Genomic DNA, 144179 nt, shown 5'->3' with positions numbered 1-144179 from the left:
ACTAACATGCTCATCAAACGTGCTACTTACTATTATCACATCATCTAAATATGCGAACGCCTTGTGATCCATGTCGCCAAACAATAAATCGACTAACCGCTGTTGCGTAGAAGGCGCATTGGTCAAACCAAACGGTGTAGTCTTAAACCGTAACGTCCCTCGTCCCGGTACGTAAAATGCCGTCTTGTCCCTATCTTCGAGTGCTATTGGTAATTGCCAGAAAGCCTTTGATAAGTCAATACTGCTAAGATAGCGCACGTCTCGCAAGTTGTCCAATATCTCCGATATGTATAAGCGTCGCGTTTTGTAACAGAGTTTAGCTTCCTACTATCTAAGCAAAACCGTGGCTGACCATCTTTTTTAGTGACTAGCAATACTGGGGATTGCCAGGCACTCTCACAAGGCTCAACTACATCAAGCTGGAGCATTTCGTCTACTTGCTCGACTAGGATCTTCTGTTTTTCTGGTGAAAACCTATAGTAGCGCTGTCTCACAGGAGGAGAATTCCCCGTGTCGATGTGGTGAGTAATTAAGTTTGTGCGTCCAAGTCCTTTGCGCTCAAAAGATATTCCTTCAAACTGCTTGGTAATATTGTCAACGACGGCCTTTTGTGATTCGTCCAAATAATCATACGAGCGCAAAAAATTGGTTGGGCTACCAACATCTAAATTAGCCAATGGAGGGCCGGGGAAATGAAGAGAACTCAAGTACTTCGGGCAAATTTTAAATGTGTGCCAAAAGTCAATCCCTAAAATAAGCGATGATTGAACTTCTGGAACTACGTGACTCTGAATAATGTGGAACTGGTTTTCGAAATGCACGGGCATATTAATATAGCCTATACTTTTAAGATTTTGTCCACCAGCCGCAACAATAGTCAATTTATCATCAGTACACAACTTCAGCCCACGACTAACTAATGCACTATGAGCATTGTTGCCTAAAATAGTAACCGCTGAGCCTGAATCCAAAAGGCCGGAAACTGTCAAATCGTGTATCTTAATATTAACATAGGGTCTTTTATCGTTAATTGGTTTTGTATGCAGAATTTTTTTTTTTTTTTTTTTTTATGATTGAAAGTTTACTGGTGGCCCGAAGGCCTTTCCAGTTTCACCAGGACAGGTGGGCGAGCAAAGGCTCAGCCAAGAGGGTTGGGATTTGCTAACAACTGCCCGAGCGCCTCCAAAGGAGACCTAACAACTCAAGAGCAATTGTTTCGCGAATGAATCTACTACCGGATCGGAATCGCGACCCGCTGAGAAGATCCGGCGAGAAACTCAGCGGGCTGATGCATGGGTTAGGTTGCACGTCGACCTCTTTGTCGAGTTCGACGAGTACGGTTACCGGGGTCCCTAAGCCTGCCCCTAGTATTAGAGCTGAAGGCATCTAATGCAAAGGTTATTGGATCTGATGGATCCGTAAGGACGTGTCTAGGGCGTCGACGGTGACTGGCTCCTGCATGATCAGGATTCGGAGAGTAGTCAGCGGCGGCAACGATAAGGCGATTATCATGACGCATAGCCTTATCGAAGTATCGTTCCGACGCTGACTTCATGTATTTCCGAATTGATTCGAGGCCCAGGTCGTCGTGTAGGTCAACGTTCCTCACGAACCACGGAGCGCCGACAGCTAACCTGCAAAAGCGGGATTGTAGGGATTGGAGGGTGTCTATGTGTGTGCGGGCCGCGTGAGCGAACACCACACTCGCGTAAGTCATGACGGGCCTTATGCAAGTTTTGTAAAGTGTCACCTTGTTCCGAAGGGACATTTTACTCCGCTTACAGATCATGGGGTAGAGTCTACCGAGAATAAACGCGGCACGGTCACGGACTGATTTTATATGCGGGCGGAATGTCATCAATGCATCCAGGGTAACGCCCAGGTACTTGACCTTCCTGGCCCAGGGTATGGGTTGTCTAAAGAGAGTAATCGGGGGTGTGAGATTCCTCCTCCTAATCCGGGAGGAAATCCGTGTGGAGCTTCCCCTCTGAAATAGCACCGCAGTACTTTTCGCTGGGTTGATGTCTATGCGCCATTTTCGGAACCACTGTCCTAGGGCTAGGGCTGCGCTCTGAAGCTTCTTCGCGATTAGGGACTTATTTCTACTAGAATAGTAAACAGTCGTGTCGTCGGCGAATAAAGCTAAATGGGTCGGCGGCGACCGGGGAATATCGTTGACGAATAAGCTAAATAGGAGGGGTGAGAGGACAGAGCCTTGCGGGACTCCAGCTGTGAGAGGTCGTGGGGAGGAGCGGGTTCCCTCGACTCGATATCGAAAAGAGCGGTTCGACAAGAAGTCCCGTATGATGAGCACGAGACTATCCGGCACGCCCATGTTGAATAGTTTGAAAATCAAACCATTGTGCCAGACTTTGTCGAACGCTTTTGCGACGTCGAAGAAGAGAGCTCCCGTGTATAACGGTTTTGGTCGATTAAGCCCCACAAGAATGTGCTCCGTGAGGCGGTGCACCTGTTGAACGCATGAGTGATTTGTACGGAATCCGAATTGTTCATCGATGAGAATGCCCTTGGATGAGACGAAATCTCTGAGGCGCTTGTAGAGCAGACGCTCATACAGTTTGCCTAGAGACATGAGGAGGCTAATCGGGCGGTAGCTCGTCGGATGATTTTTTGGTTTACCGGGTTTATGTATGCCGATAACGTCCGCTTCTTTCCACACCGCGGGAAAGATACAGTTCGCCATAGCGGCATTGAAAATAGATGCCAACATCACGATGAGTTGGACGGGTAGAAGTTTAATAACGCGGTTAGATATACCGTCGGAACCGGGAGCCTTGCGAGGACGTAGGTCTTTGATCAAGTCTTTAACTTCCATCGGGGTGACGGGTGGTAACGCATCCGAGGGTGGCAAGGAGGCTCTGCGTTCTACCTCACTGTCTACAAATTCTACATGAACAGGGTCCACGGATTGAGTGCTGGGCGTGCACTGGGTTTGCAATGTATCGGCCAGCAGCTCTGCTTTTTCGTCATCATCAAAGGCCGCGAGTCGGCCTGAGGGGCCTACAAGGGGGGGCATAGTTACTACCGTATCCGATTTGAGGGTACGAGCTAAGCGGTAGTAAGACCTTTGGGAGGGCGCGAGTCCTTCTAAGAAATCAGACCATCTGGCATCTCGGACTTCGGCGATGCGAGACTTTACGTCGCGTTGTAGGGCACGCATTCGAATACGATTTTCCGCGGTAGGATACCTGTCGTAGGCGCGTATCGAGGCGTTCTTAGCTCTAAGGAGTTCCCTAATATCGTCGGACAATTTGAAGCGGTGAAGGAAGTCCTCCGCTACAACTTGTTTCGATGACCTATCTAATGTCGAGGTGATGTGTGATGTTAAGATGTCTATGGCTTCAGCGGTATCCTGAGGAGACGGGGTAGAGTCCGGGTTAAACGGGAGCGATGGTGGATCAGATTCAGCCAGGCTGATGCCCAGCGCGTGCCAATCCACCACAGTCCTCGTGACGGGAACGGAATCGGGAGCGCGACCGAGCTTCATGACGACGGGACGGTGGTCTGAATCTAACTCTGAAACTACTTCGATCGAGTGTAAGCGCAGAGTTACGTTTTTTAATAACGCTATGTCGAGTATATCCGGGCGATGCGCGATATTTAGCGGGTAGTGAGTCGGGGTTAACGGAGCGACGATATCGAAGGCGAGATCATCGACTAACGCGTCAAGCCGCCTGCCATTCGGGGTTGTGGTGTGTGAGTTCCACCTGATGTGTTTACAATTTAGGTCGCCCGCCAGAATGACAGAGCTCCCCATACCGAGCAGCGCCTCAATATCACTGCTTAGAACGATCTTATCCGGTGGAAGATAAACGGACGCGATAACGATCGGCGCGTGTCCCGTCAGTGAGATTCGGCACACTGATGCTTCGATATTAGCGAGCGCGGGAGGATCGAGCGGGACGCAATGCAGGGCTCTTCTATAGTAAATAACGGTACCACCACCACGGGCAGAGAGCCTGTCGTTCCTGACCATGTTATAGTTCGCGATTTTAGGGTCACGGCGCGCGGGCTTAAGTAGGGTCTCCTGCACTAAGAAAATGTCAATTTGATGGTCACGCAAAAAATCACAAACCTGATCACGTTGATTTGCGAGACCGTAAGCGTTAAAAAATCCTATTGTTACGGATAAGGGTTTTATTCTACTAATGTACGCCATTGATTACCGGCGGAGTGAGGGGAGGACGTACGTATTTAACGACGCGTATACGTCAGCGTATTCTTGCACAACGGCGATGAAATGTTGTGCAGTGGAGGCGGCGCGAATGGCGTCACCCAAAGCGTTAACACGCTCAAAGTTGATCGACTGGAAAAAGTCGATCGCTAGAGCGAGATTTTCGGACGCGGTCGGAGGGCAGGTCGCGGGGGAGGGACGTATCGCGGGGGTGGGACGAGTCGCGGGGGAGAGAGTTGTAGCCGTGTTCGTGTACGGCAACGGTTTAGCCCAAGCCGAGACGCTGGGCACCGACGCCGGCACGAAAGCAGGCTTAGCCTTCGGCACAGAGGGTACCGTGGCTTTGATGTCTGGGCCGGAAGCTCGGAGGCGGTTTTGACGGGCGACGCGGCGATTTATTTTTGGAGCTCGGGGGCATCCACGGTAGTTCGCGGGGTGACCTTGTGTTCGGCACAGGACACAGCTAGGCGGTTCCGTCGCGGTTTTTTGGTCGCGAGCGCAGAGGGCCGTGGCGTGATCGCCCAAACACTTAACACATCGGGGGCGCGCGTGACAGTTACGGGAAGAGTGCCCGTACAGTTGGCAGTTATGGCACTGACTAGGAGTGCCTTTTTTATGGGGGACTTCGACGGCAATACCGGAGAGCCTACAGACAGTCCGAATGTTAAAAATTTGCTTACCCTCGGGGGTAGGCTGGAGGGCGACTAAAACCATATTGTATGGCTCCCTACCGCGGCCGGTGTGCATGCGGTGCACGGAATTTACTGGTAGGCCTTGTTCTATCAGATCTGCCTTGACGAGATCGGCATCTAGCTCCTTCGGGATTCCACGTATGACAACGCGGAGTTCGCGCTCCTCCTGGAGCGTATAAGTGTGGAAACTTATACGCTCCTTTCGGAGGTAACTTGAGAGGGCCCTATGGTCGTCGGGTGTCGTTACTTTTATTTGAATCCCGTTGGCGAGATTACGGGCGCTGGCAAAATTAATATTTTTGGCCTTAAGGGCCAGGGAAACTCGGTCCCAAGCTGCCTTCTCTTGAAGGATAACCGGGGGAGGGGTCTGAGTTTTAGATTGCGCCACCGGTCGCGGCGACGGAGTGGCACGGGCTGGAGGCGCAACGGGAGTCTGAGGGCGGGGGCGCGACGCGTTCGCGGCTTTGCTAATTTTAGCGGCCGCGAGAGCTCGAGACTCCGCGGCACGCTTCTTACCCTTTTGTACCACGGTGAATCCATCCGTCGATGAGGCGGGGGCGAGGTCGACCTCCATCTCCGAGTCAGAGTCGGAGGACGAGGAGGCGGGCGCAGGTGACCTACAAGCAGGAGTTTTGGAGGGCGCGACGGAGGCCGCGGATGATCGCGCTGCTGGAACGGTGGCCACGGCGGACGACGCAGTAGTTTTACTCGCCAGTATAGGCGACGCGGGAACGGCAGGCACGACGGAGGCTGCGGTGCTCGATGTAGACGCTTTGCACGCAGGTACAGGCGACGCAGGAGCAGCGAGCACGGCGGAGTCTTCGAGAGAGCTCGCAGTGTGATTGGCCTTGAAAGCCAGAAACTCTGAGGCGAGCTGTGGGTGACGAAGTCGGAGGAATTCCACGAATACAGCGTCCATGATCGCTGAGTACCCAGGTGGGGCGGCCCCGGGTCTTGAAAACACTCGCCTTGCGGCGAGGCCCCAACTTCTCGGACCTGAGCGGTTCTATTGAACACAGGTGGCAATGCGGCGCGATTACTACAGGACCAAGAAAAAGCACAACAAAACAGAAATTACAAAAAGAAGCAAAACAAATAAATACTTGCAGGAAAACACTTTGTCGGCAAATGTTCCACGAACACAAAAATAACTAAAACAAAACAAATAAAAGCTTCCAGGAAACACACTTGGTCGGCAGATGTATCACGAACACAGGCCGCGCGAACAATGGCCGGGCTAACAAAAGCCGGGCGAACAAAGACCGGGCGATCGAGTGGACGATGAGCACGTCCGCACGTGACGGGTGCCTCTATCGGAACGTATGCAGAATTGAAGCAACCTTGTAGCCATTAAAAAATAAACTAATTGTTTTTAACCAATTCTTCCATTCATCCTGGCTGGTACGGTGTATCTTTACATGTTCCAGGGACAATGGTTTGCTACAATTCTGCAAATTTAGTTTTTTGGAGCCTGTTTGCCAGTACAATTTGGACACTCAGGTTTCTTGACTCCCTTGCGACCACATTTAAAACACAAAACTTCCGTATTACTGCAGTCCCTAAAACTATGCGTATTGTTGCGGCACCTAGGACAATAGGGTAATTTTTCCCTTGCATCGTGATGACTTTCTTCAATACTGTGTAGATATTTTTGATTAATATTAGTGTTCCTGTTTATTTTTAATGGTTGATACGACTGTTTGTTGTAACTATAGCTAGATTTATAGTCGTAGGTCGATTTCGCCTTGGTCGCATATTTGTAAGCAAATTCTGGTGCCAAGGTATCGGAAGTCGCTGCAGATGGTTCTCGAAAGTGGACGAGCCTAGACTGAACAATTTCATAATTCCTGCACAAGGATCTCAATTGATCAATGTTGCATATTTCAGTAGCAGAGGCTAGAGTGCTTGCATAGCAAGGGCGGATATTATGTAATACTATTTCAAGCTTGTCCTCTTCCGAAAGTGGTTTTAAGAGGCGGGCAAACATACCCGAGAGAATAGCTAAGTAGATCGTAATATTTTGCGTTTCCCCTTGAGTCCTAGCACGAATCTCAGCAAGTAAACGGTAATCATAGTCTGCTTTATCAAAATCTTTTTTTAAAAGAATAACAAGATCATCCCAAGATGAAACCTGGTCCTTAATAACTGCTGAACCAATGCAGCGCATCATCTGTAAATATTTCTGTAGCAGACGAGAGAAGTTTTGAGTCGGGGATGCTACGCGCCTCGCTAAATTCGTAAACACGTTGAATAAAAGATCGAACACATGACTTACCATCGAACTTCAGCCTACTCAGTTCTGAAGTAACACCTCTATCACAAGTAACAGCGACATTAATTGGTGCCTGAATGCCAGGTACAGAAGCAGATGCTGAACTAGATACACCAACTAATAGAGGATCAACTGCCTTTTTGCTTAATTTCTGGAATTTTTCGTAGGATTCTTTAAAAAGTTTACTACAAGCAGAGTGCGGCTTCTCTACTTCATCAACCACTATTCTGTTGATCCTATGATAAAGGTGATGAAAAATATTTTCTATGCGCGATAATGTACTTTTATCAGTAGGGCTTGACTCGAGACTTGCATTGACTTTATTCAGCAAGTCCAAAACAGCTTGAAGATCATCTAAGGGTTCGAGATGAGAACATAATACATCTTCTGAAGGAAAAGATTGACTTAATTTGCTAATCTGTTTCCTAAGATCAGCCACCGTAGCACCGGGGGTCTCACCTCTTATCGCGACTTCGTATTCCAGTTCAGTTTTTTGAAGGGATAAAAATTTTATCGTAAAAACCATAGTGATGCCTCAGAGTTAGCCCGAAATGGCATACGAATAAAGTAAAGGAATATAGTTAAGAGAAAAAAAAACTCCGTTCTGTTACAAGGTTCGTACCAATAAAACGTCTTGGACTAAAGAAAAAAAATCCAGAAGATGAAAATAAAGTAAAAATATATATGTACTACTTAAATTTAAAAAAAAATCGTCTGGATTGTATTAATACAAAAAAACAAGCTTTTTGTTTAATTAAATTTTAAATTAACAAAGAAAAAAAATTAAATCTGATTGCACTTTTGTTTATGATTGTACCTATTTTTGCTTGAAACAAATCTTAAATAAAAACGTTAGGTTTGTAAGAGTATCATAAACTAAAAAAATGTAGGTACACAAAAATAATACAATATAGGACATGTACAGTACGACGATTTTTACACCACTTAGGACAATCACAACACAATAATGTTTAACAAAAGGACACACACACACACGTATAATCTGCAACCACTTGACCCAAGAGGCAAAGTCAGATATAACCACGTAAAGGGCGCCAGTGCGACAACTGCTTAGTCTTTCCTTTAAAAAAAAAAAAAAAACAAAAACAATAGTGTCTCAAGTAAAAATATATATATGTCGGCGGCGTAGCCAGGGAGGGATGGCTGAGCGGTAGCTTTCGTCATCACTAGTATTCGATTGAACTCAGTTTAGTAAATAAAACTTTTCAATAATAATTAGTGAAACTCAACACACACAACTTTCACAATGACAGGATAAACCGACAGTCTCGTTGCACATACCGACAGACCGACTGACTGACTGACTGACCGTCAGAGACTCACTGCTGAGGCGGACGGAATCACTGTCTGACACGAATGCCACGACTCTGTCCACGTACCGCCATTTTATAACTGTGGCGTTACGGAGTCTACCCTTCATTTTGTGATATTTATCAAAACAACATTTCATCATTTAAAATAATAATCAAAACCACCGTCTTAATATTACTAAAAGTCGTCAACCACGACACGGCCATTCTGTCACTTTGACGTTTGTGTATCGTTGATATTCCGAACTATTGACCCGGATGCGACATTTTTTTTTTTTGGAGTTTACTCCTTTAGAATCGATTTACATATATAGGCCCGGGGTATGAAAATTATGGGGACCAAAATCGTACTAGCATGTCACACGAAATGCGTTATGCGCCTGATTGGCTCCTGATTGCGTGATGCGTGCGCGCGCCAATCAAAATCGTACTAGCATGTCACACGAAATGCGTTATGCGCCTGATTGGCTCCTGATTGCGTGATGCGTGCGCGCGCCAATCAAAATCGTACTAGCATGTCACACGAAATGCGTTATGCGCCTGATTGGCTCCTGATTGCGTGATGCGTGCGCGCGCCAATCAGGAGCCAACGCGCGGCCGCGTTATCGCAGGTGACGCCGGGCTGCTGCGCCGGCAGTCCGCCACAAAGCCTCGTACTGATCGCGCGTTTCTCTCATTATTGTATTTTCATATATTTGTTAGTCGTTTGTTTTGTGTCTCGTTAATTTGTTAATAATCTGTAGTGTATCGTGTTGTCGTAATATAGAACTATTTCTCGTATTGTTTCGTTTAATTTTTTATATCCAGTAAACTCCAGTCGTGCGTCGGAGCGGACACACACACTTTTTTATATCCAGTAAACTCCAGTCGTGCGTCGGAGCGGACACACACACTTTTTGGAGTTTACTCCTTTAGAATCGATTTACATATATAGGCCCGGGGTATGAAAATTATGGGGACCAAAATCGTACTAGCATGTCACACGAAATGCGTTATGCGCCTGATTGGCTCCTGATTGCGTGATGCGTGCGCGCGCCAATCAAAATCGTACTAGCATGTCACACGAAATGCGTTATGCGCCTGATTGGCTCCTGATTGCGTGATGCGTGCGCGCGCCAATCAAAATCGTACTAGCATGTCACACGAAATGCGTTATGCGCCTGATTGGCTCCTGATTGCGTGATGCGTGCGCGCGCCAATCAGGAGCCAACGCGCGGCCGCGTTATCGCAGGTGACGCCGGGCTGCTGCGCCGGCAGTCCGCCACAAAGCCTCGTACTGATCGCGCGTTTCTCTCATTATTGTATTTTCATATATTTGTTAGTCGTTTGTTTTGTGTCTCGTTAATTTGTTAATAATCTGTAGTGTATCGTGTTGTCGTAATATAGAACTATTTCTCGTATTGTTTCGTTTAATTTTTTATATCCAGTAAACTCCAGTCGTGCGTCGGAGCGGACACACACACTTTTTTTTTTTGGAGTTTACTCCTTTAGAATCGATTTACATATATAGGCCCGGGGTATGAAAATTATGGGGACCAAAATCGTACTAGCATGTCACACGAAATGCGTTATGCGCCTGATTGGCTCCTGATTGCGTGATGCGTGCGCGCGCCAATCAAAATCGTACTAGCATGTCACACGAAATGCGTTATGCGCCTGATTGGCTCCTGATTGCGTGATGCGTGCGCGCGCCAATCAAAATCGTACTAGCATGTCACACGAAATGCGTTATGCGCCTGATTGGCTCCTGATTGCGTGATGCGTGCGCGCGCCAATCAGGAGCCAACGCGCGGCCGCGTTATCGCAGGTGACGCCGGGCTGCTGCGCCGGCAGTCCGCCACAAAGCCTCGTACTGATCGCGCGTTTCTCTCATTATTGTATTTTCATATATTTGTTAGTCGTTTGTTTTGTGTCTCGTTAATTTGTTAATAATCTGTAGTGTATCGTGTTGTCGTAATATAGAACTATTTCTCGTATTGTTTCGTTTAATTTTTTATATCCAGTAAACTCCAGTCGTGCGTCGGAGCGGACACACACACTTTTTTTTTTTTTTTTTTTATTGCGTAGATGGGTGGACGAGCTCACAGCCCACCTGATGTTAAGTGGTTACTGGAGCCCATAGACATCTACAACGTAGACGCGCCACCCACCTTGAGATACAAGTTCTAAAATCTCAGTATAGTTACAACGGCTACCCCACCCTTCAAACCGAAACGCATTACTGCTTCACGGCAGAAATAAGCAGGGCGGTGGTACCTATCCGCGCGGACTCACAAGAGGTCCTACCACCAGTAATTACGCAAATTATAATTTTGCGGGTTTGATTTTTATTACACGATGTTATTCCTTCACCGTGGAAGTCAATCGTGAACATTTGTTGAGTACATATTTCATTAGAAAAATTGGTACCCGCCTGCGGGATTCGAACACCGGTGCATCGCTTCAACACGAATGCACCGGACGTCTTATCCTTTAGGCCACGACGACTTCACAAAAATATATTACATATTTAAAAAAAAAACACAGGCAGTTGAGCACACGAATTTGTAGGGCGTGGTTGTACGGCCGATCTGACTCTCCCTCTGTAGGTTACCCTCCTGAATTCCGGCAGCCAACGGACGTGGGTTGACCCGCTGAAGCAGCACGTCTGGACTCCTGGAGGTTTCCTGGGCTGGCTAGATCACCAGGGTACGGGTTACTGGGTGGAGATGACCTTTTCAGCACACGCAGTTATCGGGTGAAGCAATAAGCAAGAAGCGTGAAAAAAACAGCTAGGCTAGCTGGAAGCGATAAGACCAATTTCACAAACTGGTTTATCTACCTTCCGATCTGGTTGACCAACGAGAACTCGAGCAAGGTACCCACATCTTGTGGCGAGATTATCGTGGTAGTGGTCAACCAGAACGGAGTAAATGCACAATAAAAAAATTAAAGCAATAAAACAAGTGAAGTATAGCTGTGCATGATTAGCAAAAAATAAAAAAGAAGTAATGCGTTAAAAAATAATAATATGCCATTTCCAACTCACCCTAAAAGCGGGGTCGAATCCGTTTATTTTAATCGTGTTAATATTAAACAGCACACGATATTGCTGTACTAAATATTTTTTTTAAATAAATTATTTGTAGGTAAGTCGTCTAGGTTTGAAAACGAACTTTAACTGAACTCGAATACAAACGTAAGACTAATAAGGAAGTCTAGTGACGACTGCCGGCGGCTGCGCAGTGTCTGCGCCAGCCGAACCTACGTCTCGGGGGGAGGTGGGAACTATTGTTCTCACCTCAGCGGTACAGTCGATAAAATAACTGCTTTGAACATAAATACTTTTGTTTTAAGGTTTTTTTTTATCTTTTTATTTTGCAGACGATTTCAGTTGTAACATTACGTTACAACCTACGGAAGCGGGAAGCAATCGACCCCCAAATCGACCACTTGTATGTGGACATGTTGAAGAATTAAAAACAAATTATAATTAAACGAACAATCTAAAAGTTTTCTGCTTTTGGTTTTGGTCGGGTTGAGTACTTGAAGCAAGTGTTTTGGTCATTTCCGTATTTTTCACTTATTTTTCGGGTGTTTTATTGAGTTTTATTCCCTATTGATTATCTAATTATTAGTTTTGTGTGTTTATATAAGTGTGTTGCCTTATTTGTATTATAATATAGTAGTTTAGTGTAAATAGAATTATGAACGGCGTCAACCCCCCGATTCCGAGGGAGGTTATAATATCCTGGATCCATCTAACTCTCCAATCCCAATGGACACGGAGGTGATCCATCGTTATAGGAAACGACAAACTCCTCCAAATTCAGATTATCCCTCTTTACCTCCAAAGAAAAATACAATCGCACAAGCAGCCGGATCTGTTCAGTCTGTGTATATTTTAGCAGAATATGAGGGTAACAGAAAACGATATTTGGATCAGGATGTTGCTCCTTTTTTGATCCATGTAAGCAAAGTTGCGACTCTTCGTCTAGTGCTACACTTCGCCCAATTAAGTTTGGTCCAAAGGCCTTTCCAGTTTCACCAGGACAGATGGGCGAGCAAAGGCTCAGCCAGGAGGGGTGGGATTTGCTAACAACTGCCCGAGCGCCCCCGAAGGAGACCTAACAATTCAAGAGCAATTGCTTCGCGAATGAATCTACTACCGGATCGGAATCGCGACCCCCTGAGAAGATCCGGCGAGAAACTCAGCTGGCTGATGTATGGGTTAGGTTGCACGTCGACCTCTTTGTCGAGTTCGACGAGTACGGTTACCAGGGTCCCTAAGCCTACTCCTAGTGTTAGAGCTGAAGACGTCTAATGCAAAGGTTATTGGATCTGATGGATCCGTAAGGACGTGTCTAGGGCGTCGACGGTGACTTGCTCCTGCATGATCAGGATTCGGGGAGTAGTCAGCGGCGGCAACGATAAGGCGATTATCATGACGCATAGCCTTATCGAAGTACCGTTCCGATGCTGGCTTCATGTATTTCTGGATTGATTCGAGACCCAGGTCGTCGTGTAGGTCAACGTTCCTCACGAACCACAGAGCTCCGATGGCTAACCTGAAAAAGCGGGATTGTAGGGATTGGAGGGTGTCTATGTGTGTGCGGGCCGCGTGAGCGAACATCACACTCGCGTAAGTCATGACGGGCCTTATGCGAGTTTTGTAAAGTGTCACCTTGTTCCGAAGGGACATTTTACTCCGCTTACAGATCATGGGATAGAGTCTGTCGAGAATAAATGAGGCACGGTCGTGGACTGTTTTTATATGCGGGCGGAATGTCATGGATGCATCCAGGGTGACTCCCAGGTACTTGACCTTTCTGGCCCAGGGTATAGGTTGGCCGAAGAGGGCGATCGAGGGTATTTCTCTTCCTAATGCGGGAGGAAATAAGCGTTGAGTTTCCCCTTTGAAATAACACTGCTGTGCTTTTCGCTGGGTTGATGTATATGCGCCATTTTCGGTTCCACTGTCCAAGGGTCAACGTTGCGCTTTGGAGCCTACTCGCGATTAGGGACTTATTTCTACTTGGGTAGTAAACGGTTGTGTCGTCAGCAAATAAGGCTAGCTGGGTCGGCGGCGACCGGGGAATATCGTTAGTAAATAAACTAAATAGGAGCGGAGAGAGAACAGAGCCTTGGGGGCGCCAGCCGTGAGTGAACGCGGGGAGGAGCGGGTTCCCTCTACTCGATATCGAAAAGAGCGGTTCGACAAGAAGTCCCGTATGATGAGCACGAGACTGTCCGGCACGCCCATGTTGAATAGTTTGAAAATCAAACCGTTGTGCCAGGCTTTGTCGAACACTTTTGCGACGTCGAAGAAGAGGGCTCCCGTGTAGATTGGTTTTGGTCGGTTAATCCCTATGAGAATGTACTCCGTGAGGCGGTGGACCTGTTGTACGCATGAGTAATTTGCACGGAATCCGAATTGTTCATCTATGAGTATGCCCTTGAATGAGACGAAGTCTCTGAGGTGTTTGTAGAGCAGACTCTCATACAGTTTGCGTAGAGACATGAGGAGGCTAATCGGGCGGTATCTCGTCGGATTATTTTTTGGTTTACCGGGTTTGTGTATGCCGATAACGTCCGCTTCTTTCCACACCGCGCGAAAGATACAGTTCGCCATAGCGGCATTGAAAATAGATGCCAACATCACGATGAGTTTGACGGGTAGAAGTTTAATAACGCGGTTAGATATACCGTTGAAACCGGGAGCCTTGCGAGGACGTAGGTCATTGATCAGGTCTTTAACTTCCATTGGGGTGACGGGTGGTAACGCGTCCGAGGGTGGCAAGGAGGCTCTACGTTCTACCTCACTGTCTACTAATTACACATGAACAGGGTCCGCGGATTGAATGCTGGGCGTGCACTGGGTTTGCAATGTATCGGCCAGCAGCTCTGCTTTTTCGGCGAGTCGTCCTGAAGGGCCTACGAGGGGGGGCATAGTTACTACCGTATCCGATTTGAGAGTACGAGCTAAGCGGTAGTAAGACCTTTGAGAGGGCGCGAGTCCTTCTAAGAAATCAGACCATCTGGCACCTCGGATTTCGGCGATGCGAGACTTTACGTCGCGTTGTAGGGCACGCATTCGAATACGATTTTCCACGGTAGGATACCTATCGTATGCGCGGGTCGAGGCGTTCTTAGCTCTAAGGAGTTCCCTAATATCGTCGGGCAATTTGAAGCGGTGAAGGAAGTCCTCCGCTACAACTTGCTTCGATGACCTATCTAATGTCGAGGTGATGTGTGACGTTACGATATCTATGGCTTCAGCGGTATCCTGTGGAGACTGGGTAGAGTCCGGGCTAAGCGGGAGCGATGGTGGATCAGATTCAGCCAGGCTGATGCCCAGCGTGTGCCAATCCACCACAGTCCTCGTGACGGGAACGGAATCGGGAGCGCGACCGAGCTTCATAACGACGGGACGGTGGTCTGGATTTAGCTCTGATACTACTTCGATCGAGTGTAAGCGCAGAGTTACGTTTTTTAATAACGCTATGTCGAGTATATCCGAGCGATGCGCGATATTTAGCGGGTAGTGAGTCGGGGTTAGCGGAGCGACGATATCGAAGGCGAGATCATCGACTAACGCGTCGAGCCGCCTGTCATTAGGGGTTGTGGTGTGTGAGTTCCACCTGATGTGTTTACAATTTAGGTCGTCCGCCAGAATGACAGAGCTCCCCATGCCGAGCAGCGCCTCGATATCACTGCTTAGAACGATCTTATCCGGTGGAAGATAGTTCAGACATATATTTTACCAACTAATCAATACAAAAATTGCTGCAGGTTTGGACATGTTGCTACGCAATGCCTGTCAAAAGCGCGTTGTTTTACCTGTGCGAAACCTCACTCTGGTATTGACTGTAATAGTTTATCTCCAATACCTACCTGTTTGTTTTGCTCTGGTAACCATAAAGCCATTTATACATCTTGCCCTGAACATTCTAGACAGAAATCCATCAAACTGGTGATGTCAAAAGAAAATATCTCATACAACGAAGCATCAGTCAGGTTTCCTCAAGTTAGAAGATCTTTTGCAGATATTTCTCGTACGTCTCCCCACACCCAAGCCATATCCAATTCAGTCTTGTACCGTCGCACTTACTGTAACCAAAAATCTCCTCCAGCTCCGACATCCAGTCCAGGTTATGATAGGCAAGCTCATCAAGCTATCATTAGTACTCCCCTTCTACTCTCTCTAATGGGAGTGCCTATCCTTCAGATAATGTATCTGCCAATGATAATCTCCTAGAACTCTTACTTTCTACAATTTTAAATATATTTTCCCGTTTTGGGGACTTAGAACTACTGAACAATGTCGTATCTAAACTTACTGAGCTTACTAAAATTATTAAAAATGGCCAAATTCCTACAATGGAATTGACACAGCATTCGTCACAAGAAGACTGATATCATCACTCTTATTAATAAATACAAACCTTCTATCTTTGCTGTCCAGGAGACATGGCTTAAGCCCGTATCCAACTTTAGGATCCCGGGTTTCTCATGTCTCCGGGACGATAGGTCAGATGGTTATGCTGGTTGTGCTATTTTAGTATCTACAAATGTGATATTTAAACAAATCTCCCTTCCTTCCCACAGTAATAGCATTTTTGCTGTTGCTGTTAGAGTTAGTAATATTTCTTTCGTCTCCATCTACATCCCTGAACCTAACCTAGCTCTTCTCTCTGAATTAAAAAGTATTATTACAAGTCTTCCTCCACCTATCCTTGGTGATTTTAATATTCACCATACATCTTGGGGTTGTTATTACTGTGATTCTATTTCTTTTCCTTTTCTTGTTCTCTGTGATGAACTAGATTTGTGTTTATTGAATGACGGGACCCCTACTCACAGAGTTCCTCCATCTCAGAATCCAAAGACTGCTGTGGACCTTTCTTGAACTTCTCCTTCCTTGGCTTCTAGCCTCTCCTGGTCTGTCCTTTCTTCCACTCACGGTAGTGTTAACTTTACTATCATTCTGTCAATTCCTGATATCCTTAATTCTATTCCTACTGCTTCCCTTCCACCGCTCTTATCACAGAGCTGATTGGTCACAATTCAGATCCCATTTACCCATTATTTATTTATTTATACTTTATGCACAAAACAAAACTTGTACACAGGCGGACTTAATGCCATGGGCATTCTCTTCTAGTCGACCATAGGGTGGTACAGAGATAATGTATGGTAGGTATATTAACAAAAGAATAACAAACAATAACAACAAAACAAAAAAAGAACAAAACCAAAACAAAAATGTTCCTTAAAGTAACATCTCAGTATTATAGAATACACATAATGTTAAATATAGGTACTTATATAGATTACATATGACTTTGTATGCTTAAATAAACATACTACAATTTAATATACCTATGTATAAAATAGTAAAATACATACTTACATACACATAATTAAACACAATATAATATACATGTAAAGTAATAATATATAAATACACATGAAAATACACAATTTAGTATTATAGTTAAGAATTAAAAAAAATATAGTTATAATAATTGGAAAATAAAATAAATTAGTTTGGAGATGATTCTTCCAGTCTTTTGTGGATGTATTCGCGAACTTTGAGTTTAAAAGTTATTCCGGACGGCCACCGCTCAGGTTTCGGCCACCACGTGTGATTTTTAGACTTCTTACGTGTTGAAAAGTGGCAGCTCGAGTATTGCCGCAGTGGCTGTCGCGGAACGGGTGCTGGGATTGGTTCGAGGAAAATAACGAAGGCTTCAGTATGGCGTTCACACGGTCCTCGTGGCTTGACCGGCGCAGGGCGTAGGAGCGAGTCTCCTCTTGTCGTTGGTTCTCTCCTCTTCTTCCGGAGAGGTCTTGACTCGTCGACTCGCTGTCTCGAACTGAATTAGCAGCGAGGTAGGCCCTTTATTTATGGTCGCCCACGCGCGCTCGTCTAGTGCTATGATAAATTCGAGGCGCGGTGGGCGTCCATTGTTCTCTTGGCCGCCTCGCTCGCCTATTGTTTGCCCGGTCGCTCCATTAGTACTCGCTCACATTGTGACTCGCTCCTGCGTTCCCACGCCAAATTTCAGCCCGGGACACCAGTGCGCCAGGATACCAAAACTGCTTGTGCTGTGCGGTCTTGTCGAATCCTTTCGCGAGTGTGTTTGATCCAGAAGTGTTGTGTCGGTGTGGTGACGCTCCGAGCAAACGAAATTCGGGACCCGGGAACAGGTAAGTTGTTCGACACCATATTTCTTAACGTCTGTTAATGCGGGTGGGTGTCGTTCATACCTGTGTAAGCTACGTACTCACTTTATTCTAATGAATAAAACCGAGTTACGTTAGCGCCACCGAGTCTGGCCATCCGTGTCCGCTCCCAGTCCTCCCCTACCCTTAGGGGTTAGGCGGGGCTGCTACTAAACCCGGTTAACTGACTCCTTGTAGCCGTGGCCCAGTTTATCGTGACCCCCGTAAGTAAATAGTAGTTAAGTTTTTTATTCATTCTCATTTTGTATATATATTGTTAGATTCATAGATTCATAGTTAATTGGTAAATTTCCCTAGTTTAAGATAAAATTAGTTCAATAATTACAATAGTTCCGTAAGCCAATCAGAGACGTTGTTCTTTTACACAGATTTTTCTTCACCCAACTACCCACATTTAGACTTGTTTTTTCATATTGATCCAAATTCTATTAAATTTAATTTACTACATAGCATCAAGGAAATTTACCAATCCCACCCAACGGTAAGGGGGCCGTTCGTTGAATGCCGTTGCTTTCCTAAATTCATCTTTTATTAACCATGTACAAACTGTTGTTTTATTATACAATTAACCAACGTTTGTACCTCCTTCGCTACACTTCTATTATATATAATTTTGATTAGTTTATTTAATCTATACATTAACTTCTTTAGTAGATAGCATTAGTTATTAAGTTAGTTTGACAGATCCTGCGGGCGCGACAGTGGTACAGCTTATCTGCGACCAGGTTAGTAAACTGTGGTGTTGCTCGGCGGAGGTTTTCGTGGACCGTGTGTTCGGTAGTGGCTCTGCCTGCCAGTCGACTCCGGGGTTCATAGTGCGACGAAATTGTTTCGTCAACCTTGAGATCCTGGGTCCTCTGACTGGCCGAGCTGTGCTGGCGCGTGGTCTTCGGCCGCCGGCCGTCGAATGATACATTAGTTAAGATAGTTCATAGTTGAAATTAAGTACAGTTAATTACTAATTAGTTAAATTAAATTGTTTTCATTATTCATTATTACTATTCATCTTTTTATTTTCTTTAATTTTAGTTATATAGTCCAGTATTAATTTGATTAAATTCAATTTGATCGATATCATAGTAGTTAGATCTTAGTGTATAATAGTTCAGTAAATTAAATAGTCAACAACATTAGTTGAGCCGCTGTCGCGTTGCGCGGAGTGTGACTCCCTTAGTTCTTTAGTTTCTAGTTTATTAAATTAATTTAGTATTCACTTATTATAAAATAAATTATTCAATAATAACATTAGTTACAGCTCCACCTAGTATTTGATTCACAAACTACCAACAATTCAGTTCATTAATTAATAAAGTATAGAGTTCATTGACAGGTTTACAATAAATTCAAAAGATAGCGGTAGCATCGACCGGCCACTTGCTTAATTGTTGTTTAATAGTTTGATAAAAAAGTAGTTTCAGTTACATTGTCATATTTCAAGTTACTTTCCTTTATCGGTTTTAGTTTCTTTTTACTTCTCTGAATCCGTACTACTTCGGAAGACCGATGAACTCGGTAAGATAAGAGTCGGTAAAAACATGTCTGGGGGGACATCACCCCCCATAGTCAGCACGCCCGGCCCGTCCAAAGGACGTTCTGTGGTCTCACGCATGTTTGCCCACCGCCCTTCGACCCCTAACCCCGGTCTTATGGACCCTGATCTGGCCAATCGGCCTGGACCTTCCAGAGAGGCCCAGGGGTCCCCGAAGATCGGTCCGGGGGAAAGTACCTTTCCTACTCCGGCCGCTCGTTCGGGGGCCACTCAGTCTCGAAAGAAGGCCAGGTCCGAGTCGGACCAGGGCTCATCCGGAGGTGACAAACGCGCCAGGATAGGACCGTCGTCTAGGTCTAGGGAGGATGACAACAGCGAGGAGTCCTCCTCTACTTCTCCTTCCTATACCACGACTCCCTCCTCTTCTTGTTCTTCCTCTCGCAGTGGTAGTCCTGAACCCACTCCCACTTCTAAACCCACTCCTATGCCAAGGACTCTTGCCAGTACGGCGGAAGTACGACGGTGCAAGAGAACCCCTCCTCGTTCCCCTTCTCCTCCTATATCTCCCATCCCTTCTGTTCGGCCTCGAGGTGCCCCTGCCCTAAGCAGCACGGCAGGCAACCTCGAATCCACGAGGTATATGGACTTAGAGGCCACGCAGTTGCGTACGCATACCCAGTCTCCTTCAATCCCAGCTGCTCCAGCTACCGTTCCAAGAACTTCGTACGCGGCCAAAGCCGCAGTTCGTCCTCCAACCCGTTCCATCCCTCCAAGAGTTACAGTCCCAACTACATCAGCCACTCCTACCCCGGGCACTAGGGGCCGCGCCGTAGAGCTCAAACGCCACCCACCTATATTGGTGGAGGTGCTCCCTAATTGGCCTAGCCACATGGCCGCCATTAGGGAGCGACTAGGCCGAGCTCCTTCGGTGAGGCCCCATGGGTCCGGTTTTCGATTCCTGCCTACGTCCGTGGAGGAATACAGGGCGGTCCAGTCGTACCTGTCGGGGGCCTCCGCCGCGGACAGTACCATTAAGTGTTACTGTTACGCAATGTCGGAGGACATCCCCACTAAGGTAGCGATTCGGGGCCTCCCTGCCGACACGGACTCGGCAGCAGTCATCAACGCCCTCAAAGAACTGGGATTCCCGGCGCGCTATGCCCGGTGTATAGAGGCCAAGAGGGGTAGGCCGAGCTGCATTTTTCATGTAGCTCTAGACCACCTCTCGAAGGTCGACCTCGCCCGCTTGTATGCAGTCAGTGAACTGCTATACTTGCCGGGGGTGACGGTTGAAGGTTGGCGTCCTGGCAAGGGTCCTGCGCAGTGTCACCGCTGCCAGGCCTTTGGTCACGCCTCCTACAATTGTCATCGAGCGGTCCGCTGCGTGCGATGTGCAGGTGAGCACGTCGTGGCGGACTGCCCGAGGCCGAGGGAGGGCCCCTTCACCTGTGCAAACTGTGGTAAGGATCATGCCGCCGTCGACAGACGGTGTGTAACCTACCGCAGGAGGCTGAGGATGATGGGGGTAACCGCTCCCCCTCCATTACCACCGGTGCCGCGGCCAAGGGCGAACCCAGTTCATACTCCCACCGCTGCCCCTTTACCGATCTCCCAAGGGAAGGGTAAGGGGAAGGGAAATCTTCTCTTCCTCCTTCCCAACCCACACTCCTTCCTACGAATGTGGAGGCCCACGCCACAGCGGCAACGCTGATGGCGGAGGCTAACCCACCACGTCCTTCCACATCTTCTGCTCCCGTCCCAAGAGCTCCAGCTGTTGCGTCCTCAAAGCAAGTACGCACTACCGGAGGGAAAGCCGCAAGAAACGCTAAAAAAAATAAAAATAAAAAAATAAAAAAAAAGGAAAAGAAACTTGCGGCAAGGGCCCAAGAACAACCACAAAGGAGGAGGTCGCCGCAGCCATCGCGTCGCAGGGCAACTGCGCCCTCGCCGATGTCAAGGTCGGGGAGTTCCGGGTCACCTACTCTGGAACCCGGACGGCGTGGGCGCGTTGCCCCATTGCAACGGCGATCCTCCTGGCCACCCCTCCACAGGTCGGACAGCCCGGGGAGATTGCGCGTGGGCTGGGTTGTGGCCCACGTGCAACTGCAGGAGAGCAGGCCGTGGCGCTGTCTTCGGTGCTTCGGCACCGGCCACGGCCTCGCCAAGTGCCCCTCGACAGTGGACCGCAGCAACCTGTGCTTCCGCTGCGGCCAACTGGGGCACAAGGCAGCCTCCTGCACCGCAGCCGCGCCGCACTGCGTCTTGTGCGACGCGGCTAAAAGGAAGGCCGACCACCGGGCCGGGGGCCCGGCGTGCAAGTCTGCCCCCTCCTCTACAAAAACGAGGAGGGGCGGAAAGAAAAAGAAGCCGGCTGCAACAAGGGCAGCCGGCGAGTCAGTTCCCGCCGCGGCTGTTGTCGAGCCGCAGGGCGGGACAGACGAGGGAGCGATGGACGTAGCCCCGTAATGGGTTGCGTCCATCGCTTCCTCCAAAGTAATTTGAACCACTCCGCCAGGGCACAGGATCTCCTCGTCCACACCATGGCGGAGTGGTCAATTGATGTTGCTGTCGCCGCGGAGCCGTACTTCGTCCCCACCGACCAGGACTGCTGGATGGGGGACGTCGACGGCTCCGTGGCCATCGTACTAAGACAGTCCGCGGCGTTACCCCCCTTGGATATGGTGGCCAGGGGACCCGGGTACGTCGCGGCTAGGATCGACGGGACCGTCGTGATCGGGGCGTACTTTTCTCCGAACAGGAGCCTCGCCGAGTTCGAGCGGTTTCTGGGCGGGCTCGAGGTGCTTTTACACCGCCTCGGGTCCCGCCCTATCATCGTCGCGGGGGACCTCAATGCCAAGTGTACGGCTTGGGGTTCCCCCCGCACGGACGCGCGAGGCGAGGCCCTTTCGGAGTGGGCGATCGCGACCGGCCTCTGTCTCCTAAACAGAGGCACGGTCGCGACTTGCGTGCGGTGGAACGGGGAATCTCACGTGGACGTGACGTTCGCGTCCCCGTCCGCTGTGCGCCGCACCCGCGGCTGGCGCGTACTCGAGGGGGCGGAGACGCTCTCGGACCACAGATACGTCCGATTTGAGCTCTCCGCCTCCTCCTTGTCGTCGTCGTCAGCCGCGGGCGCCCGCGGCGAGGAGGAGCTCCCGCAAGGTGCGCCCCGTTCGTTCCCCAGGTGGGCCTTGAAAAGGATGAACAAGGAGTTGCTGATGGAGGCGGCCGCTGTTGCTGCGTGGGCGCCAAAACCCGCGCGGCTCGCGGACGTGGATGCGGAGGTCGACTGGTTCCGGGGCACCATGGCAAACATTTGTGATGCCGCCATGCCCCGGGTCGGCCCCCGAGCACCACGTGGGGGCGCGTTCTGGTGGTCGCCCGAGATCGCAAGACTCCGCGAGGAGTGCGTGAGGGCGCGCCGCCGGAGCGCACGCCACCGCCGCCGCCGTCGTCGCGACGCTGCGTTCGCGGAGACGGCGGCCCAGCTGCACGCTGACTGTCGTCAAAAACAGACGGCGCTGCAGCTGGCCATCGGCGAGGCCAAGAAGCAGAGCATGAAGATTCTCCTGGAGTCGCTCGACGAAGATCCCTGGGGGCGCCCATACAAGATGGTTCGCAGGAAACTGCAGCCGTGGGCGCTCCCGGTGACCGAGCGGCTCCAGCCTCGGCAGCTGCGGGAAATAGTTTCCGCGCTTTTCCCGCCGGCAGCGGGGGGGGACTTTGAGCCCCCCCAGATGGACGCCACGTGGGGCACGCCGCCGCGTCGTCCGAGCGTTCCCGCTGCCGAGGAGCCCCCTCCCCCTATCACGGGGGCGGAGATCCATGCGGCCGTGTCCAGAATGAGAGCGAAGGACGCGGCCCCCGGCCCTGACGGCGTTCACGGCCGGGTCTGGAGCTTGGCCTTCGAGGCCCTAGGGGACCGGCTCGGGGGGCTTTTCGAAGCGTGCCTCGAGTCGGGACGGTTCCCGTCGAAATGGAAGACGGGCAGACTGGTCCTTCTGCGGAAGGACGGGCGCCCCGCGGACTCACCCGCGGGCTATCGCCCCATCGTGTTGCTGGACGAAGCGGGCAAGATGCTCGAGAGGATCGTCGCGGCCCGCATCGTCCGGCACCTGACCGAGACGGGTCCCGATCTTTCGGCGGAACAATACGGCTTCAGAGAGGGCCGCTCGACTATCGACGCAATTCTGCGCGTGCGGGCCCTCTCCGACGAAGCCGTATCCCGGGGCGGGGTGGCGATGGCGTTATCCTTAGATGTAAGGAACGCCTTCAACACCCTGCCCTGGTCGGTGATCGCGGGGGCGCTGGAGTATCACGGCGTCCCCGCATACCTCCGTCGACTGATCGGCTCCTACCTCGCGGGCAGGTCGATCCAGTGCATCGGACACGGTGGGGCGATGTACCGCTTTCCGGTCGAGCGCGGTGTTCCGCAGGGGTCTGTCCTGGGCCCCCTGCTGTGGAACATCGGCTACGACTGGGTCCTGCGGGGCGTCATTCGGGGTCCCCTCCCCGGGCTGAGCGTAATTTGTTACGCCGACGACACGTTGGTCGTGGCTCCGGGGAGGGACTACCGGGAGTCTGCCCGTCTGGCGTGCGCAGGCGTGGCACACGTCGTCACTAGGATCCGACGGTTGGGGCTCGAGGTGGCGCTCGACAAAACCCAGGCCCTGTTATTTCACGGGCCGGGACGAGCGCCGCCTCTGGGTGCCCACCTCGTGATCGGAGGCGTCCGCGTCGGGGTCGGGGTGACCGGTCTTCGGTACCTCGGCCTCGAACTGGACAGTCGGTGGAACTTCCGCGCTCACTTTGAGAAGTTGGGCCCTCGACTGATGGCGACGGCCGGCTCTTTGAGCCGGCTGCTTCCAAATGTCGGGGGTCCCGATCAGGTGGCGCGCCGCCTCTACATGGGGGTGGTGCGGTCGATGGCACTATACGGGGCTCCCGTATGGTGCCACACCCTGACCCGCAAGAACGTTGCGGCGCTGCGACGTCCGCAGCGCGCGATTGCGGTCAGGGCGATCCGAGGATACCGCACCGTCTCATTCGAGGCGGCGTGCTTGCTCGCCGGGACGCCACCCTGGGACCTGGAGGCGGAGGCGCTCGCTGCCGATTACCGGTGGCGTAGCGATCTTCGCTCTAGGGGGGAAGGGCGCCCCGGCGAAGGAGTAGTTCGAGCGCGGAGGCTCCAATCTCGGCGGTCCGTGCTGGAGGCGTGGTCTCGCCGCTTGGCGGACCCGTCGGCCGGCCTCCGAACCGTCGAGGCGGTCCGCCCGGTTCTCGCGGACTGGGTGGGCCGCGATCGCGGATGCCTCACCTTCCGGCTAACGCAGATGCTTACCGGCCATGGTTGTTTCGGCCGGTACTTGCACAAGATAGCCGGAAGGGAACCGACGGCGCAGTGCCACCACTGCGCGGACCGCGACGAGGATGACACAGCGGAACACACATTGGCGCGTTGCTCTGGTTTCGACGAGCAACGCCGCCGCCCTCGTCGCGGTCATTGGAGAGGACCTCTCGCTGCCGCGCGTCGTGGCTACGATGCTCGGCAGCGACGCGTCCTGGAAGGCGATGCTCGACTTCTGCGAGTCCACCATATCGCAGAAGGAGGCGGCGGAGCGAGAGAGGGAGAGCTCTTCCCTTTCCGCACCGATCCGTCGCCGTCGAGCCGGGGGCCGGAGGCGGGAATACGCCCGTACGTCCCGGCCCCTGTAGGTGGCGGCCTCCCCCCGGTGAAGGTCAAGGGGCGATCTGAGGGGGTGAGGCCGCGCGGCGCGCTACCAGCACTCTAGCGCGCTGCCATGGAATGAATAGAGCGACCGGTCGACGGTGTATCGCGTCCCGACCCGGCAGGCTGGTTCTGGTCCAGCGGGGTATTCCGGGACACCAGCGGCACCGTCCGGGCGGCCCGACGGGCTGCCGTACCGAGACGGCCGACGTTTCAGAGCCTTCGATTCGCCTCGAAGGCTCCGTCGGCTGGGCGTCCTTGGGGTGAGCCGCGCCGTCTGGTTGTAGTGTTGACCGCGGTAGCCCCCCTACCTCATCCGCTCACAACACCATGCAGATCGTTGAGTCTCACATACCCCGCGCGCCCCTTTTGCGCGGGGACCTCGTAGGAGGTTCGGCCCTCTACCCGAAAAAAAAAAAAAAAAAAAAAAGGGCCCAAGAACAAGCCTTGCAAACCCAGGCCACAGGCAGTACCTCAACTGCCCAATCCAAGCCACAAAAAGAGGCGCCTCAACAAATGGAGGTGGAGTATGTGGAGCCGGAAGAGGCAGTAGCCTCCACCTCCTCTACATCCAGGCCAATAAAAGTGTCTATCGAGAAGCCCCAAGACCCAACGACCTCGGGCCCAAATATTCATTCCCTCCCTCCCCGCCCTCAGCGTGAGCGGCGCAGCGGTCGGCAGGCCTCACAACCTGCTGGCTTTGCTGCATGGCTCCTCGCGCTGTGGGAGAAATTGTCCGAGGTGATCTCCGGAGTGATCCGTGAGATCGCCTCGGGAGCTAGCCCTTTCGGGGCGCTCCTGTCGGGGTTCTACCAGATGATTGCGCAGCTCAATGGCTAGCCAGGAGTTGCGCATCATCTACTGGAACCCCGACGGGATTAAACCCCGTAAGAACGACCTCTTGATTCTGCTCCTGGGCGAGACCAAGCTACGTCCTCAGGATGTGTTCAGGATTCCAAACTACTTCATGTACCGACGTGACGAGCTTACCCCTGCCGGGCGGCCGTTCAGGGGCACTGCGGCCCTCGTCAGGCGGGACGTGGTGCATGATCAGTTGGATTTGCTGTCCTTCACATCGACAAGGTCAGTCGGTGTGAGGGTACACACCTCGGGGGGAGATATGCGGATTTATGCCGCGTATAGACCCCCGGGGCCTGAGTTCCACTCTGAGGATATAAGACGGGCCCTGAATTACGACAGCCGCCCAGCTCTGCTGGTCGGGGACCTGAACGCGAAGCACGTCGCGTGGGGCTCCCGACTTAACACAGCAGTGGGCAGGCGGCTGTTAGAAGATGCCGATAGGGGCGACTACTCCGTGGTCGGCCCCGACGAACCCACGCACGTCCCGTCCGCCGCGCGATATCAGCCCGATGTACTGGACGTGTGTGTTCATAAGGGGCTACGGTGCCCCGTAACGATCGAGGCACTGTACGACCTGGGTACCCCCCATCTCCCTATCCTGGTGACACTGGGTATGGGGCTCACCCGGGTTGCGACCTCGCCCCTACGACCGAAGGTCGACTGGGAGCTCTTTAAGAGACGACTGGTCGACCTTCCCGTAATTCAGGACCCCAACACCCCTGATGGGGTCGACGACGCGGCGGTCCGCCTTGTCGACTCCATCAGGGGAGCGATCGACCAGGCGACGACTCTTGTGCCCAGCGGCGGGCCCAGAGGTATACTCCCGGCTCATCTGAAAGCGATTATTCGCCGGAAGAGGGGCCTGAGGAGGCTCTGGGCGACAACTCGTTGTCCCAGGATCAAGCGCGAGCTTAATGAGTTGGAAGCGGAGTTGGCGGCGAAGATTAGCTCCTTTCGGGGCTATGCGTGGGAGGAACGGATTGAGGAGGCCCGTGAGGACCCCTCTTCCGTGTCCCTCCACCGACTTTGCCGTCAGCTCTCAAATCGGCCTGCCCCCACTTGTCCACTCGTGGACGAGAGGGGCAACCGATGCTTCTCGGCTCAGGCCCGCGCCGATGTCCTGGCCGCAATGCTGGAGCGGCAGTTCGCTCCAAGTGACTCTGTATCCTCAGAGGCCGCATTCCACCAATCGGTGGAAGAGAGCGTAGCGAACCTACTCTCCTCCCCGGTGCCACCGTTGGGAGATGATGATTTCATCACTCCCAGCGAATTGCGCCTCTCCATCAAGCGGATGAAGAGGCGCAAGGCGCCGGGTGAGGACGGTATTCCCTCCCTCGCATTCTTCCACTTCCCTGAAACGGTCGTGTCATATATGACACGGCTGTTCAATTCCATTCTGTCCACAGGACACTTCCCGGGAATTTGGAAATTGGGCAAGGTCATTGCCTTGCCCAAGCCCGGCAAGGATAGGAGAAATCCCTCCAGTTACCGTCCGATCACCTTGCTGTCGCATGTGGGCAAGTTGTTCGAGCGGCTGTTGCTGAGAAGGGTGTCGCCGCACATCCTTCTCAGACCCGAGCAATTCGGGTTTCGCAGCGGTCACTCGACAACGCTGCAATTGGTCCGCGTTATGCATCACTTGGCGGATCGGTCCAACGCGCGCCAGTACACGGCCGCAGTCTTTCTCGATATCGAGAAGGCCTTCGACCGTGTCTGGCATGCGGGACTGGTTCACAAGTTGTTGCAGAACACGGACCTCCAGCACGCCTACGTGCGACTGCTGGGGTCGTACCTGGAGGGAAGATCCTTCCTTGTCGCGGTCGAGGGCGCCAAGTCGTCGGTGCGCCCAGTCACGGCCGGAGTTCCTCAGGGGAGTGTCCTGGCACCACTCCTCTACGCTCTCTATACCAACGACATTCCCACGCTTGAGGGCAACCTCCAAGCGTGGGAAGCCGACGTGAAGTTGGCGCTGTTTGCCGACGACAGCGCCTACTTCGCGTCATCCAACTTCCCCTCTGCGGCCATTTCGAGGATGCAGAGGCTATTGGACTTACTGCCCCAGTGGCTGGACCGATGGAGGGTCGCGGTCAACGTGGGGAAGACCGCGGCTATCCTCTTCGGTCCGGTCCGCACAAGAGTCGTCCCGGGACAGCTCAGTCTCCGTGGCGCTAATGTCGAGTTTAGATCCAGCGTCCGGTACTTGGGGGTCGATATCGACCGGAGTTTGAGGATGACCGCCCACGCCAAATCGGCGTTGGCGGCCGCTCGCTACGCGAGATTCCTCCTCCGGCCGGTGTTAGCCTCCGGGTTGCCGGTCAGGACTAAGCTCGGCATTTATAAGACGTATGTCCGTTCCCGTATCACATACGCAGCTGCGGCCTGGTATCACCTCATCCCGCAGGTCATGCGGGTGAAGTTACAGGCCCAGCAGAATCTGGCTCTTCGCACGATAGTCGGAGCAGGGCGTTACGTCAGTAATGCCGTAATCGCCCGGGATCTGGATGTGGAGTCGCTCGAGGAGTTCATCCGGAGGCTAGCTCGTAATCTTTACGAGCGGGCTGACGGTGGACCCCACGAGCATCTCCACAATTTAGCTCCCTTGCACGCCAGACCACCTGATGGTCGGGCGCTACCAAGGGAGCTACTAGAACCCCCTTCTATGGTAAGATAGTCGGCTTAACCGGAGTGATATGGGAGTGCTCATAATGAGTGCCCCCATGGGACTGAGCTGCCCACACTCGTCAGTTCCCCCCACATTGTTTGGGTGCCCCCTTATGGGGACCCATTTCCCACCCCCGTTGGGTGGACCACTCCCCCTTATGGGGAGTGACTATACGTCGGTCCCTCCCCGCGACGGCCTTCCCTTTTTGGGGAGTTCTTAGCGGGTGAGTGCCAAACTAGTGCCGCGGCCCCCCCTCTGATTTGTAGAGGTGGGGCCGCGGCATGGGGCCGGTGGCGGGCCCCTCGTCTGCTGTCTGTTGCCCTGGTTTCTTGTATATAGTATGTATATAGTAGTATAGTTAGTTGTAGTTAGTTTAGTTAGAATTAGTTAGATTGTAAGGAAAAAAAAAAAAAAAAAAACCGAAGCCAAGGACAGCAGCCGGCGCCGGGGTGCCACCTCCACGGGCATCAATCCGTCGCTTACATCAAGCTCATCGTATTATGTATATGTATATATTTTTGTCGATGTGGAGTGCGCCGAACGCGCATACGAACCCTCTTCCCATTCCCCCCTGCATCAACTCACCCCTGCCCTATGTGGTAGGGAGCTTCTGCCCGGGCAGTGGGGTTCGCCCCGAGGCCCGTTCCGTGCCCCCGTAAGGGGGTACGACGACCCTTCTTCTTCTTCTTCTTCACGCCAAATTAAAGACCACGAGGACCAATCTTTATTTACAAAATGAATATAACATTTACAAATTAACTTAATTCTATTTACATTTTATGCTAACTTAATTTTAAAATAACTATTTATTCGGATATTCTTTATTCATTCATCACGGACATTCTCCACTTATTTATCGCGGACATTTTCTATTATTTTACAACTATTTATGTCCGTCGCGAACAATAACTATTTAACTATTTTTAATCATTTATGTCCGTTCGGGAATATCTTATTCTAACTATGTTTATTTCTGTCCGTCGCGAACATCTTCCCGCCGTGTAGCGTCGTTCACGTCGCTGCATCCTCCTTGGTGAGCGGCGGACATCGTGGGCAGCACGATGATCTTCTTCGCCGGGCGTCGCAGGATACCGCCGGCGGTGCGCACGTCGACCACTCGAGTGATGCCATCGGCCCCCGGGTATACCTCCTCGATGATCCCACGTGGCCAGGTGTTCCGTGGGAGAGTTCCGTCCGCTATGATCACGACGTTGCCTATCTTCAGGGCGGGCCCGCGGCTGTGGGGCTCCCGCCGGTTCTGCAGGTCGGGCAGGTACTCCCGGAGCCAGCGACTCCAGAACACGTCTGCCAGACGTTGAGCTGCGCGCCCTATGAGGTCGGCGTCGTCGAACTTGCCCGGCACGGGGACTCGCGCCGGGCCTCTCAGCAGGAAGTGGTTCGGTGTCAGAGGGTCAGGATCGTCGGCGCTCACCGATACGTGGGTGAGAGGTCGGCTGTTCACTATGAACTCTGCCTCTGCTAGCAGAGTATGAAATATTTCGGGCGTCGGGTGCCTCGGCTGTTCCGTAGCCGAGAGCGCGGCCTTTACCGCCCGCACCATTCTTTCCCAGGCGCCGCCCATAAAAGGCGCGCCCGGTGGGATGAAGCGCCATTGTATAAGTCTTAAGCTTGCTTCGTGCTCGGTCGCCTTGTCCAAAGCTTGGCGCTGCTCCTTGTCGGCACCCCGTAAGTTGGTGCCGTTGTCGCTCCATATCTCCGTCGGAGCTCCCCGGCGCGCAATCATGCGCCGGAGTGCCATCACCGCTGAGTCAGTGCTGAGGCTCGCTGCCGGTTCTAAATGTACCGCACGCGTAGTGTTCTAAATGTAGCGTTTATTACTGGTGGTAGGACCTCTTGTGAGTCCGCGCGGGTGGGTACCACCGCCCTGCCTATTTCTGCCGTGAAGCAGTAATGCGTTTCGGTTTGAAGGGTGGGGCAGCCGTTGTAACTATACTTGAGACCTTAGAACTTGTATCTCAAGGTGGGTGGCGCATTTACGTTGTGGATGTCTATGGGCTCCAGTAACCACTTAACACCAGGTGGGCTGTGAGCTCGTCCACCCATCTAAGCAATAAAAAAAATAAAAAATAAAAACGTGAAGATGGCCACGTAGTGCTTCTGGGTGCTTCTGCCGGTGGTGACTTGATAGGGCCTGAAGTAGTCGAGGCCTACGTACGTGAATGGTCGCCGATGGTGTGCCAGTCTGCTTGGTGGGTGGTCGCCCGTGGCTGGACGCGGTGGTGTGTCCTTGCGGATACGACACGGGAGACAGTTGTGTATCACGCTCCGTGTCACTGGGCGTAGGCGTAAGACCCAGTACGACTGTCGGCACTCGGCGATCGTAGCTTCGGTTCCGGCGTGGTGCATCTTGGATGAAGTCTATCATCGGCCTCGTTTCGCGTCGGGATCCATCTAGCACGAGAGGCGAGGTGATGACGTTAGCTCCCTCAATGTTGCCGATGCGTCCGTTTATTCTCAATATCCCGTCCGCGTAAGTTACGGACAAGTTTCGCAGTCGGCTCGCTGGGGATACTTGTTTCCCTCGTTGGAGCGCCAAAATCTCTTCCTCGAAGGCTTCCCGCTGGCTCTGCCGTCAAATGAGCGTCTCGGCTCGTCGTAGCGTGTCGGCGTCTAAAGTTCTGTATCGAATAACCGCGTGCTTTGGCGTCCGCGGTGTGTTCAGCGGGGTCTTCGAAGTCATCTTTTTTCTATTTCTCTCCCACGTCGGGTCCGAGCACGGGTTCCGTCTGGTCCTCTTGTAGTAAGTGCGGTCGCGATTCCTGCGGCATAGGTCGACGAATTGCAGTATTCGCCCCATTGCACGCAGGTACTTTTCCCATTTTGAAAAGTGTCTTGGGTCCGGGATCGCTTCGCCGAGGCTCTCTCTGCTCACGGCGAGCGCTGCGCACTTCTCTTCGCCCGTATCTTCTGCTCTTCTTGCAGTCCGTTGTACGGGCCAATCATCCGGATGCCGTCTTAGGTATTCCGGGCCTATGAACCAGCGGTGGTTTCCTTCAAAGCCGACGGGTATTTCCCTTGTGGCGTCGTCGGTGACATTTTCTCTTGTGGGGACCCAGCGCCATTCTTCCACAGTGCTGTACTCTTCTATGGTGGCGCTGTCAGTCCAGAACACTCTCGTGTCTGGCTTTCTATAGTGTTTTCCCGTGACGGCCGCGGCTATGCGGCTTCCCATCACGTCGGTTTGTAGCTCGAGGCGCGGTGTCGATGTTAGCTTCATGGGTGCGACTCGGGCTTTGGCGGGGGAAGTCCTCATCTCCCCGTCGGAGGTCTCCACGCGCTAGTACAACGCGGCGTCGTGGGCGTACTTGCTCGTGTCCACGTACGTGTGGAGCTTGAGGTCGACGGCGTCCGGGTACTGCAGTCGGTTCTTTACGCAGATGGCGGTTGCAGGTGGGCTTGTCGCGCCGAAGACGATGGACCTCATCCGGTATTCTATAGGCTCCTGTGAAGGGTCCTCCCTCCACAAGTACCGGAGCGCGTCGCGGTCCTCCCTTCGGACGCCTATCTACATAAACATCTCCGCGATGTCCGCGGAGACGGCGACGGCGTGCTGCCTGAAGCGCATCATCACTCCGGGCAGCGACTGCAGCAGGTCCGGGTCGGTGAGCAGGAAGTCCTTTGGGCTTCTTCCCTCTATTTTTCGCATCGGCGTCGATGCGAAGCTTCTCCTGCTTCTTGGGATGTGTCACGTCGAAGTGTGGCAAGTACCGGGTTCGATCCTTCGTACCCGTCGACGGAGTTACTTCGGCGTATCCCTTCGCTTCCAGCGCGTTTGTTCGTTGCTTGTAGCGCTCTTTCAAGTTTGGATCCTTCTCCAGTTTCTTTTCTACGGATGTCAGGCGATTCAGTGCGGCTTCAAAATTGTTGGGCATCTTCAGGCTCTCCTCACGCCACAGCAGTGCGGTCTCGTAGCGGCCGTCGGGTCGCTGTTGAGTGGACTCTCGCAGGATCTTCAGCGCGCGCTCGTCCGGATCGTTCTTCGGCGTCTTTGCGGCGACGGTGAGTCCCTCAATCGCGAAGTAGTGCTTGAGGGCTTCGTCCATGTTCGTGTCGACCGTCGTCGCGTGTCCCACGAAGTTGACGCGCTGTCTCTTGCCTCCCGGATGTGCTCCGTGCACGACCCACCCGAGCGGAGCACGAGACGCCACTGGTTGATCGCGTCGTCCCGTCCGCATCTCCTCCGTCACCAGCAGGTGCCAGTTGTCTTGGCCGATCAGTATCTTCGGCGAGGCGTAGCTCGTTTTGAAGTGATACCGGAGGTCGGTGAGGTGATGGCACGGCGCGAGGACTTCCTTGTTCAGTCGCTGTGGTGTCAATTTTAAGCCGTTGACTGTCCGTAGATTCAGTTCTTGCGGTTCCCCCGTGCGTCCACATAACTTCAGCGGGACGCGTCGTGAGCGTGTTGCGTCTATTCTGTTGTCCCCGATGGCAGTGATGAAGAGGGGTTCGATCGGTCCTTTGGCGCCGACTCGTCTCGCAAAGTCTTCGTCGATCAGCGAGATCGTTGACCCGTCGCCCAGCAGGGCCCACGTATCTGCTTCTCCCGCCGGTCCGATAACAGTAATTGGCGCCATCTTGAGGTAGGCTGTCGCTCTGCTTGCGGCCCACGTCGAGGTGACCGCCTCTTCCTTTTCTGCTGGTTTCTGCCATGCCGGCTTCTTATGCAACAGCTCGTGGTGCGTGCGTTCACAGTTGTCGACGCCGCACCTCTTCTTTTTGCATACGTGTCCCCGGGACCGGAACCGTAGGCACCGGAAACACAAATTTTCACGCTTCGCCGTATCCCAGCGCTCGCTGATGGCCGCTCTCTTGAATTCGGGACAATCTTGTGGGATGTGCCCCGGCTTCTGACATGCTGCGCATTTCCTTTCTTCCTTCGCTTGCGTGGTGTGCGTCCTCTGAGGCGTGTTTAACATCTTCCGCCGGCCGCTGATGTTCTCCACTCTCGTCTCTGGTTCCGGTTGTGCGTATGGGCTGCACAGGTCCGCCTCGCGCTGTAAGAAGCGCGACAGCTTGACGAGGTCCGGTTCTCCCGCCGGCTGAGTTGCTGAGAATTCGAACCAGCGGTTTTTATTTTTTTATTTTTATTTTTTTATTGCCTTTGTAGGCAGACGAGCATACGGCCCACCTGATGGTGAGTGGTTACCGTCGCCCATGGACTTCAGCAATGCCAGGGGCAGAGCCAAGCCGCTGCCTACCGCTTAATACTCTCCACAAGCCTCGTTTGAAGAAGGACATGTCATAGCGCTCGGGAAACACCGTGGAGGGGAGCTCATTCCATAGCCGGATGGTACGTGGCAAAAAAGATCTCTGGAAACGCACTGTGGATGACCGCAGTGGCTCCAGGTAGTATGGATGAACTCTACTCCGGTGGCGGGCGGTGCGATGGTAAAAACGAGATGCTGGTATCATCTCGAACAATTCCTCAGAGTACTCCCCATGGAAATTACGGTATAAAATACAGAGGGAACCGAAGTCCCTCCGCAGACCCAGAGGCTCCAAACGATCCGAGAGAATGGGATTATCGACAATCCGAACGGCCCTCCTCTGTATGGAGTCAAATGGAAGAAGCTGGTATTTGGGAGCCCCGGCCCAGAGATGGGAGCAGTACTCCATGCGAGGCCGGACTTGTCCTTTATATAGCAAAAGTCTTTGTCCAGGCGTGAAGTACCGCTTCGCTCTGTTGCGGACTCCCAGCATTTTGGACGCCAACTTGGCTTTGCCTTCCAAATGACTCCGAAACTGGACATCGCTCGAAATGTCGACCCCAAGTATCCCGATATTCTCGGAAGGTTGCAGGGTTACTCCTTGGAATTGCGGCGCCATGACAAAGGGGTCCTTCTTCGCAGTGAACGCGCAAACTTGTGTCTTTATCGGGTTGAATTGAACCAAGTTCAATTCACCCCATTCGGAGACTCGCCCCAGAGAGTTCTCCACTTCAGACACAAGTTTTGATCGTCTCTCTTGGCGGTGGCGGTGGCGTAGAGTGGACGGCAGCTTCTCCGATGTGATGTTGGTGAGCTCCGGGTTGTACATGTAATGTACGCGGTCGAGGGCCCTCAGAGCGGCGACGACGTTGTTCACCTTATTCGCGAATACGCAGTGTCCGTGCAGTGTGGCAGCGCGCGTAGTCGTTCCAGTTCCGTTGCGGCGATCGCTTCTGGACGTCCGAAGCGCGATTCTAGAGTCCGCATGATCTCGGCGGGCTCGGTGTAATGCAGCAACAAGTTTTCGACCGCTTCTATTGCTCTTCCTTTCAACGTACGCCGAAGTCTTGCAGTGTTCTCTGCGGCGCTGAAGCTGTCCGCTGATTCGGCGTAGGCGACCTTGAAGGAGAGCCATTTCTGATGCGATCCACTGTAGACTGGAAGCTCCCCGTAGTACCGATGCGATGGTCCGGGCCTGGCTTGGCGGGCGGCCGTCGCGATGGCAGCTGCTAGTTCGGCGATGTCGCTCTTCGGTGCGACAGGAACGGCAATCGGTGCCGCGGCAGGGGCCGGTAACTTCAGCTGTTCTATTGGTGCGGGAAGTTCCAGTTGCGGTTGCTCGACGGTGGCTGGTGATCCATGTGTTGGCTGCATTACTGTTTCATCGACTCCGTGTAGCGCGATCGATCGTTGCTGACTGAGCCACGTATCGATGCGCTGTGATTGCTCGTTCTCGTCTTCCGTGTGTATTGGAGTGTTGTAGGTGAAATAAAAGAGAACTGTTCAAGTCGACAATTCGTGTAATACTGTTATAATTTAGTGTGTGCAGTTACAAATATAAGATTAGGTGAGCTGCACACTACACCTCCCCCCTTTTTAAAAAAAAAAGATTATATTATTACATCTTTTTTTTTTTTACTTTAAAGAAATTAACACAAAATATTATTAAATTTTATACTTTACTAACAAAAATCCAATAAAATAATATTTTAAGTTACAAACTTTTTTGTATTATTTTTATGAATGCTTTATTATCCTTTAAGATTTTAACATTTGGTGAGATATCTTCTATGACTTCGTATGGTCCTAAATAAATCTTATCTAACTTATCTCCTACTTGATTTTTAATTAATACTAAATCTCCTTTCTTATATTTTATTGAATTAATAGTTTTGTCAAAATTTATTTTTCTTAATTTTTTATTAAATAACAAATTGTTTCTTGCTTCAGCTTGTGCTCTTTGAAGTCTGTACTTTAGTTCTAAAGGGTAAGAATCAGGATTATATATTATAAGGGATCAACATATGAATTTTGTTCTATGTTAGACGGTAGATTACAATGTTTACCAAATACTAATTCAAATGGCGTGTATTTTGTCTCAGAGTGAACTGTAGTGTTAAATGAAAAGCACCAGAATGGAAGCCAACTGCTCCAATCTGTTTTATTATTATCACACTGAATCCTAAGATAAGCTCCTAGAACCTTATGAGTGTTTTCCAAGCCTCCAAGAGTCTCATGATGATAAGCTGTTGAATGCAGTTTTTTTATATGCAATAAATTGCAAATTTCAGTAAATACTGATGACATAAACTCTGTTCCCTGGTCTGTTATTATTTCTGTAGGGATACGATATCTCAGAATAAAATTATTTACAAATGATCGCGCTACTGAAACTGTATCCTTATTTTCTAAAGGATAAGCTTCAACATATTTAGTCAGATCACATTGTAACGACAGAATATACTTAAAATTAAAATTATCTACATCTAATGACCCCATTAAATCTAAACTAACTCTCTCAAAAGCAGTGGATGCCGTGGATGTGATAACCATTGGCTCCTTTGTACGTCTATTGGAATGCTTTTGAATCTGACAACTTTTACATTTCTTTACGTATTCTGATACTTCATTGGTCATTCCTGGCCAATAATAATACTTCCTAATATTATTTAACATTCTGTTTACCCCCGCGTGGCCACTCGTGGGTAACAGGTGGAAGTCATTTAGGATCACAGTCTTTGTATCTTTGTCAGTAATTCTTGTCACATCTTTAATAACAAGCAACTTAGGAAAATCTTTCAAATGGCTCATTTCCTTTATAAAATTGTTTACAAATCGTTCATAGCGCTTGCTTTTAATTATTACGAGCACGTTTATTTTGATTTGCTTGCAAAAACGTTATAATTCTCTCATTAACACACTTACGGTAGACAACGATTGAGAAATTATCAAAATTGCTGATTTTTCAGGCACGAATTTGCAATTACCATTATCACTAGTAAAATGTTTGAATTTTTCTATTAATGTATTTTTATTACAAAATAGCATCAATTCAACGCCGTCAATTGGTCGTTTGAGGATTTCCACTACTTTAGGTTGATCAGGCCTTGGAGTAGAGGATACCTCCGTAGTCATATTATTGTTGTCACAGTCAATACGTAATCTACGAGCCTGTACTCTTGTCATGAACGATACTACATGCTGTTGCATTTCCTTTAAGCTGTTGGATGTAAAAGGTATCCGGCTCAATGCATCTGCAACTGCGTTGAGCAAAATTCACATGATTAATTATAATATTTAAATAAATATATCCCATAGACTCTAAATTAGAACTAATTTCTTCTATAATTATCTTATCATGTTGTACTAAATTCAATAAATTCTACTAAACTAGCTGCACTATCGATTAATAAATTAAGATCGATATTACTATTTTTAAGTTGACACTTAATTACACAAAAATTACTATAACTAAAAATCGAATGAGTTTTTGTACGAAGTTTTGAGTTTAGGTACGAATTGTCATAATTATTTGCGTTATCGTTGCGCAAGTTGTCTTGGACATTGGACTCTTGCGTATTATGCTGTACACGCTGATTATTCATCGGCCGTCCGCGAAAATGCTGACGCTGGCGTTGATCGCCTGAGTGTTTACCTTGATTTACGATATGTGAAGTTCTTTGACCTGTACTATTTTCATAACAATTATAGTTACGATTATAATCTAATTTCTGATCTTGAATTTCTTGATTTGGTTGAGTCAAAATACACTCCAATTTACTATATTCTTTTTGAGCTTCCTCTAGTTAAAACCTAAATCTTCTGTACGCGTATTTGGACCAAGTTTTACTACATATTCTATTAAATATTTTAAATTAGCATGTAAATCTCGCAATTATCGTGACATCATTTCCTTAAACTAAATATAAAGAAATTCCGCATGAACTAAATAATAACAACATATACTCGTAATAGAGAACATTAAAATAACGAAAAAAAAAAATTACAATATCAAAGCAAAAACTTACATTGCACAATCATGGATTACTGGTGGCCCGGAGGCCTTTCCAGTTTCACCAGGACAGGTGGGCGAGCAAAGGCTCAGCCAGGAGGGGTGGGATTTGCTAACAGCTACCCGAGCGCCTCCGAAGGAGACCTAACAACTCAAGAGTAGCTGCTTCGCGAATGAATCTACTACCGGATTGGAATCGCGACCCGCTGAGAAGATCCGGCGAGAAACTCAGCGAGCTGATTCATGGGTTAGGTTGTACGGCGAACTCTTTGTCGAGTTCGACGAGTACGGTTACCGAGGTCCCTAAGCCTGCTCCTAGAGCTGAAGGCGTCTAGTGCAAACGTTATTGGATCTGAGGGATCCGTAAGGACGTGTCTAGGGCGTCGACGGTGACTGGCTCCTGCATGATCAGGATTCGGGGAGTAGTCAGCGGCAGCTACGATAAGGCGATTATCATTTTCATTCGAGGCCCAGGTCGTCGTGTAGGTCAACGTTCCTCACGAACCACGGAGCTCCGACGGCTAACCTGCAAAAGCGGGATTGTAGAGATTGAAGGGTGTCTATGTGTGTGCGGGCCGCGTGAGCGAACACCACACTCGCGTAAGTCATGACGGGCCTTATGCAAGTTTTGTAAAGTGTCACCTTGTTCCGAAGGGACATTTTACTCCGCTTACAGATCATGGGGTAGAGTCTACCGAGAATAAACGCGGCACGGTCACGGACTGATTTTATATGAGGGCGGAATGTCATCTGCATCCAGGGTAACGCCCAGGTACTTGACCTTCCTGGCCCAGGGTATGGATTGACTAAAGAGAGTAATCGGGGGTGTGAGATTCCTCCTCCTAATACGGGAGGAAATCCGTGTGGAGCTTCCCCTCTGAAATAGCACTGCAGTACTTTTCGCTGGGTTGATGTCTATGCGCCATTTTCGGAACCACTGTCCTAGGGCTAGGGCTGCGCTCTGAAGCTTCTTCGCGATTAGGGACTTGTTTCTACTGGAATAGTAAACAGTCGTGTCGTCGGCGAATAAAGCTAAATGGGTCGGCGGCGACCGGGGAATATCGTTAACGAATAAGCTAAATAGGAGGGGTGAGAGGACAGAGCCTTGCGGGACTCCAGCTGTGAGAGGTCGTGGGGAGGAGCGGGTTCCCTCGACTCGATATCGAAAAGAGCGGTTCGACAAGAAGTCCCGTATGATGAGCACGAGACTATCCGGCACGCCCATGTTGAATAGTTTGAAAATCAAACCGTTGTGCCAGACTTTGTCGAACGCTTTTGCGACGTCGAAGAAGAGAGCTCCCGTGTATAACGGTTTTGGTCGATTAAGCCCCACAAGAATGTGCTCCGTGAGGCGGTGCACCTGTTGAACGCATGAGTGATTTGTACGGAATCCGAATTGTTCATCGATGAGAATGCCCTTGGATGAGACGAAGTCTCTGAGGCGTTTGTAGAGCAGACGCTCATACAGTTTGCCTAAAGACATGAGGAGGCTAATCGGGCGGTAGCTCGTCGGATAATTTTTTGGTTTACCGGGTTTATGTATGCCGATAACGTCCGCTTCTTTCCACACCGCGGGAAAGATACAGTTCGCCATAGCGGCATTGAAAATAGATGCCAACATCACGATGAGTTGGACGGGTAGAAGTTTAATAACGCGGTTGGATATACCGTCGGAACCGGGAGCCTTGCGAGGACGTAGGTCTTTGATCAAGTCTTTAACTTCCATCGGGGTGACGGGTGGTAACGCGTCCGAGGGTGGCAAGGAGACTCTGCGTTCTACCTCACTGTCTACTAATTCTACATGAACAGGGTCCTCGGATTGAGTGCTGGGCGTGCACTGGGTTTGCAATGTATCGGCCAGCAGCTCTGCTTTTTCATCATCATCGAACGCCGCGAGTCGGCCTGAGGGGCCTACGAGGGGGGGCATAGTTACTACCGTATCCGATTTGAGAGTACGAGCTAAGCGGTAGTAAGACCTTTGAGAGGGCGCGAGTCTTTCTAAGAAATCAGACCATCTGACATCTCGGACTTCGGCGATGCGAGACTTTACGTCGCGTTGTAGGGCACGCATTCGAATTCGATTTTCCGCGGTAGGATACCTGTCGTAGGCGCGTATCGAGACGTTCTTAGCTCTAAGGAGTTCCCTAATATCGTCGGACAATTTGAAGCGGTGAAGGAAGTCCTCCGCTACAACTTGTTTTGATGACCTATCTAATGTCGAGGTGATGTGTGACGTTAATATGTCTATGGCTTCAGCGGTATCCTGAGGAGACGGGGTAGAGTCCGGGCTAAACGGGAGCGATGGTGGATCAGATTCAGCCAGGCTGATGCCCAGCGTGTGCCAATCCACCACAGTCCTCGTGACGGGAACGGAATCGGGAGCGCGACCGAGCTTCATAACGACGGGACGGTGGTCTGAATCTAACTCTGAAACTACTTCGATCGAGTGTAAGCGCAGAGTTACGTTTTTTAATAACGCTATGTCGAGTATATCCGGGCGATGCGCGATATTTAGCGGGTAGTGAGTCGGGGTTAGCGGAGCGACGATATCGAAGGCGAGATCATCGACTAACGCGTCAAGCCGCCTGCCACTCGGGGTTGTAGTGTGTGAGTTCCACCTGATGTGTTTACGATTTAGGTCGCCCGCCAGAATGACAGAGCTCCCCATGCCGAGCAGCGCCTCGATATCACTGCTTAGAACGATCTTATCCGGTGGAAGTAAGCACGTATTTACTGTCAACGTATATGTAGGTCATGACGTCTTACGTAGCATGGGTGAATGAACTCCTCAGCATTGGACTCGAGCTGACTCCTAGCTGCTCCATCTCGGACCCGTACAATTTATCTCCCGGCGCCCTGCATATCCTCTCATCATAAGGCTTGAGCATTCTCCCGGCTCCCGGCAGCAACACCCTTTTCTGTCTTCTTCTATTGTTCTCATCGCTTCATCCAAATCAATCTTCTGTGAGGGTTTTTTTTTCTTTTTTTTTTCTTTTTTGTAACGGACGTGACGTCAGCTGTCATGCCCTGCCGCCAGCCAAGCCGCCAAGCCATATTAACACGCCCCCTTCCGCCACAGCCACCGCCACCGCCGCCAGCCAAAGCCAACGAAGGGGGGATAGTGTTAATAAAACAAGCCGTGCCAGCCATTTCTAACTACTTTTCTGCATTCTTGCACAAATAAAAGAACTTGTCGTTACGCTGCTGGTTTTTATTGTCACATCATTTGCAACAATCAGAAGTGGCATAAAGAAATGAAACAACGTCATATACACGCTCAGATCTCTCGGTCTTCTGACAAGTTTGAAGAAGATGAAGCTCCTATTCCACTGGCGAGGAAGGTGTTGAAAAATTGCTTCAGAAGGAGGTCCACAAGGCGATACTTGAGCTACAGGATGAAGAACCTGGAACAATCAAATCAAAGGGACTTCGACGTCGTCGGACCAAGAGCGCCTGCCGCCCTGTCCTTCCATCATTCTGGTTCACGTGGAGGGAAACTAGAAGAGCAGCAACGCGGTTACTCCACTGCGGTACTACGAGCTTCACGGCGCTTCATGAGATTCACGGCTACGAGCTTCCTTCTCCCTGCCTGCGACGCTGCTGCGCGGCGAAGACAGCTACGTCAAAGTCATCAACATGAGCTCAGAGACCATCATGTGGCCGCCGGGCGAGGTCCTGCCGAGGGCCAACAGCTGCGAGGAGCCACAGCCAAACAGCCAGGTGTGTTGCATTTCTACTTGCCCTAGCCATGCCATTACAAATATTTCGAGATTTGAGGGTAGAAATAAAAAAAAATTAAAAGGAGCCATTAAATAATAAGGGTCATTCAGATTTAAAAAATACAGTATAAGCATTGCTTTGCTACGAATACACATGATTTAGGTATTGCCAATTTAGTCCAAATGCAAATTAAGCTTACTAGTGATCAGCCCATGTATCGCCACCTTTACTTTCTCATAATGAACAAACGATAGTTAAATCTAAAGCTAATTAACTTTTAGATGCCGGCATTATAAAATAATCTGAAGCTAGTCATGCTCCACCAGTGGTCTTATTAAGAAAAAGAACGGCGACAATAGGCTATGCGTTGATTATCGTGCGTTAAACGCTATGGTAAAATATAAAAGTATCCACCGAAAAGTACTTCACGAGTTTAGATTTAGACCAGGGCTACCATCAATTAACCATTGTGCCAGACACACAACTGCTTTCATTACACCGCAAGGTCATTATTTAGAGTACACTAGAATTCCTTTTGGTTTAGCAAATGCGCCATCTGTATTCATGCGTTTCTTCTTTTTCTCCACCTTATTCCACTAGGTGGGGTAGTTAAATGCGTTTAATAAATAAAATAATTGAGTCTGTGGGTAGAAAAGAAATGGGTAAAAATAAATGTAGGTCAAATAGAGATACTAGCAATTTGAAACGATTTACCTCTACCCTCAGTTGGTATAAAATCAGGTTCAATAATTATGGAGAAAGTACTTGGGAAATTTTATGATGGAGACTTAAAATTAAATGAGTAAATGCTCATTCTTGGAGAAAAAAGTCACTTATTTAGGTCATGAAATATCTTCAGACGGTATACAGCCGGATGCAACAAAAATTGACGGCCGTTTCGCAGTTTCCTGTGCCAAATAATGCTCATAGTGTGCGACAGTTTATTGGTTATGTTACTTTAGAAAGTTTATTCCCAGTTTTTCCGTGATTGCGCGTCCATTAACTGAGTTAAGAAAAAGAAAAATCATGGGGGTGGGGCCGTGAACATAACGCGAATTTCGAACAACTGAAAAACGGTTTATGTTCCAAACCTATGCTAGCTCTGTATAATCCTATGCTTCTTACAGAAATACAAACCGATGCGTGTAACTTAGGAATTTCTGGTATACTATTACAAAAACAAACTGACAACTCACTGCGGCCTGTTATGTATTTTAGCCGGGTTACTAGGAAGGAAGAGAGTGTGTATCATAGTTAAGAGCTCATAACCTGGCGGTAGTACAATCGCTACGTAGGTTCCGTGTTTATGAAGTAGGTAAGCATGATATAGTAGAAACTGATTGTACTGTGATGTGTGCTACGTTTACCAAACGCGGCATTATACCACGCATGGCGCGATGGTGAGTTTTGAAAGAAGATTATGACATTAGTGTTGAGTATAGACCGTATGGAACATTTGTAGACGCGCTTAATAGGCATCCTGTTGACATGATGAACGTAAATTATCTTAAAGAATTGATTCTGTACTGTGCAATGTCAGGACGAAAAGCTTAGTTCGATTATAAAGCAATCTATACTAGCATTGAACGCGCTAATCTCAAGAACTGCTGGTCCGATTTGAAAAATTCTTTCAGTGTTAAATAACCCATTTATTGAGAAAGGTTATAGGCTATATAAAAGGTTATAGGCTATATAACGCTAAGACCGCTAAGATCATCATTGTGTCACGCTAAGGCCAATACAAGCGAAGTACCAGTAAATAATGTTTCAAAATCGGGTTATTTTCACTTTTAAGAGCTTCCGGTGCCTGCGCTGCAGAAGCGGTTAAAGTTTCGCTAAAATAATGTGACAGAATTGTTCCCCTTTAAAAAAAATGTCCGCGATAGCATATATCTATATGTTAAGGTTGGCTCACTATAACGTTTTTTTTTTATGCTAACCAAATATGTTCTAAAATAAAGCATTATTTGTGAACTATATGCTTTATTCCACGCGGACGAAGTCGCGCTGATGTTAAAGATAATTATGAACTAGTTCGAAATTTTTTTAAGGGAAATAGACTCGCAGTCCCTTCGGCTAAATGGAAAATTGTACAAATGCACTATGACGACATTTGTCACGTGGATCTAAATCATCGTTTAGCTTTGATTAAAAGCCAATATTGGTTTCTTAAAATGACACGCTTTATTAGGAAATACGTGGCAGCATGTCTTTATTGTACACATGAGAAGGATAACTATGTTAAAAAAAAGAAGACTGTCTATATCCGATCTCTAAACCATCTGATACTATGCGCATGGTACAAATATATAACATGATGCCCTTCTGTAGGACATCTAAAGGCCACCAACCAGTACATGATCGTAATGAAAGATGCGTTGTCTAAATTTGTGATAGCTGAACTAACGCGTACTGTAAATTCAATCGGGACCATTCGTGCATTGAAAAATATATTAATAGGGTTTGTCCAGATACCCGAATCACGTGGTGACAGACTACGGGAAAGCTTTTACGAGTAGGTACTTTAAAAAAATATATCAGAAGATAAACAGTTTAGGCATACGTTAAACGGTATTGCTTGTCCGCGCGCTAATTGGCCAGGTTGAACAAACTAAACATACAATTTTATGTGTTGCGGGCAACTGATCCTAGTGAAGCTTCAAATAATTTAGTGAACTCCGTCAATTGAGGCACAAACAACACAATTAAAAGTAACAGCGGCTACAAGCCTTGTGATTTAATCTTTGCGCGCTCTGGTAGGTCAATATGTGATGTTTCGATTCCTGGTCTCGAACCAGAAACTGTTGACGCACGGCGTGAGATAGCTGCAGCTAGGATAAAACAAGCGAGTACAATAATGACACACAACATTAATATAAAAAAAAGCTCATGTTTATAAGAAAAGGCATTTTGTATCGTAGAGACAGGCGCCAACTGGTTAGTAGCGCCGCTAGGATTAATACCAAATTAGACGATTTGTACTCAGGTCCGTATGTAGTAACTAAAGTAGTAGGTAACAATTGTTATCGAATTAGAAGTATATCTAAAAGGTTTACGAAGTTATAAAAACTTCACTGGCCTGGTATCAACAGATTCATTAAAGCCCTATAAAAGTATAGCCCATGTGTCCGATAGCGCTAGTAGTTCCGATGAGCAGCTCGAAACTGAAGACCTTATTGATTTATTTGAGAACTAAATGTTTTTGTGTGTTCCCCATTGCGGGAGCAATTGTTGCAGGATGGCCGAATGTAACGGACGTGACGTCAGCTGTCATGCCCTGCCGCCAGCCAAGCCGCCAAGCCATATTAACACGCCCCCTTCCGCCACAGCCACCGCCACCGCCGCCAGCCAAAGCCAACGAAGGGGGGATAGTGTTAATAAAACAAGCCGTGCCAGCCATTTCTAACTACTTTTCTGCATTCTTGCACAAATAAAAGAACTTGTCGTTACGCTGCTGGTTTTTATTGTCACATCATTTGCAACATTTTCTATAATTTGAAAATCTTCTTTTCTCTTCTCGTTTTACAAACTTCTATTCTTCATAATTATATTTCTTCATATTTTATTCAGCTACTCTCGTATTTTACGTATGTTGCAAAATTTTAACTGCTGGCTAAGGGTCGCCATGTATTGGAGTCTTGTAGGTGAAATAAAAGAGAACTGTTCAAGTCGACAATTCGTGTAATACTGTTATAATTTAGTGTGTGCAGTTACAAATATAAGGTTAGGTGAGCTGCACACTACACGTGAGTGTCGTGCGCGCATCTTCCTCTTCTTCAACGAGCGCTTCGGCTTCTAATGTTGAGATGCGGGCGGCGGCGAGCTCTGCTTGGAGTCGGGCTTGTTCTTCCTTGGCGCGAAGATGCTCTTTTTTGAGGCGCGCCATAAGCAACAGCCGTTGTGACTGTTGACTCGACTTTCTCGAAGATCCTCGTACTGGTGGCGCCATCCCGTCGCGGAGTGTGGAGCCTTCTTCTGTCGTCGAGATTTTGGCAGCGGCGTCCGTGGTGTGGGACCCGTGTACAATTGGATTGGATTGGATTGGCCGTGAGCGCTGACTTTTTTCTGTTCTGGCTCGCGGATACGACGCTCTCCATTGCTGCGTCGCCTGAAGTTGTTGCCGGTGTCGCGGTGCTGGGAGGTCTGACCACTAGACGACAGACCCCGCTGTTCGGTCCCGTTGGCGACGCCGGCGAGTATTGCGTAGGCAATATTTGGCGGGAGGGGGGGGGGGGCATCGCTTGTGAGCCCCGCGGCACTCCCGGACACTTTTCCACTTAGGAGGAGGGTGCCGCCATCGGTGGCCGTCCCTGCGTCACTCCCGAACGCGGCGCGGCCGACACAGCTCGTTGCTGTGCGTCTTGTGAAGTTGAGCCCGAGACAGCTTCATTGCCGGGCCGGTCAAGGCGCGACGACCTCATATTCTCGGACCGTGTGAGTTCTATCTTAAATTTTCTTCGGTCTTCCTCAAATGAATCCGGCTCTCGAAGGACCAATATTCCGGACGGCCACCGCTCAAGTTTCGGCCACCACGTGTGATTTTTAGACTTCTTACGTGTTGAAAAGTGGCAGCTCGAGTTTTGCCGCAGTGGCTGTCGCGGAACGGGTGCTGGGATTGGTTCGAGGAAAATAACGAAGGCTTCAGTATGGCGTTCACACGGTCCTCGTGGCTTGATCGGCGCAGGGCGTAGGAGCGAGTCTCTTCTTGTCGTTGGTTCTCTCGTCTTCTTCCGGAGAGGTCTTGACTCGTCGGCTCGCTGTCTCGAACTGAATTTGCAGAGAAGAAGGGTCGTCGTACCCCCTCACGGGGGCACGGAACGGGCCTCGGGGCAAACCCCACTACCCGGGCTGAAACTCCCTACCACATAGGGCAGGGGTGAAGTAGATGCAGGGAGGACTTTGGGGAAGGTACGCGCAGCGTGCACGGCTGCAATTTACATCTATATATACATATACATAATACGATGGGCTTGATTCTCTTGGGCGGAGTGATGCCCGCGGAGGAGTCACCCCGTTTTTTTTTTTTTTTTTTTTTTCCTAACTACTAACTATAACTAACTAAAACTAAACTACTATACTAACTATTAACTACTAACTATTTACAATATATACAAAGCCGGCACAAGAGTCAGCACCGTGGGGCCCGCCACCGGCCCCACCTCCACAAGTCAGAGGGGGAGCCGCGGCACTAGTTTGGCGCTCACCCGCTAAAGGCTCCCCAGAAGGGGAAGTCCGTCACGGGGAGGGGCCGACTTAAAACACTCCCCAAACGGGGGAGTGGTCCACCCTCGGGGGTGGAAAATGGGTCCCCATAGGGGGGCACCCCAACAATGTGGGGGGAAGTGACGAGTGTGGACAGCTCAGTCCCATGGGGGCACTCATTATGAGCACTCCCATATCACTCCGGTTAAGCCGACTATCTTACCATAGCCGGGGGTTCCAGTAGCTCCCTTGGTAGCGCCCGACCATCAGGTGGTCTGGCGTGCAAGGAAGCTAAATTGTGGAGATGCTCGTGGGGTCCACCGTCAGCCCGCTCGTAAAAATTACGAGCTAGCCTCCGGATTAACTCCTCGAGCGACTCCACATCTAGATCCCGGGCGATTACGTCATTTCTGACGTAACGCCCTGCTCCGACTATCGTGCGAAGAGCCAGATTTTGCTGGACCTGTAACCTCGCCCGCATACCCTGCGGGATGAGGTGATACCAGGCCGCAGCTGCGTACGTGATGCGGGAACGGACATACGTCTTATAAATGCCGAGCTTAGTCCTGACCGGCAACCTGGAGGCCAACACCAGCCGGAGGAGGAATCTCGCATAGCGAGCAGCCGCCAACGCCGACATGGCGTGGGCGGTCATCCTCAAACTCCGGTCGATATCGACCCCCAAGTACCGGACGCTGGATCTAAACTCGACATTAGCGCCACGGAGACTGAGCTGTCCCGGGACGACTGTTGTGCGGACCGGACCGAAGAGCATAGCCGCAGTCTTCCCCACGTTGACCGCGACCCTCCATCGGTCCAGCCACTGGGGCAGTAAGTCCAAAAGCCTCTGCATCCTCGAAATGGCCGCAGAGGGGACGTTGGATGACGAGAAGTAGGCGCTGTCGTCGGCAAACAGCGCCAACTTCACGTCTACTTCCCACGCTTGAAGGTTGCCTTCGAGCGTGGGAATGTCGTTGGTGTAGAGAGCGTAGAGGAATGGTGCCAGGACGCTTCCCTGCGGAACTCCGGCCGTGACTGGGCGCACCGACGACTTGGCGCCCTCGACCGCGACAAAGAAGGATCTTCCCTCCAGGTACGACCCCAGCAGTCGCACGTAGGCGTGCTGGAGGTCCGTGTTCTGCACCAGCTTGTGGATCAGTCCCGCATGCCAGACACGGTCGAAGGCCTTCTCGATATCGAGAAAGACTGCGGCCGTGTACTGGCGCGCATTAAACCGATCCGCCAAGTGGTGCATAACGCGGACCAATTGCAGCGTTGTCGAGTGACCGCTGCGGAACCCGAATTGCTCGGGTCTGGGAAGGATGTATGGCGACATCCTTCTCAGCAGCAGCCGCTCGAACAACTTGCCCACATGCGACAGCAAAGTGATCGGACGGTAACTGGAGGGATTTCTCCTATCCTTGCCGGGTTTGGGCAAGGCGATAACCTTGCCCAATTTCCAAATTCCCGGGAAGTGTCCTGTGGACAGAATGGAATTGAACAGCCGTGTCATGTATGACACGACCGTTTCAGGGAAGTGGAAGAATGCGAGGGAGGGAATACCGTCCTCACCCGGCGCCTTGCGCCTCTTCATCCGCTTGATGATGAGGCGCAATTCGCTGGGAGTGATGAAATCATCATCTCCCAACGGTGGCACCGGGGAGGAGAGTAGGCTTGCTACGCTCTCTTCCACCGATTGGTGGAATGCGGCCTCTGAGGGTGCAGAGTCATTAGGAGCGAACTGCCGCTCCAGCATTACGGCCAGGACATCGGCGCGGGCCTGAGCCGAGAAGCATCGGTTGCCCCTCTCGTCCACAAGTGGACAAGTCGGGGCAGGCCGATTTGAGAGCTGGCGACAAAGCCGGTGGAGAGATACTGAGGAGGGATCCTCGCGGGCCTCCTCGATCCTCCCCTGCCAGGCATAGCCCCAGAAGGAGCTAATCTTTGTCGCCAGCTCCGCTTCCAGATCATTAAGCTCGCGTTTTATCCTGGGACAACGAGTTGTCGCCCAGAGCCTCCTCAGGCCCCTCTTCCGGCGAATAATCGCCTTCAGATGGGCCGGGAGTCTACCTCTTTGCCCGCCGCTGGGCACGAGAGTCGTCGCCTGATCGATCGCTCCCCTGATGGAGTCAACGAGGCGGACTGCAGCATCGTCGACCCCATCAGGGGTGTTGGGGTCCTGAATCACGGGAAGGTCGACTAGGCGTCTCTTAAAGAGCTCCCAGTCGACCTTCGGTCGTAGGGGCGAGGTCGCAACCCGGGTGAGCCCCATTCCCAGAGTGACCAGGATAGGGAGATGGGGGGTACCCAGGTCGTACAGTGCCTCGATCGTTACGGGGCACCGTAGCCCCTTATGAACACACACGTCCAGTACATCGGGCTGATATCGCGCGGCGGACGGGACGTGCGTGGGTTCGTCGGGGCCGACCACGGAGTAGTCGCCCCTATCGGCATCTTCTAACAGCCGCCTGCCCACTGCTGAGTTAAGTCGGGAGCCTCACGCGACGTGCTTCGCGTTGAGGTCCCCGACCAGCAGAGCTGGGCGGCTGTCGTGATTCAGGGCCCGTCTTATGTCCTCAGGGTGAAATTCAGGCCCCGGGGGTCTATACGCGGCATAAATCCACATATCCCCCCCGAGGTGTGTACCCTCACACCGACCGATCGTGTCGATGTGAAGGACAGCAAATCCAACTGATCATGCACCACGGCAGGCTGCGTTGCCTGTCGGTCGCTGCACCGCTCGCGCTGTGGGCGGGGGGGAGAGGAGGCTGAGATGTGCCCGAGCTGGCTGGTTGAGCCTGGGACAAGGGGGTCGTTCCCGATTGTAAGATCGGTGGCAAAGTTGGGTCGATTGGGGGGTTTATACCTCCATTGTTGATAGCGCGGGAGCCGGTGCAGCAGGAGCACTCACCGCTGCATCCCGTTGAGCTCTCTTTTTTTGCTTTTTTTTTAATTTTTTAAGCCGATTTTTCTTAGTTTTCGGACCTGGTATTGTTAAAGCTTGTATTCCAGCACGAGCTGGGGCGCTGCTTGTCGAGTGGGGCGGTCTGATTGCAGCTTGTGAACCACGAGGGGTAGGAAAAGGTTTACCCCGCCGCGGGCCTCCACTGACACGGCAGGGGGGATGGGTGAGGACAGGGGAGGGGGCTGGGGCTGGCAGGATTTCCCTTTCCCTTTCCCCTTCCCCTTCGGAATGGGAGCTACAGAAGGAAGAGCTGTGTTCCCGGGTCGAGGCACCGTTGGCGCAGGAGGAGGGACGGTTACTCCCATCATCCTGGCCTTCTTGCGGTAGACCGGACACCGCCTATCAACGGCGGCGTGGTCCTTCCCGCAATTGGCGCAGGAGAATGGGCCGTCCCTCGGCCTCGGGCAGTCCGCTACGACGTGCTCCCCGGCACATCGAATACAACGGACCGCTCGGTGACAATTGTTGGAGGCGTGCCCGAAGGCCTGGCAGCGATGACACTGCGCAGGCCCGCGGGTTGGTCGCCATCCCTCAATCGTCACCCCCGGCAAGTACAGCAGTTCATTGACTGCGTACAGGCGGGCGAGGTCGTCCTTCGAGAGGTGGTCCAAGGCTACGTGAAACACGCAGCCCGGGCGCCCTCTCTGGGATCTGATGCACCTGGCGTGACGAGCCGGGAACCCCAGCTCCTTCAGGGCATCGGTTACTTCTGCCGCGTCAGTATCGGCAGGGAGGCCTCGGACCGCCACCTTAGTCGGAATCTCCCCTGTCAGGGCATAGCAGTACCATTTAATGGTACAATCCCTGGCAGAGGCCTCCGACAGGTAAGCCTGGACCGTCCTGTATTCCTCCACTGACGTCGGCAGGAATCTAAAACCGGCGCCGAAGGGTCGCGCCGAGGGCGCCGAAGGGTCGCGCCGAGGGGGCGCGGCCGAGGCGTCCCCTAATGGCCGCCATGTGGCGAGACCAATTAGGGAGGGCCTCCACCATTATTGGCGGGTGTCGGCGCAGCTCCTCTTGGGCACGACCCTTCGGCCTCGGGGGAGGGACATGAGAGGATTGGGATGTCCTCTGGGTGGATGGGATACCCGGCCTAGCTGCCATAGCAGCATAGGAGGTAGAGGGCGTGGGATTTATCTTAGGGGCGTGATGCGGTCTGGTGGACTCGAGGTCCATATACCTGGTGGAGTCCAGGTTACCCGCCGTGCCGCTTAGGGCGGAGGCACCTCGGGTAGAGTCCACCGGGATTGGGGATAAAGTTGGGGAAGGAGAGTGAGGAGGGGTTCTTAATTGCCTAGGAGCAATCCCTGTCCTGGCGGGTGCTCTAGGCTTAGGAACGGGTTGGACTGGGATTGGACTCCCAGAGGGGGAAGTGGATCTTGACGAGGAAGGAGTAATAGACTCGGTAGAGGAGTGATCCGTGGACGTGGTCACGCTCTCTTCTCCCTCCGACCTGGAGGAAGGGCCTATACGTAGGCGTTTATCTTGGTCGCCCGATGAGCCTCGGGCAGACTCTGACCTGGCCTTCTTCCGCGGCCGAGAGGGCCCAGAGGGATCGGCCGACGAAGGAAAGTGACTTTCCACCGGTACGATCCTCAGGGATTCCCCGGCCGCGGCCGAAGGCCCGGACGAACTGCCCGCACCGGGTCCCATCGGGGCCATACGGATTGCAGGTGTTGGTGTTGGTATATTAAGTTCCGGCATTGCCTGTCGTCCCTTATGAGACGGGCCGGGTGTGCTGATAGTTGGGGGTGGGTTCCCCCCCGACATGATTTGGCCGAACTATGAACGGCCACTACGGCTGGCGGTACATCCGTACTACTATTGACGACAACGACCGACCCACCTTGTTGTTAGGATTTTCAATGTGTAACTGATAATACTGATAATAATCGTTGATCAACTAAAATTAAGATATAAAATGGAATAATGTACAAAGAAATGGGCCCGAGCCACTCTGCGGGCACCCTCCGCGACCGGCTTGCGAGTTGTACGTGGGTAAACCAACCTATGGGAAGGAAAGTAAATAAACAAAACAAAACTAAACTAACTTACCCTCAGGAGCTCCAACTCGATCGGCTTATACAAAATATGGTAAGGAGAAACTATGATTCAACCCCAACTTTAAATAAGAGGGGGATAGAATACTACCAGCTAAATTAATTACTTTAATAAATATGAAAAAATAAAATTAAAAGGAGAAAAGAAAATTAATAATAATAAAGTAAAAATCAACCGGCCACGACGGGAGAACCCACAGTACGTCCCGTGAAAAGCAAAAGAAAATCACAAAAATATAAACCTAATGATGAGTAAAACTGGACTGAACTACTAAAATAGTCACTTATGGAAGTCGGTCGGTTCACCAGTATAAGATCAAAAGAATTTACTAAAAACACAATTTATACTTTACTAAAAAATATTAAGTTATAGAGGGTATATCTAATTTAAAACTAGTTTAATTGTAAATAAATTGCCACAGTGGCGCTAGTATGCAGTTGAATAACTACCCTATAATAATGATTACTAATTCTAATAATAAATTTAATTATATTATATCTTAGGTTAATTGTAAAAATAATACGGAAAAAGAATTTAAATTAGAAAATGAACAATAACTATATTGGAACTAAACTTATTAACCTAAGCACGGAACTAAATACGGGGTTCCCGACGTCGCCGCGAACCGCCACCATAGTTCAGCTACGCGGGTTTAATAACAGCCCCTCCTGACCCCGAAGGGTAGGGGAGGACTGGGAACGGACACAGATGGCCAGACTCGAAGGCGCTAACGTAACTCGGTTTTTATTGTTAGAATAAAATGAGTACGCAGCTTCTCCAGGCTGATCGACAACTACCCGCAATTAACTGATGTTAAAAAAGAAAGTGTCGAACAACTCACCTGGTCCCGGGTCCTGCGTTACGTTGCTCGGAACGTCTCCGCGCCGACACAACACCGCTAGATGCAAACACACTCACTTTGGGCACACACAATTGCACAGCACAACACAATAGGGGCCTCGTAGCACTGGTGTCCCGGGCACTGAATTTGCAGCGAGGTAAGCCCTTTATTTATGGTCGCCCACGCGCGCTCGTCTAGTGCTATGATAAATTCGAGGCGCGGTGGGCGTCCATTGTTCTCTCGGCCGCCTCGCTCGCCTATTGTTTGCCCGGTCGCTCCATTAGTACTCGCTCACATTGTGACTCGCTCCTGCGTTCCCACGCCAAATTAAAGACCACGAGGACCAATCTTTATTTACAAAATGAATATAACATTTACAAATTAACTTATTTCTATTTACATTTTTATGCTAACTTAATTTTAACATAACTATTTATTCGGATATTCTTTATTCATTCATCACGGACATTCTCCACTTATTTATCGCGGACATTTTCTATTATTTTACAACTATTTATGTCCGTCGCGAACAATATCTATTTAACTATTTTTAATCATTTATGTCCGTTCGGGAATATCTTATTCTTACTATGTTTATTTCTGTCCGTCGCGAACAAAAGTAAAGCGATTGCTGGTCATCCTGATTTCTTTGGGAAGCGAATTCCATAATATTATGGACTGTACAAAGAAAGAAGAATGTAAAAAATCTGAGCGATGGATAGGACATTGTAAGAGACGGTTATGTGAAGAACGTAGACTTTCTCATGGCTTGCGTTCAAGTATCTAAAATGCGTCGTCGTGGCCTAAGCGGGTGCATTCGTGTTGAGCGATGCACCGATGTTCGAATCTCAGGCGGGTACCAATTATTCAAATGAAATACGTACTCAACAAATGTTCACGATTGACTTCCACGATGAAGGAATAACATCGTGTAATAAAAAAAAAACCCGCAAAATTATAATTTGCGTAATTACTGGTGGTAGGACCTCTTCTGAGTCCGCGCGGGTAGGTACCACCACCCTGCCTATTTCTGCCGTGATGCAGTAATGCGTTTCGGTTTGAAGGGTGGGGCAGCAGTGGCAGAGTCCAAAAGAGAAAACAAGGTAGTCAGCGCTCTCTTCTCTCTACGCTGACGGATCGGTAACCATTTCATACGAGTTCGATGCGCGGACACATACTCATATTTTCTAAGATTGAAAACGAATTGAATGCAATTTTTTTTTTTATTGCTTAGGTGGGTGGACGAGCTCACAGCCCACCTGTTGTTAAGTGGTTACTGGAGCCCATAGACACCTACAACGTAAATGCGCCACCCACCCTGAGACACAAGTTCCAAGGTCTAAGCATAGTTACATCGGCTACACCCCTCAAACCGAAACGCATTACTGCTTCACGGCAGAAATAGGCGGGGTGGTGGTACCTACCCGTGCGGACTCACAAGAGGTCCTACCACCAGTGATTACGCAAATTATAATTTTGCGGGTTTCAGTGTATTACACGATGTTATTCCTTCACCGTGGAAGTCAATCGTGAACATTTGTTGAGTACGTATTTCATTAGAAAAATTGGTACCCGCCAGCGGGATTCGAACATCGGTGCATCGATACACACGAATGCACCAGGCGTCTTATCCTTTAGGCCACGACGACTTCAAATTATTGAGAAGGCGGTCTAGTTTGTTGAGGAGATCTGCATTCAGGTCATAGTAGCACACATCACCGTAGTCGACCATAGGGAAAATTAAAGTCTGCACAAGCGTGGCCTTTACATTCGATTGTAGCATATTTTTTAGCCGATAGAGAGATCGCAAGGTCCTGATGACTTTTTGACTAATGGATGTTGTTTGCGCTCTCCAAACAAGTGTAGTGTCAATGTGTAATCCAAGATATTTGACGTTTCGGCTAAAGGGGATGATAATGTCATTGAAAATAACAGGCGACAACTTAAAATTACTGATCTTCTCATATTTCGATGGCTACCAACAATTATCGCCTGGCATTTGGTAGGATTCACCGCCAGACCAAACCTATCAGACCAATTTTTGATTGATTTGAAATCATGATTTAATTTGGTAATATTGTCCGATATGTGATCAACATCGGTTTGTGCGTACAGTTGAAGATCATCGGCGTAAAGATGAAATGCACACCGTAGCTCATGGGGGAGAAAATTTATAAAAATTTAAAACAAGAGAGGAGAGAGGACACCGCCTTGTGGGACGCCAGATTCAAGATTACACCAGTTTGATGAGAGTTCGTCATTACGAACAGATTGCTGACGTCCCTGAAGATAAGCAGAGAACCAATCAAACGCCCCTTTTGAGACGTTGAGATGGTAGAGGATGGAAAGAAGGATATCGTGACAAGCGGTGTTAAACGCGTTTGAGAAATCAACCAAAACTAGTATAGTGATTTTGGATTCTTCCAAGCCCGCCCTGATATCACCTGTTACTTTCAGAAGCGTAGAAATGGTACTGTGGCCTGGTCTAAGCCCAGATTGAAAAGGGCTAATTAGGGAATTATTAAATATATATCGAGAAAGCTGCTTATGGACACAGATCTCGAGCGCTTTGGATAGGAAGGGTAAGATTGAAATTGGGCGAAAGTGATTAGGAACAGAAGGGTCAGGAATTTTAGGTAGAGCACGAACATAAGCTCTGCGCCATAGGAAAGGAAACTCTCCGGAGTCAAGAGAGAAGTTAATAATATGATAGATTGCAGGTAGGAGACAGTCTAGGATAGTTATAATCATGCGGCGAGATATGTTGTCACATCCCACCGCATTAGATTAAATGGAAAGTATCACTTTTCTTATCTCAGAGGGGGCAACTGGGAAGAGCTGAAAGGGGACAATATCTGGACGCTTTAGGCCAGACAAATAAGACAACGTTTGATTTTTAGTTAACTAAAAATCAAACGTTGTCTTATTGTCAAATCCCTTAAGGGATCTATCACGGAGGATTTGGAGAAGTGTCGGTTGAGATCATATAATTGAATAATATTTGGAATGTCCAAACGTCGCGATCTGCCGATACCCAAAGTTCCGAGAAATTTCCAAACATCGGCAGGAGAAGAAGAAGCGATATTATCCTGAATGTAGCGGCGCTTGGCATTACATGTCATTTAATTACACCATTAGCAGACTTAAAAAGGAGCCAATTATCTTCTATGCGATTCTTTTTGTATTTTCGAAAAGCGCTATCTCTGCGACGCATGGCCATCTTAACTCCTTCAGTCATCCATGGTGCAGGCGTTCGTTTTAGTTTTACTCTTCTAATTGAGGCATGAATATAATATAATTTGATTACGATATTATTGAAAATTTCGACTTTGTGGTCAACTGATGCAGCATCTACTAGGGGATCCCAGTTTATCTCGGCTGCATCATTCCTGAGTTTTTCAAGATCCATGCGAGAAAAGCACCGCCTGTGCAGGGTCTTGGGAATAGGTTTTGGGGATTTCCTATATGGTAAGAAAAATTAGGTCATGATGAGAGAACCCTGGAGCAGTATGTTGACCATGAGAGGAAACTAAGAAAGGATTCGAGGTAAGGATTAAATCGAGCCAGGTGTGTTCACCGACGGTATTCAGGTGCGTCGCTTGTAGTTTGCATTAGATGAAGAGTAGTTGATTCAATTATTTGAAGAAGCTTCTGGGATCTAGAGGAATTACCAGAAAGATATTTGTGTTGAAATCACCCATGATGATAAGATGTGCGTACTCAGAGCCCAAAGATTCTAATACGAACTCAGTAAAGTAATCAATATTAGGGGGACAATAGGTGACACCAACTACAGTTTTTACTCTCTTAGGAGAAACCTCGAGAAAAAGAAACTCCGCACTAGAGTTGGTAGAAGAAGAAGACAATATTTTATATGGAAACGTGCTGCGAAGTTAAATGGCCACACCACCTCCTCTACCGACCGTTCTATCATTACGGATAAGAATAAAACCTGGGAGAGAGAGAAAGAGGTCGACAGAAGAGTAGGCTTGAGCCACGTTTCGGATATCAGGATGACGTCGGCGTTGGTATTGTAAAATGTATGATACAGTTCGCCATAATGACTGGTTACACTCTGTGCATTGATGTGGCATACGGTGACCTGGCAGCCAGATTTGTGGTCAAAAGTATGTCGTAAGAAGTCAACAAGGGTGTCGGTGGCTGAACCAAAACTTTCCTCTCCAGAAGACGTACTGGATTCATTTGCAGAAAAAAAAGAATCATCATCAGTATCTGATACACCTGATAAAAAAGACATAAATAATAAAATTTGAAGAAGAAAAAAATGTGTCTATGTATAAAAAACTAATCTATATTAAATATATACTAATCTATAAAAAACTATCTAAATATATTTAAAAAATAGCAATTTGGTAAGATACGGCTTAGTGAATTTAGCCCCTCTTTTTTTGATTTTCGGATTTTTTTTATTTTTTAATTATTTGTTCGTGGTTTGCTCGTTAATGTTCGAATGTAAAAAAATTTTGTTCGTCTTTTATTTATTTTTTTGTGTTGTCCAGCTGGAGCACTGGGTATGAATACTCCAGAGGGTCCCACAAACAAGTTCGAAAAGGAATGGTAGCGAGCGAGGTGCGGACGTATTCTCGTGTGTATGCTTCGGTGGTTGCGGGTGAACTGTCGGCGCCAGTAAAGGCGCACGCGCGGCTTGCCAAAAGGAAAGCCACTCGATCGCTACTCTTTGAATCGCGCCGGGAGCCGACAACGAGAATCCCTCATTGGTCGCGGCGCGCGATCAGACGCGGCTGCCGACGCGGCAGGCGTTAGGGTTGCTATAATTTATAATTAATTAAACAAATGATCACCGTTAAGTTTATTTATTTATTTATTTAGACACACCAACAGCAATACACACAAAACATTCAAGCTTAAAATTAACATTTATAAAATTAGGTACTGGTATGTAAGCCAGTTACAGGCATGTACAGCAATCTCTTATAACACACTATGACATGTTACACCAATTTTACAAACAGCGGAAAAATTTAAATGCTAACAGTACGACAAAAAAAAGAACAGAACATGAAAACAAAAGTTAACTACTTAACATTCTCTCATCAATTATAAACAAAGGAACTTGGATACTAGTTTGTTTTTGAGACCAGGACACGTGTCGTTAAAAATGTCGATTTTTTTTTTATAGCAATGATGGGTGGACGAGCTCACAGCCCACCTGGTGTTAAGTGGTTACTGGAGCCCATAGACATCTACGACGTAAATGCGCCACCCACCTTGAGATATAAGTTCTAAGGTCTCAAGTATAGTTACAACGGCTACCCCACCCTTCAAACCGAAACGCATTACTGCTTCACGGCAGAAATAGGCAGGGCGGTGGTACCTACCCGCGCGGACTCACAAGAGGTCCTACCACCAGTAGAAGAAGAAGAGATTTAAATTACATCTATCTAAATCACATTGTATAAATTCCGAGTCTATTGGTAAAGTAACTGTTCTGCATATTTTTAAATCGTCAGCAAAAAGACAAAATTGACTGTCGCGTATTTCTGAAATTATATCATTAATAAAGGCTGAAAACAATACAGGACCGAGATGGGAGCCTTGTGGTACGCCTAAAATGGCTATGTAGTCCTGTGATTTATGACCATTCACCACTACAAACTGGAGTATTTTTGCAAGATACGAACGAAACCATTCCAACAACGACCCACCAATCCCAAAGCCTCGTAATTTATTTATTAAACGAGAATGACAGATCTTATCGAAGGCACTGGAAAAGTCCATATAAATTGTATCTACTTCCAGACCTCTATTAATTTCCCGGCAGAGGTAAGACGTAAATGAGACTAAATTAGTTTCAACAGAGTGAGTCTTTTCTTGCCGGTCGGTGTACAAAATTATTATTTTTTAAAATTTAAAATCGTCTTACCTTGTTGTACCTATAAGAGTTGTAGCGATAAAATATATGATTAACATTAAAAAATATTTTTTTTAAAGTCCATTGCTGGGTAATCATCGAGCAAGAGAAAAGATATAGGTGCGAGCCGACAGTGGACATCGCACACTCATTCGGCTACAGCTTTAAGTCTACGGAAGCGAACACCGACGCCGCCACAGACTACCTCCACACCGCACTCAATGCCTAGTCAAAACAACGCGATGTATTCTGTAATTCATCATGTGAGTGATGAAAATGTGCACGGTTGTTCCATTTGGTTCCACAGTTGGATCGTTTCCACATCAATTGTTTGCGTCCATTCGATCGCTGACTCAATCAAGTTAACTTAAACTGTATTACACTTTCTTAGTTCAGCTAATAATAGCGGGCTTAAGAATGAGGAAACGTAGCAATGATTCTTGTTATTTTATACACGGCATGGCCATTAGCGTTAAGCAAAGGAATACGAAACGAAGGCTAGCATAGGAAACCGAAGGATATTTGCTAAATATAATTAACAGAGATGCAACCTTCCACTTTTTTGAGAGATCGTTTCTATTACTGTTTCCGACATTAAACTTTAACTTCAAGTATTAGTTATACATAAAATATTTATTTATTTATTTATTTATTCAACTTAATGCACATAAGTACAATGGCGGACTTAATGCCTGAGGCATTCTCTACCAGTCAACCAAGGGTGGTGTAGAGAATCCTGTGATAGGTGCATAATTTAATGTGAAACAACCAAACTACATTATACAATATATAAACACATACACGGTATATATATATATATATATATATATAATCACACAAACAACGTACACAATTTTATATCATGATAATAACATAAAATTTACACATATATCCATATATAATCTCTCTCACATATTCACATACATATTCATATACACACTTAGACACAACTTAAAAATATAACAAAGAAATAGGACCACATATACATATATATATATAGTACAAGAAAATAGTATATTGCACAGAACACACATTGCAAGTCAAATTGTTAAGTTTTTAAGTTTCTCCAGAAAAAGTTGGCGTACCTTTATTTTGAAAGTTAGGCGATCAGTGATCATCCTAACATTAAGAGGAAGTGAATTCCAAAGTTGAACAGATTGAACTACGAAAGACGAACGGACCAAACTAGAGTTGTGCGTGGGACAGTGAAGGAGTAAATTATTAGAGGAACGCAAGTCCTTATCGTGCGAAGAATGTAAATATTTAAAGTACTGAGTCAGATAGGAGGGAGGAGTTGGGCATGTTAGTATAGAATGAAGCGCAGTAAGAGCATGTAGATTGCGGCGCTCGCGTATAGGAAGAAAATTTATTTCGGAACGGTAAGTAGACACGTGGTCATACTTGCGAAGATTAAAAATGAAACGAATGCAGTTGTTGAGAAGGCGGTCGAGTTTGTTCAAAAGGTCTGCATTCAGGTCAAGATAGCATACATCTCCATAGTCAATTATGGGCAGGATTAAAGCTTGAACAAGCATCAACTTTATCTTGAAAGGGAGAAAGTTCTTGAAGCGATAAAGGGCACGCAGAGATCCAGTAACCTTCCGACTAACATTCAACACCTGTACCGCCCAATCAAGTCTAGAATCCATATACAGTCCAAGGTTTTTGACTGATGTCAAAATATGTTAAACGTGTACTTCTTGTGATTCCTTCTTATAACATTACAAAAAGTTCTCTACAAAATTGTAGCCTTTAACAATTTTTTTTTATTCGTTCACTATCCACTACTCATTTAATAAATAAAAAATTAAATCGTATTATATGTAAATGTATTCTCCAAAATATCGCATTTACATTGTTATATCTAGGCATTATAAGGTATATAATATAATTGTATGAGGACTTTCAGTATTACTATTTTACGTACATAAATATATTTAAGTATCATTACTGTACATCAAAAAAATATTTTGGCACATTTGATTAATAATATATTGATTTACATTCTTCTCGAATTTAGCGATGGTTGAAAATAAATGACGTCATAAGAATTCTAAGTACTCTTGCACCAGCGGCTACTTATACAAATAGTATTGTATATGTCGCCGCAACGATTTTTAAAAACTTGATTTTAAGTTTATTCGTTATAAAATCATTGTTTAAATTATTTAATGACGATTTGTTGATTTGTGAACAATGTCGCAATGTCAATGTCGTTAATAATTAGGCGTTGTTTTACTACGAGGCCGAATTCCTTTAACTACTTAAATTTTTGTTGAAATGGTGGGAGTCACATTTATTGTGATTGGTCAATTCTAGAGATGAATTACTTTCGCTGATAGATTATTCTAGTGCTAATATTTTAAAATCAATTGTAATAAAATCAAATCAATTTAACAAAGTAAAACTCCATCGATTACCTTAATAATTATTTTTGTAAAAATATTGTGGGTAACTTAAAATGTTATGGTGTCGAACAAATGGTATAAAAAGGGAGTGACCTGCGTCACACCGGCACTTTTGCTCCAGCTCTCGGAAAGGAAACATTGTGAGTACAATCTATGTCAGTTTGCATTTAAAAATGTTCAACTAGGCAATTCTTGTGTGTTCATAATTAAAAGCTATGAAATAATGACATAATTTTCATTAGTAAAATTTCTTTGCATACTTTCCTTCCAAGCCAAGATTTACTCGTTTGTATTTCATGTAAATTACATACATTGAAATCACGTCTTCCCTTTTAGTTACACCCGTAACCTAAAACTCTAAAGTGACTTCAATAAAAACCAAATGTTTATTTCTACCCTTTTTTTTTTTTTTGGTAGAAAAATATACTTGTTCGTGATTCGTGAACATTATATCTTTAAGTATGTTAATTAATTACTTCTAGTACATATTTTTAATAAAATAGCGCGCGTCAAGATTTTTAGTTTTTTTTTATTTACTGGCTTTTCATAATACTATCCTTCGATACTTAGAAATACTTTTGAAAAAAATGTAGTTTTTTTTATCTATTCAACCTCGAATATATTCTACAATATAATGATAATGAGCGGTCCGTACGTGTCTCAGTCGCGGCTTCACATAAGCGTGCGTGTTAGGAGGCGTAGCGGAACCGCCTCAGCTCGAACACGGCCGCGGTCGCCAGATGGTCCGAGGGGTACACCTCGTTCGGGAGCGTACCGAGCACGCCGCACTCCGCGGCCGTCGGCAGCCGCAGACGCTCGAGCAGACGGAGACCGCTGCAACAGCTGCTTTCGTGGAACACACAACGACGACATTTATAACAATTCGCAAGCGCATACATTATTTAGTAGCAGCTAGCACGAAGGGCTTTACGAGTAAATTAACCCATTGTTGGATGCTTGGGTTTCTTCAATAAAACTCCCACAATCGATTTTGTGCTTGTATTTTCTCTATACAGGTTTTTGTTAATTTATTACGTTGCGAACAAGTTAGCTGGGCACGGCCATTAATTGAAGTGTGTAAAAATTGTGTCGGTGAACATAAATAAAAATTTAATATTGCTCAGTAAAATTTCGTAGGCGTTAACATCCTCCCCCCGTTGAAAGTCGATTCTTCGGGTTTCAACCCTCTAGTTCTTCTGCGGTAGGCAAAGCACACAGACGAACCAACGGGCGGCGCACGCAGCCTCTAGAAGTATTGACGTCAGCGACTCGAGGTACTCCATCATTTGGACCATAAAATAGTCTGGATATGCGTCCAAGTCTCCAGCAGAGAGGAGGAACATCATCTTCTTGCAACAGTACCAAATCTCCTAAATTTGGTTTTGAAGAATTGGTCTTCCACTTGTGGCGTTGTTGAAGCTCAGCAATATATTCACGCTGCCAGCGCTGCCAAAAATGTTGATATATTTGCTGTAATCGAGCGTAGCGTTGCAAATTATTGTAGTTGCAGTTTTCCAGCACAGGCGAAGGAAGAGCAGTGAGAGCCCGGCCAATGAGAAAGCTCCCGGGAGTCAGGCAAAGGAGGTCATCAGGAGAGGGTGACATAGGACATAATGGACGACTATTCAATATATCCTCTACTTGTGCGAAAAGAGTAGATATTTCTTCGAATGTTAAGTGTGAATTACCCATGTAGTCGTCGTGGCCTAACGGATAAGACGTCCGGTGCATTCGTGTTGAGCGATGCACCGGTGTTCGAATCCCGCAGGCGGGTACCAATTTTTCAAGTGAAATACGTACTCAACAAATGTTCACGATTGACTTCCACGGTGAAGGAATAACATCGTGTAATAAAAATGAAACCCGCAAAATTATAATTTGCGTAATTACTGGTGGTAGGACCTCTTGTGAGTCCGCGCGGGTGGGTACCACCACCCTGCCTATTTCTGCCGTGAAGCAGTAATGCGTTTCGGTTTGAAGGGTGGGGCAGCCGTCGTTACTATACTTGAGACCTTAGAACTTGTATCTCAAGGTGGGTGGCGCATTTACGTTGTGGATGTCTATGGGCTCCAGTAACCACTTAACATCAGGTGGGCTGTGAGCTCGTCCACCCATCTAAGCAATAAAAAAAAAAAAAAAACGCGCTTAATATGAAATTTTGCGGATTTTATTCCGGCCTCAAAGATTCCGCCAAAGTGAGGAGCGTAAGTTGGAGAAAATACAAATTTTATTCCATCCTCACTTGCAGAAGCAGATAAAGATTTAGAGTTTATTTTGAAAAAATGATTAATTTCTTTAGAACCTGCTACAAAATTGCGTCCGTTATCACAGAACACCGCAGTTGGCCGGCCTCGGCGTGACACGAATCTGCGAAATGTCATGAGGAAAGCGTCTTTTGATAAGTCGCTAACGGCTTCAAGGTGTACACATTTGTAACGTAAGCAAATGAAAGGCAAAGGTAACATTTAATAATAATGGCACCGCGGCCCTTCCTATTAACAATAAAGAATGGTCCGGCAAAGTCTAAACCCACAGTTTTGAATGGGAAACTTGGCGTAACGCGTTGCGATGGTAAGTCTCCCATAATGGGCTGCATAGTTCGTCCTTGTAATCGTCTACATTTAAAACAATTACGAAACGTACGTCGAGCCAGGTGTCTTCCGTTAGTGGGCCGCACGAATTCACGAATTATAGCTAGTAACAACTGTGGTCCAGCATGAAGGTTGCGCTTGTGTTCGTGTTCAAATAAAAGTTTCGTAAAATGATGTGAGGCATCTAAAAGCACTGGATGTTTCTTATCAAAAATTAAAATCCAATCGACCACCTACTCGCATAATCAACTCATTATGAAAGAATGGAGTTAATGATAAAATATGTGACTTTGGACTTAGAGATTTATTGTTAGCTAGTAACTCATACTCAAGCAGAAATGATTCCCTTTGAGACAAGCGGCATAATTGAAGAAAGGAATTATTTAATTCGTCAACTGATAAAGAACCGGTAGGTCTAGTTTTAGATTTTTTTAAGTTATTTATAAAACGCAGTACGTAAGCCATTGTACGTTTTAATTTAGTTAAATTAGAATAGTTTTTGAAAATTATAATAGGATCAATACTAGTTGTTAAGTTACTTATAGTTGAATTAGTTTTAGTTTCTGGTAAATTTGTAACGTTTATTTTAGTTTTTAGTATAGGCCAGGTACTTTCAGATTCAGAGAGATACGACGGGCCTAACCACCACAGCGACGCGGTATTTAGCTGGTCGGGACTGACACCTCTCGATATAAGATCAGCCGGGTTAGATGATGTAGGCACATGACGCCAAGAGGCAGGATTAGTTAGGTCACAAATCTCAGAAATTCGATTTGCTACAAAAGTTTTCAAATTTTGTAAACTACTATGGAGCCATCCTAACACTATTGTTGAATCGCACCAATGTACCTGGGTATGTATTTCGTAGCTTAATGAGTCTCTTACAGCCTTACACAATTTCGCAGCCAATAGAGTGGCACAGAGCTCCAGCCGTGGAATTGTAGTGGCTTTGATTGGAGCCACTTTGGATTTGGAACACAGTAACCTTACAGTTACTTCATTATTGGAGTTGACAGAGCGCAGGTAGATGCAAGCTCCATATGCATTCTGAGATGCATCACTAAAGGAATGAAGTTCTATAGATATTGGTTCATCGCAGAGCACTCGTCTCGGTACCTTAAGATTCAGAAGCGAAGGTATAGCTATGGAAAATTTGTTCCAATTTCTTTGGATATCATTGGGAATTGGATCGTCCCATGCAAGCTTATGCAACCACAATTGTTGCAAAAGCATTTTAGCCTTTATTACGCAAGGACTCAATAAACCCAAAGGATCGAAAATTTTTAGAAGCGAAGATAGTATGAATCGCCTGGCCCTTAAGGCCAAAAATATCAATTTCACGAATGCCCGTAACCTCGCGAACGGCATTCAAACTAAGGTTCGAACACCCGACGACCATAGGGCCCTCTCTTCTTACCTCCGTAAGGAGCGTATAAGTTTCCACACGTATACGCTCCAGGAGGAGCGCGAACTCCGTGCCGTTATACGTGGCATCCCTAAAGTGTTGGATGCCGAGCTCGTTAAGGCCGACCTTCTCGAACAAGGCCTACCGGTTAACTCCGTACACCGCATGCATACAGGCCGCGGAAGGGAGCCATATAATATGGTTCTCGTCGCCCTCCAGCCTACCCCCGAGGGTAAGCAAATATTCAACATCCGAACGGTCTGTAGCCTTTCCGGAATCGCAGTCGAAACCCCACACAAGAAAGGCACACCTAGCCAGTGCCATAACTGCCAATTATACGGGCATTCTTCCCGTAACTGTCACGCGCGCCCCCGATGCGTCAAGTGCTTAGGCGATCACGCCACGGCCCTATGCACTCGCGATCAAAAAACCGCGACGGAACCGCCTAGCTGCGTCCTGTGTCGAACACAGGGTCACCCCGCAAATTACCGCGGATGCCCCCGAGCCCCTAAAATAAATCGACGCGTCGCCCGCCAAAAGCCCGCAGCGGCTTGGTTCTGCCCCTGGCATTGCTGAAGTCCATGGGCAACGGTAACCACTCACCATCAGGTGGGCCGTATGCTCGTCTGCCTACAAGGGCAATAAAAAAAAAAAAAAACCGCCTCCGAGCTTCCGGCCCAGACATCAAAGCCTCGGCACCCTCTGTGTCGCAGGCTAAGCCAGCGTTCGTTCCGGCGCCGGTGCCCAGTGTCTCGGCCTGGGCGAAACCGCTGCCGTACACGAACACGGCTACAACTCCCTCCTCCGCGATTCGTCCCGCCCCCGCGACTCGTCCCTCTCCCGCGACTTGCCCTCCGACCGCGTCCGACAATCTCGCTTTAGCGATCGACTTCTTTCAGTCGATCAACTTTGAGCGCGTTAACGCTTTGGGCGACGCCATTCGCGCTGCCTCCACTGCACAACACTTTATCGCCGTTGTGCAAGAATACGCCGACGTATACGCGTCATTAAATACGTACGTCCTCCCCTCACTCCGCCGGTAATCAATGGCGTATATAAGTAGAATAAAGCCCCTATCCGTAACGATAGGATTTTTTAACGCTTACGGTCTCGCAAATCAACGTGATCAGGTTTCTGACTTTTTGCGTGACCATCAAATTGATATCTTTTTAGTGCAGGAGACCCTACTTAAGCCCGCGCGCCGTGACCCTAAAATCGCGAACTATAACATGGTCAGGAACGACAGGCTCTCTGCTCGTGGTGGTGGTACCGTCATTTACTATAGAAGAGCCCTGCATTGCGTCCCGCTCGATCCTCCCGCGCTCGCTAATATCGAAGCATCAGTGTGCCGAATCTCACTGACGGGACACGCGCCGATCGCCGTTATCGCGTCCGTTTATCTTCCACCGGATAAGATCGTTCTAAGCAGTGATATCGAGGCGCTGCTCGGCATGGGGAGCTCTGTCATTCTGGCGGGCGACCTAAATTGTAAACACATCAGGTGGAACTCACACACCACAACCCCGAATGGCAGGCGGCTTGATGCGTTAGTTGATGATCTCGCCTTCGATATCGTCGCTCCGCTAACCCCGACTCACTACCCGCTAAATATCGCGCATCGCCCGGATATACTCGACATAGCGTTATTAACCGTTTAGCCCGGACTCTACCCCGTCTCCTCAGGATACCGCTGAAGCCATAGACATCTTAACGTCACACATCACCTCGACATTAGATAGGTCATCGAAACAAGTTGTAGCGGAGGACTTCCTTCACCGCTTCAAATTGTCCTACGATATTAGGGAGCTCCTAAGAGCTAAGAACGCCTCAATACGCGCCTACGACAGGTATCCTACCGCGGAAAATCGTATTCGAATGCGTGCCCTACAACGCGACGTAAAGTCTCGCATCGCCGAAGTCCGAGATGCCAGATGGTCTGATTTCTTAGAAGGACTCGCGCCCTCCCAAAGGTCTTACTACCGCTTAGCTCGTACTCTCAAATCGGATACGGTAGTAACTATGCCCCCCCTCGTAGGCCCCTCAGGCCGACTCGCGGCGTTCGATGATGACGAAAAAGCAGAGCTGCTGGCCGATACATTGCAAACCCAGTGTACGCCCAGCACTCAATCCGTGGACCCTGTTCATGTAGAATTAGTAGACAGTGAGGTAGAACGCAGAGCCTCCTTGCCACCCTCGGATGCGTTACCACCCGTCACCCCGATGGAAGTTAAAGACTTGATCAAAGACCTACGTCCTCGCAAGGCTCCCGGTTCCGACGGTATATCCAACCGCGTTATTAAACTTCTACCCGTCCAACTCATCGTGATGTTGGCATCTATTTTCAATGCCGCTATGGCGAACTGTATCTTTCCCGCGGTGTGGAAAGAAGCGGACGTTATCGGCATACATAAACCCGGTAAACCAAAAAATCATCCGACGAGCTACCGCCCGATCAGCCTCGTCATGTCTCTAGGTAAACTGTATGAGCGTCTGCTCTACAAACGCCTCAGAGACTTCGTCTCATCCAAGGGCATTCTCATCGATGAACAATTCGGATTCCGTACAAATCACTCATGCGTTCAACAGGTGCACCGCCTCACGGAGCACATTCTTGTGGGGCTTAATCGACCAAAACCGTTATACACGGGAGCTCTCTTCTTCGACGTCGCAAAAGCGTTCGACAAAGTCTGGCACAACGGTTTGATTTTCAAACTATTCAACATGGGCGTGCCGGATAGTCTCGTGCTCATCATACGGGACTTCTTGTCGAACCGCTCTTTTCGATATCGAGTCGAGGGAACCCGCTCCTCCCCACGACCTCTCACAGCTGGAGTCCCGCAAGGCTCTGTCCTCTCACCCCTCCTATTTAGCTTATTCGTTAACGATATTCCCCGGTCGCCGCCGACCCATTTAGCTTTATTCGCCGACGACACGACTGTTTACTATTCCAGTAGAAACAAGTCCCTAATCGCGAAGAAGCTTCAGAGCGCAGCCCTAGCCCTAGGACAGTGGTTCCGAAAATGGCGCATAGACATCAACCCAGCGAAAAGTACTGCGGTGCTATTTCAGAGGGGAAGCTCCACACGGATTTCCTCCCGTATTAGGAGGAGGAATCTCACACCCCCGATTACTCTCTTTAGTCAATCCATACCCTGGGCCAGGAAGGTCAAGTACCTGGGCGTTACCCTGGATGCATCGATGACATTCCGCCGGCATATAAAATCAGTCCGTGACCGTGCCGCGTTTATTCTCGGTAGACTCTACCCCATGATCTGTAAGCGGAGTAAAATGTCCCTTCGGAACAAGGTGACACTTTACAAAACATGCATAAGGCCCATCATGACTTACACGAGTGTGGTGTTCGCTCACGCGGCCCGCACACACATAGACACCCTTCAATCTCTACAATCCCGCTTTTGCAGGTTAGCCGTCGGAGCTCCGTGGTTCGTGAGGAACGTTGACCTACACGACGACCTGGGCCTCGAATCTATACAGAAATACATGAAGTCAGCGTCGGAACGGTACTTCGATAAGGCTATGCGTCATGATAATCGCCTTATCGTAGCCGCCGCTGACTACTCCCCGAATCCTGATCATGCAGGAGCCAGTCACCGTCGACGCCCTAGACACGTCCTTACGGATCCCTCAGATCCAATAACCTTTGCACTAGACGCCTTCAGCTCTAGGAGCAGGCTTAGGGACCTCGGTAACCGTACTCGTCGAACTCGACAAAGAGTTCGCCGTGCAACCTAACCCATGAATCAGCTCGCTGAGTTTCTCGCCGGATCTTCTCAGCGGGTCGCGATTCCGATCCGGTAGTAGATTAATTCGCGAAGCAGCTACTCTTGAGTTGTTAGGTCTCCTTCGGAGGCGCTCGGGTAGCTGTTAGCAAATCCCACCCCTCCTGGCTGAGCCTTTGCTCGCCCACCTGTCCTGGTGAAACTGGAAAGGCCTCCGGGCCACCAGTAATCCTTCAAATGAATCGCTTTGTAGGAACAGCAGTAGGGGGTGGAACCTTAAAAGGAAAGTGCAACTGATTAGTGGATGGATTCCAACCCATACCCAAAGTTGAAGAAGATTCACTTACAATCAAATTATTACTTGAACTTGCAGTGGTCCCTTCTAATATCATTGGTAAATTAGTTTTGAATTTTCTAAGATTGAAGCAGCCTTTCTGAAGGGCTGCAGACACTGTTTCATGAATATGACGCAAACTACTTTCATCGTCAGTTCCTGTAATGAGATCATCTATGTAAAAGTCGTGTTGTATTATTTGTTTAATCAGGGGATCTGAGCAGTCTTCACCCAACTGCCAAAGGCAGCGTGTACTCGAATAACTAGAACTTTCCATTCCGTAAGTAATAGTATTAAGTTGCAACGTCTTGATTGGAGTATTCTCATCCTCTCTCCATAATATAAGTTGAAGATCTCTATCCTCTTTATTAATTAGGACCTGGCGGTACATCTTCTCGACGTCACCGGTCAGGAGGTACTTGTACTGTCGAGCTCTTATAAGAATGGAGAAAAGTGAATCCTGTATGTTGGGACCAACCAAAAGGAGATCATTGACAGAATAACCGGAGGAAGTAGGAGCAGAGCCATCAAACACCACCCTGATCTTCGTCGATTCGCATGCATTGATTTATACGAATTACGATTTATAGACTCAAGGACGTCAGCACGATTAATTAAAAATTTATAAAATTGTTCCAAATTCGGTACATCATCCAACGCGCCACGACACTCCTCCCATTTCAAAAGAGTGTGGCTGTCTAGCTTTGAGCTCATTATGTGAATTATGAGGACATCCCATTTGTCGGTAGGTTGACCTAGGCTAGACAATGTCGATGGCACTGTACGGGGCTCCCGTGTGGTGCCACGCCCTGACCCGTGACAACGTTGCGGCGTTGCGACGTCCGCAGCGCGCGATTGCGGTCAGGGCGGTTCGTGGATACCGCACCGTCTCGTTTGAGGCGGCGTGCGTGCTAGCTAGGACGCCTCCCTGGGACCTAGAAGCGGAGGCGCTCGCTGCGGATTACGCGTGGCGATGCGATCTCCGCTCCAGGGGGGAGCCGCGTCCCGACGCGGCGGAAGTTCGAGCGCGGAAACTTCAATCTCGGCGTGCCGTGCTCGAGGCGTGGTCTCGCCGCCTGGCGGACCCCGCCTACGGGCGACGGACTGTCGAGGCGATCCGCCCGGTCCTCTCGGACTGGGTGAATCGCGACCGAGGACGTCTCACCTTCCGAGCGACGCAGGTGCTCACGGGACACTGCTGTTTCGGTCGCTACCTGCACCTCGTCGCCCGGAGGGAGCCGACGCCGAAGTGCCACCACTGCAGTGGCTGCAACGAGGACACGGCGGAGCACACGCTCGCGTACTGCACCGCTTTCGCGGAGCAGCGCCGCGTCCTCGTTGCAAAAATAGGACTGGACTTGTCGCTTCCGACCGTCGTGGCTACGATGCTCGGCAGCGACGAGTCCTGGCAGGCGATGCTCGACTTCTGCGAGTCCACCATCTCGCAGAAGGAGGCGGCGGAACGGGAGAGGGAGAGCTCTTCTTCCCTCTCGGCGCCGTGCCGCCGCCGTCGAGCCGGGGTTCGGAGGAGGGCGTTTGTCCAGCTCCAGCCCCTATGAGGAGGCAGTCTCCTCCCGGTGATGGTCACGGGGCGACCTAAGGGGGTTGAGGCTGCGCCGCACGCTACCGTCACTCTAGCGCGCTGGCACCAGGAGGACGGGACGGCGCGTCGGCGGCTGCGGACTGCGATGCGGTCCGCATTTTCGTCGTCGCTGTCGTCGCCGAACATACTGTTGAAGAGCAACCCGGTCGGCGGTGTATCGCGTTCCGACCCGGCAGGCTGGTTCTGGCCCAGCGGGGTATCCCGGAACACCAGCGGCACCGCCCGGGCGGCCCGGTAGGGCCGCCGTACAGCGGAGACCGACGTCGTTGGTCGTCGACTATCGCCTCGACGACCCGTCGGTCGGGCGTCCTCGGGGTGGCGCCGCGTGTCTGGTTGTAGTGTTGACCGCGGGAACCCCCCTACTCTGAACGGGTTCTGACCCCGGACGGAGATCGGACGTCGGGTGTAAGAGTGCAGGGGAGTCGTTTAGTGGGTGGGCCCTAAAATCCTTGGGCCCGCGATCTGCTCTCAACACCTGCAGATCGTTGAGTCTCACATACCCCGCGCGCCCCCTAGGCGCGGGGACCTCGTAGGAGGTTCGGCCCCCGGCCCGAAAAAAAAAAAAAAAAAGGCTAGACAATGCCCTTAAATTCTTAGTGATGTGATCTACCATAAATCTTAAAGATCTTTCAGACTCACGAATTGTCTGTTGAATATTTAATAATGAATTTAAATGATGATTTATCAATTGACGCTTATTATCATAACGACTGCATAATAATTGCCAAGCACTTTTATAGTTGGAACTAGAAACTTCGAAGTTAGTAATAATGCGTGCTGCATCACCCGTTAAGTATGACATTAAATAATGAAACTTATGAATTGCAGCAATTCGCTCATTGTTATGAATTAAACTCAGAAACGTGTCACGGAACTCAAGCCAACGGAAATATGATCCGTCAAACTTAGCAATTTGTATTTGGGGCAATTTCAATCCTAAAACATCATGATGATCGATATTACATTGAGCTGATGACTGACTAGAGTTAAGGTCTTTGTAATTACTTTCGTCATGTTTACTTGCATGATGTTGTTTAATAATGCTTTGAGCGGAAACGATGTTTGTAATAAATAACTGCTCAATGTCATCTCGCTCATCAACCTCGTTTGTCAAATCACTACGATTCAAAACCTCTATCTGAGTCTGCAAGTCGTCAAATCGATTTGACAGTGACTCAAACTTGCTAAGCTTAAGTGTCAATTCAGCAAGTCAGCAAGAAGTTAGTGTTTCTTTTGAGCTTGTCTGAGTTAAATAGTTCCGAAATTTAGTTATTTGCCCCTTTATGGAGCTACGTTTAACAAAAAGATCCAGCAAATCTTGAGTCTTTTGCACTAGTTTCACCTCCCATGATAAATAAAAATTATAAGTTTCTAATATATTAAGTAAAAAATTTGTAAATTAATTTAATATAATTATTATATGTAACTGGTAAAAGAAGCAATAAGAAAAGCAAAGTCTAGTACTACAGATAATGAAATGAATGCAAAAATAGAATAAAATCTGTTTAGTTAATTAATAAATTAAAAATATTAAATTTATCTCACGCTCCTCGACTAGACGTGACCTGCATTGGAGTCCGGCCCTGCTGCACTCTCACTCGGAACCCTGGGACACAGCGGGGCTGAACTTGTTTATCGCAGCCAGTAGGTAACGTGCGAAGGCGCACCGTTTGTCTGGAATGTTCGGCTAAATTGTGTGAATTAAAACAACAATGCAAGAGGGGATAAAAAAAATAATTAATTAGGCACGGTGGGTATTCAGTTATTTAAATAACTATCTAGCAAAATCCGCTTATTGTTGGGTGGCCGTCCGCTTGTCTTCCTTTGTAAGCAATATAAATATAATTACTCAATGCAGAAAATAATAACGAATATTAAGAAAGACACTTTTTGGTTTCAATATTTTTATGATGTGGGTAAGATTCACTATGATAAAAAAATGAATTGAAATTATTGAAAACATAAAAAACACTGTATAAAGACAATTAGCACAAGTACAGACTAATCGATTTGGGTAAATAGGAAAAATGTTATTGGAATTTAGGTTGGTGTGATTATATAGACGGGAAAGTAATGGGAAGGGCACTTAGCTGCATTGGCCTGGGCTGCGGCTCGATGCTGATTGCTGATCGATGACCGACGATGACTGCAATGGCTTGAGCTCCAAGATCCCGTGGATACAGTTGAGGACGGCAGCTGGTTTCGGCGAATACGTTTCTGACCGATACTATGACTTGACCATCCGATTGAAAAAATGTTCTTTTCCGAAGAATTTTGAAGGTCCTGTCACGGTCGCCAGATGTTGGATGCTTGGGTTTCTTCAATAAAACTCCCACAATCGATTTTGTGCTTGTATTTTCTCTATACAGGTTTTTGTTAATTTATTACGTTGCGAACAAGTTAGCTTGGCACGGCCATTAATTGAAGTGTGTAAAAATTGTGTCGGTGAACATAAATAAAAATTTAATATTGCTCAGTAAAATTTCGTAGGCGTTAACACCCATAGACACAGCCCACTGAGTTCCTCACCGGATCTTCTCAGTCGCGTTTCCGATCCGATGGTAAGATTCTGTGAAGCACTGCTCTTGCTGGGGCTAGAGTTAGCAATTCTCTCAGGTTGAGCCCGTGGGCTCACCTACCAGTCCGCGCAAAGTTGAAATAGCCTCTTAAGCTACCAACGAATAGGCAGGGAAAAAAGTGTAAATTCACGACATGAAGACACTCAAATGTGATCAATTATAAGATAAGAGGCTGAGACACTGCTCTTGCTAGGGCCAGTGTTGGTAACACTCCGGTTTGAACCCCGTGAGCTCACCTACACATCAAGGCGAAACTGAAATAGCCTCTCAAAGCTATTAACATAGGTAAAAAATGCACCTACCCTATAAAAATTTCATATTCATTTAATACAGATTTAAATACGATACGTTTTCGATAATCTCGGTCTAGACCAGCTTAAGTGATGCGCAAAATGCAGATCAATGTGAACAACATTATTTATGTAATTTTTTATCATGAAATAATCACGAAAATACCGACGTAAGTAAATAATGTATTTACCTAAAATAAATGTAATCGACCGTGACCCAATGGTCTTGGAAAGTGGAGGCCTCCATTTGCCCGTCCGCCTTGAACTTGTTGTAAACAGAGATCAGGTTTAGGGAGTGACCTATGACGTCACTGTTGAACATCCGATTGTGAGCATCATTCCAGTAATCACTCTCGTCCGCGTCGGCCGAGTCGAAAGCGTATTCCGAGTTGTGTATCTGGAAATTATTTTAATGGCCTTTCATTAGCTTCATATGTATGTATGTAACGGAATCTTCGAAAATGATTTTGACCCCCTTCAAAATATCGGGTTAACTCGAAATTTGTCATTTAGATCCGATGACAATTCAATGTTTTAAACAGTTACATCCTTACTAGGATAATCAAGATTAGCGATTTTTTTGTTTTCCTTGAACCCCGACTTTATTTGCGTCAAGACCAAGAAGGGAAACTACCAGGCGCGCCTATTTCTCGGATTATAATAAAATACATTCTTTTACACTATTTTGTAGTTGGATTTTATATAAAAGCATTTTTAGTTTTTTTTAACTATTTTTTATTTTGTATTAGAAGAATCTGCAAGGGTGAGTTTTTTGGGAGGTTTAACGACAAATATCTCCCACAGAGCCGTTGAAATTGTTCGGATCTATAAGAGATTCAGACATCGGTCAAATATCTTGCGTATTATGATGACTACCGCAACAAGTTTCTTGCATACGTATAGAACCTAAAACCTAAAAGAGACCAGAACTGACCTTAATTTTGTTGAAATTCGATGGATATCCCTGTTCTCGGTTTAAATAAACGGCCAAGTGCTGGCAGTTATCGGTGACGCCGATTCGTTTCCAATCCGAATTGTCTCGTAGTGAACTCGCTCTGTAAAATGATGAGAACTCAAACCAAAATACACATTGTGTGGCGATAGCCATCATACAACGCAAGATAATTGACCTGATGCCTGAATCTCGCTTATGACATTTTCAAGATAAGCTCGCATATATACAAGTTCCGAACAACAATATTCGGAACGTCGGTCTACCGAGCAATATCACCCGCTCGGTGGAAGATCTTCCCTTTGTTGTCTAAGCCTGCCCAAAGAGCAACGCGCTTCACGCCGTCCGGGTTCCGGAGTAGGTTACCCGGAACTCCCCGACCTTGACTCCCCTTTATAGCCTATGTCACTCAGAGATAGTGTAGATTCCAAACAGTGAAAGAATTTTTAAAATCGGTTCAGTAGTTTCGGAGCCTATTCAATACAAACAAATCTTTCCTCTTTATAATATTAGTATAGATATACTTGTCTGGCCATAAATACTGTTACAAAGGAAAAAATCAAATTTCTATGGGAAATAACATTTATTACTTTTACAGTGTTAGTTTAATACATAAATATAATACAATTTAAAATATAAAAAGCTTATCCGAAGTGGTCTCCATAAAACGGATCATAAATCATAATCCAGCGGATTAAGATCGGGACTAGACGATGGCCAGTCTTCAGCTCTGATGAAGTCCGAAACGTTCGTTTCCAACCAAGACTGCGTAGACCGAGCTTTATGACCTGGCGCCGAGTCTTGCTGGAAGGACCATTCCTGATTATTGAACATGGTGTTGTTAAGGGCCTTCACTACCATGGTATCTTGATACACTTGTGCCGATGTTTTGATACCTTTTTCACAAAAGTATGGCCCAATCACTCCTTCATAGCTAATACCCCACCAAACCATCACTGAAGTCGGATAGTGCCCACGTTGCACTCTCTCGACTAATTGGGAAGATTCCTTAGAGCTTTGAGCATAAATACGGTCATTTTGTAGTGTAGGTAATATGCAATGTTGCACATTGCAATATGACGTGTATGCATGTACGATGTCGGGCGACGCTCCTGCGAGGGCAGTCGTTCGTCTACCGCCAGCTAAGCAAGGTGTGCAATAAATACCTAACCTAATACATTATCAGTATTTTATTGAAGAACCCAACCAATTGTTACTAAATTTTGTTTGTTAAAATGTTGCTCAATTGTAAAAAAATTCTCATCTGTAAACAATTTTTTTCTATAACCTCTCTTTGCGTACCGCTTCAGTAGTTGTTTCGATTTTAGCACCCTATTGTCTTTTAAATTATCAGTAAAGAAATGACCAGTACGTCTCTTATAGGCTGCAAGTCCTAAGTCATCTTTTAAAATACGCAACATGGTTCTAGGTGCTATCTTCATCTCCAGAGATAAAATCTTTTGCTTTCGGACAGGATTTCTTCGAATTCTTTCCCTTACTGCTTTGACCACCTTTTTCGCACTAACACTACGTGGACGGCCAGATCTTTTTCTGTCACAAATAGAGGAGGTCTCATTGCACCTATTAATACCCCGGTACACAAACATTTTACTAATACCAAGCGTATGGAGAGTTTAAAAAATTGCATTTGGCTCCATACCTACTTTGTGTAATGCAATCACAGCGATTTGGTTCTCTTTATCACCCCACTCCATTTTGTTATCGCAAAATATTGTATTGGCGCCAAAATGAGAACTCAATGAGCAATCATATAAAAATGACGGATTGCAAATTCAAATGTAATATTTTGTTTATTTTTAATTGTAACAGTATTTATGGCCAGACTAAGTATACAAGTTCCGAACAACAACATTTGGACTGTCGGTCTACCGAGCTAATATCACCCGCTCGGTGGAAGATCTTCCTTTGTCGTTTAAACTTCCCACATTATGTTGTGGCTAAATAATGAGTTTGGTTCCCTCTGGTTATCCGAAAATAATTACACGAACGTGATGTTCGGTATGTTCGCGTGTAGTCGTTATGAAACTCGCCTATACAACAGTCGCAATAATGAAAGCGTGAGAGAAGAAATGCAACACACATTATTGCGAAGTGAGGCAATCTAGTTTATAAACAGCGGACAATGGTAGGCAGCGGCCTGGCTCTGCCCCTGGCATTACTGATGTCCACGGGCGACGGTAACCACTCACCGTCAAATGAGCTGTGTGATTGTCTGTCTACAAGGAAAATAGAAATAAAAAAACTTTCCGAATAACGAAAGTGTTTTCGAGATATATTAGAACTAAAACTAAAAAATAACTCTCTTGTTTCCAGTAATTTTGCCTGCCTTAAATCTCCTCAGTGGATCCGTTGAGTATCATGACATTTACAAATCTAAATCCCGTCATTCCATTTCATCATTACACGTGACACCAGCGGCGGATGTAGAAAAATAAGAAATCTGGAGTACATATCTAAATGAATTCGAAAAAAAAACTCGTAAAACGCGATTTCTCTCGTAAAACATTTTATGTGACAAATAATAGATTGAACGTTTACCTAACGCGTCCTCTATCTAATAATTTTATCACAGCACTTTCTGGGGTGGAGTTGAAATCACCTGTCAGTATAACAGGAAAATGGCCGGACCTGAAAAATAATAATTTGAAAGGGAGGTCAGCCCGTCACATGCATTTGTCGAAGCCCATGTGTGTGTCTTAGCATAAAATGTCCATAAATAGTGCTTCTTCCGTATTATATTGCAGTGATTGGAAGGCGCAAAGGCGCATCACAAGGAAGTCCGTTACGAATACTTCATCATAGTGTAAGGTTTATTGTAAAATAATTAAAACAAAAATAATAAAATGTATCATGTTAAACTTAAGGCAATTATCGGATTGTTAAATAGCAACACTGTTTGTGGGAGCAATGGCAGTAGTGGGAACGTGACATAATAAAAAAGGCGGTAGTCTGAAAAAACGACACAGAAATCAGTATATTGAGTAGTGAGCAGATATCTAAGATTGTACAAGTGGAGTTACAAATAAAGCAGTATTAAGTGAACTATTGCAACCTGTGTATTTATTTACTGGCTCTGGAATATGAGCTTACATCTCAGAAGTGGGATCGCCTCACGTAAGTACATTCTTGAGTTTCTTGTTAATAGGCCGTCATTTTATATTTCGCAAAAAAAAAAAAAAAAAGTATAGAAAATGAATTAGAACCGCGCTGACTACGGAGGTAGCTTCAAAGTTTAGCCCGGAATAAAGTGATACGCCATGATTGTGGCATCTTCTTTACTATTTTAATAACTGAGAACTAAAAACTATCTGATGTTATGGTTATGTCACGTGTTTCATTATAACTCAACGTTCAAATGTTTGTTGAGCTAGAATACAACCAAAATAACATTGTAATTTATGTTATTAATAACAGCGACCATATCGCATTGAGTTTTATGATGCGTATATATGTTGTGTACACGTATGTACATATTCTTTAATATCACCTTTTATTTTAGGTGTGTTAATTTGAATTAAATACTGTGTTTCAACCACGAATTCAATGTATAAAGCATAACTAGTTACGAACTTTATATAGTTCTCATTCTACTAATTTTTGCTCGGTGCCCCGCTCGCATGGTCCGTCGATAAAATGCTGCCCATGCTTTTCATTGATATTTTCATTTGGGGTAGGTGAAATAATGTTGATATGGGTCCGATGACTGAGAATTTAGACAAACAATTGTCCTCTCTCTATCATATTAGTATAGGTTGAACGTTGTTCATATTATTCACGTTCAATTTAAAATAACATTTTGCAACGTCTGCAAGTTCCAGAACATGAATAGACAATCGTTTGATGACACCCTCGCGCAGCCGTAAAGGAAGCAGAGGTGAAGCGGGTCCCAGCCGATCTCGTACTCGTGGCAGCAGCTCTCGCACGTGCAGCCGGGCCCGGGAGCTGGAACTGTACCAAGAACGTATCCAGCGACTAGAACAAGAGCTGCAGCAAGAGCGGGACATTTTATAGCGATGCAAGAGAAGTACACGGCGCTCTTCAACCGAGAGGCCACGTGCGACCTCTCTTCGTGCAGCTACAGAGACGCGCCGAAGTGACTACGGGCGGCATGCAAACGTCAACCATGAACGCCGTGCAACACATATCAGGTCACGTACTCCTTCCTTTTTCTACTAATGATGTTTGTTGTCAAAACAATAGTCTATTAAGCACTGTCCCGAATCTCAATCGTTAGCGCAGAACACATCGATGATTAATAAAATATCACAGGAAATGTGTGAAATTAATGAAGGCGCGTCGGTGTATGGTTGGGACGATACCACCACTATACACTTTTCTACACTTACTATAAACCTCACGAACAAATTATGGCCAGTGCTTCGTAGACATGTTGAGATGAAGAAGCAAGCTTAATGAACCTATAGAGCAATACTATTATGAAAAACTGTCTCTGTTAAACCCATGTGGTATTTCTGGTAAGCGCGCTGTCGATTGCATAATTCACTGAATTAGTGACAGGGCTATGAAGTCTAGTGCCTTAGCTTTGCGCTGCTCTCTTCCAGAAAGGCTTTTACAGTTTCTAATGAGTTATAGGGACACGGATAATGATCAACAACGATCGCTATTGAAAAAATAAAAATGCCTCTGACAGCGAATCAAGTCCTAAAAAGAAAAGAAAGTTTATATTAACGGTATGGTCTTTGAGTCGCTCGTGGATTTTGAAATGACCCTCATTATAATATCTATAGCGCACAGATTAGGCAAATTCATGACAATATACCAACCATCATGAAAGGCTTTGGTAATAAGCTAACAAAGTTACCCGGGAGCTAACTTCATCAACAACATCTCGAGATTGATGGCGTTCGTGCTAGTGATTTGTAGATTAATTTATGATCAGCTGTTAGATGAGTCTTTGTTAATTGGTAAATCTTTTACTAAACAAACTCATATAATCTCTATATATAAAAATGAATTGCTGTTCGTTAGTCTCACTAAAACTCGAGAACGGCTGGACCGATTTGGCTAATTTTGGTCTTGAATTATTTGTGGAAGTCCAGGGAAGGTTTAAAAGGTAGATAAATATAGAAATGCTCGGAATTAAATAAAAATAACAATTTTGTTTTTCCTTTGATGTGTCCCCCGTCGGACGGACGTTGGATGTTTTAAGTTTATTTTATACAAAAGTTTAGGTTCTTTATTTATCGATTGAGGCACTACAAAGCATGCCGGGTCAGCTAGTTTTTATAAAGATTCAACTACTTTGAGGTTTTTAAATGTAGATTCTGAATTGCTGTTTGTTCGAGGAAAATAATAAAAATACTAAGTCACCTTCAGCTAGCTATTCGGAAGTGTCAGCGTTATATTGTGTATTAGTACAGCATATGGGTTATGTGTTAATAACTAATAGATAAGTGGCAAAATTAAACAACGAAGCCATTATTAGTGGAGGCATTTACCTAGTTAAAAAATGTGCAGTTATATGCGACTGTCACACCAGTATCAATACGCTGCCTATTACAAGAAATTTGATTTAATATTGAAAAATACTGCTAAATGCTCTATTACAAGAAAATAATATAATTTTTCGAACCGAAGCGATTAAGGTTATAAATAGATTAATTAAATAATTCTCACCGATAGTTTCGAATCAGGCCCATAAGGTAATGAGTGATAACTTAATTGATAAGAACCAGTTATTACTTGGTACAGCAGTCACTAACCGAGATAAATTCTGAGAAGGATAAAGCACGCGGAAGGGTAAATGAGGTGTTGGAGGCTGGCATACTTAGGGAATCTACATCAGAATTTGTGAGTCCAATAATTTTAGTACCTACGTAAGAAAAAGGAGAATCCACAAAACAATGTCTAGACAGGTCAGAAGTTGACATTAAGCCTTGCAAAGTGTAGTTTCTTGCAGAACAACATCGAATATTTGGGTTGTGAGGTTAGTGCGGAAGGCGTTTGACTAAAATACAGTACGTCATTGACTTTTCGCGTCCTGGAAACTTACACGGTCTGAAGTTTTGCGTTGGTCGCACACCCCCTGAACAAACTTAATGTCTGGGAATGTTCGCAGGCACAGGAACATGCGTTTCTAGAACTGAGAAAGTCTCGTTGATAGGCCGGTCTTAATCCAAACGCAGAACATAAGCTTCATTCAGATGCTAGCAAATTAGGAGTTGGAGGAATTCTATTACAGCGTATTCCAGGAAATTCCAACCAGTAGCATACTACAGTCGTCAAACTTCTCCAGAAGAAAGGGTTATCCATTCATATGAACTAGAGACATTAGCTGTTATGTGTTCACTCAAGAAGTTTAGGGCTTATTTACTAAGGAAGGCATTCAAGATCGCGACTAATTGTAGTGCATTACGTTCTACCTTTCAAAAAGAGATCTAATTCCTCGGATCGCTAGATGGTGGCTCTTGATTCAAGATTTTAGCTGTGAGTTAAGTATAGGGCAGGGACCAGAACTGCACACGTCGATGCAATGTCGCGTAATCCTGTCCCGGAAGAAAATAATTTAACTATTGCACACACACACACACCGACTGTTTAACCATTAATGATAAAGACTGGTTATTAACTCTTCAGTTAGGTGACGCGGACTTAGGTAGAATCGAGACATACTTTATATATTATACTTTATATAACGTCCGTCTGGTGTAGTGGTAAGTGACATGGTCACTGCACTGGGGGGTCGCGGGTTCGAGTCCCGCCAAGGGAGGATATTTGTATGATAAATATTAATGTATTTTCCAGGGTTATGGATGTATATTAAATGTGTGTATGTGTATAATAGGAATCTTGCATTTGTTTCCGATATCTGGTACCTATAACACAAGTTCTTTGCGAACTTATCACGGGACCAGTTAGCGTGGCGTAATTGTTAGTAAAATATTTATTTATATTTATCTATTAAGGACTGCTTTATCATTCGCAATAATAAGCTTTTTAGGTATTTAAACAAAGTTTAACAAGATGTTCGATGGGTGGTACTAAAAGGTACTCAATGGCAAAATTGTAAGTTGAACCATGACGAAATAGAAGAATTAGGCGGAATTATTGGTTTGTGAAAATGACTCTTTTTGCGTAATGCACGCGCATTGAGTACGCTTACGCGAGGCATACATCGCATGCACGGCAAGGATTGTTACATCCTATTTTGAAGTTCGACATTCCTTTTCACACGCTTCACCTTGATCATGTTGGGTTCTTCATAAGGTCAAAACGGGGCTATACGTACATTTTGGTTATAGCAGGTTCCTTTACAAAGTTTGTATTTATTAAATCTGTGCACGAAGGTGCAGAACGTCATTATATGCTTGAAGAGATATTTTATACTTTCAGTGACCCAGATAGGCACGTTAGTGATAAGGAAAAAGACTTTTGCTTTATAAAGCACAAGTCCGGCCTCGCATGGAGTACTGCTCCCATCTCTGGGCCGGGGCTCCCAAATACCAGCTTCTTCCATTTGACTCCATACAGAGGAGGGCCGTTCGGATTGTCGATAATCCCATTCTCTCGGATCGTTTGGAGCCTCTGGGTCTGCGGAGGGACTTCGGTTCCCTCTGTATTTTATACCGTATGTTCCATGGGGAGTGCTCTGAGGAATTGTTCGAGATGATACCAGCATCTCGTTTTTACCATCGCACCGCCCGCCACCGGAGTAGAGTTCATCCATACTACCTGGAGCCGCTGCGGTCATCCACAGTGCGTTTCCAGAGATCTTTTTTGCCACGTACCATCCGGCTATGGAATGAGCTCCCCTCCACGGTGTTTCCCGAGCGCTATGACATGTCCTTCTTCAAACGAGGCTTGTGGAGAGTATTAAGCGGTAGGCAGCGGCTTGGCTCTGCCCCTTGCATTGCTGAAGTCCATGGGCGACGGTAACCACTCACCATCAGGTGGGCCGTATGCTCGTCTGCCTAAAAAGGCAATAAAAAAAAATAAAAAAAAAAAAAAGGAAAGTTTTTTTCACATATCAACTATTCAAGAAATTTTGTCTTAATAAAGGTATCTAACAAATTTTAAATTCCAGTCCACGATCACAAATGGTATAACTGCATGATTTTAGACTCATTAACTGCACAAAATTTAAAAGCGATGAGAAGGATTGGAATAAGAAGTTAGGAATAATAAATGGGGTTTAAGTAATACTGTACAGAAGACTACTGATAGGACAACAATGGAAGTCATGTTCGGTATGAAAATGAATAGTGAAATTAATCCGGCCTTAAACGAAGAGTGCCTAGAGAGACTGACTGATCTTATTTCTATACGGAAACAAGTTAAGGAAAGGATAGAAAACAAAACATTATTACGATAGGAATAGGAAACCGGCTCGAAATTACAACAAGGGAGAACTCTTGAAAGTATTAAAATCTTGTTTTAAAAGACACAAAGCTTGTACCCTACTATGAAGGCCCTTTCAAGAACCTTAAGTGCTAGGTGATGATCATTATAGGATAAACGATTCCTGAATTTTAAGGGATGAAAAATAAGCGCAAGACTACTTTTGCATACGATCGTATGCAGCAATGGATACATATCGCGTCACTTGATCTTCTTATCAATGAACTTGATACTGATCACGATGCAACCGACACTGAATAATAGTATTAGTAATGATCGATTATAGTCTCAGTTAATATATGTACATAAACATATTATTATTATGCTTAAATTGTTATTATGTATACAATTAATTTGATAAATAAATTATGCTGCAGTATTATTTTATTTACAGGTCAGGAGCGAGAATGGATTGGTTCGCACCTTGACCAGAAAGTCCTTGAGAATAGATTGATTCAAGGCAAAATAGGAAATACTACAGCTGAGAATTGATTGGTTCAGTTTGTGTATTTCATAAAGTCCTTGAGAATTAATTGGTACCTACAAGGCAAACAAGAAATACTATAGCTGAGAATTGATTGGTTCAGTTACTTATATTTCATGAAGTCCTTATGAATTGATTGGTTCAAGGCAAAACAAGAAATGCTACAGCTGAGAATTGATTGGTTCAGTTGGTACTATTTCATAAAGTTCTTGAGAATTGAATGGTTCAAGGCAAAACAAGATATGCTACAGCTGAGAATTGATTGGTTCAGTTGGTACTATTTCATAGAGAATTGATTGGTTCAGTTGGTACTATTTCATAAAGTTCTTGAGAATTGAATGGTTCAAGGCAAAACAAGAAATGCTACAGCTGAGAATTGATTGGTTCAGTTGGTACTATTTCAGAAAGTTCTTGAGAATTGATTGGTTCAAAGCAAAACAAGAAATACTACAACTGAGAATTGACTGGCTGAGGCAGTTTCACAACTGAGAATTAACTGGCTGAGGCAGTTTCACAACTGAGAATTGACTGGCTGAGGCAGTTTCACAACTGAGAATTGACTGGCTGAGGCAGTTTCACAACTGAGAATTGACTGGCTGAGGCAGTTTCACAACTGAGAATTGACTGGCTGAGGCAGTTTCACAACTGAGAATTGACTGGCTGAGGCAGTTTCACAACTGAGAATTGACTGGCTGAGGCAGTTTCACAACTGAGAATTGACTGGCTGAGGCAGTTTAACAAATGAAAAGTCTGTTTTGAAGGAATTTACATATGTCTGTAATTTACTGTTAAATTTCATTTGGCACCAACAAAGGCACACTTCTTTGAAGGGACACCTGATGACTAATTGGGTAAATATTGGCCTAATGTAAGGTTACCACCTGGGTCATGTATGGGGACATACATGTTGTCAGGATGGTCGAATGTAAGGTTTATTGTAAAATAATTAAAACAAAAATAATAAAATGTATCATGTTAAACTTAAGGCAATTATCGGATTGTTAAATAGCAACACTGTTTGTGGGAGCAATGGCAGTAGTGGGAACGTGACATAATAAAAAAGGCGGTAGTCTGAAAAAACGACACAGAAATCAGTATATTGAGTAGTGAGCAGATATCTAAGATTGTACAAGTGGAGTTACAAATAAAGCAGTATTAAGTGAACTATTGCAACCTGTGTATTTATTTACTGGCTCTGGAATATGAGCTTACAATAGTTAAACTAGCTATACCCGTCCGTGTTTACGTTGTTATGGTGAATTCTGCAATTTCTAACAAATATCTTGATTGTTACAGCAAACTGTGTGATTCTAGATGTAGAATTCCCTTCTCGATTGATATTATACAGATACTAGCTGTACCCGTCCGCTTCGCTGGGCATTTAAAATTTCTTAGCCCCACAAAGATTCCCATCATTAACACAACCCGCATTTGGTGTAGGGAGTCCAACACTCATATAAATATTAGCCTATCCATTAAGTACATGTATTTTCTACATGGATACCAAGTTTCAAGTCAATCGGATGCATGGTTCAGTAGTTATAAACGGACCATCCGTAAAAACCACTGTAGATTTATATATTAGTATGGATATAGATATGTCGTCTATTCGAAGTAAACTAATATTTCGTGTAAACTCTACAGCACTCGTCATGTTGCTCTCAGTTTTGGAAAAATCTTTATGACAGGCCGCCTGCCTAACGTCAACTCTCCTTGGGAATGCTTTTGTTGACCCTGGACCTAGGTTGTATTAGCTTTGGTAAGGCTAAAGGTAGACCTAAGAAAAAATGGATAGATTGAGTGAAAGACGACATGTGTAAGAGGGGAGTGAGCGAAGAAATGGTATAGATAAAGGAGTATGGAAGGAGAAAATATGTTGCGCCGATCCCACGTGACTGGGAGAAGGGCAGGAGAATGATGATATTTACAGCACTCGTCAATTATAGTCAAAAAGCATCAGAACATAAATTTCACCTTCCATTTTAAATAAGGTCGAAATCTTAAGTTGTGTTTGTAGTGCGGCTGTCCTACCCTACAAAGGTACACATGAGTGTGATCTGAGAGGGCTCTCAAATCGGCCCATCACCAATTCTTTCCTCCTTGCGTCGATAATCCTCAATAATGAGGGTTGTGACCTCCTTTAATATCTTTCTCCTGGATTCATCTCTCTGGATCACCAATTGCGTATATAATGTATGTATGTATAATACTGATGGTAGATAGATACCACCAACTTGACTATTTCCGCTGCGACGCAGGAATGCGTTTCGGTTCGAAACTTGGGGCAGCCTTTGTAAGACTTAGAGTAACTCTCAAGATGCATGATAATCGTTACGTTGTTGAGGTCTACATGCTCCGGTAAATGCTAAGCCATAAATAAAAAAGTGATCCGATTTTTACTACATACAAGGTATAACCAAGTTTCTGAGTTACTAAGAAATAATGAAAAAAACCTAGAATTCACTATTATTATATATACATAAATAACACAAGGTGACATAGGACAATATAGTCGAAACAGACAAAAGAAAACACTAAATAATCTTACTCACTCCCTCCCATTGTTGAAATAAGCGAATCTATCGATCTCGGCGAGTAATATTTTTATTTGTGCTAGTCGTACGTCCGTTCTCTTCGGATTGTAGAGTAAGTGGGTTGTGGCAACGACTATGGAAGACCCGGGCAATTCCTTCGGCGACAATTTTACAATCACACCGATATTATCACGGTTGAGGATAGGCAGCTCCGGCTGGAAGAACTCAACCTGTTGAAGAATGACGAGCATCAGACGGGGATTACATGCTGCGCGCTCTAATCCTTGCGGAGTTATAGATAATGTTTTGCGACAGAAATATAGTTTTTTTTTTTATTGCTTAGGTGGGTGGACGAGCTCACAGCCCGCCTGGTGTTAAGTGGTTACTGGAGCCCATAGACATCTACTAACACTAGCCCTAGCAAGAGCAGTGCTTCGCTGAATCTACCGCCGAATCGGAATCGTCGCCCACCGAGAAGATCCGGCGAGAACCTCCGTGGGCCCTAGTCATAGTTTCATGAAAGAAACCATAATAGCTAGGTCATGGGCTCATTTTTATTCATACAACTACCTTTAAAGGGCGTTTTTTCCATACACACAACGGAAAATACGGTATACCTTTTTATTATTATTTCTATTACGAAAATATAACACAGTATAGTTATTGAAAAAATTCGAGAAAGTTTTACAAAGATATCATGTTGTTTCGGGATTTTTCAACAAAAGGTTTCAAAGTTTTTCCAGTTTCATACGAATAAATTATTCAACGTGTTTTCGTTCACAAAGAACCACATACTTTTTCAGGGATTGATCTCGAAAGGTCATCGATACTCAAAAGCTATTGTGAAACAAGATTCTATGAATATTTCGACTTAACCGAGTCGATATATTGTACGAGTATTCCTGCAATATACCGAAATACAACAAAAATATTGTGAAAACCTGAAAATAAGTTACTTACTATTTACATTTATTAACTGAACACTGTAAGTTTTTTTAATGATTATACAGTCAAACCTGGAGAGTTGAGAACTTAGTAACCGAGAAAACTCCTTTAGTGAGATTATTCGGGTCTACCTCCCTAAAACCTCAATACGTGAAAAATATAAACATATTATGTAAGTGACAGTCGTTTTTTCACTCGTTAACCTCTGACCGTGATTGCTACTTGCCTGTACCACTATAAACGACAGTCAAATGTATTTATGACTCTTTCTTAAATTTCCAGCAACGAAAACATTTCCAAATCGAATTGAATAAAAATTTGATTTGCAAAATTACGATAATTAGTGGGCTAGGAGATATGTAGGAGCATTTTTTCTCCCTCTGAAACTCTCCTCAGGATGGATGGATTTGAATGGATAGAATTTTATCCACACAGCAACACTATAAACATATCTGTTTAGGCTTTGTCATCGTTGATATTCAGTATAATACAAACATAATGTCAATATCGACACATTACACTGTAAACGAATCTAAGGAATTGAAACATAATCGTGACCAAAATGAAAGGCACAATGTATTGCTAACAAGTTACTCTGACCAGCAAATCGAAAGAACTTTGATCGAGTGAAATTATCACTTAACTTGTATCAATATTTTATGGTCCGGCCTGGAATTCTTTGTACTTTGTAATTACCGTACTAACAATTTAGTATCGGCTATAAATCGATATAGTCGTAAATTACTCTGCGTTTTTTATTATTATTAAATACATAATTAATTTCACGGCACTATTTTATGTTCTTTTATTCTTCACTTCCGTTTTGTCTGTTCATGGCTTTAATCAGAGACTACTTTAATATGAACATTTTAAAAATTCAACTAAACTACATTTTTTTGTTATTAGTATCCGTGGTAACGTTGAAATTCGTCTAAATGAGGCATTAAAACCTAGTGATCCTAATCATGTATGGTGCGGTATATTTAGTTGTCTTATCAGTAAAATCGTGGTTGCAATTTTTTATTTATTAATTGATGACATGCGCTTAAGTGTCTTTATAATTAATTTACCAGTTTTTTTACGTCTTTCTAGAAGTTACGTCATTGAACGCGCGGTATTCTTCACACCTATGATAAAAAAATACACAACTTAACCAGTCACCTGTCCCCGTACAAAAAAAAAATCCATAATGTCCAAACAAGCTTGTGTCATGTCCCAAGGCTTTATCTATTCTTCAGTAATATGTCGAAACTCCAGGTAATAGAGCAATCTAGCTCGCAAGTAAATGAAGCTAAAGCCCATACATAGAACGAGATATAGGACTTGTCGAAAATAAGCGGTGTATAACGCATTCGGCATAATGTACTTTTCTTAGGTTTAAAGGAACTTAAAATTAAGAAACATCAGTTAATATTTTCTTGTTCCTTTTATATAAATGGCGACAAACTTTACTTCCACGGTGAAGGAATAACATCGTGTAATAAAAATCAAACCCGCAAAATTATAATTTGCGTAATTACTGGTGGTAGGACCTCTTGTGAGTCCGCGCGGGTAGGTACCACTACCCTGCCTATTTCTTCCGTGAAGCAGTAATGCGTTTCGATTTGAAGGGTGGAGCAGCCGTTGTAACTATACTTGAGACCTTAGAACTTATATCTCAATGTGGGTGGCGCATTTGCGTTATAGATGTCTATGGGCTCCAGTAATCACTTAACACCAGGTGGGCTGTGAGCTCGTCCACCCATGTAAGCAATAAAAAAAAATAAAAAAAAACATTCTGAGAATATTTGAATAAGCAATTTTGGAAGTTGATTACTCAGTTACTGGCCGCGAACAATACTATAACTATACCGTGTGCCAGGTTCCCGAACTGGATATCTTAACACAGACATACCAAGAATCACCGTTACAACGCTTACGTAGCTTGACGTTTCTCATCTCTTACTACTCTCGACTTCAGTGATGATAACCGCTACTTTTGTACTATATAACTGATTGAAACAACTGTTTAAGTCACCTCTGAAGTTTGATTCAACAAAAAATTATCACCTCTCGGAGTTTACCAAGACTACCTTGTCCTTAAGTATCCTTAGGAAATAAAAACCTCTATCTCTATAAAAAAAAATCCTACTAATTCTATTAACTTACGCTGATTTGATCGTCCAAATCAAATAAAGACTTCTTGAAGTAAATAGCGCATCCGTCCTGCCTGTCTCCGGTTTTCTGTTTGAAGACACCTTGGTACCCGATGTTTTCGAATTTAGAATAGAACGTTTCAAGATGCGACAGTTGAACTTCTTGGAGGCACAGTATCTGTAAGAGAACGATGTCTCAATAAAGGAATGTCCGTTGTTCCCTAGTTAAATAAGAAACAAAAAACACAAAAAAAAATCCACCCAATATTTATCACGTTCAATTTTTATTTAGATAAATGTAAAACATTCAAAAGCGACATACGACAGATTAAATTGAACTTAACGAGATTCCATAATTACGTAGGTATTAATAAGTCATGCCTTTTCATTATTATTGTGTAGACCGGTGAACGAGCCAAAGCCCCGTGGGTGCAAAGTAATAACCGGGGGTATAGACATCGCAACATGACTACAGCCGCCCAACTTTAGACATGAGTTCTACATCTCAGTTTCATGGCCATCATTTAACGACTGCCCCGCCCTTCAAAACGGAATACATTACTGCTTCGCGACAAAAATAGACAGGGTGGCGATACCGATACGCACAGGCTAACAAAACGTTCTATCACCAGTCATTAGGCATAATAGAATTTATACGGGTTTGATTTTAATTACACGATTTTATTTCTTCGGTGTGGAAGTCATCCGAGAACGTGTGTGTAGGTGTTTCTACTATATTTATGTATATTAGTTCATATTATTTATTAATTTACATTGCACACCTACTCAATATTTAATATATTATATCATATTTAATAACGTATTCTATAACACACTCTCATACAGTACATAAATACGCCAAACAATCATACATTCACAACACTACTCAAAATTATATTATTTACACAAGCATAGTCGGGCGCAACCGCTAGTATGCGGCAAAGACCCCGACTATGTTTAACTGCGTACGTACTGGTCGTCGCCTGCGCCACGACTCGGCCGCCGCTCGCGGCCAGTCGGGTTTGATCAACGCTACGCTAAGACTGTGTCACTCCTCGACTTACGCGTACTCTTTTGCTTCGTTACGATTTATTGCTTTCGTCTATTTGGTATTATTGTGTTTGAACTTGCTACCGCTTTATCTGTGCCTTCTGTACTCCGTAATTTCTCCTTCTAAATATTGCTATACTATCTGTGATTGGAAATAAACTGTCCATCCAATTACGGACTCGTTATTGTGCCGCCCGGCACTGGTGACCTTACCACCACCATCAACGACTACTAAAGTGTGTTTCATTAGAAAAATTGGTATCTGCCTGCGAGATTCAAACATCGACACAATCGCATCGCTCGACATCAACTGTATTTAATAATGGCTGTTCTGTCTTTGAAGCTCATATGTGTGCCTAACAATACGCCGTATCATTAAATGCTAGTTCACGATCAGAGTACGCTGGCGTAATGCTCGGAGAACGCCTTCTACAGTCCATTCTCCGGTGAATACTTTAAGAGGCCATTTCGCGCCACCCACAGTAAGACATAATATTGTGTTTAGAACACTGCACAGCCACATTCAAGTACTTACGTCAGGTGACAGTCTGCGAATTTCTTGGTAGAGACGTCTAGATCTGTGTTTCCACTTTAAGTTCCTCGGAGAGCAATCAATGTAGAGATACGGATGATACTCCAACAAATACTGCGCTAGTACATTGTAAGACACCACTTTGAACCTAAAAGTTGCTGAAATTTGGTTTAGTGGTTATTATTTACATCTTCTATTTGCGTATTTTTTTTAGCATAAAATAACGTTATAAGCGATATTAGCTTCACTTATCACTGTTTGGCGCATTTACGTTGTAAATGGTTTTTTTTTATTGCCCTTGTAGGCAGACGAGCATACGGCCCACCTGATGGTGAGTGGTTACCGTCGCCCATGGACAGAACCAAGCCGCTACCTACCGCAAATGTCTATGAGTTCCAGTAACCATTTAACACCAGGTCGGCTGTGTGAGCTGTCCACTCATCTAAGCAATAAAAAAAAACACACTACAGGATACAGAGAATAAGATTTCAATAGATCCAGCTTCGATCAACAATAGTAACTGAGCATTTCTCAAAATAATTGCACCACCAATAGAATACTGTACTAAAATAAAAATGTTAAACTAAATTTTTTTTTTTGTTTTCATTTGTAGACAGGTGTCTAAAGATTTTGAATATGAGGTTTGTTGGGAGGTTTAATATGTAATAAAGTAGAGAAATGTGTAGAAATATACCAAGGGCGGAGAAATATTCTTATTTTGTTACCGTCTATCAATTATGATAATTAAAACACCAAATCAATTTCGTCAACTTTTATGCATTTCAATAGGGTGACATAACCATCATTTTACGTGTCTATAAAAAACTATTAACATTTACAGCAAAATGTTACTTATTAAATATAAGTAATAATATATCCTTTACGTTACCATTTGCCCACAACTTTGTTTTAAAATCACAGTAAAGAAGTTTTGATGTTGTTTTATTTTTAAATACGTTCACAAATGAAATAACACTACACTTATTTTGCTTTTTTCATAAAAATTGCAGGTTTTAAGATAAAAAAAAAAAAAACTGTGTTCTCTCTCCTCTTCTTTTCTCAGTGTTCATTAACACAGTCACTACTTTGATATCCTCAAATTTTCATCTTTATGCAGATGATTTGCAAATTTACCATCACTGCGCACCTAGTGAAATTGATAGAGCAGTCAAGGATGTTAATTGTGACTTGGAAAACATTCATGAATGGGCAACGTCTCATGGACTCTTACTTAATGCCAACAAAACACAGGCCATCATAATTGGTAGTAGATATTCGTGCATTAAATCATTCTGCAATTGGATCTCTCTTAATGAATGGCCAAAAATTGTCTTTAGTAAAACTGTTAAAAACCTTGGCGTTACCTTTAACTCTTTCTTAAGCTGGAATGAGCAGGTTAACAATGTTAGCAGCAAAGTTAACTTTGCATTCCATTCACTCAAATGTCTCCAATATTTTTTGCCTTTGGAAACTAAAATTTCTCTTGCCCAAAGTCTCATTTTACCCATTTTGGACTACGCTGATGCTTGCTACTTGGATGCCACTGAGGAGCTTCTCAATAAGCTTGAGCGTTTGCAAAATTTGTGCATCCGTTTTATTTTTGGTCTCAAAAAATATGATCATATTTCTGAATTTCGCAAAAAGCTCAAGTGGCTCCCAGTCCGTTTCCGCAGAAATACTAGAATGTTGTGCTTCCTATTTAATATCCTACATAATCCTAACTACCCACAATATTTACGTGATCGCTTTACCTATGCCCGTCCCTCCATTGCTCCTTGTAGAACACACATTAAAACTCTTCTCAAATGCCCTGTTCATAAAACACATGCTTACGCAAAATCATTTTCTGTACAAGCAGTTATACTTTGGAATTCCCTCCCTCCAAGCATACGAGCGTGCAAAACCATAGCAGCGTTCAAGAAATCTGTTAAAGAACATTATTTATCCTCACCATCTTAAATAAAGTATATATATTTGTATAATGTATTATAATATAAAGTAAGTATACTTATGTGTGTATTTTATATACCTAGTCAGGTCATAAGTATTGTCACACAGTAAAAACTTTTCTTTTAGAATGCTGGCCACAAAAAGTTTATTGAATTCGAATTTCGAATTGTTCATGAAAATAAAAATGTATACTTTTAGAATTTTACTCATTTTTAAATATGGAGTAGACGCTTAAAGAAGACCGTGTTGCAGTTATTGCGTTGCATCGTTGCAGTTACGCGCCAATTCAAATTTTTAACATACTGAAAAATTTGAATATAACCAAAAGATTCGTTTATCGTACCATCAAACAATACAATGAAGACTCTAGTGTAGATAACAGGTCAAGAAGTGGTCGCCCTCGGTCTGTTAGGACTCCAGCAGTGATAAAAGCTGTGAAGGCGCGAATTCAAAGAAATCCCAAACGTAAGCAGAAACTGTTGGCCCTTCAGATGGGGTTAAGCAGAACCACGGTGAAAAGGGTGTTAAATGAAGACTTAGGGCTTCGGGCATATCGAAAAAAAACAGGACATCGTTTGAATGCTCGTCTAATGGACCTGAGACTGAAGAAATGCCGCGCTTTGTTGAAGCGATACGCGGGAAAAAAATATCGGGAAATTCTTTTTTCGGATGAAAAAATTTTTACCGTAGAAGAGAGCTACAACAAACAAAATGATAAGGTGTACGCACACAGTAGTGAAGAAGCGAGCAACCGTATTCCGCGTGTCCAACGAGGTCCTTTTCCATCCTCGCTCATGGTATGGTTAGGAGTTTCTTATTGGGGCTTAACAGAGGTACATTTTTGTGAGAAAGGTGTAAAAACGAATGCAGTTGTGTGTCAAAATACAGTCCAGACGAACCCTGTGGAACCTGTTTCTCATACCATGTTCAATAACAGGCACTGGGTATTCCAACAAGATTCGGCGCCAGTTCATAGAGCGAAGAGCACACAAGACTGGCTGGCGACGCGTGAAATCGACTTCATCCGGCACGAAGACTGGCCCTCCTCCAGTCCAGATTTGAATCCGTTAGATTACAAAATATGGCAACACTTGGAGGAAAAGGCGTGCTCAAAGCCTCATCCCAATTTGGAGTCACTCAAGACATCTTTGATTATGGCAGCCGCCGATATTGACATGGACCTCGTTCGTGCTGCGATAGACGACTGGCCGCGCAGATTGAAGGCCTGTATTCAAAATCACGGAGGTCATTTTGAATAAACTTTAGTGTCATAAGAATCTATGTTTTGTTAAGTTCATTTTGGTATATGAATGGTTACATAATGAATAAACTTGTTTCAATTATTTGACATTAAACATGTGACAGAATTTATGACCTGACTAGGTATATATATATGTGTGTGTGTATTTGTATGTATATATATTGTTTTGTATCTTGTAATTTGTATATATTATTATATGTAATGTTTACTGTATGCACTAGGTTTGTGTTCCTAATTCTTTTTTCCTTTTGCGGGCCTACTGGAAGAGATTTCAGCATGAAATAAGTAGTGCCCTTGTACTCTGTATTCTTATTGACGTGTCTTTTCTAACAGCTGTGTGTGTGTGTGTGTACAAAATTCAAAAGAAATACGTGTCCGATTTTATGGGACAGTAACAAAAATGGAATACTGGTAACAAACTAGGATTTTATAAGGCTAGTTTTCGAAGTAGTTCAAATTATAATAAACTTTGACCCGTGTTAAAAATAATTATAATTATATTTATATATGTAGAATAGAGTATGAACTGCTGTCAAAGGACGTTTAAACATTTTTGGTTTAAAAAATACCCTATTCAAATATTTGGGAACATTTACGAGTAATAAGCATAATCACATTTTTGGCACCAGAAAAATAGACAACGTAATAATATTTTTATTTCTTCAGCGTTCATACTTGATAAAAAATGCAGCGGATTATTAGACGAATCTGGAATAACATATCGGTGCCTTGATAAACTGTGTCGAAGAAAAAGGCCAATAGAGGCCAAAGTGTAAACACAGGCACGCCACTTTTGTCTTTGTTTATTTTTTTCGTCTTCTGACATCTCATTTACTGATTTATATAAATATTTAGATTTTATCCTTTCTATGTTTCGTATTCGCTGCTCCTCCTTCTTTTCTGGATTTTCTTTAAGTCTTTTGCGGTAGTTCCTCATTTTTTCAGCAGAGGTTAGAGGCATTTTTATTGAGAGCTGTAAAAAATTTAAGCGTATCCATGCTCAAACAGTTGATGGTCTTTTTGATCAATCCTAATTGTTGTTTAATCCAGAACCAGTGCAGGTTACAAACAATATGCATATCATTTTTAACCAACAGCATTGTATTAGCATTACTGTAGCAGCAGTGTAATAGAACCCTTTTTTTACGTTACCCAGAACAACAGATATTTTGAAATTTAGCCCACCACATCAGAAGGAATATCATGCAGTAGTTCTCTCTTTACTATGATCGCACTTTTAGATTAAAACAAGCAGATATATAAAAGTCGCATTTGTCGCACAAAAATCAAAAATAGCATAAGGGGTGGGGAAGGAAAGGGAAGGAGAAAGGTCACGGAGGGTGAGGAATTGTGGGACAGGGAATAAAAAGACAGGAAGGGGCCAACTGATACTCATTCCCACACGCAACGCAACAGTCCCTAGAAAATCTGTTGCGATACGTGTAGTATAATGAAAGTGCCAGTTGCTATTTGGGCCCCGAGGTAGAGGGATAAGGGCGCCGGGACTCTCACTCACCAGTCGAAACGCGGTGGCCTCTAGGAGGCCCCCACTTCACGCTGATTTTCTGTGAGAGGGTAGTATTTCACCGGTCGATCCTGCCCACCTACGTGCTACAGCGAACTGCAGACTTGGATCTACCACTCTAATACTACATTAATCGATTCTCATATTTCTTCAAAACTATGGTAACAAAAACTGGAATTTCTAGGTGGAACTTTTTACGGGACAAGTTAAAATCATTAATTAGAAATTTAATTATAAAGTAATGCTAAAAAGGATGTTTTAGGATGAATTGACTATGTGACTTATGGCTATAAATAAATAATATTTTATATTTATGCAATGCCCATGTCCATTCAACTAAAGATCGATGGTTTGGTAAGATATTGAGATTAGGACACTGCACTTTGGTTGAAGCTGATTTATGATATATATTTTTAATGAAAAAATCTCATTGTATTTATGTCTGTTTTTTTCCTTTCTAATAAGTAGAGTAGTTTTACTGCTTACACAATTTATAAAAAGTAGTAATGATCTAATATATTAGCCGGAACAAAATATTAAAACAATGGGACAGAGGCTAGTCTATTGTGCAATAATTTTGAGAAATGCTCAGCTAGATTTCGGGTCGGCGCAAAAATCCGTCTCGTTAAAATATAACAGCTCACTTGAAATGTGAGCTCTTTATTTTGTTTACTTCACTTCAGACACCGCCAATGTCAAACCGTCTCACAATGCCGCAGTGTGTATACAAAAGTTGCAAAAAAATGCCCGAAATAGCAATTTAACGGCCGGAGTATCTTACTTTCGGTAAGTACCTGAAGTATAAGTTATATTTTAAGCTTTAAGCTAATAAATAATATTAAATTTTAAACAAAATTACCGATTTTTAACCACCGCTACAAAAGTTGGCCAAGGCTCGCCAACACTTGGACAAACTTTTATTTAACAGAAGAGTAAAATGCATGGAGTAGATTTGTGTTGTAATAATTTTTAAAAATTTGTTAGTAGTACTTCAAAATTGGTTAGTTAAAATTGGTTAATGCTGTTTTGTGTCTGTTTGTTGGACTCTTATTAGATACTTAGCTTTCCTTTTATATTTTAGCTTTCCTAGTAATCACGTGTGCGGAATGGATCTCGATTGTCGCCAGAGAAAGAAGAGATTACTTTTATAACCAAGCTAAGAACTCGACTCATTGACACTGGACATCTTTGCCTTCCGTGCTCATGGCTACTGAAACGTGGCCGAAGCATTATAATAAAAATATCTCGCTTAAAACCGTTTAAACGTTGTTTTATTATGTGTACTAGTCGCGAAAACTTAAAAATATACTATAAAAATATGTATTACACAAAACGTAACGCTAATAAAATAATAAGTAATGTATAGATACTAACAAACATAAATTCTCAAAACATAAAAAGTAAACAACTAAACTTTTACTTTTATTCATTTAATAAATTATTTTAGTGTTCAACGCGACTCCCTTACCTCCTGTAGTAAAAGAAATTGAAATTTCAAGACGCAAAAAAAATAAAAAACATTATGTTAGTTCTCAAAGCTATCACGGGAAAAATTACTTTATTTGTTGGCAGTTAAGGTTGATTTAACATTAAAGGTTGTTTAACATATCGCACCTTCGGTAGGACAAGGGCCGAAGTGCTAATTTTAAAAATGTTCAGGAGAGATGTTTTAAAATTTTTATAGATTTTAATTGTGTTTTTCTGCCCATATTAATGTAAAATAGTATTTTATTTATAGCAAAAATATACCTTATACATGTGAATATAATATATAATATAATATATAAATATGTAATTTGAAAGACTGAGTTATTTATTTATTTATACTAATTATTTAATGAAATATTAATGTATGCCTACAATTATGCCATTATCCCACCAACATTTAAATAAATGTGCAGTTGCGACCAAAGTTACACATTATATTGAAATGACTTATTAAATGAAAATACTACTTATTTTCTACATCTTTATTCTTCTTTATTAAATATTATTCTTAGGAAAATCTTTATCAATGATAAAATAAAACTACAATAAAAAAAATAACATAAAATTCACTTCTAAAAGGTTTACATTAAATCTATAAAATGCTACATATTCCTTTGTGGAATGCCAAGTAAATGCGCAAGACATTTATTTTTTCTGTCAAATATGTGCTCTCAAATTAGGCATACTATGTACACAAAATCTGACCATGACTTTCCAAAATATAAAACAAAAAAGGGCATATTTACCTTAATGACCCCTATGGTCCAGTATACAACCACTACTCGCGCGGGCGATGCCGCAAATGACCAATAAGATTTTGTCGCGCCAATATCATCCAAAAAACGAACGAATGGTACAAAGACACTTTTGCCATCTGGCGAAAATAAACTGAATCTAGTGAAACTCTTTGTTCCTACAGGTAAAAATTAGTTTTTAAGGCACTTTGGCATATTTAACTCATTTTCAGAAATTTTAGCACTTCGGCCCTTGTCTTACCGAACGTACGATATGTCTTTTCATTTGTAAGTGACAGGAGTAATTTATGGCTTTGTGACGAATGATCCTAAGTATTAGATAATGTTTTGGAGATTTGTGACTTTATTACTAGGTGGCATAGTTGTAATTAGTTTGAACTTAAAACTGTTTCAAAACTTTTTTCTCCGTTTGTTGTAAACCAATGTAGCTATGTATGTGTATAGTCACGCGGACAGTTTTTGCTTTGATTTTGTACGTGTCCCTTTATCTAGTTACTATTGTTGATCGAAGAGATCCAGAGATATTTTTTAATTCTGAGTGTAAAGTATTTTTTGAATCTAATAGATCTGTCTGATCTATCTGATAGAAATAATTTCATTCATTAAAGAATCAGATTTATTCTAAATAAGTAAGTAGTATAAACAAGATATTATTATTACTCTCGTCCGAATCGGTCTTCTTCCCTACAGTCTCCCAGGTCCTGAAGTTGAGTGGGATCTTTGTTGGTCTCCTGTGGTGCTCGGATTTCGCGTCCTCAGAATCATATTTCTGTTCAACAATCGACGTGTCTTCGCCTGATGAATCACTGCTATATTGATGTTATAAAATGCATTTCAATTATTAATATTTCAGGTATAATAGCCGGCAAACTACTTGAGCATTTGTTGACGTAGTGGGGGTAAGTTCGCGCATGGTACACTCACGTGCAAAAACATTATTTACTCTGCGTCATAATGCAATTAAATTATTAAAATATGTATTTATTTATATATTTTATAGAACATCAACAAAAAATATGGGTTAATAATTTTAATAATTGAATCTTGGGGTAAAATAGATATTCCTTCTATTAAGTAAAAACTAGAGCTGTTGCCAGGTCTTGGTTCAGTTGAAGCGAAGCTGGTATTTGTAATTTTTTTTTCGTTATCATAATCTTGACCATCTTCATCGTCACTGTTTTCATCACCAGAGTCGCTATCATCGTGATGAGTCGACATAGTGCTCATCGGTGTAGTTTATAACTCTGTCGGTTCGGTCTTCTTTTTTGTCTATAATTAATTATTTTTTGAAGATATTCGATTCGTAGTAATCGAATGTAACTTTTTTCAATCACCAGCTTCCGATTATTTTTTGTTTTTTTTTTCCATCGGAAGCCTAGCTCTTTCATAATTCGTCGTAAACTTAATTTCGAGCCATTAAAATTTATATCTTCTTTAAATTTTTCAAAAGCAGAATTTCGAAAGAAGCAAAACAAAGGTAATAGATATAGGGTGCAAAATTAGAAGGCTTAAATGGCGTTGGGCAGGGCATATGGTTAGAGGTAAAGATAAATGGAGCAAAGTTGTGACACAATGGTATCCTAGAGAAAGTAAAAGGAAAAAAGGTAGACCGCAAAAAAGATGGGATGACGACATACGACAAGTGGCAGGCGTCACATGGAACAGAGTGGCTCAAGAAAGACATGAGTGGAAAAGGTTGGAGGAGGCCTTTGTCGATTGGCAAACAGATCTGCAGAAAATAAGAAAAATTCAAATAATAGGCTAGATTAAGGTTTAAATAAAATTTAAGTTTTATATATTATATTTAATTTTAGTCATATAATTGTAATATGGATCTGAATAAAAGGCTATATTATTATTATTATTAAATTTTTCGAAGCCTTTCTACGGTACGGAGTTTCGCTGCTTGTTATGTAGTTATTATGAATACATATTTTTATTACAGATTGAATGAAACTATCCATTCCGGTAACTTTCTTCTTCCCTGATCTTTTCTTACCCGGAGTCCGAAACACGGCGAGCAAGCCAGAGCCTTTAGCTTCGTTAATATTGCACCTAACAGTACTCACTGATGTTTTTGTTGCTGCCGAAGTCTGTTTTACTTTTTCCATATCATTCTTCCCCTGTTTTATAATGAAGTAATATACGTCTTACACAATTTTTCTACCCTTTCTTTTGAATACTACACCAGTTTGTCACTATATAGTGTATTTTTTATAAAAAATCAACAAACACTCGACAAATAGCAATGGCAACAAAGTCAACAAGCAATTATAACAAATAACTTAACGATTAATAACGATAGACTTTTCACTGTACGCAAGCGTACTTTTGGGAGCAAGCGGAACGAGGGCGCGGTGCGGGGCGCAAGGTTCGACTGATCTACCAATAACGCGCTCGATACGATTTCCCCTGCCGTCGCGCCTCACCCTCACCACCAAAGTGATCTGAAATTCGGTTCTGCGCAGTCAAGGTCATTTGCCGGTTACTATACTTACAATACATTTCAACGCGGGTATGGTATAATTTATGTTTTATTTTAATTTATTAATTTGTAGTTAGACAGCGCTTCGTGAATATATTTATTTCACTTTTACCGTACTCGAATGAGCAACAAAACGCAATTTATCATCGATTAAAGAAAATCAACATACACTTCAAAATTTCCTCCGAAACTGGCATGATTGTCGGTGGGCTGGCTCTCGTCCATCATTTGCCCTTTTGTCGTACTCTCACCGGAGTGAAATGTTGATATCTTTATCCTCAACCGTTTCTTCTGTCGCAGCAGCAGACCCGTGTGCAAACACGTAGCTCTCGCCAAGCACTGAGGCAAGCACTTCTTCCTGCTTAAATATGCAAACTTCCTGACATGTGCCCCGCAATATGTGTTGTCTGTGACTATTTTCAATAATCTGCAAAAACTGTTTGTCTTCAGCATATCTTTTCTCAATTTATTACTGTTATTTTACATATTTATAATTTTGTTAGTAGGTAATTGTGTACATACATATTTATATTTGTTTTTTAATAAATATCTTTGGTATGATGTATGGGATTTGCTCTGCTGCTGTTGTCAATTCTGAAACAAAAAATACGTATTAACGTAGATTTTTGTCGTGTCAATCACGATCTGAAATATTAGTATGTAATTAAATTTGAAATTATGTTGATTATATATTTCATGTAAGTTTAAGATTGAGACTTCTATTAGTTGTCGCCCGTTCCAAAATAAATTAATCATGCTAGAGAATTAATATTTTCGAAAAAAAAATTGGATCTATACTGTTGGAAGATTAGGTTATATTAGATGTCTTAGTACATATTTTTTAGTGTATGTTTATGACTGTTTCATTGACAATTTAATAAGCAACTTCATAGCTGTAATTCTTAAACAAAAACCCTTTCCACGGACATTAACGAAATAAATAAAACGCGATAAATTTTTTATTTAAGCGTTTTTGAAGTAATTACTTAGGTCGAGAGAGATGACAAACCTTTCAGGCACACGATAAGTACTTGGTTTATAAATAAATTTGAATTGATTCATTTATTGCACGGTTAGTTGGACAGGCCCAAGGATAACCAGGTGTTAGGTGGTAACTGGGGCCTATGGACATCAATACGTCAACGTTTAATATGGGTACCTTGAGACAAAATGTCTTATTACCGGTTTTGATTTAAAACGACTTCCCCACCCTTCAACCCGAAACGATTCTCCGTATAAAAAAAGAATCGTGGTTTTTAAAGGTTTAACTTTATCTTATTTACGATTTTGTTTCTCATAACGTAATTCTTTTCAATCAAGATTGCATATATCCTATATGTTTAGTTAAATCTAAACTGAATCGTATTTATGATTATTTCACGATTAACCTATCCATAACTTCCTACAGAAACGCATGACTTTTTCGTTATAGAAATAGGGTAGTGGTACATTTATCAGGCAATTAATTAATAAATATAAATATATTCAGTCAAAAAGGTAGGTATCCGGAATCAATGATTCGTTTATAGTTTCGTCACAACTGTTTTTCAATTTGGCCCCGAGTTTGAGTTTCATCTGTTAATTAGATTAAATACAATGCTGTTTTAAGTTATATCATACCTAGTGTATATTACGAATTTCATAATGGACAAAGCATCTAACAAAGAGTTTCGTCTTAAATTTTGCATCGCCAATAGAATTTCGTAATCGGAGTCACTGAAGATGTTACTTAAGGCTACATCAAAATACGTGCTTATGAGTGGAATAAATCGTTCAAAAGCGGTCGAGATGTGGTGGATGATTTGCCTGGCTCCGGGAGGCCATCAATGTCTGCAGCTGAAGTTCACATCGCAAAAGTGAACATAATAGTGATTGAAACAAAACTCTATAAATACCGTCGAGCAACCATCAGACATGGCTACAGTCGACCTCATTCTTTTTCCTAAAGTTAAATTACAACTTTGTGGCACCCGTTCTCATTCGGTAGAAGACATAAAAGAGAATTCGCGGAAAGCAACTTCGCAAAAAATATTTTGTTAATTAGATTATTCGTTGGCGTAAGTGTCTCGTTTCTAAAAGAGCATACTTTGAAGGTGATAAAATAATTTTAGATGAATACCTAACTAACATTTTGTGTATTATATTATTGATATTTTCTCGACAAGTTTTAATCGCCAAGTTCTACGAGAGGTGACCAGTGCTTGAAGAGCTTAAAAGCACAGAAAGTGGTTTCGAAGGATCCGACAAAACATATTTCGGGTGTCGGCCGCTATGCGTTGCCCTGTCGCTTGGGTCGGATATGTAATTAGCGGCGGCAACGATAAGAGAGTTATCGTGTAGCCCCGCTTTTTCATGAGTATGTCTCTAAATATTCCAAGCTGTTTAAAAAAGTCTGTACATTGGCCAAGTCATTGCACTTAGGCAATCTTATAAAAAATGCACCTGACAAAATTAAAATGACTTGGAATATCATTAATAGGGTGACTGGGAATGTCAGAAACAGCAATGCTGAATTAACTTTGAAAATCATGATCGAATAATAACTTCTCATCAAGAAGTGGCCAGTGCCTTTGAGCATTACTTTGCTGATATCCCAGCTTCTACTATAAAATCTTTAATTTCATCTCCTACCGCCGCCGAATCATTACTGCAAGATCATGTTGATAAATGCAGTGTTAACTTTAAGTTCACAAATATTGATATAAAGGACATACTTAATTGATAATTTCAAGCTCATTAATATTAAGAAAACTGGTGATTTATGGGGAATTTCAATTAAGGTTATAAAATCCATCTATATATATAAAAATGAAACCCGTTTTCCGTTGTCACGACAACATGAAAACGGCTTGACCGATTTGGCTTTTTTTTTTGTAGTTTTCTAATACTCTGTACAAGGTTCTTACGGAAACAAATATTAAGAAAATCTCTCAGAAAGATTGAAAAATATACATTTAATTTTGCATATTTTAAAAAACGCGCGTAACGAATGTCAACGTCATTCAATTTAAAACAAAAAATCTGTGGTAATCTGTGACACCACATCGATAGCCGCGCTAACAAATGTCAACGTCATTCAATTTAAAACAAAGGAATCTGTGGTAATCTGTGACAACACATCCATAAGGACTTTTTGGCGGGAACGCGAGGAGTGAAGTTGTGTGATTTGTTTTATTTTGTCTATTTAGTGTTTCTTCAGGTTTAAATGTGTAATAACGGTGGTTTATTAACTGTTTAATATCTGTGAAAGTGCACAAATGTGGGAAAATGAAACAAAGCTGCTGGACGCAACTTCTCGGATTCCTCCAAAAAGTCCACTGAAAAAATCTCAGTAAATGACCACAATTTTACTGCGATTATATTTCATCCCATATCATCTCATTTCATTAAATTTCATCCCAGTTGATTAATGTTTCAAATTAATCATCTTCATTTCATTTCACTCCATATTATCATTTTTCATAAAATTAAGAATATAAAGTAAAATAAGACATGACTTAAAGGTCTTAGTTACCAGGTCATAAAATCTCTTAAAAAAAAAAAAAAAGGACTTTTTGGCGGGAACGCGAGGAGTGAAGTTGTGTGATTTGTTTTATTTTGTCTATTTAGTGTTTCTTCAGGTTTAAATGTGTAATAATGGTGGTTTATTAACTGTTTAATATCTGTGAAAGTGCACAAATGTGGGAAAATGAAACAAAGCTGCTGGACGTAACTTCTCGGGTTCCTCCAAAAAGTCCACTGAAAAAATCTCAGTAAATGACCACAATTTTACTGCGATTATATTTCATCCCATATCATCTCATTTCATTAAATTTCATCCCAGTTGATTAATGTTTCAAATTAATCATCTTCATTTCATTTCACTCCATATTATCATTTTTCATAAAATTAAGAATATAAAGTAAAATAAGACATGACTTAAAGGTCTTAGTTACCAGGTCATAAAATCTCTTAAAAAAAAAAAAGGACTTTTTGGCGGGAACGCGAGGAGTGAAGTTGTGTGATTTGTTTTATTTTGTCTATTTAGTGTTTCTTCAAGTTTAAATGTGTAATAATGGTGGTTTATTAACTGTTTAATATCTGTGAAAGTGCACAAATGTGGGAAAATGAAACAAAGCTGCTGGACGTAACTTCTCGGGTTCCTCCAAAAAGTCCACTGAAAAAATCTCAGTAAATGACCACCATTTTACTGCGATTATATTTCATCCCATATCATCTCATTTCATTAAATTTCATCCCAGTTGATTAATGTCTCAAATTAATCATCTTCATTTCATTTCACTCCATATTATCATTTTTCATAAAATTAAGAAAATAAAGTAAAATAAGACATGACTTAAAGGTCTTAGTTACTAGGTCATAAAATCTCTTATAAAAAAAAAACACATCCATAACCGCGTTAATAATAACTTTATTATGTTTTTAATAAAGTTCGTTTTGTTTTAAAGACTAAGAAGTTTTTTGTTTGCTAATAAGTGTTTGTTAATCATGGTAAGTTCACTTCACTTCATATCGATTTTTGGTAACTTTTGGTGACTACACAATATTACAATTTTACATGGTTATATAGAAAATATATGAGATCTTTTTAATTTCAGTTGGATTTTCGTTTTTAACAATGTCACCAACCAGACGTACAAACTTAGGCCGCAGAACTCGAAATACAGCAAGTCAAAGAAATATAAGAGCAAATCAAACTGATGAGCAACGCGAAGCCCGAAATGAACTTCAACGGAATCGAAATCAACATAGAAATGTTGTTTTTAATCCCCACAGAGCTGCATTCAGTTATAATGTGGCAATTGATTACAGTTCAGAGCAAATTGTTGCTATTGGACTAATGAATATTGTGTGTCCACATTGCAATGCATTGAAATTCAAAAATGAAGCCCCTGGATTGTGTTGCGCCAGCGGCAAAGTCAAATTGACGCCATTGGTACCACCACCAGAGCCACTACATTCATTGGTTTCCGGAAATGGGCCAGATTCTAATCATTTTTTGACTCATATCCAGCAATACAATAATTGCTTTCAAATGACGTCATTTGGCGCAACAAAAGTTATTCGAGACAATTTTATACCTACTTTCAAGGTAAGTAAGTATAATGGCAAACAATTTTATTAAGTTATACAACCATGTAGCTGGTGCAAAATATGTTGAGCCAGTGTTGTGTAGACGTGTTTATTTTGTAAACAATAAGTCAAATACATAATAATAGTCTATAACCCAATGAGTTAATCAGCAACATTTTATAACATGTTGTATTTCATAATGGCATGAGCAAGGTGTTCCAATACTTGGTAAAGCCTACTACCTAAAGCTGCCATGGAAGGCTGCTGTTCAATGTCGAGGTTTAAAGTAGTTTTAATTTGAAATGATGTAAAGTATTGTGGCAGTATTTTGCGAGCCACATGGTGGTACAAACAATTTGCTATACAATTACCTAAATACATATTTATATTCTTGCAGATTCAGGGTCAAATATATCATAGAACAGGTTCCTTATTGCCAGTGCCTGATGAAGACTATAAATTTTTGCAAATATATTTGATGGGCAATTCAGCAAGAGAAGTCGATCAGCGTTGCGCACACATCAACTCAGTGAAAAGATCCATTGTGGAACAACTTCAAACATTTTTCCATCAACACAATGAATTAGTTGCATTATTCACAACTGCATTAACTACCCCATGATCTGTAAGCGAAGTAAAATGTCCCTTCGGAACAAGGTGACACTTTAGAAAACTTGCATAAGGCCCGTCATGACTTACGCGAGTGTGGTGTTCGCTCACGCGGCCCGCACACACATAGACACCCTCCAATCCCTACAATCCCGCTTTAGCAGGTTAGCTGTCGGGGCTCCGTGGTTCGTGAGGAACGTTGACCTACACGACGACCTGGGCCTCGAATCAATTCGGAAATACATTAAGTCAGCGTCGGAACGATACTTCGATAAGGCTATGCGTCATGATAATCGCCTTATCGTTGCCGCCGCTGACTACTCCCCGAATCCTGATCATGCAGGAGCCAGTCACCGTCGACGCCCTAGACACGTCCTTACGGATCCATCAGATCCAATAACCTTTGCATTAGATGCCTTCAGCTCTAATACTAGGGGCAGGCTTAGGGACCCCGGTAACCGTACTCGTCGAACTCGACAAAGAGGTCGACGTGCAACCTAACCCATGCATCAGCCCGCTGAGTTTCTCGCCGGATCTTCTCAGCGGGTCGCGATTCCGATCCGGTAGTAGATTCATTCGCGAAACAATTGCTCTTGAGTTGTTAGGTCTCCTTCGGAGGCGCTCGGGCAGTTGTTAGCAAATCCCACCCCTCTTGGTTGAGCCTTTGCTCGCCCACCTGTCCTGGTGAAACTGGAAAGGCCTTCGGGCCACCAGTAAACTTTCAATCATAAAAAAAAAAAAAAAAAAAAAACTGCATTAGACCGCATGCCATCAGATAATCATAAAATTGTCATCAGAGCCGATAAGGCGCCTGCAGGACAACATGCTGGACGTTTTAATGCGCCAACAATTGATGAAGTGGCTATTGTCGTCGTAGGAGAAAATTTAGAAAACCGAGACATTGTTTTACATCGGCGGAACGATCAACTTCAGCGTGTGTCTGAAACACATCGCTCATATGATGCCTTACAATATCCTATCCTATTTTGGCAAGGTGAAGACGGCTATCATTTTTCAATTAAGATGATAAATCCAGTTACAGGTAAATTAACAATATATGTTTACTACATTATATGTTTACTAACATATGTTTACTAACTTAAAATTTATATTATTAACACAAAAAATTGTTTACAGGTGCTGAAACGAACAAAAAAGTTAGTTCAATGAATTATTATTCATATAGACTGATGGTTCGGCAAAATGAGGACAATCACATCTTAAAGTGTCGGCGTCTATTTCACCAATATGCTGTGGATATGTATGTGAAAGTTGAAACTGAACGATTAACATTTATCAGGTTGAACCAGGCAAAACTCCGTTCCGAGGAATACATTCATCTTCGGGATGCCATTAATGCTGATGGAAATGCACAGAATGTTGGCAGAACAACTATTCTCCCAGCAACATACGTCGGAAGTCCGCGACATATGCATGAATATGCGTAAGATGCGATGTCTTATGTACGACATTATGGCACACCAGATTTGTTTATCACGTTCACATGCAATCCAAAGTGGACAGAAATTCAACAAGAATTATTTACTAGACAATCACCTATTGATCGCCACGATATCACTGCAAGGGTGTTCAAAATGAAATTAAAATCACTCATGGATTTCATTGTTAAGCATCGGCGAGACGCGCTGTTGGATGTACTCAGTTGAGTGGCAAAAACGCGGATTGCCACATGCACATATCCTCATTTGGTTAGTTGAGAGGATAAGACCAAATGAAATTGATAATGTGATATCAGCAGAAATTCCCGATAATAATGAAGACCCACTGTTACATGAGGTTATTACAAAAAATATGATACATGGTCCATGTGGAATATTAAATGCCATTTCTCCGTGTATGGTTGAAGGAAAATGTTCAAAACGCTACCCAAAACAATTAGTAGCAGAAACTATTACTGGAAATGATGGATATCCACTTTATCGCCGCCGATCCATTGATGACAATGGAAAGACAACAATAGTCAAAGTAAATCGACAAGACATTGAAGTTGATAATCGTTGGGTTGTTCCGTTTTCGCCATTACTCTGCAAGGCATATAAAGCACACATAAACGTCGAATTTTGCCATTCCGTAAAATCTATTAAATACATTTGCAAGTATGTGAACAAAGGTAGTGACATGGCTGTCTTCGGAGTTGCTGCAGAAAATTCAAATGATGAAGTCACTCAATATCAAATGGGCCGCTATGTTAGTAGTAACGAAGGCATGTGGCGTATATTTTCGTTTCCTATACATGAACGACACCCTACTGTTGTTCACTTGGCCGTACATTTGGAAAATGGTCAACGGGTGTATTTTACAGATGCAAACGTATTACAACGAGTTGACAGGCCACCATCGACAACATTAACCAGCTTCTTTGAAATGTGCCAGAATGATGATTTTGCCAGAACGTTACTTTACTCCGAAATGCCAAGATATTATACCTGGAATCAATCATTAAAAAATTTGAACAACGAAAACGAGGACAGCCAGTTCCAGGTTACCCACGAGTATTTTCCACCGATGCACTAGGCCGTCTTTATGCAGTGCATCCCAGTTAAGACGAGTGTTTTTATTTGCGTTTACTGTTAGTCAATGTTCGTGGTCCAACATCATTCCAACATCTGCGAACTGTTAATGGTGTATTGTGTGGCACATACAGAGAAGCCTGTCAACATTTGGGATTGTTAGAGAATGACACTCATTGGGACCACACTCTCGAAGATGCTGTGATTTCGTCAAATGCTAAACAAATACGAACATTATTTTCTATAATTTTGTCTACATTTTAGTGTGCAGCTCGCCTAGCCTTATATTTGTAACTGCACGCACTAAATTATAAGAGTATTACACGAATTGTCGACTTGAACAGTTCTCTTTTATTTCACCTACAACACTCCAATACATGGCGACCCTTAGCCAGCAGTTAAAATTTTGCAACATACATAAATTACGAGAGTAGCTGAATAAATTATGAAGAATATTATGAAGAATAGAAGTTTGTAAAACGAGAAGAGGAAAGAAGATTTTCAAATAACCGAAAATGAAAAAAAAGAAGAAAAAAATAAACCCTCACAGAAGATTGATTTGGATGAAGCGATGAGAACAATAGAAGAAGACAGAAAAGGGTGTTGCTGCCGGGAGCCGGGAGAATGCTCAAGCCTTATGATGAGAGGATATGCAGGGCGCCGGGAGATAAATTGTACGGGTCCGAGGTGGAACAGCTAGGAGTCAGCTCGACTCCAATGCTGAGGAGTTCAGTCACCCATGCTACGTAAGACGTCATGACCTACATATACGTTGACAGTAAATACGTGCTTACTGCAATGTAAGTTTTTGCTTTGATATTGTAATATTTTTTTTTTCGTTATTTTAGTGTTCTCTATTACGAGTATATGTTGTTATTATTTAGTTCATGCGAAATTTCTTTATATTTAGTTTAAGGAAATGATGTCACGATAATTGCGAGATTTACATGCTAATTTAAAATATTTAAGAGAATATGTAGTAAAACTTGGTCCAAATAGGCGTACAAGAAGATTTAGGTTTTAAGAAACTAGAGGAAGCTCAAAAAGAATATAGTAAATTGGAGTGTATTTTGACTCAACCGAATCAAGAAATTCAAGATCAGAAATTAGATTATAATCGTAACTATAATTGTTATGAAAATAGCACAGGTCAAAGAACTTCACATATCGTAAATCGAGGTAAACACTCAGGCGATCAACGCCAGCGTCAGCATTTTCGCGGACGGCCGATGAATAATCAGCGTGTACAGCATAATACGCAAGAGTCCAATGTCCAAGACAACTTGCGCAACGATAACGCAAATAATTATGACAACTTAGAGTTTTTTCGCACCTAAACAGTGCACTCATTCGATTTTTAGTTATAGTAATTTTTGTGTAATTAAGTGTCAACTTAAAAATAGTAATATCAATCTTAATTTATTAATCGATCTAGGAGCTAGTTTATGTGTACTTAAGTATGAATGGTTGTCGCGACATAAGAATTTATTGAATTTAGTAAAACATGATAAGATAATTATAAAAGGAATTAGTGGTAATTTAGAGTGTATGGGATATATTTGTTTAAATATTATAAATAATCATGTGAATTTTGCACAACGCAGCTGCAGATGCATTGAGCCGGATACCTATTACATCGAACAGCTTAAAGGAAATGCAACAGCATGTAGTATCGTTCATGACAAGAGCACAGGCTCGTAGGTTACGAATTGACTGTGACAATAATAACATGACTACGGAGGTATCCTCTACTCCAAGGCCTGATCAACCTAAAGTAGTGGAAATCCTCAAACGACCAATTGACGGCGTTGAATTGATTCTATTTTCTAATAAAAATACATTAAAACAGATAGAAAAATTCAAACATTTTACTAGTGATAATGGTAATTGCAAATTCGTGCCTGAAAAATCAGCAATTTTTATAATTTCTCAATCGTTGTCTACCGTAAGTGTGTTAATGAGAGAATTATAACGTATTTGCAAGCAAATCAAAATAAACATGCTCGTAATAATTAAAAGCAAGCGCTATGAACGATTTGTAGACAATTTTATAAAGGAAATGAGCCATTTGAAAGATTTTCCCAAGTTACTTGTTATTAAAGACGTGACAAGTATTACTGACAAAGATGTTTGTAACTTAAAATATTGTTTTGTTGGATTTTTGTTAGTAAAGTATGAAATTTAATAATATTTTGTGTAATTTAGTTTAAGTAAAAAAAAAAACAAGGAATTATATAATAATATCATTTTTTTTTTTTTTAAAGGGGGGAGGTGTAGTGTGCAGCTCGCCTAGCCTTATATTTGTAACTGCACGCACTAAATTATAAGAGTATTACACGAATTGTCGACTTGAACAGTTCTCTTTTATTTCACCTACAACACTCCAATACAACATGCTTCCCATCAACACCGACTGATTTATGGTATAAATACAAAGATCATATGGCAGAAGATATATTGCATCAGATGCGTCTTCGAACATCGAATGCAGATTTGCAAATGAACGAAGAAATTCACAATGAAGCATTAATTTTAATTGAGGACATGTGCTTGATGCTTACCAACAAAGTATTAACACAAATAGGAATGATAGCACCCAATCGCCCAATGCACGACTCATTTGATCAAGAATTGAGACGCGAAGCCCAATACGATTCCGAAACATTACGAGAAATTACGATACGCTCATGAAAGTAGTGAACGATGGATCTGGCGGATTTTATTTTTTAGATGCTCCCGGTGGAACTGGAAAAACTTTTTTGTTATCATTGATTTTGGCAACGATTTGATCGCAAAATGGAATTGCACTAGCCCTAGCTTCATCAGTTATTGCAGCTACGTTGTTGGAAGGCGGTCGAACAGCTCATTCAGCTCTCAAGCTGCCGTTGAACCTTCAAATTAATGAGACTCCAACTTGCAACCTTTCGAGGAATTCTGCGATGGCCAAAGTGCTGCAGCAAACCAGATTGATCATTTGGGATGAATGTACGATGGCACACAAAAAATCTTTGGAGGCATTAGATCGCTCGATGCAAGATTTACGGAATAACAAAAAACGGTTTGGTGGTGCAATGATACTATTGGCAGGTGATTTTCGACAAATATTGCCAGTTGTTCCATGCTCAATGCCTGCTGATGAACTGAATGCATGTTTGAAGTCGTCCATTTTATGGAAATACATTAAAACACTTAAATTGAGTATAAACATGAGAGTCGAATTGCAGGAATACCAGTCTGGAGAAGTGTTTTCCAAACAACTGCTCGATATTGGTAATGGTATTATTGCTGTTGATACATCATCTGGATACATTACATTCCCTACCAATTTTTGTAACTTTTGTGAATCAAAGACAGAACTCATGGAGATGGTTTTCCCAAACATTGCTCAAAATTACGTAAATCACGTTTGGTTAAGCGAACGTGTTATATTGGCAGCAAAAAATGTTGATGTGAATGAAATGAATTTTCAGATCCAATAGAAAATAGCGAATTGAAGAATTACAAATCAGTTGATTCCATTACTAATGAAGATGAAGTTGTCAATTATCCAACAGAATTTTTAAATTCGCTGGAATTGCCCGGCTTACCACCTCATAATCTGCAATTAAAAATCGGATCAGTAATTATTATGTTACGTAACATAAACCAGCCACGTCTGTGTAATGGCACCCGGCTTGCGGTGAAGAAATTATTGAACAACGTCATCGAAGCCACAATTTTGAAAGGGAAGTACAAAGGCGAAGATGTTTTAATCCCACGCATCCCTATGATACCGAACGACATGCCATTCAGCTTTAAACATTTACAGTTTCCAGTGCGGCTTGCATTTGCAATGTCAATAAATAAATCTCAAGGGCAGTCGCTAAGTGTATGTGGCATCAACCTAGAAAATCCATGTTTTTCACAAGGCCAATTATATGTCGCCTGTTCCCGTGTCGGAAAACCATCAACATTATTTATTTACGCGCCAGAACATAAAACTAAAAATATAGTTTATCAAAAAGCATTAGAATAGAGAGAAGCAGGTGAAGGGTATAGAGGCTATTAGTTGCTTTCTAGAGCGCACGTGGTGTTGAGCTCATTTTTTACTTCAAAATGTAAAGTTGTTCAATAGCGATTTGTAAAAATATGAGTGAAATTGAACCCTATGGAATAAACACTATTATGAAAAGATATATTATGTTGTTTTTTTATTTAATAAAAATTAGTAAAGTCCTCAGGTATGGCGAGACCAGGGAAATAAGGATTCATTTTTATATGGAGGATATTATAGATTCCAGTTCAAATTGAATAGGTACTCATACATAAGATAGGTCAGCTATACAAAATAAAGTAGTGCATCAAAGCTAGGTTAAGGCGGTACGAAGTTCGCCGGGTCAACTATCTGAAATAATTTGACATGATAGACGTTTACGTAAACTTTACAGGAAAAATAAAACGATGTCTCTAGGTAGCAGCACTCTTGACAATTATACGTACTTGATTGACGAAATTTTGTTCAGAACTCTCCGACTCTCTCTTGGTCGGTTTTGTGACTATTGACGATGATTTGCCATTCGACTTCTTCCGCTAGTTATTGATATAATCCCACCTTACCTTGCTACAATATTTAATGACTGTATTGATTGTGATGTGTTTCCTGATCTAATGAAATATAGTAAAATAATACCTTTCTTTAAATCTGGTAGTACTTTTGACCCCTCTAACTTTAGGCCCATTTCAGTACTACCTTTTTTTTTTTTTTTTTTTTTTCGGGTAGAGGGCCGAACCTCCTACGAGGTCCCCGCGCAAGAGGGGCGCGCGGGGTATGTGAGACTCAACGATCTGCATGGTGTTGTGAGCAGACCGCGGGCCCAAGGATTTTAGGACCCACCCACTAAACGACTCCCCTGCACTCTTACACCCGACGTCCGATCCCCTCCGAGGTCAGAACCCGGATGAGGTAGGGGGGCTACCGCGGTCAACACTACAACCAGACGGCGCGGCTCACCCCAAGGACGCCCAGCCGACGGAGCCTTCGAGGCGAATCGAAGGCTCTGAAACGTCGGCCGTCTCGGTACGGCAGCCCATCGGGCCGCCCAGACGGTGCCGCTGGTGTCCCGGAATACCCCGCTGGACCAGAACCAGCCTGCCGGGTCGGGACGCGATACACCGTCGACCGGTCGCTCTATTCACTCCACGGCAGCGCGCTAGAGTGCTGGTAGCGCGCCGCGCGGTCTCACCCCCTCAGGTCGCCCCTTGACCTTCACCGGGGGGAGGCCGCCACCTACAGGGGCCGGGACGTACGGGCGTATTCCCGCCTCCGGCCCCCGGCTCGACGGCGACGGATCGGTGCGGAAAGGGAAGAGCTCTCCCTCTCTCGCTCCGCCGCCTCCTTCTGCGAGATGGTGGACTCGCAGAAGTCGAGCATCGCCTTCCAGGACGCGTCGCTGCCGAGCATCGTAGCCACGACGCGCGGCAGCGAGAGGTCCTCTCCAATGACCGCGACGAGGGCGGCGCGTTGCTCGTCGAATCCAGAGCAACGCGCCAATGTGTGTTCCGCTGTGTCTTCCTCGTCGCGGTCCGCGCAGTGGTGGCACTGCGCCGTCGGTTCCCTTCCGGCTATCTTAAAGAGGTACCGGCCAAAACACCCATGGCCGGTCAACATCTGCGTCAGCCGGAAGGTGAGGCATCCGCGGTCGCGGCCCACCCAGTCCGCGAGAACCGGGCGGACCGCCTCGACGGTACGGAGGCCGGCCGACGGGTCCGCCAAGCGGCGAGACCACGCCTCCAGCACGGACCGCCGAGATTGGAGCCTCCGCGCTCGAACTACTCCTTCGCCGGGGCGCCCTTCCCCCCTAGAGCGAAGGTCGCTACGCCACCGGTAATCGGCAGCGAGCGCCTCCGCCTCCAGGTCCCAGGGTGGCGCCCCGGCGAGCAAGCACGCCGCCTCGAAGGAGACGGTGCGGTATCCTTACAGTGAGTAAAATTTTTGAAAAAATTATTTTGGAACAACTTTTGAACCATTTCAATTCCAATAACCTGCTTCATAACAAACAATATGGATTGACTAGAGGTCGGTCAACTATTGATGCAGGTGTAGATCTTATTAAAAATATTTTTCAGGCTTGGGAGGAGTCGCATAATGCCCTTGGGGTATTCTGCGACTTATCTAAAGCTTTTGATTGTGTTGAGCATAATACATTGTTGAGGAAATTACACCATTATGGTATTAGGGGCGTTTCATTAGAACTTATTAAATCTTATTTATCCGGAAGATTCCAAAAGGTAGACGTTAAAGGAACGAGATCTTCCGGTGTCTCAATATGGGTGTTCCTCAGGGTTCCATATTGGGTCCCTTCCTATTTCTTGTATATATCAATGATTTACCAATGTTTATTGAAACCCGTCACGGGGTCGTATTATTCGCTGACGATACATCATCATTGTATAAAATTAAACGACATTTGGAAGATTATGCCGATGTGAATGATGCTATCCCGCGCGTGGTACATTGGTTTAGTGTTAATAATCTGTTAATTAAATAATTAAATAACAAAAAAACAAAATGTATAAAATTTACCACACCTAATGTTAGACAAGTAGACACTAATATTACTGTAAGTGGAGAGACACTGGAGCTTGTGGATTCGACAGTTTTTCTTGGTATAACAGTTGATTCCAAGCTGCAGTGGGGTCCTCACATATGCAAGTTAGCGAGTAGACTTAGTTCTGCAGCGTTTGCTGTAAAAAAAAATACGAACGTATACCAATGAAGATACGGCACGTCTGGTTTGTTTTAGTTATTTTCATAGTGTTATGTCCTATGGCATTTTGCTATGGGGCAATGCTGCCGATGTCGAAACGATTTTCGATTCGATTGCAGAAGAGGGCTATTCGTTTTTTTTTTTTTTTCTACCTAAGCTGATAGCCTTGAGAGACTATTCCAGCATAACCGTAACTAGTAGGTGAGCTCACGGGGCTCAAACCTGACGACGATGCTAACACGAACCCTAGCAAGAGCCGTGCTTCGCAGAATCTACCACCGGATCGCAAGCGCGACCCACTGAGAAGATCCGGCGAGAAACTCATTGGGCAGTGTCTGAGAGTTAATTTACTCGTCGAGCCCTTCGTCGCAAGCGACGGGTTCGACGAGAACGGTGACCGGTACTTGAAGTACCTAGAAGCACCGTTAGTGGATCGGGAGGATCCGAGATGACGTGTTTTGGGCGACGTCGACTGCTTTCCATTCTTTCCGCAGGATCGGGAATGAGCTATTCGTGCTATTTATAATATGCACCCGAGAGAATCCTTGAGGGACAAGTTTAAGGAAATCAAAATTCTAACTTTAGCGTCCCAATACATTTTTGAAAATTTATTGTACGTGCGTAAAAACATTGAAGAATTCCCCAGAGTCTGCGATTTGCACAATGTGAACAAACATAGGCTTGCGTTGCCGGTGGCTCAAATTAAGAAAATAAGCAACTCTTTTAGGGCGCTGGGTGTACAACTTTTCAACAGGATCCCAATAAACGTTCAATTACTACCTGTTCATAGATTTAAGAAAACTGTCAAGGAACGTTTGTGCAACAAGGCATATTATAAAGTTAAGGATTATTTACTAGATGGCACTACCTGGGAATGAGGCGTTCGCTCCTGGCCTTTTCATTTTCATTATTATTATTATTATTTTAATTGTATTTTTTGACTTGTTTTTTCCTTTATTGTAAATATTTTTATTTATTTAAAAAAAAAAAAATTTTTTGAGAAAAAACAAAAAAAAAACCACTGAGTTTGTTTCTTCGGTTCTTCTCAGGACTGTGGCTTTTTTTGGAACCGGTGGTAGAGTTAACATTGTTATTTATAATTTATATTTTGACATTCAACAAGTGTGTCATACTGACATCTAAATTGAAATAAATGATTCTTGAATTTGAATTTGAATTTTGAAAGTAGCGTTCTGACGCTCCCTTTAGATACTTACTATCAGTTCTATGTTTAGGTGGTCGTGAAGGTCGACATTTCTCAAGTACCATGGTGCTCCGACGGCTATCCTGCAAAAACGGGATCGAATGACCTGGAGAGTTTATGTGCGTGCGGGCCCGGAGCGAAAAATATACTTATATAGGTCATGACAGAACGTATATAGGATTTATACTGACACCTTGTTATAAAGGGACAATTTACTTCACTTGCAAGTCATGGGGTAGAGTCGACCGAGTAGGAACACGGCTCGGTCGTGTATGATGTTCGCGATGTGGGGACCGAATTTCATCCCTCTGTCAAGGGTGACGCTTAGCTACTTGGCCTTCGAAGTCCACGGTATGGGCTGGATACAAATTCTGATGGCGAAAATGGAGTTACCACGCCTAATTCGGGACGAGATGCTAGTAGTGGTGTCGGGAGGGCGACCCCTTTTGAAGAGCACAGTCTGTACATACATTTTATTATAATATGTAAGTCTATAGTAACATTAATTTTGTGTTTGTTCCAGGCACCATTATTATTGCCAAAATTGGATACTTTTCATAATATAAAGTTTGTTTAAATAGCTCGACAATGTTCCATGTGTAGCCATAACACGACACTGGCAGAAATTGCTGAAAGTATCGGCAGATTGCCATTAATCAAGAGAATAATAATAATATGTAATTTTTGGATTAGTAATCATTAGTTTGTTGATTGTGTAACTCTTTGAATTATAGATTGTGGTGTCCAAAGTTTTAGGTTTATTTATTGTGATGCTTCTAATGTAATTTAAATAATTTCTTTTTAATGTAATTAATAAATACACAAAATACTAGCTGTACCCATCCGCTTCGCTGCGCATTTAAAATTAACATTATTATTTCTCACCACCACAAAGATTCTCGTCATTAACGTACCGCAACTGGTGCAGGGAGTCCAACACTCATATAAATATTAGCCTATCCATTAAGTACATGTATTTTCTACATGGATACCAAGTTTCAAGTCAATCAGATGCATGGTTCAGTAGTTATAACGGAACATCCGTAAAAACATCTGTAAATTTATATATTAGTATAGAAGTATAGATTTGGTATAAAGTTAATTGGATAATATTGACCTCTATGCCTAATGGTGTTGAGAATACACTGGGCTACATTCCGAAAAAAACCCTAAACTTTAAAAGAACAGAAGAGTGTCAATGGTGATCAGCTGTGTATGATTATGTTATATTTATAATGTCATATGAAATTTCGATTACACAGCATACAGTAACCCTAATAAATCTGGAAAACTCATCATCTATCATCTATCTATATATATAAAAATGAATTGCTGGTCATTAGTCTCGCTAAAACTCGAGAACGGCTGGACCGATTTGGCTAATTTTGGTCTTAAATTATTTGTGGAAGTCCAGAGAAGGTTCAAAAGGTAGATAAATATGAAAACACTCTGAATTAAATAAAAATAACAATTTTGTTTTTCCTTTGATGTGTCCCCCGTCGGACGGATTCCTTTTGTTTGTTTTAAGTTTATTTTATACAAAAGTTTAGGTTCTTTATTTATCGATTGAGGCACTACGAAGTCTGCCGGGTCAGCTAGTTACCAATAAAATAGAACACAAAAGGCTAAAGCCCAAAGATGTCTTCCGATCACATGACTCAGGAGCTAAAAATGCTAGTAACAAAGCTCTTTATGAGGCCAAAGGGAAGAATAAGTGGAGAGAACAATGCAAAGAGTATAGAAGAGAAATCATCATCAACAATGATGTAATAATTGAGAAGAAGAATAAAATCAGCCTAACATTTTTACACACTGCTAAATATAATTAAATTACCATAATCATGAGGCAACTAACAACTAATTTCTAATTTCTAAATGTAAATGTTTACAACTCTTAATACTACCTTTCTATAATAGGTTAGAAAAAAGTATTTCATATTTTATATACAGAGTCTAGATATTATTTTTAATTATATAATCAATATTTGGTTAGCCTTTTTGTAGTTATGACAATGCCAGTGCTGTAAAAAATTATAGACTAATCGATCAGAAAACTGCTACAAGTAGTTTTGATGTCTTAATGTTAAATAAACTAACATTACATAAAACTGAAAATCTGAGGACACAAGGACTGGGCTATACAGTGGATATATTAACACTTCTCAACAAAGCTCTCTCAATATCTGCTAAGTGGCTAAGCATGTATGAATTCTGGTGATATCATGATAAAAACCACACCCTGTCTATTTATAAATTTCAGCATTTTCTTTATTTCTTTATTGAGTCTCAACTTGATGGTTTTGCATGTTGGTAAAAGCAAATAAAGAACTCTTTCAATTCCACCATATACACAGCATTACCTTTTTTTTATTACTTAGATTATTACTCACGACCCACCTGGTGTTAAGTGGTTACCGGAGTTCATAGATGTCTACAATGCAAATGCCGTCACCTTTTTTTTTTCTGGCCTAGGGCCGAACCTCCTACGAGGCCCCCGCGCCTAAGGGGCGCGCGGGGTATGTGGGACTCAACGATCTGCAAGGTGTTGGAAGCATACCGCGGGCCCAAGGAATTTTAGAGCCTACCCACTAAACGGCTAACCTGCACTCTTACACCCGACGTCTGATCTCCTTTCGGGGTCAAAACCTGGTCAGAGTAGGGGGGTTCCCGCGGTCCCCTTTAAACCAAAACGCATCACTGTTTCACAACATAAATAGGCAGTGTGCGGACTCACAAGACGTCCTACTACTGTTAATTACACAAATTATATATATTTTTAACTATAATTTAAATATTGCGATTTAATCTAGGTTTCACTATCTTAATTGCCTTTTAATCTTTTATGAACTTTCTAGTCGTAGATAATCTACTTTTCATGTCCAGTGATCAATATCAGTTTCTTTACTTCAGTAGAGAACCACAAATGATTAGAAGATTTCTAGGGTTTCTTTCATATGGTATCATTAACAGCCTCTTTAAGTCTGTAATCTGACGAAGGGTGTTGCGGATAATAACATGTACTTTTAGGTTATTAAAATAATATTTTGTGTATTAATAAAATTTTATATCCCTAAGAGTAAATATATTTAAGTCTACTGTTTGACAAAGGCTTCTCCCAACCATGTCGCAACCCCAACCTGGACTCATGTGGTACCAAACATGGACTTTATCAAATTGGTCAAAACAGTTACTACTCAACCAAGCCAAGTTTGCACCTCGCTGGAATGTGGCGCTCCGCCCGCTTCCCCGCTCACCTTCCCGCGATCGCCCTGTCGCGTCAGTACGGTTAGTATCTTTGTCGCCACGGGTCATACGAGTTTTCGTCTCTCTATACGTTGAATTTTAAATTTTTTAACTGTTCTTGTTAGGTTTTTTGTTGAGGTTTAGTTATATTATTGGACTATTTTTTTTAAGTTTTCGTTGAACTGTTGTTACTGAACGCTTAACGTTCATTTTTTTTACTTCGAGAGGATTATTGTGGGCAACAAAATGAAAGGAAAGGTGATACACAGTGAAGGGGGAAACATAATCCTGAAAAAGAAACATAAAGGAAAATTATTACTGAGCAATTGGTGATACAAATTTAAAAAGTGCAAGAACGCCCAGGTGGTCTTAATACAAAAACCCGATATTGCTATATTCTAATGTACCTATGTATAATATATAGTTAAAAACAATAAATGCAAAGTAAAATCTAACAAACATTTGTTTACATTTTTAAGTCATAGCGAATCCTTTTTTTAGACCGTACCTAAGCGGCAATGTGACGTAATCGATGCGAGGTGCACTTAGCTTGGTCGAGCTGTATGTTGTTTCCCTTAACCCTACAACTATGCCGTAGCTACTACTCTTTAAAAAATTGCAACAATTTATCCTTAACCAGTCACATCGCTTAAAAATTGTCACACTGAAAATATTTTAATATTTTTTCTGCTACTCTTACTAACATTGCCAGCAGCAATGTTTTATTTCTTGTGTCACTTTTTTTTAATATTTGTTTTTAATGTATCAAATTCCTTCATTAGTTAAATTCATTTTATATGATAGAAAAATAGAAGGAAAACATTTTTGATGTTTCTAATTTAGAATATCATATCGCACCCTTAAAACATAAATGGCACTATACAAAAAATGCTATTTTTTAGTTAAGTATAGTGTCAAAATGCGTAAGACGAAACGCGCCTAATGCAAAGACCCCTGTAGCTCTAATGCGCTTAATTTTCGCTAAATGCCGCTAGTGTCACTTATGAATTTGTAACAACTTGTACGGTCGGTAATTAATAAGCCGGCACTATGCCAGATCGCGACAAGTAACCGGAGGAATCCCTTGTCGAGGTGAGTAAAAAACTGGCACATTGTGTTAAGTGTCACTTATTAAATAAATATACTTTCGAATATTTACAGTGAGTAAGTGCTTAAGTGGCAGTTTGAGTTTAACGTCAATTATTTAATAACTTTAATTAGGATTTTGTTTTCTGTCTTCTACAAGTCAAAGATAAACTGTTTGAATTTTACCATCTCTGAGCTTGCAAGACATAATACTGAATGTTTTTTCTGAGACGAATCGCAAGGTAACCGTGGAGCAAATGAAATAGCCAGCTGTGTCCTGAAATACTTGCGAAGAAATCTTCTTTAGCTGACGAAGACTTAGATTTGTTTTCTATTCAGATAACTGCTGCGGTCAGCAGAAAAATCAGTTCATCATCGGTATGTACATCTTGCATAGTTGTACATACCGATGATGTACAATTAACTTGAAAGTAACATCTATAACACACAAGTTTTTAATCGGTGGACACACACAGAACGAAGGAGATGCAGCTCATTCAACGATTGAGCAACAAATAAAAATAATACTAAAATCTGGACCCATTTATGTGCCTTCCCAGTACGTAACCGACATCAGAAGTGCAAAAAAACATGGCACACCATTCAAAGTAAACGAAATGGCTTATAACGATTTCATTGACATCAATCTGCCCGTTCCTAGACTGAACAAAAGTGTTGAAAGTGAACTTGTAAAGGTGATATAAAAGTCATCAAAGTGGTGAAAGTTGAAGATGATAAGGTAAAATTTTGTTACAAAGCATCCTACATTGATGATTTCAAAGAACTGAACTTGGAATCTAAAAGAGCCAGTGCAAGGAACCAGAGGACTGAAGAATTGCAACATCTATATAACCAAAAGTTAGATTTATCCGAAAGAAAGAAGAGTGACGTGAAAAGCCTTCTAGATGCTGATTTGATAGGTACCCAACTTTTACAATTCCTACTTTGACAGAGTTTTGAACTGGGTGGGTAGTGTCCACCACCCTTTAAAAATGTAGTTGGTTAAATCTATTTTACGGATTTTTGTGCGAAAATGTTTTAAGTTACTCTTACTTTATTAATATTTTTCTCGGTTCTAGAACTTGAAGCTTAAAGACCGAATTGCTAAAAGACTACAGGTTCTTACATAATTCAGTTTTAAATTCAGTTTTTACAAGATTTTATAGGATGTACCTACATGTTGATACAATATTTTTTATAATTACTTACGGTTTTTTGTGAAAAACAATATTTTTAAGTTAAGTACTGTAAGTTATATTAAATAATATTTTTGCTGACTCTTGTGATTAATCCTTTAATACGCTGATTTATACGTAACTTTTACAGTTCCTACTTTGAAAGACTTAGCCTTGGTACTTAATTTGAAATACCTCTATTAATTTGTATTGATTAGTTAGTAGTAAGAACAAGATTCTAATATAATGTTAATTATGATAAAATTACGAATTTTATTCAAACACAAATCCTAAGTTTCTGTTTTTTTGACAATACCTTTGTCTAGATTTAGACATTTGTATTATGATTATTTGCGGTAGTTTTGACCTAAAACTGTGAGCGTGTGTCAAATAAACAGTATTCTTTAATATTTCAGTAATTATATTGTTATATTTGTCTCTTATTTATCATAATAAAGAACTTAAGCACATGTGTTCGGTAACAAATCAGTTCATTGTGTGTCTGTCTTTATGCAACCCGCACTTAGCAATCCTTTTATTAAAAGGAGAACAAGTACCCTCACTAATACACTACATACCTTCTCCCCAAGTATATACTATCCATAATAATATGAAATATATTTCGATCCCATAAATACAGACACAAGTACAATTTAATCACAATTTAAAGTATTAGATTCTTAATCATAATTTTCATCTAATTACTACTATTACTATTAAATAATGTATAATATCTAAGGTTTTAATTAATGTAATTATAGTTAAATCTACTATAAGGTGACCTCTGATGTATGTGACTTTTGTGACGAATTTTACCACCAGAATATCCTGATTCTGGTTCGGGAGGAATTCCTAACATTTCTGCCCATTTATCCGGACTCGGTATCTCTATAATTTCCTGTTCCTCCAAACTACTAGAAATGTCTTCCATATCTTCTTGTTCCTCAACATTCACTGCCTCACAATCCAATTCCGATTCCTTCCCTCTTTCTGCAGTTTCCTGTCCAGAATCTGTTTCTTTTTTAAGTAATTGATCTATATGTCTATTCACCACTGTTCCATCACCAGTTTCTACTTGATAGTTTCCTGGCCCATTCCTGTAAACTACCGTTCCTGGTAACCAACGGGATCCATTTCCAAAGTTCCTGTACATCACTTTCTGCCCCACATCAGTGTGTCTAATTTTTTTGTTGCCATTTCTTTCAATCTGTTCATTTCTCTTACACGTTTGGAGATTGTCTGGGTGGAGTGTATCAAGCAAGGTGCGCAAACGCCTGTTCATCAGTAATTCACATGGACTTTTATTTGTTGTTGCACATGGAATTGTGCGAAGTCCTAATAATATATTGGGAAGTTTTATATCCCAAGAGATACCGTCCATCTTCCGTAACTTGTCCTTGACTGTTTGAACCATTCTTTCTGCCAGTCCGTTAGTAGATGGATGATGTGGCGCCGTTGTAATATGTCTAATTTTATTAGACTCTAGAAATTTTCTCGTTTCTTCAGATACAAAAGGTGTTCCATTGTCCGACACCAATACCTCACACAATCCGTGTGTCGCAAATATTGTTCGAAGGTGTTTAACAACGGTCGACGAAGTCATATTGTTAACAATGAATACTTCTGGCCATCGCGAATACGCGTCAACTATAATCAGGAATATTTTATTTTGGAATGGTCCCGCAAAATCTACATTAATACGAGACCAAGGTTTGGTAGGAGTTATCCATTCATAAGTTGTTCTAGGGGGCATATGTCGATTTTCCAAACAGCGATTACAGTTCTTTACCAACTTTTCAATATCCTTATTCATTTGTGGCCACCAGACGTAGCTACGAGCAATCGCTTTAGTTTGAACGATGCCACTATGTGTTTTATGCAAACAATCTAAAACTGGCTGCCGAAATGATGGTGGTATTATTACACGATTGCCTATTAGAATGCAGTCTTCATTCAAGGAAAATTCATTTCGGTGAAGCCAGTATGGACGTAGCGACTCATCATTTATCTTAGCTGGCCATCCGGAGAGTATATGATGCCGTACACGAGACAAAACTGAGTCACGTTTGGTAGCATTTGCTATTTGAGCAACATCTATTGGAAACTCGTCTGGTGTTTCGGCCAGTAGCAATATGTCCTGAAGCTGTTCTTCAGGTTGTTCTGATACAGGTTGTGGCCAACGACTCAACCCATCTGCATGTCCTATGCATTTTCCAGGTTTATAAATAATATCATAATTATGTGAAGTAAGTACTAATGCTATTCTTGTAAGACGTGGTGACAACATATTAGGAATGGGTTTTCTTGGATCAAATATACCTAACAAAGGTTTGTGATCCGTGACAATAGTAAATGACCGTCCCATAAGATAGTTCTGAAATTTATTTATTCCAAACATTATTGCAGTCGCTTCTTTATCTAGCTGCGAATAGCGCCGTTCGTGCATGTGAAGTGTCCTGGACCCCATAGCAACAGGTCGTTCCTGTCGGTCACTCATGACATGTGACAAAACTGCACCTACACCGTAATCTGAACTATCACAGGTAAGTATCAAAGGTTTTTCAAGATCGTAATGAGCTAAGGTTAACTCTGAAGACAACAAACGTTTTGCTACCTCGAAACTTCTCTGTTCCCGTTCTGACCACTGCCACTTATGTGCTTTGTCTAGCAATCTATGTAAAGGTTCAAGTACGGTGGCTTTGTGAGGAATAAATCTCTCATAAAAATTATAAAGGCCAAGAAAAGCTTGAAGCTCTTGTACGTTCTTAGGTTTGGGAGTTTTCAATATTGATTCTACTTTACTCGGTGCAGGGTGTATACCCTCAGCATCAATTATGAAACCTAAAAATTCTACTTGTTTCCTTGCCTTTATTGAGTCGTAATCCCGCTTTTTCAATGCGATCCAGGACTGCATCTAAGCGTTGTGTCATCTCCTGCGCTGTTCTACCACTAACGATGATGTCATCGATTAGCACTGCAACACCAGATATGCCAGCTAGTAATGCTGTCATTAAACGTTGGAATATACCCGGGGAAGTCTTGACGCCGAAAGTTAGCCGATGTACCGTGTAAAGACCTTTACATGTGTTTAAGGTTAGGAGACGTGCTGTGTCGTCTGTGACAACCACCTGAGTATAAGCACGATCAAGATCTAACGTTGAGAAAATATTACCTGCAGAGATAGTGGCAAACACTTCACTTGCGGTGGGCATTGGATACGTATCAGACTCTGTAGCCTGATTAACTGTACTACGATAATCTCCACAAAGGCGTACGTCTCCATTCTTTTTTACGATAGGAACAACTGGAGTAGCCCACTCAGAAAAAGTTACAGGGCGGAGTACTCCTTCAGCTTCCAGGCGATTGATTTCTTTTTCAACTCTTTCTTTGATAGCGTACGGTACAGGACGCGCTTTCATAAATCTTGGCACTGCACCTGGTTTCAGGTGAATATTTACAGGTTCCCCACGATAAGTACCGAGTCCGGCTCTGAAAACTTCATTATGTTTATTCAAAATTACCTCAGTCACATTAATTTCTTTAATAGTATTTACATTTACACATATTCCTAAAGCTTCAAAACAATTACGTCCTAACAAATTTGGACCCGAACCCTGAGCCACAATAACCTTAAGAGAACACTTAATGTCTTTATATTGTACTAGCACTGTGGCTTGACCGTCCACTCTGACTGCAGAATTATTCCAAGTACATAATTTATTCATCAAAGGTTCCAAAGGCATGTGAGAGTGTATTCGACGCCACGTATGTAAATTCACAAGAGAGTAGGCAGCACCCGAGTCCACTTCCATAATCACTGGTACACCATCTAGTAACACCTTTACTTCGTAAGCTGGTACGCGCCGACTATTTGTGTTCACGTTGTAAATACCATTTAATTGCGCTTGAAATTCATCATCTGTATAGTTAATTCTCTTTCTTTTGTTGTTTTTCTTAGATGTACATATCTTTTCAATATGCCCTTTTTTCTTACAATAATGACAAATTGAATTAATATAACGACACTCTCCACCGTGTCGGTCTCCGCAGCGATAGCACAGTCGAAAATTACGTTTGAAATTGACGACATTCACTTCCATAGGCTCGGCATGTGACGTCACTACCTCACCCTGTGTCATACCAAATGTGTCCGTGCTCGTGCTTTGAATCATGCGCACATCTTTTCCGGCGCTCTCCGATGATACCATAGCATGTAGAACATCTTCATAACGAAGTTGTTCTCTCTTCAACAACTCATACTGAAGCTTATGATCGCTCATGCCGCACACCAGTCTATCTCGAAGCATTCGTTCTAAATCAATAAAATTGCATCCCGAACTAATTTTGCGTAACGTAGCAATATAATCAGAAGCCAATTCGTTTTGTGCCTGATCTCGTTTGTAGAATTTGTATGACATAGAAATTTCATTTGGTTTCGGACTGTAATGTTTGGTTAGAATGTTTTCAATTTCAACAAAAGTTACATCACTAGATTTTGTTGGTGTAATTAACGCGAGAACAGTTTCGAACACTTCAGCACCACACACAGTAAAGAAATTAGCCTTTTTAACAGTATCACTTTCGATTCCATTTGCCTCAAAACAATATTTTAGTCTGTCAATATAACTGTCCCAATTATCCGATTTTACATTAAATTCTTAGAATTTGACTGATTTACGCTCCATATTAGTATTTTACGATCGTCGCCAATATTATGTTTTATTATTTAATAAAGAACTTAAGCACATGTGTTCGGTAACAAATCAGTTCATTGTGTGTCTGTCTTTATGCAACCCGCACTTAGCAATCCTTTTATTAAAAGGAGAACAAGTACCCTCACTAATACACTACAATTACAATGTAGGTAAAATAACAACTTAGAGGTCATTAAGCAAAAATTTTTGAATAACTATCAAACTATAACCGACACTATACAAAACTTTTTTTTTTTTTAAATGCTTCTCCATTGATAAATAATCAATAATTTTATGGTATGCCACTGGATTCTGAAACAGCGTTAGTTAAACTGTTATTTTAAGCCAATCACGAAGCTTTATTTACATTTTTTAAGTTCCATATCACCCATACAATACTTAAAAAAACTTAAAACGGCCATACTGTAAAATGAACATTTTCGTATAGTGTCATTTATATTTTAAGGGTGCGATATATTTGATGATATCAATAACAGCCAGATACTAATAATTTAACTAGAGATTTTACAATTTTTGTTAAATAAATTATAAAATATGAAAAAACTACATCCCAAACCTTAACTTACATGATTCATTTATTAATATATATACAAAATATCAATGTTTGTGTATGTATTTATATTTAATTAGAAATAAAAAAGGACATAATTTTTTTTTAAAACTACAATTTACATTGTATTTAGTGAGTCCACATTTTTAATTTTTATAGCATCCAGTGGATTTAAAAGTAAGGTCATTTAATATAGTCGAATAAAATAAATATTTCATATGTTTTAAAATATGTGTTTTTTTCTATGATTGGCAAAAAAAGTTTAAATCACGAAGAACTTTTTGAACTCCCAAAAATATATAAATGCAGTAGTAATACATGTTACACAGTAGATATACACGGACAGTAATAGCAACGTTTACACAATTATATGTCTAATAGCACCAAAATAATAAAACATGAGCACAATTAAAGAATAAGCCACCGATGATATGCGAGGCTTTAACGTAACAAAATAATGCCCTTTTAAATGAAAATGAACTTACATGTATTTGAGATGAAAGCCATGACTTGTGAATTTAGAGAGCAAAAACCACAGAACACTATTACTTCTAGCGAAGGCAAAAACCATAACTAGTTGGTAAAATTAAACCTTAAAAATACATTTTTAGTGACCCCACTACTTCTCGTATTTTTTTTTAAGGGATTTTATGACCTGGTAACTGAGACCTTTAAGTCATGTCTTATTTTATTTTATATTCATATTTTTATGAAAAATGATATTATGGAGTGAAATGCAATGAAGATGATTAATTTGAGACATTAATCAACTGGGATGAAATTAAATGAAATGAAATGGGATGAAATATAATCTCAGTAAAATGGTGGTCATTTACTAAGATTTTTCCAGTGGACTTTTTGGAGGATCCCGAGAAGATACGTCCAGCGGCTTTGTTTCATTTTCCCACATTTGTGCACTTTCACAGACATTAAACAGTTAATAAACCACCATTATTACACATTTAAACCCGAAGAAACACTAAATAGACAAAATAAAACAAATCACACTACTTCAGGTGAATGAAGTTAGCCCCTCAAAAAAATTTTTTTTTCCTATTTTATACTTATTTTCTATTAATTCGTTTGTTCATCATTTGTTCTTGATTGTTCACTGTTAATAATTGTTTGTTCTGCATTTATTTATTTAAAAAAAAAAAATTAAAAATATACCTACATGTTAGCCCCCTTAATGCAATTTTTAATATTTTTTCATCCTTAATGACTCGTAAATATTCATTTTCGATTGTTCTTATATAAAACACGTTTGTTCTCTTTCGAAATTACTCGTTTTTTGTTTAATTTACTATTTTTATTAGTTGAATAAATGTATGCAAAAATTGCAAAATATGTGTACTGCGCATGCGTCAACTATAATGCCTAAACTTTCTACGCGGCATTAATCGTGAAAAAAAAAAAAAAATATAAATCCTGAAGGAGCAATTAATTGGTATACAGTTTTATATTAAAAAAATTAAAAAATAAATAAATGAAATAATGTGCATTGGCGTAAAGTTAGACCAAATACATTTTTTCCATCCTCATAATTATCGTTATGAAGGCATAAAAAAGATAGGGAGTTCACATAGGTCATATAAACAAATAAGTAAATATGTTCATTATTTATCTTTCAAGAGATAATGTAGGTATACATTATAATAACTTTTTTACACAATCATATTCCTAACATTAGTAAAATAACATTTTAATTTTTTTTTATAGGTTATGTAGGTATTGAAAGTGTTGGAAAATTATTTCATGTTTTAGCTGGAAAACGACATGGAGAATTATATGCAATACAAGACAAGGCTCCATCAAATGAATTTGAATGAAACCAAACTGTTTACCATCCAAATTCGATTGTCGGGCAGATAGAAAACGAAAATTCACTCAAATTGAACCTCGGCCTGCATTTGTGAAACGGCAAAGACTCACTATTGTCAAGGAGATTGAAGAGACGACTAAAAATGAGATGTGTCATATTATTATACCTTTGCCATCTTGTAGTCAAGGTAGGGGTAGTTTTTTTTCTTCGGGTGACGTCGAGTGTGAACACAAGTGTCTTCGAAGTTTCTCGGTGTTTTAATTGATAATATTTGTTTAAATTGCTGTTGACTTGCGCTACTGATTCGTGTTGGTGTTGGTATATATCTGTTGTGCCGTGAGTGTAAATATATTGTGTTTGTTATATTATTAAAAGGTAAGAATCATGGATGACCCGCACGATCCCGGGGGAGGTTATAAAGGACCACGTGCGCCCCACTCACAAAACTTTTCTTCTCAGATGGATATTGATCCACCCAATTCCAGAAAACGACCACCACAGTCTGAGGAAAACATTCCCCCTAAAAAAACGATTACTAATCTTTCACAAACTTCGCCGTCGATTCAGTCTACGTACACACATCCCGATTTTGTTGAACGTAAGACCCGATACTGTGAAGATGACATTGCCCCTTTTTTAGTCCACGTTAGTAAGACGGTAGCAGATGTGTCTGCTGGTCCCACCTTGAAACCCATCAAATTCGGACACTTTCTATTCAGAAACAGCATAAAAAATGTAATACAGGATGGTGTGAAACGCATTGGCTGCAACAGGGTTTCAGTGGAATTTAAATCTGCTGCTGCGGCTAACGCTTTTCTAGAACACCCAGCACTTCAGCCGGCTAAATTTGAAGCGAACATCCCATCTTATAATGTTACACGAATGGGAATTGTGCGTGATGTTCCAGTAGAATGGACTTTAGAGGAGCTGGTCCAATCGGTAGAAGTTCCTGCTGGCTGCGGTGCAGTCATTAAAGCACGCCGCTTGAATAGGAAGAAAATAGAAAATAATGTCCCTACCTGGATACCTACCCAATCTGTAGTTTTAACTTTCTCTGGTCAAAAACTTCCAAATCGGATTTTCTGCTTTTTTACTTCTCTCCCAGTTGAAGTTTATGTCCTTCCCATTATCCAGTGCAACAAGTGCTGCCGATTCGGCCATATTTCAACGCAGTGCCGATCCGCCCCTCGTTGCTTTATTTGCTCCCAACCCCACGAAGGAATTACCTGCTCGAAGTCATCCCCTCTATGCCTGTTCTGTTCCGGCCCCCACTCTGCCACTGACACATCCTGCCCAGAGCACAGTCGACAAAAATCGATCAAATTAGTTATGTCACAGGAAAGCATCTCATATTTAGAAGCATCGGCTAGGTTCTCTCAGGTGAGAAGATCATTTGCAGATACTGCCCGAATGACTCAATCATTTCTGTCCACGTATCCTCCGACAATCCACACTGATCTCTCTCAGCCACTCCATCCCAATTCTCAGTCCTCTTCTTATAAGAAGACTGTTAATATAGCCCGACGCCCATATTCTGCTGCCCTAAGCCCAGGCTACGATAGAGAAGCCCACTGTCGTATTGTAGATACTCCAGCCTCCACCACCCCCAATGGATGCGCTCTGTTATCCCCCAACCCCCCTCAACAAGAAAATCTACTAGAACTTCTCTTGTCCACCCTCATCAACATCATTTCGAAAATGAATGATGTAGCCCTACCGAACAACGTCTATCAAAAACTGACTCAGCTGATTTCGATTTTCAACAATGTTCCCAACAATACTACAGTGGAATTGTCGCAGCATTAGATTAAAAAAAGCTGAACTGATTTTTCTCATAAATAAGCATAACCCCTTGATTTTTGCTGTCCAGGAGTCACGCCTACTCCCGGGCTCCCGCTTCAGGGTTCCCGGTTTTGCGTGCCTCCGAGATGATAAGAACAACGGAAAATGCGGCAGCTGCATTTTAGTTTCGAGATCCATCCCATATTCCCAGATCACCCTCCCTCCACATGACAGTAACTGCTTCAATGTAGTGGCTGTTAGAGCCTTAGATATATCTTTTTTATCCGTTTATATACCTGATCCTAACATGTCCATCCTAACAAATCTATTCTCAATCATTGGTGCCCTCCCCCCTCCTGTTGCTGTATTGGGTGACTTTAACATCCACCACAGTTCATGGGGTTGTTATCAGAATGATTCCCTATCCTCCGCCTTCCTTGACCTAGTTGATGACCACAACCTCTGCATACTCAATGACGGCTCCCCCACACGTAGAGTTCTTCCTGGCCAGAACCCAAAATCCACTGTAGACCTTTCTCTATGCACTCCAGCCACCTCTTCGCGCCTCACATGGTTTACGCTGTGCAATACGCATGGTAGTGATCATTTCCCCATCCTTATGTCCTTTCCTGACTCCTCTAATTATATACTCCCCCCTCGCAACCCTCGACTTAAATTTAATTTGTCTAAGGCGGACTGGATCCTGTTCTCTCAGTCTGTTGACGCTCTTTTGGTTAATCTTTCCCCAGTACCCCATGAGAACGCCCATTCTGCTTACTCCATCTTTAGGAATGCTTTACTTTCAGCAGCAGAGACAGCGATTCCTACTAAAAACGCTTCTAGGGGTAAAATCCCATCACTTCCCTGGTGGGACTCTGACTGCTCTGATCTATGTAAACAACGTAAAGAAGCCGAGAAGGAGTACGCGTTACACATGTCTCCAGCTAATTACATAAGTTATAAAGAAGTAGCTGCAAGGACAGTCAGAACACTATCTGAACGAAAGAGACTAGGCTGGAACATGTTTTGTAAGTCTCTTTCTCCCAGTTCCCGCCCTTCTTTGGTCTGGAATAATGTCAGGAGATTTCGCGGATCCGTATCTGTAGACCACAATTCTTCTTCGAACGACCCATCGGTTTGGATCGATTCATTCTCATGTCGACTTGCTCCCCCTTACGTTCCCACCTTAGCTGAGTCCTCTTCCCTTCCCCCTCCGCTTTCACCTACTCCTGATACTCTTATGGCCCCTTTTTCTCTGGACGAACTCACTGCAGTTTTGGAGTCTCTTAAGGACTCGTCCCCGGGAATCGATGGAATACCTTATTCATTCATTGTCAAATGTAGCTTTACGTCCAAATTAATATTTCTAAACATATTAAATAATATTTATTCTTTAGGAATCCCTCCAGATGAATGGAAAACCCAAATAATCGTCCCTATCCTCAAGCCAGCAAAACCTAATAACGAGTCAAGTAGCTACCGTCCCATCGCCCTATCATGTACTATGAGCAAAATTTTAGAACATCTTGTTAAAAATAGATTGGAGTGGTTTGTGGAGAGTAGAGGCATCCTCCCTGCAAGTCAATTTGGCTTTAGGAAGGGATTGAGCACTATGGATAGCGTAGGTTGCCTTGCAACGGATATACGCATTGCTCTCTCTAAAAGAGAGTCCTTGGTCGGGGTTTTTCTTGACATTGCATCCGCATACGATAATGTCCTTCTTCCTGTACTCAGGCAAAAAATGCTCCAGCTGAGTATCCTAGAGAAGATGGTTAACTAGATATGATCTAATCTATTTTCATCTAGAGCCATTCTAATTTCTTGCCAAAATTCTTTACTTCCTCCTAGACTTCTATGGAAGGGCCTCCCTCAGGGATCAGTTTATGCCCTCTACTATACAACTTGTATACCTACGACCTAGAACTTTCGGTAAATTCATTCTGCAACGTACTACAATATGCGGATGATTTGGCTCTATACGTCACAGCCAGGGACTTAGGGGATGCCTCTGCTCGCCTCAACTCCGCTATTAACTATCTCCATGACTGGTTAAATAATCATGGTCTATCCCTTTCAGTTGAGAAGAGCAGTGTAGTGACATTTTCTCGCATGCGATCTATTCCCGACGTCATTGTCTCGTTTGATGGCAAAATATTCCCAGTGCGAAACTCAGTAAAATTTCTCGGAGTCGTTCTTGACTCGCGTATGACTGGTGTCCAACACATTAACCACATCATCAAAAAGTGCGAAAAGAACATCCATATTCTTCGCTCCCTGTCAGGCGTATGGTGGGGATCACACCCCTACACTCAAAAACTGTTATATAACGCCTTGATTCGCAGCCATTTTGATTATGGCACTCACATTCTAGAACCTTGCAATAAGTCTGCCTTAACCTCCTTGGACAGGATCCAATCAAAGTGCCTACGAACCATAATCGGAGCAATGAAGTCTTCCCCCACTAACGCCCTTCAGGTTGAATGTGCAGAACCCCCCTTGCACTTGAGGAGACAATACTTATCGGACAGATTCATTTACAAAAATTTTCAGCTTTCTAACCACCCCTTATTTCAAAGTTACATACTCTTTCGGAACACATCTATTTCAACAGTTACTGGAATCATAAGTCCCACCCATGCCTCTTCACCAGTTTTGTTAAGTTTATCAGCCTCCCCTGTCCCGTCTATCAATGTAGGTTAAATCCATTATTCCTCACACCTTATAATGCAATTCTATACCGTCCGGACATTGTTCTAAATATCGGAATAAATAAAGATGACCCCGGTGCAAACGCCAAATTTAACTCTGTCGTCAATAGTAAATGGAACGGTTGGCATACTATGTTCACTGACGCATCAAAAATAAAAGCTGACGGCTGTGTAGGTTTCGCTGTCTGGATACCGGAGTACAAAATCATTTTAAACTTTAAGTGTCCCCCTCAAGCCTCGGTTTTTACAGGAGAGGCGCTAGCTATCCTTGAAGCCCTGATGTATATAGAATCACATAAGCTACACAACACGGTGATATTCACCGACTCTAGAAGCTGTCTACAGGCAATCCTTGCAAACCAACTCAGATCCAAGTCAAAGCTCCCTTTTGTTCTGAAAATTAAAGAAATTCTTTTTCGGTGTCACGTGTCTGGCATAAAAGTCACCCTAGCTTGGATCCCGGGACATAGCGGTATAGTGGGTAATGAGGGTGCTGATCAGTGTGCTAAGGATGCCACGACAATAGGTAGTGATATTCATTACACAACCTATGCACAAGATCTAATGTCTCTAGCCAAGGCCGATCTCATATCGCGCTGGAATGAAGCGTGGAACCTTTCGAAACGCATTAAAGGCAAACATTACGCGGATGTTCAAGACTCGTTGCTCGTTCGGCCTTGGTTTTTTAAATACAGGAAAGCCAACAAGAGAGTCACGTCCACAATATGTAGGTTAAGATTAGGTCATGCTTGTACCCCGGTTCACCTAGCTAAAATAAGGGTCAAGGATAGCTCCCTATGTGAGTGTGGGCTCGACGAGGGATCAGCAGAACACATTTTCTTTAACTGCCCTAGAAGACCTTCCCTTTACGAAGTACTACCGGACATTATCCCCAGACCGACGAATTTCAAATCTTTGTTGAGCCTTGTACATACAACTTTTGTTAATATTTTATGTGAATATGTTCACCAGAATAACATTAGACTATAAGTTGTTTGTCCTTACTAATCTTCTGACAATCTGTTCTGTAACATATATATATGTATGTATATGTATATATACATATATTGTTTGTCCTGTTTTAGGTAAGTAATTCAACAGTTGATTACTTTGTAAAATAATAATAATTAAAATTGATGTGACCTTGTGCAATCACGAAGCCCACCCAACAAAAAAGAATCCAAACCACACCAAAAGACATCAGCTGAGCATAATCAAAACCACAGACTATAAAACTTGACTTTGGCGAAATCAAAAAGGACCGCCATTACAAAAGAAAATGAAATGAGTCAAGGTAGGTGTAACTGTCAATAATTAGTAACACTCACAGATCTCATAATCAAATAACAATATCAGAAAAAAGGATAATAGTTTGTTAGTTAGTGGAAGTAGCTAAAATGGGCAAGTGGACCTCAGTTCCTATTACATAAGGTACTAGGAAGTTTGTGATAATGAAAATTTATCACAGTGTAATATCACTTACTTACTTTAACAGTGAAGGAAAACATTGTGATGAAACCTGCACACCTAAATGTTCTTAGGATTTTCTTAGGTGTGTAATCCACCAACCAGCACTAGGCCAGCGTGGTGGACTAAGGCCTAAAAACCCTCTCAATGGTAGTGGAGGCCAGTGTCCAGCAAGGGGATATATTATATGGGCTGATGATGATGACTAGGAAGTTACATACTACTACTACTACAGTACACATATAATCCTATATATTTACAAGCTTTAAGTTTGTTGGGTACTGTTACACGGCCCTTCTCAAACTTCTTTTTAAAAAAACACAAAAACTTTTCACGACTAAACTGTCTATTAGATTTCACAATTTTACAACACTATTGTTGACTTCTCAAATTTATGTATGCTCGCGACGGCTTCCAGATTCTAACTTATGTATGCTCGCGACGGCTTCCAGATTCTAACTGGTTTTCAATATGATTTGATTTTACATGAAAGCTAAAAATGATGACTCTAATGGAAAACACAGTGAGCTTGTAAACGAGCTGATTAGGGCAAAGCTGCTTTGTAGAGTAGTGTGTAACAGCTCCCCCTTTTTGACGAAGCTTCATCCTCAATAAGATGAAGCGTAGTTAAACGAAAATAATATAAAATTTGAGGAGTCATTACAAAAATCATTAAATCATTAAATTGAAAATAGAAAATAAAACAGAAAATATTGAAAATTCGTTCTTAATAATATTTATAAAATTAAAGTTAGGAATTAGTATTAAAATTAACATTACAATGTATGTTTAAACTTGTATAAAACATTCAAAATTAGAATTAGAAAAATTAGAATTACAAGATTATATAGAATATTATTCATGTTTAATATATTATTATTATTATTTTTTATATTAGGTGATTAAATTAGAAATTTAAATTTCTGTTTGAAGAGGATTGATCCTTATTATAAATGGTAGATTTATAATTCTGCTTCTGCCTAATTGGCAAAGATTGTATAGACATTTTATCTTCATCATTGGATGATATCTCAGTCATCTCGATAGAATTTGAAACTTTAGATTTTTTATTGGTTGATTTTGTGTTATAACATCCGTTAAATATTTGAATACAACATACAGAATTGGACGTTTTGTTTTTAAAATATCTGTAAATCTTATACATTAAAAATAGAAAAAAACACACGATAAGGGTATAAGTAAATGTAGAATAGTATGAGCCATATTTAATAAAATGAGATTGTTTCTCAATATTATTTAATTCATTTTCTAAATTGTCCATTTGGTGGGTCGCATATTTCAAGGAATCTAGATTTATTTTGCTAATAGAGATTGGCGACAAATGTGGTAAACTTTCATTAAGTATGTCTCTCTTACAACAATCATCGGATGTAATATCAAAGTTTATATTTAAAGGAGATTTAATAATAAAAGAGTAAGAATTCGTTGGTATAAGTTGAATGGTCTTAGAGTAACCGATACAATTGTTTGTTAACTTAAGAATTCCTGTTCCTTCTAAATAATTTAGATTCCCAATTAGGATTACTTACACTTGAGTATATAGTTATTGATTCACATATAGAATAGTTATTGTTTATCATTTTACAATTATCAAAATTATCCAGCATAGCATAATGCAGTCTATCGTCACTTAAAGCGATGTACGAGTTAGACGGTTTAATTAAAGCGAAAGTGCGATGTGACTCATCGTGAGGTGTAGGTAAAGGTATGTTTTTATAAACAACGAACTTGTCTGGAGTTATTAAAGGAATTCGTAATACAAATATGACTTTATTATTATAGAAATAAGAACTAAGCTTAGAAACATCGATCAATGAATGAATATTTTGAATATTTAGGGTGACTGGAAAGTCTAGCCTTTTATTTATTTGATTACTATGCTTAAATAATTCATTATAAAGATCTAAGGGACTAATTACGCTAGGGTGTAGGATGTTAACCTTCGAAAATAATATAGAACTTAATGTAGTGTCTAGAAAATTTGAAATAGTTAGTAGAGAACTTTCGATAATATTAAGTAAATTATTTAACTTAGAATTATACAATAATTATCAGTTTTTGTAATTTGAGAAAATATTTCGTTCATTTTATTTATTTGAGAATTCAATTTGATCTCGTTTTGATTAAGTTTGAAGATAGTCGTATTAAAATTATTTATAGTAGACTTTATTTCTGAAAATAAACACATAGAATAAATTTAGACGTAGAAGTTAGATTGTAGCAGGTTTAATTTCGTTGGTATGATATTTAATTTGTTTACGACTTACTTTTAGGGTCACGTTATGCTTATTGTGAACTTTAGTAATTTTGTAAGGGCCTTTCCATATGGGCGATAGAGCTTTTCTCAATTTATGATGGTGTTTTAAATATACCATATCACCAGCTTTATACAAAATTTCGCGAGAATTTGTATCATAGTATTGCTTAGACCTTTCTTTACTGTTAATAATATTTTGTATCGCTTTTTCGCGACTAAAACGCATTCTATATTGTAATGCGCGAATATATTCGTTATAGGTTGTGTTACTGGTGCTTTCATATAAGGAACTTGGAATGGACGGTTTGTAACCGAATAATAACTCGTGTGGAGTATAATTAGTAGTGCAATGGGGAGTAGTATTATAGGCTAATATTGCAGTAAATAAATAGCAATGCCAATCGTTTTGATTTTCATTAACGAAAGACTTTAAATATTCTTTTAAAGTAGCGTGTGAGCGTTCCAGTTCCAGAGTTGCAAATAAAGCTTTTACTTTTAAAATTTCAGTTAGCTGTTTAAATAATTCTGACGTAAAGCAAGTACCTAGGTCAGTTAAAATGGTTTTTGGAAAACCGAACAAAGACATGAAATGTACGATATTACGAGCTATCTCCTCACTAGTAGAAGTAACCATAGGGTAAGCACTCGTGAATTTGGTTAAATCATCTTGTAAAGTTAGAATAAACTTGAAATTTTGAAAACCTGAGTCGGGCAAAGGGCCTACGACATCTAAGGCTAACCGCTCAAACGGCTTAGTATATGTAGACGTGATCTCCATCGGAGCTTTATTTGATTTACGTAGAGGTTTGTTAATTTGACAAAGTTTGCAGCTTTTTACATATTGTTCAATATCAGAACGCATACCTTTCCAATAGTACATAGCTTTAATGCGCTTATACATGCGTTGTGATCCTGGTTGACCAGCGATAGGTGAATCGTGGTTTTCCTTTAAAATTTTAGGGACTTCTACTGGAGTCGGATAAATTAATTTATTTTTATAAATATGTATTTTGATATTAGTATTGTGGAAAACGTAGGAAATTATATTATAGACTTTCGTGTAATTTAATTTAGAGAATGGATCTGAAAAATCTGGTAATGCTAAATCTGTGATATTTTCACACTCTATTAACATATTTCTTAGTTTAATTAATAAATTATAAATATCTCTAAAATGAGTCTCTTCGTAATGATGAACTTTAGTGTATAAGAAGTAGAAAGTTTTATTTTTATTTTTAATACTTTTAATTGTAAGAAGTTCGCGTTCGGAATTTAGTAACTCTTCAGTATTTTCGAGTTGGTTTAAGATATCCTCGCAGTGAGGTATAGAACAATCAAAATCTAATGAAACTGGGCAAGCGATTGTATTAAACTTAGATAAATGTAGACTTTCAGTACATTCTTCGATAACTGTGTCTGATGTTGGAAGTTTGTTTATAAATTGAAGTTTAAAATATTTTTCATAACTAAGATTGTTCAAATTATTTATATTTATAGCGTTGATAGGGCAACGAGATAAAGCATCGGCGTTAGAGTTAAGACGACCTTGCTTGTAAACTATTTCATAGTCATACTCTTCGAGTTTAAGACGCCAGCGAATAAGCCTACTACCGGGGTCTTTTACATTAAATAACCACACAAGAGGTCTGTGATCTGTTACGATTTTAAATTTGTTGCCGTATAAGTATGGCCTAAAAGTTTTAACAGCAAATAAGATGGCTAAAAGCTCTTTCTCAGTAGTGGAATAGTTGCCTTCGGCTTTGTTTAAAGTGCGTGATGCATACGCTATTGGTTTATCCTTGCCTATTTGACCTTGGGATAAAATTGCACCTATGGCATAATTACTTGCATCTGTAGTAACATTAAAAGGTTCTGAAAAATTTGGATATTGAAGTAGAGGGGCAGTAACTAGTTTTTCTTTTAAGAATTCAAATGCGTGTTGCTGTTCCTTGTTCCAAAGGAAGTCAGCATCCTTCTTCAAGAGGGAAGTAAGTGGTTTAGTTAACTTAGAGAAGTTTTCGATAAAACGGCGATAGTAGCCTATGAGGCCTAAAAATGATTTTATTTCTTTAGGATTTTTCGGAATTGGGAATTGTGAAACGGCCTTGACTTTTTCGGGATTTGGAGAAACACCTTTGTCGGTGATAATATGGCCAAGATAGGTGACTTCGTGTCTTAAAAATTCACACTTGTCTGGTTGGAGTTTGAGGTTGAATTGTCGAAATTTATCGAATACCAATTTTAATTTGGTAATGTGCGAGTTAAGATTTTGGCTGTACACGATACAATCGTCCAAATAAATATAACAATGGAGGCCTTGTAGACCTGATAGAACAGTGTTCATAAGACGTTGAAAAGTAGCAGGGGCATTTTTCAACCCAAAAGGCATTCTGGTGAATTCGTAATGTCCAGACATGCTCGAATTAGTGCTAATTGTAAAACCCGTTTTTGGGGCGTCCTGAGCGCTGGTTCGTAATTGGTGAAATCCGCTTGTAAGATCCAGCGTACTAAAATATTTCGAATGACCCAACTGGTCTAGAATGTCTGTAATAAGAGGTAGCGGATAAGTCTCTGAAACGGTAACGTCATTAAGGCGTCGGTAATCTATAACGATTCTCCATTTTCGTTTACCGGAAGCGTCCATTTTCTTTGGCACAACCCAAACCGGAGCGCTCCAGGGTGAAATAGAAGGTCGGATGATGTCTTGTTCTAACATCTTACGAATTTGAGAATCAACCTCCTCTTTGTGACATTCAGGAAAACGATATGACTTAACGTGGATAGGAGGTGCGTTGCCTGTATTTATGGTGTGCTCAATAGCACTTGTGAAAGTTAAAGGTTCACCTTCGATGTGAAAAATATCTGTATATTGTGAACAACACTCTAAAAGAACTTTACGTTCTTCATCATTTAAATGAGAACATCGGATAAGACTTAGAACTTTGTTAATACGATCAGATTTAGAAGTTACATTAGAATTAATATTAAAACAAGATTCGTAATCAAAACATTCACGTTCGAGAGGCGTTAACGTTACGTGATAATCTTTCACTTCGATATCGCTCTCTGTAGTATTTAAAATAGAAATATTTATTTTATTATTTTGTTTGATCGTAACTATGCAATTAGCGACATAAACACCTTCACATAAGGTATGATCTAGAACAAGAGCTTCGTTATTACGAAAAAGCTCGGGCACGTGATTTGACACTGTGCATTCAATGACGGCTTCGGAACGAGCCGGAATGATATAAGTTGGTTGAGTATAAATGATAGGAATAGAATGATTCATTACAGATAAGGATTTAGAAAAATAATTTATGTTCGATTCAAAATAATTGCAAAAATCGCTACCAATAATTCCATCGTAATTATTTAAATTAATATCGTCATTTGTAAGGTGAAATTTGTATTTAAAAGTTTCGTTATATAGATTAAATTCCATTTGGAAAGTGCCTAATGTTTCAACAGGATTTTCTGAACTATTCTGTTGTTTCTGAACCCTTTTAATTTCACGATTTCGTTCGAGAGATTCGGGACTTCTAATAAACTTGATCCTTTTATAATACTTATGGTGGATCCTGTGTCAATAAGGAAACATAGTTTTTCAGAGGCATGTTTAGAATTTAAGTATATATGAGGTAAAGACACCTTTTTACTGTAATCGTTAATTTCGTACATAAGTTTAGATTTAGGGTTTGTAACTAAGTTAGAATTAGGTAAATTATTTTTTGAATCCTGACTCTGAGTACGGCCCTGATTTTTTGTTATCATTCGATATCGTAGTACTCAGTTGTCTTGATTGAGTCCTGAATTTAGAATTAATAAAGTTAGAATTGTATTGATTGGTTTTTGAATTTGAGTAAAAATTTTTGTTTGTTATTTTATCATTTAGTTTTTTATCATTAGTAGAACTCGTCAATTCTTTTGACTGAGTCGTGAATTAAGTAGAACTCAACTCTTTTGGTCGAGGTATAAACTTGGTAGAACTCAGTTTATTTGGCTGAGTCGTGAAGTTAGGAGAACTCAATTCTTTTATTTGAGTCGTGAATTTAGAAGAACTCAATTCTTTTGGTTGAGTCGTGAAGTTTTTTTTTTTTTTTTTTTTTTTTTTTTTTTTCCACAGGAGAAAATCCCCGGATCCCCACCCGCGCGGCAGGTGGGGTATGTGGGAGTTGAACCTCACTAAAAACTCCTGCCGCTGACAACCGGCGCCCTACCTCGGACCGGGCCGGAGCCCAGTCGGGGTTATTGAAACGGCGGGACAGGGTTGACGCAGAGCACATTACATCCATCCCACCGTCCCACGGACGCCGGACCGGTGGCCGCCAGCGACACGACCACCGGTTCCCTCGTTCAGCGGGCCGAGAGCCCGCTTTGATGGCGCCGCGTTACACCTTCCCCCAGAGCGGTCGGGGGAACGCGGTCTACCATCACCCGGCTTCCTATTGCGGGTGAGCGTGCAGAGCACGCCACCCCACGTCTGGGTCCCTCCCCGCACAAAACGGGTGGGACCCCTAACTCTTAGGGGGCCAGGTCACGGATACGACCCCGGTCCCGACCCCCTGCTCGGCGGCGGCGGGTTTCTGCGTAGTGAGGAGAGCTTTCCCTCACTCGCCCCGCCGCCTCCTTCTGCGAGATGGTGCACTCGCAGAAGTCGAGCATAGCCTTCCATGACTCATTGCTGCCAAGCATCGACGCCACGACGCCAGGCAGCGACAAGTCAGGTCCTATCTTTGCGACCAGGACACGGCGCTGCACCTCCCAAGCGGGGCAGACAGCGAGCGTATTGTGTAACACACGGTTGCGCAGGTGCAACACGAGACCTAATATACGAGTTATCGTTTTGCGCGGAATTTGCGTTTTCGCGGCGATTCTCGTTAAATTGACGCTTGCGACATTCCGTAATCGTGTGACCGGTTCTTTTACAATAATTACACGTTTTAATATAAGAATTATTTGAATTAGGTTTTTGATTTTTATTAAAATTATTTTGATGATGAATTTGGAAAACGTTTTTTGAAAAAGGTTTTTTATTTTTAAAACATTCTGAGGAAGTATGGCCCGTTTTGTTACAGACTGAACATTGTTTTTGGGATTTTGTGTTAATTTTGTATAAATTGAATATTTTTTCCTCATCAATGGCATATTGTATGGCGTCACTGAGGGTTGTTGGATTTTTACAACGAACTATATTAGATAGTGATGGATTTAATCCCAATAAAAATGTATTAAGGGCAAGATCCTCCATGGCTGCGGTTCTGCCTAGAAGCTCCCTTTCGTCCTTACAACTATAATGAATGTTAGAATGAATACGCGTTAATATTTGTTCAATTCTTAAGGAAAATTTAGTAACATCCTCATTTAATAATTGTTTACAATGTTGCAAATCAGAAAGTAAATGAATGGAGTGTTTTTTCTCTCCAAAGGTTGACCTTAAAAAGTTTTTTAGTTCCGTCCACTTAGTAAACGTTTTTAGACTACATGCGACTTGGGCTTTTCCTTCTAATTGTGAGATAATAAATTTACATAAGACGGGTTGTTGATCCGAACTAGCTAAGGACATTGCATTATCACAATTAGTTAAAAACGCGGGGAGTGATTCTCTGTCCCCATTATAAGTTTTGATGAATTTGGTTAAAAAGGATAAGGTAATTTTGTCCGTCATTTCGCCTTTCTTTGAAGATTCCGATTTGACTGACATTTAGGTTTGAATTATGATGTGCTGGATAAAATTGGAATACAAAAATAGCACTTGAAATACAGGTTAGAATTAAATATAAATTTAGAAAATTAAGATTAAGGAACTTTGAAAATTTTCGGAGAATTTGAAGTGTAGAGCACTCACAGAAGCACGCCGTACCGCATTGCCTCGTCAGGAGCAGGATGCTGGTAGTTATGTTCTGGATGCTGATTGATGGTGGGTGAGTTAGAATTGGAGAAGCAGCTGGACTGTCGTCTCTGTGCGTCACGTCGCGGCTGGAGCGGGCTCACGCTTAAAAGCGGAGGCTTACCGTCGTCCTCTTGAGTTGTGTTTAGACGCAGGCTTGTCCTTAGGGCAAGGCTTACTGTCGGTCGTTCTTGAAGTTTGATGGCTCGGATTCGAGATACCAGAATCTTTGACGGTCTGTCTCAGATTTCTTCTCTGGTATCCCACTTCTGACACCAATTTGTTACACGGCCCTTCTCAAACTTCTTTTTAAAAAAACACAAAAACTTTTCACGACTAAACTGTCTTTATTAGATTTCACAATTTTACAACACTATTGTTGACTTCTCATATTTATATATGCTCGCGACGGCTTCCAGATTCTAACTTATGTATGCTCGCGACGGCTTCCAGATTCTAACTGGTTTTCAATATGATTTGATTTTACATGAAAGCTAAAAATGATGACTCTAATTATTCCGGACGGCCACCGCTCAGGTTTCGGCCACCACGTGTGATTTTTAGACTTCTTACTCGTTGAAACGTGGTGGCTCGAGTATTGCCGCAGTGGCTGTCGCGGAACGGGTGCTGGGATTGGTTCGAGGAAAATAACGAAGGCTTCAAGTATGGCGTTCACACGGTCCTCGTGGCTTGACCGGCGCAGGGCGTAGGAGCGAGTCTTTTCTTGTTCGGTTGGCGCTCTCCTCTTCTTCCGGAGAGGTCTTGACTCGTCGGCTCGCTGTCTCGAACTGAATTTGCAGCGAGGTAGGCCCCTTATTTATGGTCGCCCACACGCACTCGGCCAGCGCTATTATGAGTCCGAGCACGGTGGGCGTCTATTGTTCTCTCGGCCGCCTCGCTCGCCTATTGTTTTGCCTAGTCGCTCTATTAGTTGCCCGTATTGTGACCCGCTCCTGCGTTCCCACGCCAAATTAAAGACCACGAGGACCAATCTTTATTTTCAAACAAATATTTACAAATTTACTTATATCTATTTTCCTATTTTTAACTATCTCTATTCACATTTATTATTTCACAACATATCCGTTTATTTGGATGTCTATTTATTTTCGCTGTTCTTGGCGAACATATCTCTATTTAACTATTTACGGACATTTCCCTATTATAACTATTTATTCTTCAACTTATTTTAACATACTATTCATTTATTTGTTACGGACATTTTTCTATTATTTTACAGCCAACCTATAACTATATTTTCTATCTACTTTTAAAACTATCTATGTCCGTCGTGAACAATATCTATTTAACTGCATTTATTTATGTCCGTCGCGAACATCCTCCCGCCGTGCAGCGTCGTTCACGTCGCTGCATCCTCCTTGGTGAGCGGCGGTCATCGTGGGCAGCACGATAATCTTCTTCGCCGGGCGTCGCAGGATACCGCCGGCGGTGCGCACGTCGACCACTCGAGTGATGCCGTCGGCCCCCGGGTAAA

At 43.1% G+C, this 144179-nt stretch overlaps 3 protein-coding genes and 1 long non-coding RNA gene across 4 annotated transcripts; 1 reads left to right on the top strand and 3 right to left on the bottom strand.

Annotated features, from left to right (window-relative positions):
• Nucleotides 1-40699: 40699 nt before the first annotated feature.
• Nucleotides 40700-44867, top strand: LOC134201787 (uncharacterized). Its single transcript, XM_062677019.1, has 2 exons — nucleotides 40700-41418; nucleotides 44656-44867. Exons 1-2 carry the CDS (start codon nucleotides 40953-40955, stop codon nucleotides 44850-44852), a joined length of 663 nt encoding a protein of 220 aa, XP_062533003.1. The 5' UTR covers nucleotides 40700-40952; the 3' UTR covers nucleotides 44853-44867.
• Nucleotides 44868-61303: 16436 nt separating this feature from the next.
• On the bottom strand, nucleotides 61304-99004 carry LOC134201687 (protein angel-like). The gene is made up of 9 exons (XM_062676928.1): nucleotides 98958-99004; nucleotides 97981-98126; nucleotides 90345-90499; nucleotides 88773-88937; nucleotides 85698-85909; nucleotides 76842-76931; nucleotides 74265-74385; nucleotides 73522-73727; nucleotides 61304-61631 (listed from the first exon to the last, which is right to left on the bottom strand). The coding sequence occupies exons 1-9, from the start codon at nucleotides 99002-99004 to the stop codon at nucleotides 61478-61480; spliced, it is 1296 nt and encodes a 431-aa protein (XP_062532912.1). The 3' UTR covers nucleotides 61304-61477.
• Nucleotides 99005-99806: 802 nt separating this feature from the next.
• Nucleotides 99807-116638, bottom strand: LOC134201786 (uncharacterized). Its single transcript, XR_009977048.1, has 3 exons — nucleotides 115982-116638; nucleotides 114586-114741; nucleotides 99807-100399 (listed from the first exon to the last, which is right to left on the bottom strand). It is a non-coding gene; the product is annotated as an uncharacterized LOC134201786 (long non-coding RNA).
• Nucleotides 116639-121059: 4421 nt separating this feature from the next.
• LOC134201686 (uncharacterized) lies at nucleotides 121060-125890 on the bottom strand. Its single transcript, XM_062676927.1, has 4 exons — nucleotides 124645-125890; nucleotides 123517-124313; nucleotides 122289-122472; nucleotides 121060-121124 (listed from the first exon to the last, which is right to left on the bottom strand). The coding sequence occupies exons 1-4, from the start codon at nucleotides 125888-125890 to the stop codon at nucleotides 121060-121062; spliced, it is 2292 nt and encodes a 763-aa protein (XP_062532911.1).
• Nucleotides 125891-144179: the final 18289 nt, after the last annotated feature.

Source organism: Bombyx mori, chromosome W (assembly GCF_030269925.1).
Source record: "Bombyx mori chromosome W, ASM3026992v2".
Lineage (NCBI taxonomy): Eukaryota > Metazoa > Arthropoda > Insecta > Lepidoptera > Bombycidae > Bombyx > Bombyx mori.
The sequence above is the reverse complement of the archived record's forward strand: the minus strand, read 5'-3'. Positions and strand labels throughout refer to the sequence as shown.

Bases quoted from the DNA above. Each gene is read 5' to 3' on its own strand.
- LOC134201787 (XM_062677019.1), top strand. From the start codon at position 40,953: ATGAAACAACGTCATATACACGCTCAGATCTCTCGGTCTTCTGACAAG. The intron at 41,419-44,655 runs GTGTGTTGCATT...CAATTGTTGCAG, and splicing joins AGCCACAGCCAAACAGCCAG to GATGGCCGAATGTAACGGAC.
- LOC134201687 (XM_062676928.1), bottom strand. From the start codon at position 99,004: ATGTCTTTCTTGAGCCACTCTGTTCCATGTGACGCCTGCCACTTGTC. The intron at 88,938-90,344 runs GTAAGTACTTGA...GTTCTCTTACAG, and splicing joins TTCGCAGACTGTCACCTGAC to ATACTGTGCCTCCAAGAAGT. The intron at 85,910-88,772 runs GTAAGTTAATAG...ATTCTTCAACAG, and splicing joins ATTTGGACGATCAAATCAGC to GTTGAGTTCTTCCAGCCGGA.
- LOC134201686 (XM_062676927.1), bottom strand. From the start codon at position 125,890: ATGTCATACAAATTCTACAAACGAGATCAGGCACAAAACGAATTGGCT. The intron at 122,473-123,516 runs GTACGGCATCAT...GATTCTGGACAG, and splicing joins GTGACTCAGTTTTGTCTCGT to GAAACTGCAGAAAGAGGGAA. The intron at 121,125-122,288 runs GTAAAATTCGTC...GCAATTCTTCAG, and splicing joins AGAATCAGGATATTCTGGTG to TCCTCTGGTTCCTTGCACTG.